The 110,193-nt window shown below is 44.0% G+C and overlaps 7 protein-coding genes and 1 long non-coding RNA gene across 33 annotated transcripts in view; 3 read left to right on the top strand and 5 right to left on the bottom strand.

Annotated features, from left to right (window-relative positions):
- The window catches only part of LOC138204648 (PH and SEC7 domain-containing protein 1-like), a 52,381-nt gene extending 50,778 nt beyond the window's left edge, over nucleotides 1-1,603 (bottom strand). Inside the window, exon 1 of the mRNA XM_069160020.1 lies at nucleotides 1,275-1,603. The gene's annotated coding sequence lies outside the window, so the exon portion shown is untranslated. The remainder of the gene's footprint in view (nucleotides 1-1,274) is intronic.
- A 4,002-nt stretch (nucleotides 1,604-5,605) lies between these two features.
- On the top strand, nucleotides 5,606-13,014 carry LOC138204658 (very long chain fatty acid elongase 6-like). The gene is made up of 4 exons (XM_069160056.1): nucleotides 5,606-5,983; nucleotides 8,332-8,463; nucleotides 9,447-9,598; nucleotides 10,765-13,014. The coding sequence occupies exons 1-4, from the start codon at nucleotides 5,892-5,894 to the stop codon at nucleotides 11,193-11,195; spliced, it is 807 nt and encodes a 268-aa protein (XP_069016157.1). The 5' UTR covers nucleotides 5,606-5,891; the 3' UTR covers nucleotides 11,196-13,014.
- Nucleotides 13,015-16,444: 3,430 nt separating this feature from the next.
- LOC138204656 (transmembrane protein 150A-like) lies at nucleotides 16,445-32,453 on the top strand. Of its 2 annotated transcripts, XM_069160054.1 has the most exons (8): nucleotides 16,445-16,709; nucleotides 17,992-18,074; nucleotides 19,811-19,858; nucleotides 21,772-21,858; nucleotides 23,100-23,167; nucleotides 26,103-26,230; nucleotides 30,157-30,334; nucleotides 31,378-32,453. In XM_069160054.1, exons 2-8 carry the CDS (start codon nucleotides 18,010-18,012, stop codon nucleotides 31,653-31,655), a joined length of 852 nt encoding a protein of 283 aa, XP_069016155.1. In that variant the 5' UTR covers nucleotides 16,445-16,709; nucleotides 17,992-18,009; the 3' UTR covers nucleotides 31,656-32,453. The 2 variants fall into 2 exon arrangements, with proteins under 2 accessions (XP_069016155.1, XP_069016154.1); XM_069160053.1 differs by lacking the exons at nucleotides 16,445-16,709; nucleotides 17,992-18,074 and adding an exon at nucleotides 18,091-18,616.
- A 135-nt stretch (nucleotides 32,454-32,588) lies between these two features.
- On the bottom strand, nucleotides 32,589-37,772 carry LOC138204655 (S-adenosylmethionine synthase). Its single transcript, XM_069160052.1, has 9 exons — nucleotides 37,565-37,772; nucleotides 37,147-37,238; nucleotides 35,715-35,792; nucleotides 35,161-35,283; nucleotides 34,821-35,077; nucleotides 34,457-34,675; nucleotides 33,922-34,104; nucleotides 33,379-33,512; nucleotides 32,589-33,275 (listed from the first exon to the last, which is right to left on the bottom strand). Exons 2-9 carry the CDS (start codon nucleotides 37,226-37,228, stop codon nucleotides 33,173-33,175), a joined length of 1,179 nt encoding a protein of 392 aa, XP_069016153.1. The 5' UTR covers nucleotides 37,229-37,238; nucleotides 37,565-37,772; the 3' UTR covers nucleotides 32,589-33,172.
- A 453-nt stretch (nucleotides 37,773-38,225) lies between these two features.
- On the bottom strand, nucleotides 38,226-43,516 carry LOC138204657 (secretin receptor-like). Its single transcript, XM_069160055.1, has 9 exons — nucleotides 42,593-43,516; nucleotides 40,994-41,073; nucleotides 40,478-40,779; nucleotides 39,991-40,112; nucleotides 39,745-39,842; nucleotides 39,412-39,618; nucleotides 39,229-39,295; nucleotides 38,497-38,586; nucleotides 38,226-38,416 (listed from the first exon to the last, which is right to left on the bottom strand). Exons 3-9 carry the CDS (start codon nucleotides 40,593-40,595, stop codon nucleotides 38,234-38,236), a joined length of 885 nt encoding a protein of 294 aa, XP_069016156.1. The 5' UTR covers nucleotides 40,596-40,779; nucleotides 40,994-41,073; nucleotides 42,593-43,516; the 3' UTR covers nucleotides 38,226-38,233.
- A 540-nt stretch (nucleotides 43,517-44,056) lies between these two features.
- mapta (microtubule-associated protein tau a) lies at nucleotides 44,057-69,609 on the top strand. Of its 20 annotated transcripts, XM_069160034.1 has the most exons (18): nucleotides 44,057-44,198; nucleotides 52,290-52,428; nucleotides 54,615-54,707; nucleotides 55,387-55,446; nucleotides 56,703-56,726; nucleotides 58,972-59,000; nucleotides 59,580-59,738; nucleotides 60,041-60,107; nucleotides 60,206-60,244; nucleotides 60,463-60,716; nucleotides 61,412-61,504; nucleotides 62,018-62,110; nucleotides 62,258-62,350; nucleotides 63,349-63,441; nucleotides 64,511-64,592; nucleotides 66,551-66,657; nucleotides 67,348-67,498; nucleotides 69,201-69,292. In XM_069160034.1, the coding sequence occupies exons 2-18, from the start codon at nucleotides 52,308-52,310 to the stop codon at nucleotides 69,203-69,205; spliced, it is 1,563 nt and encodes a 520-aa protein (XP_069016135.1). In that variant the 5' UTR covers nucleotides 44,057-44,198; nucleotides 52,290-52,307; the 3' UTR covers nucleotides 69,206-69,292. The 20 variants fall into 20 exon arrangements, with proteins under 20 accessions (XP_069016135.1, XP_069016133.1, XP_069016132.1 ...); XM_069160032.1 differs by lacking the exon at nucleotides 67,348-67,498 and having other exon boundaries at nucleotides 44,062-44,198; nucleotides 56,706-56,726; nucleotides 69,201-69,609; XM_069160031.1 differs by lacking the exon at nucleotides 67,348-67,498 and having other exon boundaries at nucleotides 44,062-44,198; nucleotides 69,201-69,609.
- On the bottom strand, nucleotides 45,095-65,948 carry LOC138204659 (uncharacterized). The gene is made up of 3 exons (XR_011178812.1): nucleotides 65,677-65,948; nucleotides 65,389-65,448; nucleotides 45,095-45,730 (listed from the first exon to the last, which is right to left on the bottom strand). It is a non-coding gene; the product is annotated as an uncharacterized lncRNA (long non-coding RNA).
- A 4,495-nt stretch (nucleotides 69,610-74,104) lies between the features above and the next one.
- Nucleotides 74,105-104,086, bottom strand: LOC138204647 (KAT8 regulatory NSL complex subunit 1-like). 6 transcript variants are annotated; one of them, XM_069160016.1, is made up of 16 exons: nucleotides 103,843-104,086; nucleotides 103,201-103,268; nucleotides 94,406-95,885; nucleotides 85,344-85,485; nucleotides 85,026-85,109; nucleotides 83,935-84,044; nucleotides 82,983-83,124; nucleotides 81,655-81,820; nucleotides 81,087-81,242; nucleotides 80,296-80,520; nucleotides 80,047-80,201; nucleotides 78,130-78,254; nucleotides 77,962-78,019; nucleotides 77,397-77,509; nucleotides 77,035-77,287; nucleotides 74,105-75,979 (listed from the first exon to the last, which is right to left on the bottom strand). In XM_069160016.1, the coding sequence occupies exons 3-16, from the start codon at nucleotides 95,815-95,817 to the stop codon at nucleotides 75,767-75,769; spliced, it is 3,354 nt and encodes a 1,117-aa protein (XP_069016117.1). In that variant the 5' UTR covers nucleotides 95,818-95,885; nucleotides 103,201-103,268; nucleotides 103,843-104,086; the 3' UTR covers nucleotides 74,105-75,766. The 6 variants fall into 6 exon arrangements, with proteins under 6 accessions (XP_069016117.1, XP_069016118.1, XP_069016114.1 ...); XM_069160017.1 differs by lacking the exon at nucleotides 103,843-104,086 and having other exon boundaries at nucleotides 103,201-103,791; XM_069160013.1 differs by lacking the exons at nucleotides 103,201-103,268; nucleotides 103,843-104,086 and adding an exon at nucleotides 96,181-99,898.
- Nucleotides 104,087-110,193: the final 6,107 nt, after the last annotated feature.

Raw genomic sequence — 110,193 nt, 5'->3', positions numbered from 1 at the left:
CCTGCAATTGACCCTAACTGTCCAAAGAGTTACAGCGCTATGAAATCGTCCATCTGCAGTGTAACAAACAGCAGCAGTTACAGCCTCCTCCGAGACACATGATGGAGCAGCTGTAGGTTTCTGTGTTCGTGTTGCACTTCAGGTTCAGGGAAAGGTGGAAAAGAATGAAGTCTTTTTCTACCCCCACCGTCCCCTCGCCCAGAGACCCAGAGGCAGAGTCTAGACCGAGGCCCCACATGATGGGGAGGTGGGGGGAGGAGGGAGGGGGGAGGAGGGAGAGGTTCAGAAACTGCAAATAAATGAAGACGAAATGCTTCCAGCTGCCCTCAGCGGCCGTTCGGGGTCTTCAGTCGAACATGCAGCTCTGTCCTCTCTGAGCTGCAGAGAGGACACTTCTTCTGCAGAGTAATTTATCACCAGGAGTGTTTACATACAGCCACAATCTGATAGCACCAAAATCAATCAGGCTATGAGCACTTTAACAATCGTTAATCTATAAATTATGATGCCGACTGATCGTTTGGTTTGGAAAATGTCAAGAAAAAACATTTTCAAATGTTTTATTTTGTCAAAAATGAGCCAGTAGTTGTTGCAGATGAAGTTTTGATTGATCATCTGATTGGTTAATTGATTATTTTTTTTTGCAGCAGAAAAAGTCTAAGAATTGATAGAAAAGTTTTAAATCATGGTTAACGTGTAAATTATGATATATTATGATTATTTTTATGTTTTGCATTCAACATTAAATCTCATCACTTTGATAGTCTGCAGGCAAAAAAAAAAAAAATCAACAAATATGTGGTTAGGAGGAAATAGTCTTATTTAAAATGGTCTAATTCATATGTTTAACCGACGATACAGCCCACGTGCCTTCACCTGTGCGTCTCCAGGTGCAGACAAACTTATCTACAATCCTCTCACGTACACACTCACCTTAGATAAATAACACTACAGCGCCAACTTTTCCTGCCAAGGGCAAAACTTGACTGCTGTGCGGGGCCCGCGAGTGGCACGCACAGATGCGTCACCGGCACCGGGAATCGGTGCGGTGCGTGTCCTTTCTCTGCATCCTACAGGTCCGGAGCTGTCGGTGATGCAGTGGCTGCACTCACCGTACGTGGCTCAAGTTATGCATCTGATGCAGCAACAGCACAACACAGTAATACAAAAAAAACACCCCGCAATTTTTTTTTTTTTTTAAAACACCGAGCCAAAGGTTGAAAACGCACCGTCACCAACCCGAAGAAGAGACCGACAGTCCGGCGTCTACTCACCAGGAAACGCGCCGGTGTCTCCGGAGCAGCGGCGTTTATGTCCCCGGTGCCGCGGATGATGAGATGCTGTTGCATCGCCGTTTGCTGCAGGCAGCGCGCTGGTACAGCCACTGCGGTCCACATTTATCCGCCTCCTCCCGCTCCTGGTGTGTGTGTGTGTGTGTGTGTGTGTGTGTGTGTGTGTGTGTGTGTGTGTGTGTGTGAGAGAGAGAGAGAGAGAGAGAGAGAGAGAGAGAGTCGTGTGAAGAGACTGGAGGGACGGTGTGTTTCGCATCAGGTGGAAACAGCCGTGATGTGAAATGAGCTCCTCGTCGAGGTTTTACTGTCAGACATCTCAACTCCTCCACTCTCCGTCTCCTCCTCGTCTCCCTCCTCCCCTCCCTCCCCTCCCCACCGGGCTGGGCATGCCCAGTTCCTGCCTCCTAATCAACACCGGCAGATGGAAGAAGATTCTTCATCTAAGTGACAGTAACAACGCAAAAATTCTCAAATTACAAGTGACCATCCTTCATTAAAAGTCCCCCAGTGAGTTCCTGTTTGATCTTCTGGTTTTGGTTTCTGAACGATCATACCGGGTCCGAACACCAGGGGGCGCTGCAGGAAGACGTTAACGCGTTTCTTTTTTTAAAGAGCTCGTTCTCACCCAACAAAGAGGAAAATGCTGCGATCCATTTACCTTTTAGATCTTTTAGACTTCACACCGGAGTTTGAGTTGGAAAAGCCGGGTTAGCCATCGTTAGCAGCTGATAGCGTTATGTCAAACAGTACTTTGTGTACGGCTGATTTAATGAGGCACAAACACGATTTAACAAAAATAAAAGTATTACAAAAAAATATTCCTCCTGTAGTCCCCCCTTTTGGATCTTGTTCTACTATAAATGGAGTCTGAGCACCGACAGGAAAAATGAATAATTTCAGACGTGTCAGGAGGCGGTTCGGCGGGATTCAGATTCAAAGCGTTAATTTGTCCGTCTTACCAGGTGCACTGCTGCTACGTATCAAATACAAGTACAAACTGGACCTTATGAAGAAGGCCCGTCAGGTCAGGAGACACCAGCTGGGTTTTCTTCGCGTCACCGTTAAATTCGTCCCCCAGAGTCAGACTGTCAACACCGAGTTCCACTGGGACCTTCTGAGGGGAAAACATTCGCTGTGAACCACCTGACCTGTGGCGCCATGGCAACAGGGTTCTCCAACATGAAAACACGTATTTCTGTTCTCCAAAAAATGTGATCCAAAGTTCTCTGCTCAAGCTTCAGGTCCGTGGTGAAATCACAAATGTTCACGGACCATATTCTTACGTACGTAACATTTTTAACGCAGGACTTGTAGTTTGTAAAGGAGTACTTTTTCTCTGCGGTATCGGTACTTTTAGTTACGGATACTTCCTCAACAGCTGCATGATGTACATCCAATGTGCACATCAGCACTTATTTTGTCCTACAGAAAGAACTTTTGCATTAACTGTCTTTAAAATGTCTTTTTCCTCTCTGTTTGCAGCGGACACACACACACACACACACACACACACACACACACACACACACACCACAAACCTTCCTGCTCTCTGCTGCCACCTGCTGGCAGAGAAGAGGAACTGTGGACCTGGTGGAAGTGGACTGAAGGGCAGCGGCTGCGTCCAGAAGGCTGCTGAAAGGCTGCTGAAGGCTGCTGAAAGGCTGCTGAAAGGCTGCTGATAGGCTGCTGAAAGGCTGCTGAAAGGCTGCTGATAGGCTGCTGAAAGGCTGCTGAAAGGCTGCTGAAGGCTGCTGAAGGCTGCTGAAAGGCTGCTGAAGGCTGCTGAAAGGCTGCTGAAAGGCTGCTGAAAGGCTGCTGAAGGCTGCTGAAAGGCTGCTGATAGGCTGCTGAAAGGCTGCTGAAAGGCTGCTGAAAGGCTGCTGAAGGCTGCTGAAGGCTGCTGAAAGGCTGCTGAAGGCTGCTGAAAGGCTGCTGAAGGCTGCTGAAAGGCTGCTGAAAGGCTGCTGAAAGGCTGCTGAAAGGCTCTCCATGTACTCTACAGATTCACAGTAACTCTTTCATCCCCCAGCGGCTGCTCGGTTCTCAAACTCAAGATCAGTTAAGTCTTCTCGTTAAACTGCGTCGGTCAATCGGCCGCGCCGAGTTACAAGTAAAGTAGTTGTTTGGAAACAGAAAACACACCAGCTCTTTTTTTCACGGTCTCTGAGGTTTTACATGTCTCTGTTATTTATTTTTAATTTTTAGCCTCTTTTATGCTGGTTTGTGGTTGTTTTGACTCTCCTTAAAAACACTAAGATGTTAGTTTTGAGTGATTCTGAGTGTATTTCTAGTTGTTTTGAACCCGACTGAATCTATTTCATGTTTTAAGTCATCCCTCGGCTCCTTGTGGTTGATGTTGGTCATTTTGAGTCCATTTCTAGCTGTTTTGAGTCATTCTGAGTCTAAATTTATCAGTTTTGAGTCATTCTGAGCCTCTGTGATCCATTTGAGTCCTTTTGCATCGCTTTGTTACTGTACAACGTTGCTTTGTGGTTGTTTCATTGACAAACGAGACACTTTAAACACAGGCTCTGGACCAGCGGCCCCACAACTCACTGGATTAAGCTGAATGTAATGTCATGTTTTGTCCAGCAGATGTCCCTCTGTGTTTATCCTTTTGGTTTGTGTAATCATCCTGTCACATTCTCAGTCTGGGCTACCTTTGCCCTGTTTTGTGTCAAAGGTTTCTGCAACAGATGGGAGGATTTGCCAATAAAGATAAGGAAGCATTCACTGAAAAGGCATGTAGAGTGGATTTTATAGCGCTATAACCGGAAGAATAAAGGCTTTTATCAGATATTATATACACAAATTCAAAGAATAGAATGAATATTCTGGCAAATTTAACATGTAAGGTTGAAAGTAATAAATATTTTCATTACAGGTTATTCTGCAGATAATTTTCGGACTGATTAAACTTTAGAAAAAAGTTTAAAAAAAAATGTCCATCACAGTTAGTTCCCTGAAGTCTAAGGTCATGTCTTCACTGTGTCAATATGTCCGATCAAAGGTCCAAAACTCAAAGATAATCAGTTTATCACCATATAAAACTAAATATACAGTAAGTGTACATTTTGTTTCACCAGAATGAAAACTGTAGCCTGAGACGGGATTTTTTTTGGGGGGCATTTTTGCTTAAAAAACAACAACTACTAGTCATCTAATCAATTCACTTGGAAATGTGAAGACAAAGAAAGAAAACTGAATGTAATACTTTTTTTTAAGCATAAACACACCGCAGTCATTAAAATCAGGGATAGTTGGCACATAAACAGTATTTTTAGAGCATTTTCACAGCATGTGCATGCAATGTATAATAACATTATTTATACAATTTGACGCTGCTAAAATGAATTATGAATAAAAAAAATGCCTTTGGAAATTCTTAGAATACATTTGCCTCATAAACTAAAGTATAATTCTGTCTTTTATGTGATATATAATCTGAAAAGTATGGGTTGCTATCAGTGACCCAAACCAGGGTTCTTCGAGTTCCTCTTCATGGTGTCAATACTCCTGGTGCTCATGCTCCCACCAGGCTACGTCAGAGACAAGCCCCGCCCCCTCTGTCACTGCATGCTCCAGGAGAGAGCAAGAACGTGCACTGGGCGACCGGAAATGATCACATTCACCTTCATAATAAAAGTTGGATTTGATTTGCGTTAACCCCTTTGAGATAAAGACAAATACCAGCGATAAGTTGTTGTCGACAGTTTTGAAATGATTTGTGTTCAGTTTGCATCAAAGGTTTGAAACCTTGCGGTGGTTCTGCATCAATTCGGTTCATCAATCTGAATCTATGTGGACATTTATTGACTATTGAGGGCAGTTTGCATCTCATTTTTGTTGGTTTCTGCCTATTTCGAGTTTCTGTTATTGTTTCTGCGTTGTCGCTTGTGTTCATTTTGCGTTCTGCTTCTCTATCTGGTGGGTTCGTGTCTTCTTTTGTCATCATTTTGTGGCTGTTTTGTAGTCGTTCGAACGTCATGAATGAAGGTTGTTTTGCAGCCGTCTGTGATCACTGTGGCTCTTTTGTTTAAGTCGATAGTGTCGCTTCGAGTGTGTTTATGTGCATTTATTTTGCATATAATTATGTTCATTTAACTTTTTTTGTGTTGGTTTATATTTCTTTTTGATCGTTTTGAGTTTCTTTGTGGTCATTCAGTCTCTCTTTGTTGTTGAATTAATAAACCCCCTATAAATAAATGTTAACCCTCACTTTAAAACAGAGGTTCAATAATCCCTTGCTAGCTACGAGTACTTTTATTTTGAAAGTCCAAACCGGAATATCTTCGTTTCCCCGTGGCTCGCTTGTTCTCGCTGAAGAAGTGAGTGAGTACATCTGGTGGTACAGCATCCTCCCGTCCCCCGGACTCACCGGTGACAAACCAGCCGGTACCCGCTGGAGAACCGAGCCGCGGTCACCCTGTAGCCCGGCAGCAGCCATCTTCAGCCCGCTTAACATTTATTTCTTCCCCCTCCGAAACCTCCCAGAAACTTCCAGAGCGGGAGAAAAAAAAAAGAAAGAGAGAGAAAGAAAGAAAGAAAGAAAGAAAGAAAGAAAGAAAGAAAGAAAGAAAGAAAGAAAGAAAGCAAGCCATGAACGCGACGGAGCTCAGCCCGCTGGAGGAGTACGACTTCGAGCGGCGCTTCGACGAAAGACGAGCTATGGAGTGGATGCAGGAAAACTGGTGAGTCGTTACAAGACAAAGTTAATAAGCAGAAAATAAACATAAATTAAAAAAAACCCGCCGGTGTGATCTACTCTTCCTCTTCTCCTCCTCCTCCTCCTCCGGACGGAGCGCGGTGGGCTTTGTATCCCGTCGCGGCTTCCGTCCACGCCGGACCTGGTGTCTCCCACCGCTTCATAAACCGACCTTATTAATATGCTTTATAACTGTACGTGAACGTGCCACAGCTCTAGATTAGCACGTAATCAGATTACTACCCGCTGTAATTTAAAATGTGCTCTGAAGATGCACCAATGAGACGTCAGCTGTTCTCCTTAGAGGCCAAACATGCATGAAAACATGATTATTACAGTAACGACGTTATCTCTCTTTCTGTGACAAAAAAAAAAAAAGCAGAATAACTGCTCAGAAATGACTTCCTCATTGTGCAATGAGCTGTCAGGTGCAGAAAACCTTGCAGGACCACATTTTTTATTAAGTTAGATTCAGTTGTTGTGGCTGAGAAACACAGAGAACTCTGCATGTGTTTGGTGATCAAATAAAGTGCTCGGATGCCAAGTGACACGTTTTTATGTACAGCAGGATGTCAGTCAACCGTTTACACCACCTTTCACTTCCTCTTCTCACCTCCTCACTTCCTTCATGTTCTCAGCATCTGGGCGTCTTTCTTTTAAAGTAGCAGAATGCATATTTTCCTGCATATTTTCATTTTAATTATCAGTTAATCTGTTATGATTTATTGATATTTATCGGCCCGCTGGAGTCCAAACCCATATCTCTTTTATAGATATGGATATGTTCTTTTTTTAAGACTTGAGTATCATGTTTGGGATCAACTTCAAAAGTTACAATAAATAGTTGATTAATCAGCCAACCAAGAGGTTAAATTGTCAGCTGTTCTGATATTCAAATAACCATTTAATTTATTTTTTGCTGGTGTTTTATTGCAGTTTTTGTCAAGTTTATTTCTCTGCGTTGCGCTTTCAGAGGCAACAAATGCTCAGTCAAGTTTGCGGGACATTTTTTGGGGGTATTTATTATTTTATTTTTTTTGACATTTTATCCCCGAAAATAATTATTAAATTACCAAAAGACAAAGTCAATCATTGAGAAGTAATATTCCCACTTGTGCGTCAGTAGAGGTTTTTTTTGGCATCCTGCAGGTTTTGTCCTCGTCCAACAGGGACGAACTGGGAACGGCTATCAGAAACCCCCCCGTGGTCTTAACTGGGTCAAGCAGCAGCAGCATCGACTCATCCTGATATGTATTGTGCCAATCTGGATTAGTCATCTGCTCCCAAACAACAGCAGCCTCACGCACATCCTGCTTTTACAGACTCTTTAGTCAAGTTAAGACAACGCTGATTTAAAATAATAATAATAATAATAATCATTAATCATTAGTTGTTGTTTTTTTTTTTTTAACTTGAAGCAGATTAATAGTATCATCAGTGTGCACATTATCATTTCCTCCATTATTCAGTATTCAGCTCAGCTGTTTCTGCTCCAGAGATGACCTTCTCTGTCTTTTGCAAGTTTTGTCTTTAGGGTGTCCCCCTCCCCCCAAAAATTTTTAGACAATTTTACACCGATATGGTAACAAAAATGATGTAAAATTGCACATTTTTAACTGGAAAACCTAAACCTCACTTAGTGGATGACCCCCATCCCCCCTAAGTCTTGAGAGAAAACACTGAAACCGTATCGGTGATTGTCGACGAGCCAGACGGAGAGAAAATTGCCTCATCACCCAGAACTGGCAGTCTGAGCGGTCAGTGTGTCAGCGACTAATCTCCCAGAATCCTCTGCTGTGATTATAAATGAGAAGGGGCTGGTGTCGGGAGTGATCGGTCGGCGTTATAAAACTGACATGATCTAATTCATGGTTTTGATTTTTTTTAAAAACAAAGGAAAAAAAAGAAGTGCTGACTCGACAAACGGCCCCAGAGGGCAGACAGGTCACATCGTGTCATATTTGTTTTTTAATTGCGTCCGTCTGGTGTAATTGTGTAACCCTGCTTATGTAAGAGCGCCACATCTGTGATGGACTCGTGTTTCAGGGTCTGAAGAGGTGATGTAGGGTTCAGCCGGGCTGTTTGTCAAGTGGGTGGGGGCGGGGTGGGGTGGGGGGGGGGGGGGGGGAGAGAGAGAGTCATCCTCTTCCTCTGGTTTTGTAACCCAGTAGAACATGTCGACCTATAACACCAAACGATACTGAACAACAGGTTTCAGATTCCCCTCAGGTGAATCGTGGTGTTCCTGTTATTTTGTCCACGTCCTGCCTGCTGTGTATATTTTAGGTGTCGACTCACCGTGTTTTTTTTGTTGTTTTTTTTTCTCGTCTGCAGGAACAAGTCGTTCATGTTCTGCGGCCTGTACGCTGCGCTCGTGTTCGCCGGCCGCTACTTCATGAGGGAGCGGCCGAAGCTGAACCTGCGTCGCCCGCTGGTGCTGTGGTCACTCAGCCTGGCCATCTTCAGGTGGGACACACCCACACTGCTGCACCTGGAAGGATGGGGGGGATAATAATTAATTGACAGTAAATGTGATTAATTACTCAGGTCATTCATATCATTGTAAAATGAGTCTTCACGGGGTTTTAAAGTATTAAAAGTGGATAAATTTTGCGAAACTTATGACCTCAAAAGTATTACGAAGTCTTAAATACAACTCTCTGAGGTATTAAATTGTGTAGCTTGTTTTTAATACTGTACATGTTTGTCCAGAGAGGTTGTCTGCTTAAGTTTGCCACTTTTAATTTAATACACATCGATAGTGTTTGAAGGTCTGTCTTATCTGAATTATGTTGCATTGATTAGAAATGGTTTAGTTGAGGTCTTAAAATAGTAAAACTAACTCCTGGACTCCTCCGTCGACCCTGCTTTGGTGTTTTCACCTTTTTATTTGATATTCTATAAATTAAATGATGAATTAAAACAGTTTTTTCCAGCTAATTGTTCCATAAATTATCATCTGTATGTGATATGTTGCGGCGTAAACGCCTCTGATTTACTGCCATGTATTGGATGTTGTAGTAATTTCACTGTTTCTGGGTAAACAGGAAGGTTTGTTGCTTTTAGCTGCAGGAGGCTTCACATGCTGCTGAGACAGTTCAGGGAGGCAACGGGATCCGAGAACATGTTTAAAATGTTGAAGATGAAAACAACGGACACATTCCTCGCAGGATTTAAAGCGATTAAAAGTTCAGACAGATGTTCACAGAATTATAATAATAATAATAATAAACTTTATTTGTGTAGCAAAAATCAGGAGTATAAAAGAAATAAGAATTCATCACTAAAATCAACTAAAATCAGCAGAAGGCTCTCAGATAAAAGTGTGTTTTAAGAAGAGACTTAAAAGATGTCGCTGACTCTGCAGACTTTTATTTCCTCGGGCAGCTTTGACTGAAAATGCTTTGTCAGCTTTCAGTTTTAAGACGCGTTTTTGTGTTTTGCTGCAGTATCATCGGCGCGGTGCGGACCGGACTCTACATGCTGCACGTCCTCACCAACAGCGGCTTCAGACAGTCGGTGTGCGACAACAGTTTCTACAGCGCCCCCGTCACCAAGTTCTGGGCCTACGCCTTCGTCCTCAGCAAAGCCCCCGAGCTCGGTGAGATGTTTCGATAGCTTTTAAATTGAAAGTGAAACAGGTCGTTCACATGTTGAATTAGAGGCGTTTAAATACCGTCGGAAAGTGGAATAATTTCACCTCATCGTTAAATTGTCTTGTTTTACTCTGAAGTTCTTTTGACCTTCAAATTACCAAATTAATCTCCAAAAAATAAAGAAGATAAGATTTCCTAACAAACCACTTATAAACTTTAACTTTAAGCGACCGCATCATTTTCCTCTTCCAGTAGATTTATCAGACGTTTATCTTAAGAGCTGTCTCTCTGGGTGGAGATGAAGATCTCCGTGTCTGCACGGTAATCTGGTCTCGGAGAGCGCCTCAGATTTGCTCGGGGAAAATGGAGGCAGATGCTGAGGTCGGCGGGAAAATCTCCATTAGTGCATGATTGATACGGACGATGTTTCCTCCGCGGCAGGCAAGAAGGATGTTTTCACATTCCTACGGCCGGGCCGTCACTTTACTGCAGGGTGCTAGACGGTACGAGACGGTGTAATCAGAGCAAATAAAATACGTTTTAAAATCAGAAATGCAAGATAATTGTGGTGTAAAACAAGCTCAACCAGGCAACTGTTGTTATTTGGGAACATGGGCGCACATCTGGAGGAGCCAAACCACTGCATTTGTTGCTAAAATTGAAACCGAATGCAACCACTGTAGGTCAAAGGTTTTTCTTTTGTTTTTCTTTTTTTAACAGGTCCTTAAATACCTCATATTTTCCTACAAAGCTTCCAGAGCAGTGAAATGTAATTTGGCACCGCAGAGAGACGAATTTAGTAAAACCACTTAACTGATTCAACACGAACGAGGAAGACGTTTTTCTGATCAGCAGACGCTTTTAAACTAAACATAAGTCACAAACTAAAATAACTGTTGTCAGTTTTCCATTTAATTAGTAACCCAGAGATTGGTACAAGTTCTTTTCAGGAAAACTGCAAAATGAAGCTTTACTATATTTTTATAAACGGGTCTCGGTGAGTTTTTGTACCGGAGAATAAAACACTTTTTCGGTACCTTACTGTGAGAATTTCGACAAAAAAAAAAAAAAGAGAGAGACAGCGATAGAATATGAAACAGTACAATAATGTTATTATTTAAATGTATTGAAAGTGCTGGTGAATGACTGGTGTCCGCCCGTCCCTCCCCAGGAGACACGGTGTTCATCGTCCTGCGGAAGCAGCGCCTCATCTTCCTGCACTGGTACCACCACATCACCGTGCTGCTGTACTCCTGGTACTCCTACAAGGACCAGGTGGCGGGCGGCGGCTGGTTCATGACCATGAACTACGCCGTCCACTCGCTCATGTACACGTACTACGCGGCGCGGGCGGCCGGCCTGCGGGTGCCCCGCCCCTTCGCCATGATCATCACGGCCACCCAGATCCTGCAGATGGTGATGGGCCTCGCCGTGGTGGGCCTGGTGTACCGCTGGCGGCACGACGTGCACTGCCCGTCCAACATGGACAACATCACGTGGGGCTCGCTCATGTACCTCAGCTACCTGCTCCTCTTCGCCTCCTTCTTCTACAACTCCTACCTCAGAGGCTCCTCCCGGGACAAAGCGTCCAAGGCGGAGTAGCGAGGGAGAACGGCGAGCGGCCCGAAGGCTTCGCTCCGTCCTCTCTCTTCTCACGCACGACTTTTTTCTTTGCATCTCAGAATCAGCGATTTATCGGTGGATTCAGAGCGTCAGGAGAGAGAAAGGAGGCCGATGGGTCACTTTTGAATATCCGGAAGAATGATTAAAGGGGATAGAAGCACTTAAAAACAGCACTCACTACATTTAAATTATTGCCTCGGTCACTTCGACTCTCGGCCAGTTTTTAATAGCAGCTATTAGAGGGCCAAAACGTTTGTCAAAAGGTGTTTCACAGATGTCCGGTGGTCGTAATGAACAAGCGAGTCTGTAAAATGCTCTGAATAACAAAAGTACTTATTAGGTTTTACAATTGTTGGAGAAATAGTTCATCATTCTGCTTGTTTGCATGTCCTCATGTCTGCACGTTAAAACACAGTTATGGAGTCTGAGGTCGGCTCAGACTGGAAGCAGGGGAAGTAAAAAAAAAAAAAAAAAAACACCAACTTCAACCTCTAAAACCGCAGATTTTAACACAAATGTAAATATATACATATATTTTTTTTAAACACAGTAACAATACATTGAGTGGCGACCTTTAGAGGCGCTGACAGGTGCAGTTTTCACCTCCGACAGAGCGAAGCTAGCCGTTTCCCTTTGCTTCCAGTCTTTATGCTAAGCTAAGCTAACCTCCTCCACTAGAATGTTTGAACTATTCCTTTTTGAAGTCGTGTCTCCTGCGACCTGCAGGATAGAAACTAAAAAAGGAATGAAGACTAATGCACTAAATGACAAGAGGGATGTTTATCTCTCACACACACACACACACACACATCAGATAATATATCCAACATCTGACGCCATCACTGGAAATACCGGTGTGGTCACAGATCACCGACCTGCCGGCAGCTTCAACACTCAGTAGGATGCATTCAAAGACCAGGAGCCAGTTGTGTAAAAGTCTGTGTTGCACATAAAGGCAGAAACACTGAACGTATTGTGGTGCTTCTGTCAGATTTTGGGTGAGCACTGTGTTGTCTCACGCTTAGCCCAGAAAATAGATGCAAACGAAGCACTTCTACTTCACAGACCTGTGAGTGACATTTATCGAGCTGCAACTATTTTTTTTTATAATTAATTAATCTTTTCTGTGACTTTTCAAGCAAAATTGTCAAACGTTAGCTGTTTTTTTTGTGTGTTTTTTTTATAGCAACTCTCATGTGCCAATTTGCTGCTTTTGTTTTTGTTGGTGATCGTTTCTGAAATGTTTTCTAGTTTTAGAGCGCCACCTTGTGGCTGTGGGAAGTTTTGCCACGTTTTACATTTTAGAGCCTAAACGAACAGTCGATTAAATGAGAAAATTGGAGCATTTATCCATGTATGAAATAATTTAGTTATTTCTAACAACTCGGCAGCATATCTGTTTATTTGTTATGCGTGTCCTGAAAGCATTGTTGTGCGCTGTTTGTAACGTGTTAGCCCAACCGGGAAAAACAGAAGACGGAAGGATTTTTACAGGTCCAGTATTTCACAGGAACAAACATAAATGAAGTTTGAAAATTAGGGACAAAAATAAACAGAATTTGAGCTAACAAAATAATTTTGAGTCCCTGCAGATATCTTTACTCCCAGTTTGGGGAAGTTTATGTAAATTATCGACATTCTCGCAACATATTCCGTTTCTGGATTTTTTTATTTTTTATTTGAATCATCCTTTGTGACTTTAAAGCAACATTTGTCCTTTGCTGCTGTTGGTATTCAACCCTCATATTTTCCCTTTGTGTGTTTTAATACAGCTTATTTGAATAAACCGTCCAACATTCCTGTGGTTCAGATCAAATGTTTTTCTTAAATGGGAGTTAGAAATTCTCCCTTTTATTGTTTTGCTGTCACATATTTGATGATTTGAACGAGCTCAAATTGTCTCGAGAACAGCGGTTAAAGAATTAGGACGTCCACATACTTATGTCTGTGCCATTCTTTTTTTTTCCTGTATTAATTTTAATATGTTAATTGGAGGCCATTTCGCAGTGTTACACTATTGCTGAAGAATCTGTGAAGGATAACGTGATGGAGGACAACGCCGTCTGTGATCGTCACAACCGGTTTGAGCAACAGTGAGAGTTTGTCTCAGTTAAAATCCCTGCAGACTCCTGCAGTCTCATAACGAGCAGCTCACATGCAGCCGGAGACACGGAGCTGCTGGGAGGTCGTGGGTTGACAAAGGACAAAAGCTCTGCCTGCTCAGCACATTCGTCTTCCAGCTGTGGGAGGTGACGGGAGAGGACACCGAGGACGGACGCCGCGAGGAGCTGAGAGTGAAGCTTTGAAATACTGTATCCCAGAAAGCATCAGGGACAAAACCGCAGGACAATGTTATCCAAAAACCAGCAGCAGTTTTACTGTCTGCAACAAAATGTCAGGACATTTATGCCTCCTATTTTATGTCAGAGTAGCAGATATTAAAAGGCTTCTTTGACTTTTGATGCTTAAGTGATATTTTCAATGCAGAACTTTCATTTGTGGCGTGAAACTTTGCAGCTCGTTCTGAAAATGCTTAAAAAGCTCTCTTAAATGGGTTTTGGTACCCAGATAACGTTCTCTAAAAGCATCCTAAAATATTTAGTGTTAAATGTTTTCAGTAGGAAGGTTGTTTTTTGTTATGTTCCCAGAATAGATGTATTTTAGGGTAAGGATAAAGTGCTTTAAAAAAAATATTTAGTGCTCACAGTCTTAATATGTTGAGGGAGAGAAGCAGATGAAGTCTCTAAGATAAAGTCTTTGGCGCCCTCGTGTGGCAGGAGTTGGACATGCTGCTGGGGACTGAACAGTTTAATACAACTCCTGCACAGACTCCATTTATTTCACGCTAATGAAAAGCAGCTGCGTGAACTACTTCACAGACAGGCACGCGCATAGCCACGTGACGGTGCCTTCAGGTGCCACAAAAATAAATCTGGTTATTCCAAACCTTTGTGCTTCTTTAAAAAAAAAAAAAAAAAAGTTTTACAGTCCTCTTTACAGAGACAGATCACAACTGTTATTTGGATGATCTGGATGATCACTTGTCTTTTTGCATGATGCAGTTGCTCAAGTAATACATTTAGGATTTACTACTAGAGGGAGTATTTGTCCATTTTGTGCTAATTGAACTGTTTCAGAGGTATTTTAACATGTTCTCCCACCACCATCATCTGACAGCTGGATTTGCTTTACAAGCATCGCCGTGGGAATACACGATGTTTGTCTACGAAAGAAATAACATGTATGTAAGAAAATATTGGACACACACACACACAAACAGGCACACACAGGCACACACACACACACACACACACACACATAAACACAGATACACACAAACACACACACACACACACACACAAACAGGCACACACACACACACACATAAACACACACACACACACAAACACACACAGACACACACAGACACACACACATAAACACACACACACACACACACAGAGACACACACACACACACATAAACACACACAGACACACACACAGACACACACACACACACACATAAACACACACATAAACACACACACACACACATAAACACACACAGACACACACACAGACACACACACACACACACACATAAACACACACACACACACATAAACACACACAGACACACACACAGACACACACACACAGACACACACACACACACAAACACACACACACACACATTTACATTTCTTGAGGTGATTATAAACAGGCAGTAAAGTTGTGCAGGTGTTTTGAATGAAGTCATGAAGGTGATAAAAGTATTAAAAGTATAAAAACAGAGTTTCTCGGTTGGTTCCTTCTTAAAAACTGAGCAGCTGCAGCCTCTGAAACACGCTGATGTCGGTCTGAGGCCGGAGGTCATTTCATGTGAGATGTAAAGTCCCTGAAGCAGTTGTCTGGATGAAATGTGCTGAACACTAAACTTACTTGTTAGAAGTGTCTTCGTCCTCTGGTTGTTGTCCTCTGCGCTGTTAGCAGCCGACGTCCTCCCGTTAGCCTCCGTTAGTTCCCGTTAGCCTTCGTGAGTTCCCGCTAGCCTCCGTTAGTTCCCGTTAGCCTCCGTTAGTTCCCGTTAGCCTCCGTGAGTTCCCGTTAGCCTTCGTTAGTTCCCGTTAGCCTCCGTTAGTTCCCGTTAGCCTCCGTTAGTTCCCGTTAGCCTCCGTGAGCTCCCGTTAGCCTTCGTTAGTTCCCGTTAGCCTCCGTGAGTTCCCGTTAGCCTCCGTTAGCTCCCGTTAGCCTCCGTTAGCTCTGGGCCCTCTCTGCCCAGCTGTGTCCCGAGGTGCGTGTCTGCCACCGGGTGTGCTGCCGTTACGTTGTCAGTGGTTGACTCTGATGAACCAGGTTTACCTCTTTTTGATAGCCTTGTAGAGAAACATGAAAGTCGCTTCAGTTGCCATTTTGTTCCCGTTGCGCCAATTTGGGGTTACGTCAGGTGACCTTTGACCTGACTGTTTGGCCTCATTTCCTGCCGGACCGAAGGTTTGGAACCAAGAACCATCGATCAGCTAAAACTTAAAATACACTATAAATCACTGCATCAAAATATGAACATATACAAAAAAATTCTTAATTATATTTGTATAATTGTTATTTTACTTTTATCTCTCAAATTCGGACTGAACATATAAAGTAGCATAAAATTACAAAAATACATTTCGGCCAGTTAGTACAGTACTCTGTTATTGGACACGGTAGAAAAGTTCCAGTCACACATTCTTTCACAGTCAGATAATCAGGAGTCCAACAGATGGCGTGAAGGCAGCACATCGGCTTTCCTGGAAAACATTTTGAATTCTTTAAGGAGAAAAAAAAACAAGTTGAAATGCAGTATCAGGGACTACACTGGAGTGAACACATGACTGGTGTGTAATTGATCATAAATGTGGTTGTAAAATCTGTTTTCCAGGAACAAGACGAGGACATGATCAACAGCATCAGTGCCTGAAGAGTCTGATTTGTCTTATATGTACGAAAAAAAAAACACAAGAGTCCAGTTTTAAAATGAGCTTATGTAAAATATTTTTTTTTAAAAAGGTGAGAAATAAAAAAATTCTTGACACCAGTGGAATAAAAAAAACGGGCTTTAAAACCAGTTTTTACTGTGAAGTAAAAAAAACAATGTGTCCTTTCAATGCGGTAAAAAAAAAAAAAAAAAAAAACAAGTCCTGGGAGGAGTTAAAAGTTTGTGCCTCCAGCTGCTCTTCGGACCACAACAAACCCGCAGCAGACGGAGGAAGAGCCGGAGTGTGTGATGAATGAGAGCCGGAGAACATCTCCAACCTCCGTCTCTCCTCTCATCCACACGATGCGGTGAATGCGTCGCTGTTGTTGACGATGAAACCAGGAAGAAGCTCGGATTTACTCAAACTTTCTGCAACTTTCCCTTCGAGTTTGGAGGAGCTGAGATGAAAGAGAGAGACTGAGGTTTTTGTTGCTGGTTGTTGTTTTTTTTTCTTCCACGGAACAAACAAGAGCGGTAAGGACGCGCCGGTTTCTGTTTCTCTGCTCCAAAAATGACATCAAAGAAGGTTTTATAAAAAAAAAAAAAAAAAAAAAAATCATCATAGTTTAGTGTGTATTAAAAACAGGAAAATACTCGTTAGATGCTTAAACGCGATTTTAAAATTACTCAAATGTTTGATTTTGGTTTTTGTGTGCAAAATGCAGCAGTTTTGTTATTTTTATATATTTTAATGTGTGTTTTTTTTTTTTACAATATTTCTAATGCTTGACCAGAATGGCAGCTGTGGTATTTCCTTCATTTTATTGTTTTTTATTATTTTTCCATCTTTTACTGTGGCATTATATATATTATATTTATGGACTGTTATTACAGATAACATTCATGGTGTGGGTCAAGGTGGAGCTCATTTTAACTATTAAATAATAGCAATTACATATTTATTGTATGTAAATAGATACATTTTTCATCTGAAATAAAACAAAATTAAATAGTAACTACAGATATAATATTTATTGTAAAAAGTACATGATTTGCCTTTTTAAAGCAGTATTAGTTACTAGAACTAAAACTACTCAGATTTTAAGAATGAAGAGAACAAGAAACCCCCAAAAAATATTTGTATCAAATATACCGATGACATCTTCTCAAATTATGTCGTATATTCTCAAGTATTTCTTTAATTTTGATCTCACTGAATTCAATATATTCAGAAAAGCATTACACCAATTTTACACTGTTAAGGTCAAGGAGACTGTGTTTGTGTTTGTACGCCGAGATATCGCCGCGATAAGTTTTGAGAGGTCTTCATATCTGCTGCATTAATCTCTACTTCCATGAACACACCTGACTCTCAGTGACTGATCAGTTTCCGGGCTGAGTGTATTGATCTTCTTTCTTCTGTCTTATCCTCCTGTGGTGCTGAACAATACTCCTGTTAAACACAATCACTGTTGCTTAATCTCTGGGCTGGTTAATTCATTAACTACAAAAGTGACATGTAAAAAAAAAAAAACCTCTAAAAAATATTAAATTTCTAATAATACAATCAGTAAATTGCCACTTTTTTTTGTTGTTGTTGTTGTTGCATTTTTTTGTTTCATAAACGACCCAAACGATTCATGAATGATCAGAAATCTGTGATTTCATGATGTTGTGTTCATGACTCTCACCTGACGGCCTGATCAGAGTGTGTGGTCCTTCAGGTGTGTGACGAAGCTGCTGTGTGTGTGTGTGTGTGTGTGTGTGTGTGTGTGTGTGTGTGTGTGTGTGTGTGTGTGTGTGTGTGTGTTTGCAGCGGAGGCCGGCGGTCGTCATGTCCCTGTGGATGATCCTCCCCGTCAGCCTGCCCGTCTTCACCATCACAGGAATCTGGGTCGTGTGAGTAGCTCCTGTCTGTTTTGAGGATTTTAAAAGTTTTTACATTTTTATTTAACAACTCAAAGACTCTCCGAACACTTAAAAAAAAAAAAAAAAAAAAAAAGTGATTTTTATCAAATTAGAAACGACAAATCAAACTGAAGAACCCTTTAACTCCCTCAGATGAGGTCACGTTTTGGCAGCAGGGATCACGATGACCTCTGTCGACTGTACAAAGTCAACGTGTCCTTTTTTGGAAGCTGTTTAATTCAGCGACTGTACAGAAGAGTTGTTGTTGGAATTCCTCCTTTGGTCTGGTCCTCTTGGCTCCGCCCCCATCCTCTTTGTTTGGAGAAAAAAAAATCAGTCACTTGGCTGCACGCAGCATTCACACATCTGCAGCTCCTCAAACGACAGCGGCTCACAATAAGAGCTGCTTTTATAGTGGAAACGAGCGAGCGGAACATCTGTCATACTACGAGCAGCAGCAACAGGTGGTGTTTCCTCCATCAGGCTCTACGGGGACATCTTAGAGGACTTGGACAGGACATCTATAGCAGCCTGTAAGGAAGCGGAACAATAATTATTTAGTTTTTGTCACCGCTGATACGTGAACATTTGTGATGTCACGGCGGACCTGAAACTGGAGCAGAGAAACATCAGATTTTGGGGTCAAACTCTGTGAATGTTCAACCGAGACCCTCGAAACGCTTCAGGAAGTCTCCGGCGATGAAGCCACGAGCCGGGCGAGGTGTTTCTGAGTGACGTTCACGTTTCAAGAGGGGGCGGAGCTTCACTGTCCGAGACCAAAGAAGGTGACGCGTCAGGAGGTCAGGAGACACCAGCTGGGTTTTCTTTGACGTTGGCGGTGGTTGTGTCACCGTTGAATTCGTCCCCCAGAGTCAGACTGTCAACACTGAGTTCCATTTGGACCTTCTGAGGCGTCTGAGGGGGAAAACATTCGCTGCGAACCACCTGAACTGTGGCGCCATGGCAACAGGGTTCTTTAAAAACAGCTACTATTCTGTAGTGGAAATCACTGCACAGGCTCAGGAACACATGGCCTCTACCTTCTACTTCTTTCTGTTCGCCAAAAGTTTGACCCCAAAATCTGATGTTTCTCTGCTCCAGTTTTCAGGTCCACGATGAAATCACAAATGTTTATTTGGATTTTTGACCAAAAGTGATGGATAATTTTGAGTCTTATTTGAGCTGGAGTGATGTCATTTCAGTCCACCGAGTAGTTGGTAAAATCTTCGTGCACAAAACCTCATCAGAGGAAAAACTTAAAGTCAGTAGGATTCATCCTCTGGGGAACACGAATACCTGCACAAAATTTCAGGGAAGTGTCTCCAGCAGTTTTTGAGATATTTGAGTTCGAAGCAGGCTGCTGTGTTGATTCCTCTGAACATTTTAAAATGTGTTTCATTTTAATTGTGTGTGTCTAATGATTTATCTAATGTTTAAAAAAAAACAAAAAAACAACAACAGCAGCTCCTCTGGCGTCACAGCAGGTTAAAATACAGCCAGCAGATGTATGACGGAGACGAGCCGCCTCAGTCTGTGGAAACAGTGATTCATAAGCGTTTTTGTTAGAGAAAAATACGCTGAACGGGCATTTATCTTGCTTTATGTGACGGTGCTTTCAAATACATTTCAATAAAAATTTAACTTTTAACAAAAATATTAAAGTCAGTCTGATCAACCCGATTCATGTCTTCCTGTTAAACTGATTCTCGTCTCCTGTAACTTTACAGATACGCGATGGCCCTCTACAACCAGCACGTCTGCCCGGTGCACAACTGGTACGACATACACACACACACACACACACACACACACACACACACACACACACACACACACACACACACACACACAAAACAACACGTGCTGTCAGTGATGCTGCTGATGTCTGTGAAAAATGAGGCCTATGCAGAAGTGCCTTAAGCTGCAATACCACTGAGTGCCACTAGAGGTCGGCTCCAAAAAAGCCTCCATAGACTCCCATTCAACTTCACCTGAAATTGTTAAGTCAACAATTTTTTTTCGAGTTTTCTCGGTGTTGTTAGCTAAAGTCACTCCTTCGTATTAGTTTTCTGGAGGTCCATCTGAAAATAATCCCTCATTCATTAGAAAAGAAGATTAAAGAAGACCTGTTTTTGGGGATGTGTCTGTTTGATTGACAGGCCTGTGGTGCAGTCAGGTTACAGCTATCGGTGGGCGGGACGTAGTATCGTCAGGTTTCCAATCCAATCAGTCAGATCCACCGCTGGCTCCGCCCCCCAGCTCGTCCAAATATGGTCACTTCCTGCTCCAAACCGCTCTGAACTAGCAAAGATGGCGACATATGTTTAATATTTTTCTGCTGTGAGACGCCTCATCAAGCAGAAAACAGCGACTTGATTGCAGCTTACAGATGTTACCTGTTAACCAGGTGAACAGTCAGAAACAGATCACATCACTACTGGTTTTCTGTTCAGATTCATTCAATTTGGAAACAAACAGAAAATATGAGTTTTGAAAAGTAGCCGGCTTTCTGTGGATGTACTTTAAAAGTTTGTTAATGTTTCTCAAAAACTGTGAATAATTACTCGTCGCAGCACACGTGTCCACTCTGAACGCTTTGAAAAGAGGAAGAAAGACAAAACAAACAGCATTTTCTCACCTTCAGCGTTTGTTTAGCAGCGATTAAGGAAGAGGTCGTTTTCGGCGGGTTTTTTATCGGACTCGGTGAAATGAAGCTCAAAGCGGAGATGAAGAATCCAAACGGACGCTTGAAAATGGGAAAAAGAGGAGGAACTGGTTATCTCGGATATCCAGGGACCTCTGAGGAATGTGAGGCCTCAACGTCGGATCCAAATCACCTGTCTGGCTCTGCAAGTTTCTGCACAGCTGGTTCAGAAAACACACAAATACACCAAAGTACATTAATAACAGTTCCAGTTATCTGAAACATCTCAGCACACATCTGTAAAACATCTGTATTACCCGCCGGTGTAAAGAGTTCCCACAGATACTTTAAGGGGAGTAGTTTTTATTTAATTTCCTCCTGCAGTTTCTGTGTGTCCAATTCTTTGAATAAGCGGTGATGGACTCTTCGTTTTATTCCTATAAAAAGGTTTAAGGAGGATAAAAGAGGATAAAAAAGAGGAAAAATTTGACCTTGAAGTCACATATAAAAAGAGAATATTAGAGGGCCGAGGAAAGAGCCTTGAGGAACTCCAGAAGTGAACTGGAATCACAGTTACTGCACAGAATTTCATATTAGAGATAACAATTCATCTAAAGCTGATACCTGATATTCTTATTTTATGCTTAAGTCGGTAAACTGTATAAATAAATTAAAAAAAACGCAGTAAAAGCAGTAAAATCTGTGTTTTACAAGTCGAATAGAATATCATAAACAAAATTTAAAAAAAATGAACCTGACAACTTGTTTGTAGTTTGAATTCTTTACCACCAGATTATGTAATGAAACGTTTGATACAGCTCACAGTAGTGTAATAAAAAACAACACATGCAGCGGAGACCTTTCACCTAAAAACTTTTTGGGGTTAATCTTCCACTGCAGTCGGCGTACAGTCGTGACGTCACGGCTGTGTAAAAAAAACATCATTAAGAACCTCTGAGGTGAAAATATAACTCGAAATGGGGATTAAATGTTAAATTTTGTGTGTGTGTGTGTGTGTGTGTGTGTGTGTGTGTGTGTTTCCAGGCTGTATAATGAGTCCTGTGCCGAGCAGCTTCCACTACAGAGAGGACCTGTGCTGTGCTGCACTCTGGACAACATCCCCCTCATCAGGTCAGTGAACGCACCTCTTCAAATATCAGTTCAATGACGTCTCCTGTTCCTGTACATGTTTGCGATCTGCCGTGAACCAAAAACAGCTGAATCAGTGACGACAGAGGGAGGAGATTCGTTCCAGAGTATCGTTTGAATACAATAATACCGACATGGTGCTCCGTCACATCGTTTGTGCGTAACAGGAGCAGCCTCTGAACTTTCTGACTGAACCGTTGTAGAGAATAACAAAGGGCCAAGAACGGAGCCTTGAGGCACTCCAAAAATCTCAATTAAAAGCTGTGAGATAAATGTAAAAAAAAAAAAAACTGCAGTAACACGACTTTAAGATGCAGAAAAGTCTAAACAGAAATGTGGTTTTAACATTGTAAACTCCTAACGAATCAATTAAGTCCTACAAGTAGAAGGTCAAACCGTCGCACAAGCTGCAGTTAGTGTTCAATAAAAAAATCAAGTAAAAAAGAAAGTTTGATGCAGTCTGACTGTTTTGTATTCTACGTCTGAAAAGGGCTCAATTTGATTGAGTTCAACTGATCCTTATAAAACTGGTGTCCAGACGGCACTTCGGTCTGTTTTTTTGCTGCGTCGGCTCCAGATAGATCGCAGTGATACTTGGTGAGCAGCTGCAGTGTTCAGTGTTGTGAGATAAGCCCACACTTGCCCGATTCAAGGATCTCAGTCGGGAGTGTGTGGGGGGCACCTCAACAGGAAGAGGAGCTTTTTGTTGAGAGTAGCGGATCCTTCAGTGCTCTTTGAAATGTCGCCACACTGAGTCGTGAAATGTAAACACGTATACCCCCCCCGACGACGATACGCAAGAGCGATGAATGAGGCGTTCAGGCTGCCGTCAAACGCGTCTCTCCGCCTCTTGTGGAAAAAAAAAAAACGTCTGTTATGATGTGGTTGGATAATATTTTTCATGCCGCTTTTGTTCCGCAGATAAAGATCGTTCTGTCCTCGAACCTCCCAGCGAGGGAGTTTCCAAGAAAATGCTGGCATTGGTTTTAATACCGCAGAGAAGTTAAAGGACACAATTAAGGCCTTTTTTAAAGGAATTTGTTCTAAAAGAAAAAAAAAAAAAAAAAAAAACAGGGCTAAGAACCAATGTGACCGAGAACAGGAGGTCATAGTTCAAACTGGCTGAGAAGAGAACACGACTCAACTTGCACTTTTCAGCCCACCTAGCCTGGAGGAAAACTAACTCCCCTCTTTTTTTTTTTTCTTTTTTTTTTCTGTTGCAGTAAATGCGGAACGCTGCCACCTGAAAGCTGCTTCTTCAGCCTCATATGCAGCACCGGATCCTTCATAGGTGAGTTAGTTCAGTCAGAAGTCCTTCGTGTTTATCTATCGTGCCTCCTGGCTGGTTGAACTGGACTCCTCAGGCTTGTTGTTTCAGCTGCAGCGACTCCAGCCGAGCCTCGGCTGCCAGGGTCCCGCCTCGGCCCTCAGTCTCAGGGAAAAGATTTTACTCTGTTTTAATGCCTTAACACGACCCAGGAGTGTTCACCCTCTGTTCTGCTGTAAAGCATCTATTTTGGAGCGGTTTAATCAGAGGTCGTTGCCCGGTGGTTGGTTTTCGTCCTCTGATTACCGTAGTGAGCTTTTGAGATTTTTTTTTTAATGGAGGCTCAAAGCCGGAGATATACTGTAACTCACTGTGAAATTCACGTTCTTCTCTTATTTCCTGCCTGCATCTGTTGAGAGCGGGAATGAAAAATGAGGCCAATGTGGACTTCCCTTTAGCTGCAATACCACCGAGTGCCACTAGGGGTCGGCTCCAAAAAGGCTCCATAGACTCCCATTCAACTTCTCTTATCAAATACGAAGTCAATTAATTTTTCCCACGAGTCACTGTGGTGTTGTTAGCTGAAGTCACTCCTTCTTACTGGTTTTTCTGGCGGTCCTTCTTAAAATAATCCCGTCTTCAATTATATATTAAGCTCAAAAAGCTGCTGTGTGTTTGATTGACAGGCCGGTGGTGCAGTCAAGGTTTCTGCTCTTTCCACTGCACTGTGTTTACAGGAATCCAGTACAATTTTAAAAAGGTGACGTGGAAACCTGCAAAAAAATTGAACAAAAATCCAGAAGTTGTAATTCATAACCTCAGTTCTCTGGTGCGCCCTCTGGTGGAACCCTTCGGTAACACGCTGAGGCCACAGCAAGCACGTCAGCAGCCCAAGTTCAGAACTGCTCAGAGTAAAAGCTGTGTGTTTGAGACTTAGAGTCGGCTGCACAAGACTGTCCCTCCAGGTTTTGCTGCTAAAGTTCATCTGAAGTGAACTTTGACCCCGAGTACGGCGCCCTCCGCGGCGCACGCTCAGCGGGATTCAGTTCGACTGTCGAGAGGAAACTTTTAAGCGTCTGAAGAAAAGTCAGTTTATGTCGAGCACGTCGTTGCACTCGTACACGTCTTGTTATTATAAACTGCCCTGACTGAAGCCGCCTCCCGGCTCTCGTCTCCGTGACCTCCCGCCGGTGAACACCTGGTTTTAACGAGTCCGTTAACCTGTCACCGGCTCAGTGCCGTTTCTCCGCCTGCCACTCTTCACCAGGACCCAGGACAGACTTCAAGTATTTACATTTCACTGTAAAACATCAGGAGAGCTTTTTTAATGCTGCTGTCAGTTGGTGCAGTTTTACACCTCGTTATCCATCGCTGGAGGGAATTCAGCCGACTTTAACTGAAGGGAGGTTTTTCAAGCTCTCAGGATCTGTCTCGAACTCGACGATCAGGTGACGTTCAGCATCTTAAAAGGCGACTAAAGGTTATTTTTCATTAGCAGAAAACGGTTTGAAATGTTTCGTCTTCATATTTCTCGTTTACGTCCGACAGTCGGGTGGAGTTCGGTCGTATTTTATCGAAACTCCAAACTATTATCAAATCATTTTTTAGGTCAATTTTCTAGAGCAAAAATCAGCAGAATGTCCATATATGGTCACTTCTGGCTCCAAAATATCAAAATGCCAAACTTGGAGGCTTCAGATATCCCTCCTGTCTATCAGAGCTGATCCCGATGTGAACAAAGGAAATCGAGATATCGTCCCATCCGAGAGATTATTTTTGCGTATCTACTTATGAAATGAGTGAAACGATCAACTTCCTGCTCTCAGAGCTCACACGCTGGAAGTTTCCTGAACATCAAACGCTGATATAAACAATACTGAGTTTATACTTGTTAGGGGGGGAGGGAGGGGGTTTGTTTAAGTCCGAGGTGTGGTGCGAGTGCACGTTAGAAGAATGGTAATTGTGTGATCAGACGGTCGATCCCTCGCTGAGACGCGGCAGATAAACCACACAACCCCCCGCCCCTAAAAAATAACAACGGCGTCTTATCGCCGCGTCCTCTCGAGCATCAAACGGCGCCGCGCTGCACTCGACCGGCAGGATGGCGAAAACAGTTTGTTAGTGCGACGAGCTCCAGATGGAAAGCGTCGGGTGGGAGGGAAGACGCGAGGAATCTGCTCACGTTGCGGAGATCTGCAGCCTCAGCAGAAAAAAAACCCGATTTCTCCAGCTTCACATCAGCAGAGATGAAGTGCAATCTCGCCATTATTTGCATTAAATTCCAAATCTATAAAACATCTTCGTTTTTAGATCATTTTGTGAAGGAAGACTCCACAAAAACAACTTCAACAGGGACAATTGATAAAGGAGGGAAATCAGAGCTGCCCTGAGCTCCATGCACAGAAACTAGAAGATGCAGAGTCGGACAGTTGGACAGAAAGACGAAAACTGACTCAAAGATCCATTATTGCAGATTTAATGATGAAATGTATTAAAAAAATAAATAAATAAATAAAAACTTGACCTCCTCGTCTGAGATGTTACACACTGCCAACCGAGAGTTTAAATGTAAATATAAACCCACAGAAACGTGCAGAAATCAAGTCGTGGCGTATTTCAGCCTGAGAGGCGACGCGCAGGGCAAAGAAGACACCGGACTGAAGGACGGTTTTTCCTCTCAATTTAGAGAAATTAAAGTGCTTCAGCCAAAACAGTGAAAGTGTGTCGAGACAGCAGAGATCCCGCCTCCGTTTGTTGACGTTTTTTTTGAGTAAAGAAAGATGCTGATTGGAGGGCAGCGGTGTGGTTTTTCTTGGGTTCACAGAAATGATCTCCTTCAGACTGTAAACACAGTTCGTGGTGAAGAGACGAGTTCCCGGCAGAGAAAAAACACAACGTGGTGATCCAACTGCTCCTCTTTGTGCCGACGTGATGTTCTTTTTTTTTTCTTTCACTGCAGTGATGCTGATCGGCCTGCTGCGCTACGCCCACGTGATCGAGAAGCACCAGAACTGTGTCCTGAACACGGCCGGCCTCTCCACCGGCTGGATCTGTGCCGCCGGGCTCATTATGGTGGGAAACTTCCAGGTAATGACAAAAAAAAAAGTCACTCATTCTTCATTATTAGAGTCACTGTTAAGAGTAGATGTCCAGTCATGTGGTGAAAAACAATATAAAACTTTTATTTTAAAAGTCTGTAGAGTTTCTGCTGCTGTGCTTTTATTTTGAAGGATGTACGTTTCTCCCCGTGACCAAAGCTAACGTTGGTCACATCGGCAGTTTTGCAGTCATTTGATAAAACTACTGTCCTGCACCAGCACATTTGCTGGTTGGTTTCTGAGTCTCTTGGTCAAATATAATGAAGATGTTGAGGAGCACTTCAAGTGCCCTGATTTTAATAGTTTTTAAAAAATGTCATACATGTATATTAATTTTAAAGGCGACAGGAAGAGAAAATTGGTTTTATGGCACCGAAACGTTCCAAGCGACACAATCAGTCTTACGCAATCATATTCTAATAAGAAAATAAATAAAACTGCCCCTTCTGCAAAAACGCTGCACTTTCAAAATAAAAGTTACATAATTTCCCAGCGAGATCGCAGTTTAATCGGCCTCCGGTCATTGTGCTGTTGGTATCTTTGAAAGTGAACGCTCCACCCGACAGGAAAAGCTTTTCCTCTTATCCCCATCAGCGGTGCACATGAAGTTCTTAACTTCTTCTATCATCTCCATAAATAAAAAATAAAGTTTATCAGTGAGCAACCTGCAGCGCCATCGGAGCCGCGGCGGCTCCCTTTGATGCAGCCTCTGGAAAACACAAATATAAATCCAGTTTTTACGACTCCATTCTTATTTAAACCCGGTAAAACGACCCGAGTTATGGACGCTGTTATGTCTCCAAACACCGCAAAGGAATCGACCTCCTCTCTCCTGCTGTCTTTCACCACTTTGTAGACCTTCCAAGGAAATGATCTTTGATGTTGTGTTTTTGTTCCTGCGTGGAAGCCGTCCGACAGCAATCTTAAAACGACAGATATTATTTTGGGCTGCGTGTTCCTGCCCAGTTCAAACGAAGGACGCGCTCTCCGTGATGCAAGTCCCCCCTCTTATTTTGAAAATCTCCCTTCTGTTCTGACTCGTAACGACTCGGCTGTCACCTGTTTGAGTTTTGAAGGGCGTACGTTTCTCCCCGCGACGCGGCTCGCGTGCGTGTAGCGGTTTGCTGCCCACGTTGTCGTGATGACCAAAAGCTAGCGTTGGTCACATCGGCAGTTTTGCTGTCATTTGAGTTCGGATTTGATAAACCGAATGGGACCAAAGGGAAATTAATAAATAAAAAATATTACTTTAAATCTCGTGATGAAGTCCCTCTCTTATTTTGAAAATCTCCCTTCTGTTCTGACTCGTAACGACTCGGCTGTCACCCGTTTCATCTGCAGCACGTGTACGAACGCGTGTATTTATTTGTTTTACAGTAGATACAGGAACATACTTCAGGTGCAGAAAAACTTTGACTCTCGTGATTTGGGTTTCTGAATCAGTGGAAAGAAAAATGTCCTCAAATGCACCACTAATTTTCAGGTACTTCTACTTTGTCAGAGGGTAATATTTGTTTTTATCCAGTGCGTCTGTTTAACAGCTGTAATTTACTGCAGATTTTTTACATACAACACACATGATCTCAGTATGTGGTGCACAGTTACACATGAAGGAACAGGACGCCCTCACAAATCCTCACGACCAGCTTCACCTGTCGTTCAAAAATGCCGTACTTTGCCTTCTCTGTGTTTTAACGTGTCGCAGCATGTGTTTTTTTTGTTTTTTTTAAAGATGGCTCGATCCCATCAGACATCAGTTATCAGCTGATCTAAATGAAACAGCTGTTTGTAGTCTTATCGTATGAATACAACATTTTTTTTAATGAACTTTTAAACCTGCCACATTTGATTTTTGACACTTTTGCTGCAGCAGAAATAAGTAATGCTGACATCATTACCAGCTGATCCGAGACTGGACGGGAACTGGATGGATTTGACATCATTGAGCAGCGCTACTGTCTGATCTCCTGTGATTAAAGTGCCAGTGGGCCATTTCACAGCTACTGGTTACGTTATCAGTTTGTTCAGCTAGTTTAGTTTGTTCGATTGTGACTTTATTTTGAAATTAATTCTTGCAACGTGTGCAGGCTGCCGAAGGTCAGAGCTGCAGGGAGTCTCACATTTCTGCCGCTCCGTCCGGACACATCTGGGCCCCTCGAGAGTCTTTCATCCATCTCAGCCAGCAGCAATTAAGAGGCGGCCCACCGCTCCGCGCTCTGATTGGCTGCGTTGATGGGCCCCCTCCTCCCTGTCCTTCCTTACATAACGGACCTCAGTGTTGGACTCGGAGTGTAAACATGGCGTCCCGATCTAGCGTAGAAACGTGATAAACAGCCGCTCTTGTTTACATCCTGGAGACGGAGGCGTGTGATGGTTCTCCAGAATGCAGCCATCGTTCTGCATCAGGTTCATCACGTTCTCCTTCACTAACATCTTGTTTACTGAGGCTTGTTTTTAGGCTCTTATTCAAAACTGCGTCATATAAATCATCCGTCTACAACCTGATTAAAATGATCGTTTATTTTATAAGTGCAAGAAAGAAAAAAAAAGTGAGGATGACTTGTTTTGTCCAAACAGAAGTTGAAAAGCCAAAAAGAGAAAAAAGCAGGAAAGCATCAACTGTAGAGATGTTTTGTTGATAAAAAATGACTTAAATGATGGATTGATAAAAAGAATAGTTGCTGGCTCGTTTCCTCTGGATCCACACATCCATCATCTGACTAATTGTTTCCGCTCTAGATGCGATTTTTCAGTGGAAAAAGTTTGTTTTTCTCAAGTGTAAATATTCTTGTTGATTACCGACGACTCTTGTGATTCAGAAATGTTGGTTTCTTTGCTGTAGTTTGTGGTTTTGGATGGAAAGTGAATGGATGCAGCCTGATTAAAAACAAAAAACAACAACTGAAGAGCGCACAGATTCTATTTGTAGAATAAACCACACAAATAATAACCTGTAATTAAACAGCTGTGCTTTTTTTTCTCCCATAATACACCTCTGTCATGTCCATGCTCAGGATGAGTCACTGTTACACCAGCTGCGGCAGTTTCAGTGTGTGTGTGTGTGTGTGTGTGTGTGTGTGTGTGTGTGTGTGTGTGTGTGTGTGTGTGTGTGTGTGTGTGTGACACTGGCTGACAGCAGCAGGTGATGTTGGGTTCAGGCTGACACCGGCTCGTCTGTTTCAGGCGATGATGGAGCTGATGGAGATGATGGAGATGATGCGGTCAGCGTTTTGTAAATCGGCATCATTACGGATTGTTGCCGCGCTGCTGTTCATCAGAGGATGTTTGAACGTTGATTACTCAGACTGACCGGTCGGCGTGAACTCTCCGTGTTCGTGCTTTGTTTTGTTCCCACGAGAAAATTATGCTCAGGTGTAAAAGAAAGGAATTATTTTGCTTCTGATATTTTGAAAGCTGAACTTCTGTTTTCGAAGGTTTTTGGAGGATACAGACTTTTATCAAGTATTTTAGTGACGTAACTGTTTTGTAAAAGAAAAAGAAGAAAGCCTTTCATCGGTGGCAGAGCGATACTCAGGAGCGACAGCTATCTTGTGTAAACAAGAGAAACAATCAATGGATCTCTGGTTTGTGTAACGAGAACAAGCGAGAGTCTCAGTGAGCTCAATGCTGAAGGCCACATGCTAACATGAAGCTGCCAATACTAATAAAAAAATTAACTTACTTTAAGGTTTAACCTCTGGGGAACATGAACGTCTGTCATGAATGGTCATGGGCTATAAATCCAACAATTATTAAGAGCATCGTGCTTTAAAACTACAAATGTAAACCTCACGCTGGCTTCAGGGGACCATTAAATTCAGTAGGATTCATCCTCTGGGGAACACGAATGTTCTATTCGATCTGCCGCCAACGTCCACTGAGTAGTGTTTTCGTGCGGTTGTGTTTTTTTCCCAGGTGGATTTTGCCAAAGTGCTCCACTACGTCGGGGCCGGAGTGACGTTCCCCTCCAGCATGCTGTTCGTGTGTCTCCAGTCGGCTCTGACCTACCGGCTGGCCATGACCCAGGACGAGTACCGGGTCGGCCACCTGCGAGCGGGGATGGCGCTGCTGGCGCTCGTCGCCCTGGTGCTCAGTATCCTTCACGCTAATCTCGGTTTCTACTCGCACCGTGGCTGGTTGTGCTGGCAGTTTATTTATGAATGAAATACACCCGTCGTCTAGGCAACAACAACAACAAAACAAAACTGCTTTGTTTGCTTTGGGACTTTTAAGATGCGAGACCCTTTAAATTTTAGCTAGAAATAAGTGAGTCATTTCAAAGAGACTCCGCCCCCTCAGCAGCAGCGGTTGTTGTTGAAGAAGAAATCATTGTTTTTTTATAAAAAGATATTTAAGTCCACCGGTGTGTTAATGTTCACTTACTTCTTGGCTGAGTTTGTTGGTCTGACGGAGACCAGCTGTCCGTCCACAGGTTCAGAGGTCATGGATGTAAGATGGCGTTACGGGGCCCCCTGCTGGACAGAAAACAGTCTTGCATCCAAAATGTCTGGTTTTTCTTGCTTTGTCTGTCCAAATGAAATTAAAGACAAGATTTCCTGACCCCATCGAGTCTTTTAAGAGGATTTTGTTACCGGTTTTATTTGTTTGTTAGAGTATCTCCTTTATTTTAAAGAAAACAACTGAATAAACAAATCAGGGATGTCAGATGCAGAAGTTTCCCACCGTTACAGTAACCGACTTACCTGCTCGGTTTTGCGTTACCTGAGAAAAAAAGAAAGAAGATCCGAGTTTCTCCGATGTGAATCTTCGGGTTGTTATTGTCGTATTTGTTGGGATTTATGTTCTCGTGTTCACATACAGAAGAGTTTTGGAAAATCATGTAAAAGTTTAAACTACAAAAGGAAACACTTCATCGGTGGGCCTGAATATTTTAGTTGAGAGGGCCAGCTTTGGTCCACAGGCTGCTATTTTACTACCACTGAGATAAACCAATCGTAAAAAGGACCAGTGTGTAGTCTCATAGTAATGTTTTTGATGAGTGTAAAACTACCTGAAACTAAGAATAGTGGAGAGGATGTAGATGTTTTGGTTCTGTGTGTGTGTGTGTGTGTGTGTGTGCATGTGTTACTGACCTCCTGCTGTGCCTCCAGTTCTTCTCCTTGACCCTCCGACCAGGTGGAGTTTTCTTCTGCCAGGAGAGCTTCGCCCTGCAGCACACCTCCGCCATCTTCGAGTGGATCTACTGCACGCTCATCATGCTCTTCTACGGGACGTTCGCCTTCGAGTTCGGGGACATGTCGGGGGACACCCTCATAGTCCTCTCCAGGGGAGGAGGAGGAAGAGGAGAAGGAGGAGGAGGAGGGGGGGTGAAGGGCTTCTCAGCCTCCGAGCACAAGGGGGAGGTGGGCGGAGGGAGTGGCCACCACCAGCCAGAGAGTCTGTCCATCCTGTAGCCGAACACACAGGACCATGAACTGGGGGGGGGGGGGGCGGCTGGAAGCCGCATCCTGCATTATTACCATGATCACTACTGCACGTAGCCACGGCAACAAAAGCTGCTCTTCTCAGCAGAGACCAAAGACTTGACAAGACTGCTTCTGTAGAAGTACAGAGGCCACGCTGCAAAGCACTGCACAGCATCACACAGAAGTGCCTTTCTGCACACGCACACACTCACACACACACACACACACACACACACACACACACACACACACACACACACACACCATGTTTGTTTTTAGTTGTTGTTATGCAATAGTCCCGCTCTTGAATCCGAGCGTCCTGAAAGTGTCTCAGAAGTCTCTCCGTTGGCGTTCAGACGCTCCGACGTCGAGCCCTCGTAATTGTTTTTACTCAGGAAGTTTTGTTACATCAGCTTTACCTCAGGAGAAAGGTGAAGTTTTCCACGAAGAAAAAAAACACAAAAAAACCTTCGGACAATAGGTGGACGTGACCGTGTACCAAGAGACTTTGTTTTATTTAAGCTGTTTGTTTAAAAAAAAAAAAAAAAAAAAAAACCGTGGAGGAGTTTTAAATGTTTGAATCCTGCAGTTCAACATGTGAAGACCAAAGATTTTTCTGCAACTCTTCGTGTTGCTCAAACAGTCGTCTCATATTTCCCCCGATAAGCTCTGATCTGTTGTATATTTTGTTGACTTCTTACAGCTTTAATGGGACCAAACTGTAACAGAAGGAAGTATTCATGCCGCGTTTGAACATATAGAGAAATATTTTTTTTTTTTTTTTTTTAAAGAAATAATATTCAGTAATGTATAAATTCACAGAGCAAAAGAAATAAAGCAAATAGGACAAAAAAATGATTTCCTGATTTCATGGTTTTCATTCAAACACACTGTTGTGAGGAAATGAAGCATCTGCAGGTCTTGAAAGAAAATTTTACTTTTTTTTTTTTTAAACACATTTTTATCATGAAGGTTGAAGACAACAAAACAAAAAGTAGCTGCAGGTTACAGGATTGATTTAAAGAACAAAAGTGTCATCCGGCATACAGATTGATAAGAATGTGGATTATTCTTAAGACGTCACAGTGGTTCAGAAATGTCTAAACGAACATAAAGCATGGCTGTTCTTCCCTTCAGATTTGGTCACTCGCTTTCGTTCTGCACAGAAAAGCTGCTTTAAGTGTGAAACAAACCGCCTGCAGGTGACTGAACTTCTCACTAGTGTTTCAGGTTTTCAGGTCGCCCATCGGGGGGCGACAAACCCATAAATTACAGATGAAACCCGTCGAACTCAAACCTGCTGCGGACCAGAGATCACGTGCACCTCATACCGGCCCATCCCTCCGCCGGACCGCCCCTCTGAGCACCGGCAGCTGCCCTCCTCTTACTGGATTACAGGAGCACGAGGACAGCTGTCTATAAATCACACACACACACACACTCTCTTCTCTCACACACACACACACACACACACACACACACACACACACACACACACACACACACTAGAAGTTGAGGTTCTTTGGGACCTCCCAGGGGAATTCCTTCCGTCCGAAGTGTCCGTAGCAGGCGGTCTTCTGGTAGATGGGTCTCTTCAGGTCCAGGTCTCTGCAGCACAGTCAAGATGAATCCAAGTACGGGATAATAATAATAATAATAATAATAATAATAATAATAATAATACTGCACATAATATCAGTGAGCTCCTGACCTGACGATGACTCCCGGTCGGAGGTCGAAGTTCTTATTGACGATCTGCAGCAGCTCCTTCTCGCTCCGCCGAGACGAGCCGTAGGTGAACAGGGAGATGGACAGCGGGTGGGCGACTCCGATGGCGTACGCCACCTGTTGACACACACGCATGCGCACACACACACGCACACGCGCACACACACACACACACACACACACACACACACACACACACACACACACACACACACACACACTCACATTTATTTCAACCACGTGGCTGAAATAGTCAGTCAGGTTCAAATTAAATCAACATTTGAGTCCATGTGATTATTTGAAGTCTGTTATTCCATTAGATACATCTCTCGTGTAAACTTATATTTTTCTGATTTGAGCAAATCCACTTTAATGCCATAGAATAGAACATAAAACGTATTTATATCAGGAAGTCTGGATGTCCTTCTGTGTGTCGAAACTCTGGTGCTTTTTTTTTTTTCATTTTTCACCTTTAAACCGGATCGACACCGAACGTCCCAGAAGCCCTTCGTGTGTCCGGTCTCACCTGCACCAGCACCCTGCTGCACAGCCGGGCCTTCACCAGAGACTTGGCCACCCAGCGGGCTGCGTAGGCGGCCGAGCGGTCCACCTTGGTGTAGTCCTTCCCGGAGAAGGCGCCGCCGCCGTGCGCCCCCCAGCCGCCGTACGTGTCCACGATGATCTTCCTTCCCGTCACTCCCGCGTCGCCCTGACGGAGATTTAGAGTCACACTAAATGCTCACGGCGCTCAGGAGCAGCAAGGCCGCCATCAAAAATCTGATTTAAGCTGATGTGACTGAAGAAATGGGCAAGCTGTATAAATAGAAACGCTAGAAGGTGGACTTCTGCTTGGAAAAAAATTACATAAATGTGTTGATTTAAATCTAAAGTTAAAAATCATCGTCCAAAAACGTACAAAATTTAAAGATTTTAAGGTTTCAGTGCCATAAAACGGAGAAAAACAAGCTTTTACATCTCGGAGAAGAGGAAGTTCATCATGAACACACTGAGAACGGAGCATTAAGCCCCTCCCCCCTCCGTGACCTCCTCGCGACCTTTACCTGAGGGCCCCCGATCACGAAACGCCCGCTGGGCTGCAGGTGGTACACGGTGTTCTCGTCCAGGTACCGAGCGGGGACCACGGCCCGGATCACCTTCTCCTTCAGCACCTTCTTCTGCTCCTCCAGACTCACGTCGTCGTCGTGCTGCACCGAGACCACCACGGTGTGGACGCGGTTCGGGATCACGGCGCCGTTCTCCTGGGTGTAATGAACCGTCACCTGCAGGAGGGGAGCAGCAAACAAATATCCTCGAACTTTTCCCCGTTATATTAGATTAGAAAAGAGCAAGTTTGGTTGATTTAGACACGGAGACACTTTGAACCAGAGGAGCTGACGTCAGGGACGACCTGCCCGCCGATCCCACCTGCGTCTTGGAGTCCGGCCGCAGCCAGGGAACCGTCCCGTCCCGCCTCAGCTCGGCCATCTTGGCGTTGAGTTTGTGTGCGAGGACCACGGTGAGGGGCATACACTCCTCGGTCTCGTCGGTGGCGTAGCCGAACATCAGACCCTGGTCTCCGGCTCCGATGTCGCTCTCCGGCCGATCGATGTGGACTCCCTGAGCGATGTCGGGTGACTGCTGCTCCAGGGCCACCAGCACGTTGCACGTCTTGTAGTCGAAGCCTGAAACACAAGAGGCTCAAGGTCAAACTTGTGCGTGTTCACGAGGAGCTCCTCCTGCGCGACAGTTCAACATTTGCGCTCACCTTTGCCCGAGTCGTCGTACCCGATGTGTTGGATGATCTCTCTCACCACCTTCTGGTAGTCCACGCTGGCCCGGGACGTGATCTCCCCGCACAGCAGCACCATGCCGGTCTTACACACCGTCTCTGTTTCACCACACGGCAGGTCTTAAGACTTTCTGAGCACCTTAACATCATTTTTTTTTTTTAATCACAACTTCTTGTATATTTTTTTTTTTTATCTGAGGTATAGTTGTTTGCAAAGTGTTGTTGTGTCAGTATGAAGTCTCAAGTTTTACATTTCTCTACTTTTACATTGGCGGATTCACAAAGGTCAGTTTTTAACGATATGAGCTCTTTTCATTCTACAAACCAGGCGCCTACGTTACCCACAATGCAACTCGAACACCGACAGTTACTGCTGGAGATTCAGGTGTCCAACTGTTCTTGCAAATAAACAAACTTCCTGGTAATCCTGTATGTTTTTAAATGAATTCACAATAGGGTGATCCCCCCCACTGGTCTGTTTATTTTGTGTTGCTGCCCCCTGCTGGACGGACACGCACACTGCTACCCACCACAGGCCACTTTGGCGTCGGGGTCCTGCCTCAGATGAGCGTCGAGCACAGCGTCGCTGATCTGATCGCAGATCTTATCTGGAAGACAGGAAGAGGATTTATATCTGCTGCACATGTCGGATTCCTCGTGTGGGCGGAGCCTGCAAATATCTGGTTTCACTGCTCCACGGGAGCACCGCGCCTCCGTCCCGTCCCGTCCCGAGTTACGGGACTATGAATAGCCACCGGGACGCTGTAACTCCATCGGATCATCAACGCGCCGCCGCACTGAAACCTCGACGCCATGTCACATGAGAATATTCAACTTTTTAACTCCGCATGCTTCCAAAATATGAGGCACAAAAATCTCCTTTTTTAAAGTCTACTGAGAAAAATACTCCAACCTGTTTTCAATTCAAATCAACTTGTTTCAAACTCCAAACACATTTCTTCAAGATGATTTACATTAAAAAAAAAACAAACAAGTCAGTTTGACAACTTCATTTGCTTTTTTTTTTTATCTTTGCTTTTTTTTTTTTTTTTACTTTAAACTGAATTATATTTATTTATTTGTTTGTACATTTTAGTTTCTTTTACTAGTCTGGATACACTTTTAAATGTTTACTTGTTATGTTTATCCTGTGTGATAGATGACGTTTCCTGACTGCCTCTCCACATAAAGCCTGATAGTTTTGTACTTCAGATACTGAATGAATGACTGAATGAATGAACTCCTGCAGTGCAGTAATTGATGTAACATTAGAAACTAGAATCTACGGTTGAGATCATCAAAGAATATTTTGCTCAACAGAGATAAACTTGTTAATTTATTTATCTCAAAGCCTCAACTGAAGAAATTGAAATTCATATCACCAAACTCAAATTTTCTGCCTTGAAATTTAATTTTATACTAACTCTCTTGCACTGTTTTTAAATCATATTTATTGTATCATAAAACTATATATTGCTTCTTTTGCTGTTATCTACGTGAAGTACACAGCATATTTCCTGCTTGTACCTAATTTAATGGTTTTCAAGTCTTTTTTCTTTCTCTCAGCTGCAGCTCCTCAACGAAAAACTGACTTCACACCAAGAAAACGATGTTTCCGTTGGAGTGAATAAACAGTTGTGGATTCAACGTCAACATCTGAAATGTATTGAACTTGTTTTCTGAGTTTCAGCTGACTCATCTGCTTTTCAAAAAGTGCAGCAAATAATTCTCATAAGTCGAACCAACTTAAAACTGATTTACAGCTACAACTTTCTTGACATGTCATGCAGCCAAAAGTGGCCGTTTTCTCTTTGGTACAGCACGAAATCCTGCTGAAAAACAAAGTGACATTAGAGAATCAGCGCCATGTGGCTCCACTCGGGCTCCTGCACATTCCTCAGAGTCATCGCTGAAACATCAGTTATTAAAGCTGCAGCACGCGGGGTCGAGTCCTCCACTCACCAGGGTGTCCCTCGCCCACGGACTCGGAGGTAAACATGAAGGAGCCGTCGTGCTCGTGGCTCGCGTCCACGGTGCCGTTCATTGTTGCGTCCCTGTGGAAGCAGACGGGACCGATGAGTGAGCGGCAGCTCCGGTTCAGGTCGTGTGTTTCTTGGAAAAACTGTGTGACCGAGTCGGGCAGGTTGTGTCTGATCAGGCAGAGCAGCCGGATAACTCTGCACTATAAAAGGCAAAGACAACACACGCATGGGTGTGGGTGTGAGGGTGGGCGTGAGGGGTGGGTGGGTGGGTAACCATGTGAACCGGCGGGTCAGTCCATTCAAGGGGCCTAGAAGGGGAGGGTGGGATTGTGTGTGGGTTTTCATTTTTCTTTTTTTTGTTAACTCCTCCCGTGCTGAATTTTCCCACTTTGACTCACCGGGTTGAAAATCCCTCCAACAGATCAAGACTTCATCAAAGAGTGACGCTGAAGCTCCTCCAGCGACTCATTCATGCCTGCTCTTTGTTTCTTTGTACCTGGGGGCCCCCGAGGTCCCCCGACTGTGGGTCCACCCTCGTGGTGGTGGTGGTGGTGGAGGTGGTGGGGAGGGGGGGTGGCGCTGTGTACACAGGAGCCGCCTGCCAAAGGGACGTTTCCACTTCACGAGGCAGAGCTCAGGCACACGCAGATGATGATGATGTGGGAGAGATGAAGAAGAAAAACCATGAATGAGTTATTTAGAAATAGACGTATAAAAGTCTCCCCAGCCTCACGACACGCTACAAACAACACATGCAGATCTTTTTCTGCTTCATTTCTATCATTTTGAACGTGTTTGTGTTCTTTAGTGTCTCTGTGTTTCTTTTTGTCGTTGTTTTGAGTCATTTTTTAGTCAGATTTAGTATTTTCATTTGTTCATTTTGCATTTTTTTGCCACAGTTCTGTCTCCTGGTTGTTTTGCATCTTGTTATGCTCTTTTAGCATCTCTGGTCTTTTTGAGGTAGTTTTGTATGTCACTGTTCAGACCAAAACACTGACAGTAATTGGTAACTGTTGATGTAAATGAGCAGTAATTGCAGCTCTGTAGTGTTTCAACATACAGTCCCGCTAGCTAACGATGTGTTTATCTTTGTTTGTTGGTGGTATGAAGGACGCGTTACCTGAAAGGAGCCTAAAACTAACTCCAAGTAGAGTCGAGGCCCGACGGCGATGTGCTCCGGGATCAGAACGAACACCGCATAGTGAATCCTGAACAAAGGGGTCAGGAGGAGGGTGGAGCAGAGGAGCGTCCTGCAGGGGGCAGCAGAGAGCCGGAGAGGAAGGTCAGGAGGAAGAGGAGGAGGAGGAGGAGGAAACAGGGAAAGTCTCACCTGAAGACTCGAGTCTCGCGTTGGTTCTCGTGTGGCCTTCGTCTTCTGAACGATGATCCTGCTGATGTTCAGGAAGATCACGAGGTTCAACTGCGTCATCTGCATATATTTGCATGGATTTAAAAATTAAAAGAGTCTTTTTTGTGTGCATGTTTTAAATCATTGAATGCATTTATACGTGCTGTTTTTGACCTGACTGGTTGTCGCAGCCTGCGGATGTCACGCAAAGATGCTGCTTCATCATCCTGTGTATGTCTGACAGATGTTTATTACATATGTATACATTAAATATAGTTTTCTGTCACATCTTTTCAAGGACAAAGTGTGATTTCTACATTTTTCTGTCTGCTCAGCATCAAATTAAAGCCGTGAAGACCAAAACCAACTCTGAATCATTTTCCTCAAAAATAAATGAGACACAATATTTGGAAACTATTCTCAAATATTTATGTGTGAAGGAAGAACAGTGTCAACCTTAGAAATATTCACAAATATTGAAAATTCACAAACCAAATAAGTTGTTTTAGAAGCCGAGAGCTCCCAATGGAAGCAAACTTGGAACTATTTTAATCATTTAATCTTTCTGAAATATGTTTATTATGATGATGTGATGTTTTAAACCAAACGTGTTTGTTTTCATTGGAGTTTGATGTCGTTCCTGTCCCATAAATACAGGATGCAGACGGACATCTGAACATAAACGGAGGGCAAACGGGCAGAAGACATTCTCACAAAGATACAGAGCAGGACAGGGATCTTGATTACCCACCATGAGCGGCTCTCCAGGTCGTCCCAACACCTGCAACACACACACACACGCACACACACACACACACACACACACACACACACACACCGTTATAAAACACGAATACACGGAGGAAAAGACTGCAGATTCTGGAGATGAGGTTTCACCTGTTTACTGAGGCGTTGACATGTTTTGAATCAGGACTCATGCAGGTTAAAGTGTTCGGTGTCTGTGGTCTCACTGTGGACGCCGTGCAGCGGTCCATGCTGTTGTCTGTAAACAACACTGCATCTTTGATGAACACAGCGAGACTTCTGAGCATGAAGCTGGTGAACAGGTGGAGGTGGATGTAGTTGCGTGTGCAGAGCAGCTTCCTGAAAGGAAGCAGGAAAACATCCGACAGGTTCGTTTTTCGCCTTTTATTCTGAAATTTCATCTTAATTTTGAGGATTTTCATCATTTGAAGAGGATTTTTTTTTTCTTCTCGTGTCTGAACCGACCTGAAACAGCAGAAAAGCAGCACGGCGACGAGCAGAGCAGCCAGAGACGCTCCGTATTCAACGCTGTACATCAGCTTCACAGTATCAAAGTAGGTTTTCTGGAGCAAAACGTAAAAATATTCATCAGTCACGACCATAAAGAACGAGAAAAAAAAAAAAAAAAGGAGATTTAGATGAGGAGAAAAACCTTTTGAAGAAGCGGGATGGACCGCAGTAACAGCTGGTGAAGCTTTGAGTCTGACGTACCTCCTTCCACACCTCGTCCTCCTGCTCGTCCTCCTGCTCGTCCTCCTCGTAGCGACAGGCCGTGTAGTACGGCGGGCTCGGTTCACTCCATCCCGCCGCCGTGCACCTCCTGGTGATCAGCGCTGGGGAGGACCGGTTTTTAAAAAGGAGGCTGAAAGTGTCCAAACTGCAGATGTACAACCTCCATGTTTTCCCGTCTTTCAGTCTTATTATTGTTATCCAGTCATTTTTAATTTTTTAATATTGCTACTATTTTTTTCACGATTTAGACCATCTTATAGCGAGATTACGAGCCACGGCTCAGTTTTAAAGTTTGTATAATGAGAGGACGTGTAAATAAAGTAAAAAATTTTTTTTTTAAAACAGCAGCTTTAAAATAGAAAAAAAAAATGTCTTTCTGAAATATCATGTTTTTACAGAAGCTGGACTTCAGAAATGTTTTGTTTTTGCAGATGATGATGATGATGATGATGATAGAAATGTTCACCTGGAGGAGTTTCAGGCTTCAGCAGCAGCGGAGGACAGCGGGCGGAGACGACCCGTCCCTCAGAGGCGGTCGGCCAGCAGCTGACTCCGTCACACAACCTGAAACCCTCGCAGGTCATCGTCTTCTCCTTCGGCTCGTTCACACTCTGTTTATTCTGCTGGAAGGAACGGACAACCTGCAGGTTTATTACCGCCCCGGTGGAGCGATGATGCCGCGGCGGCCGTCTTCATCTTGAGTTTACACTCGTTTTCTTTCTTCAGCAGATGGAAGATGATGGAACAATCTGGATGAGTTGAACCGACCTGACGGAGGAATGAAAAAAGATTCACGCTGGTTTATTGAACCTGGAATTCCCACATCTGAGATTAAACACGCATGATGTTAGTTACAGTCCGTGAAGGATAAATTCCTCCTGAATTATTTAAATATTTGTCTAAACTTGACCCAAAAAAAGAACATAAATGAGTTTAATATTTTTGTTAGGTGACATTAATGTTAATAAAGTTGTAAACTTACCGTGCATGTTGTGATGATGAGGACGTAAACGACGGCAGTCAGAGAGAAGTCCGTGGATTCGGTCATTTTAAAGATGAAACCTTATGAAATGTAAAACCGCTTTCTGTTTCTCGGTGTGATATCATCATCATCATCATCATCATCATCATCATCATCATCTGCCCTCAGCAGCAGTTGTCATGTAATATTCAACACAGAAACAGAAACAACATGCTGTGAGATTCAAAACAAGATCAAACGAATGCAGCAGAGACGTAACTCTGAGAACTTTACAGCTTTATCCTCAAAGTCGTTTCAAATTCTTCTTTTAATTTTTAACTCTTAATAATTACATAGTGGTGTTACAGAAGCCTGGATATTCAAACAGTCCAGGTTATTATATGAAAAAAGAAATGATGCAGCAGTGACTGAATACACATGAATGAGGCAGCAACAGCTCCCTCTAGTGTTTCATCCCTGAACGTCATGAATTTTCAGCTTCAATGATTTTTCAGTGCTACATTTTTTTTTTTTAAAGCGAAACAATAGCTCAAAATCTAAAGTTTACATTTTGAAATCATTTTTTGGTGAAGTCGGTAAAGAGCATCTGCTCAATGTGTTCACACTGTTGAGAGGTGAATATTGTTGAGAACTATACAAGTAATAATCAAATGCTGCTTCCGGGTCTTTTAAAAGGAAGAAGATGTTTGTGTTGGTTTTCAAGTCTTTGGGCAACGATTGTAAAGACGAGCGTAGAAGTACGAGCACGACGTCCCACATTTTGATTGGTTCTAGTTTTGAAAAGTAAACAGCGCAGGACAGATGTTGGAGATTTATCACGAGGCCGTTGGATGTTGATGCTGCTTCCAGAACTTCGGTGGCTCCAAATGTCACCTTTAGTTGTCAGATAAACAGGAAGTAAACATACTCCTGTTGATTTTTCAGGGCTCGGGAATGAGAGTTATTCAACAGTAATCCAGGGGAACCGTCCTGATTCGGATAAACCCTGTTACGCAACACTTTCTCCCTCAGCAGATGGTGCGTGAGTCTTCATCTATTTAACTATTTAGCAGACAGAGAGGCCTGGAGACATCCCGGAGACATCCCAGAGACATCCCGGAGACATCCCGGAGATATCCCGGAGACATCCAGGAGACATCCCAGAGACATCCTGGAGACATCCCGGAGGACTCCTGACTGACATGTGAAGCTCTTTTAGCTCATCGGGGTCATTTTTATTTAATCATTTTTATTGTATTTATTTGTTTTAATATTTCTTTCCTTCCTATTATCTCATAAAATGATTGCCTTTTAATGTTTTTGCTTTCTTGCTTCATAACATTTTGATTCTTTGTGTGCATCCATCTTAAAATGTTTTCCTGTGGTTTTAATACTTTAAGTACAAATTTGAGACGCACACATCACTTAACACTTCGACTCTACAACAGTTCAGAGGGACATATTGTGCTTTATTAATATTTAAGTGACTCTAGAAATTAGCATTTTATGTAGAAAACATGATAATCTGAGCTTTTGCCTATAAAAAAGTATTTCAGCGTGTTAATTTACGTAATTACAGAATGAAAACTTGTACAAACTTGTTCAATTTGAAGTGTTCACCTGTAGGCTGAAGATAATTAGGTTCCATATGTAGGGATCTCATTGTGCCACTGGCTATAGAGATTAATCGATCAGATGACAGATGAATTAAAACTATTTGGGAAAGAAAAAAAAAATTGTTTTGTTATTTCGCCGGTATAAAATGGAGGTCGAAAGAAGAAATGTTGCTTCTTTGGAAGAATTGTATTTTTGGAAGTGAAACGTCGTCCTTCAGCCTCAGACCACACGAGGCTTTTAAAAAGGTGGGCGGGGATCCCACGGCAGCACCTGGCCCACAGTGATCTCCCACCACAGGATGAAACCAAAGCATCTTCTGCCACACAAGCTGGCGGCAGCTGTTGCCCCGGGCACATTTCCAAAAACAGAAGAAGGACAGAGGGCACAAAGAGTCCCGTCTTGCCAACGCGTTCAGAAACACATCTGACCGTCAATAATCCCGCCGCTGTTTTTTCCACCAGAGCCGAACGGCTTCTCGACTTGGTGTAAAAGTTGGCACCCGGCGTGTGATGGCGAGAGGCCACGGGGAGGCCGGTGGGAGGCCGGTGGGAGAGGAGTGACACAAGGGCGCACTGTTTAGTCCTGCGGGCCTCCAGCGCTTTACGTGCCAAAGACTCGACCTTTGTGTGCCGACCGCACCGATCTGTTACTGGAGCTTCTGCTCCGTCCGGCCTTTCCAAACTGTTCAACCCCTTCAAGTCTGCATCTGACCACAATGTGGCGCTACAGTGAAGGGTCTGAATACGTCTGCCATTTTTTATTTTTTAATAAATTTGCAAAAATGTAAAAAAAAAAATTTAGTTATCCACAATAAAGTGCGCAAAAGGGGAGCAGATCTGAATACTTTAGAAAGTGACTGTTGTGTCAAAAATAACTTTACAACAAAATGTTCCTACAAAGAACAAGTAATCTTGTCACGTATTTTCTTGTTTCTGCCTGATTTTATTTTCCTTTGTTTTGCATTGTTTTAATCCTGGAAATATCATGTAAAGCCCTTTGTGATTTGGTTTTAAAAAGAGCTGTATAAATGAAGTTTATTATTATAATTATACATTATTATAAGAATAAAAGACTTGGAGTGGATAAAATCTCCAAAGTCACAGAAAAATGCCCTCATTGGTTTATAGACTCCAAAACATGGTGTCCATATAGTTTTTGACAACTCGGCATACAAAATATATTCCAAATGTGTTTCTTTACAGTTCAAATTGTGACTTTTAAACCTTACATAAAATGTTTAAATCGTAGCGGTGTGATGAATTACCACGTCGGAGCTTCATTGGGTCTGTTTTTTTAAAACAGTTTTTCATGTGACCCGTGTTGCTAAAAGAGAAAGTGCCCTGCGTTTGCAGGTCTTTGTTTACACCCTGCATGAAACCAGATGGACTGGAGGCTGTTGTGAGCACACAGGTTGCATTTCAGGACGGCCAGGCGGCGGCGCTCCTCCTCCGCAGCGCCCCGCTCCGGCCTGCCGCTGCAACTGCGTCCAGAAGCTGCGCGTGTGTTTGCTTGTGTGAGTGTGAGTGTGTGTGTGTGTGTGAGTGTGCGTGCGTGCGTGCCCGGTGAGCGACTTGTCCGCTGAAGAGACGACACCGCTGTCTGCACTCAGGTAAGAAAAGACCGAGATATTTCCTCTTTCTTTCCACCGATCCGGTCCTCCGGTGCAATCACAACCGGAGACGGTCCGAGCGACGTGCGGGAACAACACCGCGTCGTAATTCTCCATCGGCATTCGGGCTTGTCACTTAATATTTTTTGCATGAGGTGGGAGAGGTTGGGCCTCTGAGCGGCTTCACGTATAGAAATATCGTGCACGCGAGCAGAACAAATAATAATAGACGCTTTCCTTGCATCGTTTGTGGGCATTTCGTCTCACGCAGCAGTTTATTTCTCGTGGTTTTTCTTTTTTGTCTTTTTAAAATCGCGCGTTTTCATTGTGCAGCGACTCCTCCATCTTCATCGATGCTCATCCTCAACAAACAGAAAGCAGGTTTCGTTTGCAGCCATCATCGCTGCGAGCCTGGAGGAGCCGTCACCTCCCCACTAAAAACGGCATATATTCCCGTGTCCCCCCTCCTCCATCAGCCCTCCGGAGCAGGTCCTTGTTTTCGTCTCAGCCCTCTTTGGATGTTGTCCTCGCGCGCTGTAATCCGCCACAATATTTATAATCTCATTATTCAAGGACCCGGGAGGACAACGATGCTTATTTCTCTCACATTAACCCTGACGTTTCTTTTTATTGCGTATCTTTCTGATTTTATTGCAGTGTGTTGAGTGTGATTTATTTTTTTTACAAGGACCCAGTCTGCCCCCCCCCCCCGCCCCCCTTCCCATTATTCTGGATCTTTCGTTTCTTTCTTGCATCTGAGGACCTTAAATGGTTTCTAGCATTGCTGTACGTGGACTCCTTTCTTCTGTCATGCTTCATTTCTGCATCTGAATCAATGCAAAAAAAAAAAGAAAAAACAGCCCTCCCCTCACCCACCTCCTTTCCTCCCCCCGCAGAGTATTTCATTGATTCCTGTGCTTGTCTCCCCTGTTTCACCATCCTTACATTATTTAGAGAGCCACAGATACTAAAGGGGGAAAAAATAGGAATGATGCAGTGCCTGCCTGCGTGTGTGTGTGTGTGTGTGTGTGTGTGTGTGTGTGTGTGTGTGTGTGTGTGTGTGTGTGTGTGTGTGTGTGTGTGTGTGTGCAAATGCCAAGCCCATTTTTCATTTCGGAGCACGTCTGCGTCTCCGCTGTCATCGCGCAGCTCCCAGCGCGATGAACCAGGCTGCTTATGTGACACATATGGGCCAGCTCGGTAATCTGGTCCCGGGGTCAGCGGACACGGTCTGATCCACCGACGGTGCCTGAAAGCCTCCACGCCAAAACAAACAATAGGGCTTAGCGCGATGTTTTTTTTTTTTTTTTTTTCTTCACCTGTGGGGTTTGATGAACTGCGTGGATCTCTCCTCCGTGTCCTCGCATTCGGACACACCTCTTTCACCATCCCTCATGGCTTTCACTGGTGGTGGTGATGATGATGATGATGATGATGATGATGATGATGATGAGGGTGGGGGGAGGAAGCGGGCATGTTGTGTAGTCTGTAAACCGCAGCAGGGAGCTTTTCCAAAGCAGCCAGATGATCCGCTGAAAGCAATGAGAGACATCACGGTGACATGTTGTTCACGTACAAGACAACAAGTTTCTGCAGCGAGTTGTTACCGGGGAGACGAGATGGTATGCACCCCCCCCCCCCCCCCCAAAAAAAATAAATAAATAAATAAAAGAACTGATGGGCATCTATTAGACATGAATGACCCACAAAGGCAGTGGAGAAAACTATATAAAATGTCTGTACGTGTGTTTGGGTGTCTGAGCAGGACTAGAACAATGAAGCTGGAAACTGAAATAATCTGATTTAATAGCATGAAAGATGTTTTATTTAATGTTTTCTGTCTTGTTAACGGTCAAGAAAACAGTTTGAAGTTATTCCCTTTAATATTCGTGTGATTGTTCAGCGTCTAAAATGTCTGAAAAATTGTGAAATATTCTCTGATGATCGGCAACAGTCACAAATCCAAAAGTGTGCTCAGTTTGCGCTCATAGAAAACCTGGGGGAAGCCGGTAAATATTCACATTTGAGAAGCTGCAACCAGAAAAACAATTGATCCGTCATCAAAATTAACTGTCTCTCAAAGGGCTCATTGATTTACTGATTTATTGTCGAGGGAAACAATAAAGGAGTCGATCTGACCGTGGTTAATAATAACAATAAAAATAATAACGGTTAATAAACTGCAGGGACCAGAATCGAAATCAGGGGGTGGAACTTTTCTCACTACCAAAAAGTTCAGGGGCGGGGCTTCTACTGCTGGACATCTCTGATTGGTCGAGGACTCGCAGCATTTAATTTACTGGAAACACGGCTAAAGACACGATTTCCATATTGCACTTCTATTAAGATGCAGAACATCCTGACTTCTTAAAGTCTTTAGTAGGAATCTTAACTCACATTCCCAAACATTTGGGCCTATATTTCCCATGATGCAGCTTGATAGCACCTTTTAGCTAGTAAACATGCGTCGTTTTCAAATGACATTGTACAATGAAGTTTGTAACGCAAATCAGTATTAACAACCAAATAATAATAATAATAATAATAATAATAATAATAATAAAATCAGTCTCCCGCGACTGATTTTAGACTATGTAGGTCTTTGAATACTTGTAATGGAGTATTTTTATATTAGTTGTAGTTTTACAAAAGAAAATAATCCAAATACTATGACCATGTTTACAGTTTAATGTCTTTGAATAGACACTGAATATCTCTTTAGATAAAGGTTTGTGTCGTACAAACCACCGGGACCAACAGAGGACGTTCGGCCCGTAACGAATGGATTAGTGTTATCAATAAACCGAACCGCCACATATTCACAGCATCTCATGAAAGCAGCTGATCGTAAATCTAATATCTAGAGAGCAGGCGTGTGTGATGTGACATCCTCAGAGATGCGGGCTGATGGTTGACGTCCACACCCTTGAAATGAAATAATCACTCCTGTCAATTTGTCCGCTAACAGCATCGAGTCATTGACTTCCCCAGCGTGGCCTCGAGCGTCGGGCATTATGAAATGAATCCACGTTAAAGTGCTCCATTTAGCAAAGACTTGACAGACTATTTGGTTCATGCAGGCTGCGGTCCAAGAGAGTGACCGCACCCAGCCGGCCGGCCGGCCTGGCGTTGGACCGACCCGGCCCGACCCGCGGAGATTAGGCTGGCAGAACCGGCACTTAAATCACTCATCTGGAGGAGCTTTTATATAAATTACTCAGATTTACTGGGTTTGACCGGAGAGCTCAAACACTCAGCCGAGCTACTGATTTAGCAAATAATCATGAAAGTCTCTTTTTTTTAAGCCAGAATGGCAAAAGTTGATTTATAGCGTCTTCTTTTTTTTTAAATGACGGTAAACTAAATATCTTCTTTGGGAAATTGTGATGCACATTTTTGTCACTACTTTCTGACATTTTATTTTACAAAATCACTTTTTAAAAAAAACATTTGAGCCAGACCTAATCTGATCCCCTTCGTGGTCTTACTTTTGATTTATAACCTTATAAAGTCAAAAAGTAATTCCCAGACTTATCCTGTAGCAGAAATAATACTTTCCATTTTGCATGTATGCATTCATTAAAAGGTGCACGAGGAGAAAAAGATAAACCCGACAAGAGTTGTAAAAATCTTCCAGTAGAAGCTGCTTATACGTCTTTTTTTTTTTTTTTTGTCTTGTTAAAGAGGAGGAGGAGAAATGCCTCGGCAGCTTTCGAATTCTTGGTACGCAGTTAATTGGCACCATGCTGATGGAGGACTTTGGCTCATTGCACCACTAGAAACCCGTGTGTGTGTGTGTGTGTGTGTGTGTGTGTGTGTGTGTGTGTGTGTGTGTGTGTGTGTGTGTGTGTGTGTGTGTGTGTACACAGTAAACATGCAGCAGCTGGAGTGTTTGATTACTTAATGCTCTGCACCATGAAAACACAACAATAATTTCTCGTTTTGAATTCCAGGATTGTCGCTTTAAAAAAAGAAAAAAACAATGTCAGTGCGTCTTAAACTCTTCTAAAAAAAAAAAAAAATTAAAAACTGGAGCTGAAAGTCCAGCGTTGATTTGACAGTTATTTAGCTTTAGGAAGGTGGAGCGGCGTTGAACTGCGAGGCGGATGTGTTGAGAGGTAGCAGGGCGTGGTTGACATCCTGGAGGTAAAATACACTAAAACCAGGAGGCTGTGTACGGGCCGCCCCTCCCTCCTCCCCGCCCCCCGCAAGATGTTTCCCCTCCAGCGCTCAGTCGGAGGGGCAGAAAATGGAAACGAAGCTCCACCTTCAGCCTCCTCCCGCTGCAGGGCCGGGCCCACATTAGAAAAAAGAAAAAGGTAGATTCAGCGAGTGTCTGCTGGAGGCTGGGCGAGAACACGGAGAGAGCGATGCGGGAAAGTAGGTCAGGGATGCAGAGGCAGCCGAGCATGAGAGCAGCATCCTCGTCTCTCGGCTGAGCTACGAGCGGCGCCGGTGAGCGTGCGGGCCCGAAACACGGCAGCAGAACAACTCCTCGGTTTGGTTGAAGACGTGACAATGAGCCGGAGCTTTTGTTTTTGTTCTTTGGAGTGAAAATGGGACGTCTTCGATTTTTTTTTTTAGCTTTCTGCTGTGTATTCTGTTGTAAAAATAATCTATCGACTCATTCAGGGGTTCAACTAGCCATTATTTTTTTTTACTATCTACATATTTGTGGACTATTTCTTTGATTAATCTGTAAAAGAATAAAAAAAATTGTTAAAAAAAAGACCATATCTGTTAAACATGGTCTGGATTTGTCCAAATAACCCAAAGAGATTCAGTTTCTTATCATGTGAGACACCAAAAAGTGGCAAATCTTCAAATTTGAGAAGCTTTAACTTGGTTAAATAAAAATGACCAATTGTTATTGAGTCATGAACTGTTACTTGTTTACACAGAAAGCTGCTATATAACAAAAGATTAATAACCTTTTCTTTAAGAACATAATTCGCAGATTGCTAAACTGACATATACATTTTAGGAAGGAAAGTTTAGTCCCGTTAACGTCAGTCTATTGAGGAAGAACATCCTCACATTTAAGAAGCAGGAACCACACAATGATCTGGACTGTTGGTTCCTACATTTCCCATGATGCACCTTGGCATCTTAGCAGTTTTGTGTTTGACCGTCCCCCTTATTGTACATGCCCACATCTTGGTGACTCCAAACCTCCAGTTTATAAAAGAGGCTACATGAATTAATCTGTAGACTCAAACCTGAACCGAGATAACATCAGTGAAATCATTTCTCTGATCTTTCAGTGTAAAAATCAAATGTTCTGCTTCACAGAAACCAACATTTCTGAATTTTGCCACGCTGAGTTTGAGCGGACGATCAGTCTCGGGCTGCACGTCTCGTTGCGTCTTGGGAGCTGCGTCAACATCCCTGTTGACCAAGGTCTGTGCCAAGATTACATTTTCACACAACCCCGAGAGGAACAAGCTGCATCAGCAAACCTCTGGGCCTTTTCCCCTTCGCAAGGCTGCGACAAAGACGGCTGTCAGTTTCCCCTTTTCTGCGGCAGGTGAAATTTGTGTGCGTGTTTTGTTCCAATTCAAATCATCCACAGGGTCCCGCCTCCAAACACACAGAGGGAGGGACTGCTGTGAAGTTTACAGAGAGAAAGACTCCGTTTTGGAGATTTCACCAAGTGAATTTTTGGTAGAAAGTCCCCCCATCCCAAAAAAAACCCTCCTTAATTTGACTTCAGACTTTAAAACAACCATGTTTCTCCCGTAATATAGTCATGATCAGACTAGTGCACATTCCTTGCGTGCGTATGATTATCAGCTTAAGGATCCAGTTCTTATCAGCCCCCCCGAGTTTGTTTGCTCTCCAACTGTCTGAGCTCCCGGATGCAGAGTGAACGGCCTCTCGGAGGGATTGTCTGCGTTGGCAAGTGTGCAGATCTGTTCTCCTTGTTTGGATTCTGTCATGTGTGACGCCACAATGAGAGTTTTGTCCGGGAGCCGTGTGTGAGGACCGACAGTACACTATTCATTAGACTTTCTATGAGACGCACACTCTCCCATTTTCAATATATGGGGACTTCCTCTTTTTTTCTTTTTTTTAAATGGTGATTTGCTCTTTTTAAAAGCACAAAACTGCTTTTATTCTATATTTTTCTTACAGTCAACAAATGGCAGAAGAGTAAAAAATATGGTTGATTAAAAGTACAAGTTTTGCATTTCAAATATAAGTAAAAGTATTGAAAGGTTGTTTTATTTATTTATTGGGGACTATTTTTAGCTGCGGACCTGCCGTTTGTGCCGTTCAAACATCCCAGGTCAGCAGGTAGGAAGGTGCAACCCAGAGGGAAGGTCACACAGCTGAGCCGAGAGCCCCTTTAGAATGGGGTTTTATAGGGTGGAGTAACCACGGCAACGGTTTAGGCATTGCTGCTCGTAAAGAGACGGTTGCATCAGGTGCCGTTCACATCGCTTGTTGAAGAAAAGCCTCGAGAGGAGCGGCGGTGGAAGAACTCGGGTCCCTTTTCTGCTGAGAGATGAGGGGGAAAACATTCGCTGCGAACCACCTGAACTGATTTGTCTCCCTGCGTCTTCTGTTCCCCCAAAATTGGACCCAAAATCTGATGTTTCTCTGCTCCAGTTTCAGGTCGACGGTGAAATCACAACAACGTGTGGAACAGCTGCTGATGTTGATCTACAGATGTAAACAGGGAATACTTATGAAAGTTACTGCTTCCCCTGTTTATGTGCAACAGGAACAGGTTGCAGTAGTTCAGGGTGCTTCGGAGAGAAATCTGAAGGGTCATGAGGTGATTTAGTTTTTTTACTTGAGAAACGAAGAAAAACTAAGACAAATCTATTTTCAGTTTTTGCTATTATTTACTTTTTCCTTTTTTAAATGATCTCATGAGAATCTGAAAGGGGAAATGTGTCTTTTGGACCTCTGAGTATTTCCAGCTCCAAGTAGGCACTGCTTTTTTATTTTTGTTTGTTTGTATAAATCAGGGGTCAAAAGCTGAAATTGTATGATTATATAAGCTGATAATAGAATTTGTAAAATGTAAAAATCGTAACCTGTAGCGTAACGAGTAACTATATCGGCCAAATAAACATGAGGGGGAAAAAGTACCACGAGGACGGTTAAACTACTGAGTAAATAAAACTTTCATTTAGTAAATTCACGAGTAAAGACGCTTTTTGTCGCTTTCCACCACCGAGGACCACAAATATTGAGGCAGCAGTTTTTTTTTGCATTTTTCTGATTCATTATCATTACAACTTGGTGCCGTAATGATACGACCTGCGTGTTTTTTGGCCGTGCCGGCTTTAGGCAGCGCTGCACCCCTCGGAGAGATTAAAGCGTCATGTTGACGTGACAAAGTGGGCATGAGGCTGAAAATAAAAGGTCGGGATCTGCCAAATCTGCATCGACCCACAGGACACGGAACGAGCAGTTTGGATGCCGAGACTGATTATACCATAAGCTGTCTTCACCGTGTGTGTGTGTGTGTGTGTGTGTGTGTGTGTGTGAGAGGACAGTGAAAAAAATAAAAACATGATTCAAACTGAAAAGTGCTGACGTAACTTTGGTTTGGCTTTAATCTGATGTGTAATCCTCTTCTTTTTTTTTTCCCCCTCTTTCTTTTTTTAATGTGATTTGACGCAGTTCACATCTCGCTGGTTTGAGGCAGCGCGTCAGGACCTTTTACTTCCCCCGGTCCTGTTGTGCAGTAGCTGCGTCCTAATGACTTGAAAAGTGGCGGTCCACGAGACGCTTGTTGAAACATTTGCTCCGGTGGAGTCACAGTTAGTGGGCGGTTGTTTAGGAAGTGCAGCCGGTCACGGAGAGGACGGCGGCTGCACGTGGCCAGAGAGGCGACTATTTCTGTCTGCGAGGCCGTAACATGAAACGCAGACCCCACGTCAGGATGCATAAATAACCGGGTTTTCACCGACTCAGTGTCTGTTTACATTTGGCGGTGACGGATTCGGTTCTCGCACGGCGGAAGACGAAGTGTCCGCGAAGTCCCGTGCACGGGAAATCCGTAATGTGACACGATCCCCGGAGGACGTTTTTCGACGTTCCCCTGACCGGTCGTAACTTTTGCTCTTTTTGCAGCCTGACCCGTGACTGGCAATGGACTACATGAACAACGCCCCCAACAGCTACAGTTCTGGAGACACCATGAGCGCCTCCTTAGCCAACATGACCATCAACGACCAGCACCACCAGGAGAACGGCGTCGCCAAAATGAAAGGTCAGACATGGGAAACACAAACAGAGCGGCGCAGCCAGCCGGAGAGATGTGTTCTCAGTGAATGTGGGGCATAAATGAACCGGCCGGACAAAGACGAGAGGTCACGTGAAGGGTCACTTAAAACCTAAACAAAAGAAAAAAAGCAATGTAAAGTCTCGGTGATGAGACGCTTTCCCACCACGAGCTTCAGCGCTCCTCACCGAGACCTCTGACCTCGACTGAAAGGATCAAAATCAGTCGGACGATGGAGACGTCGCTCCAAAAAAAAAAAATCCTATTTTCATTCACGTTGTATTGAGACCTGGTTACGACGGTCTCGTCAGATTGATGACTCAGCATCCATTTCTGTGTCTGTATATAAAACCATTACTCAATGATGGCTCGTGTACTGTATGACACAGTTGGTCTTTTTTTGGCTGACACGCGTACAGTTTTCCGAGCCCACTTCATAACATAATATATAAATATGATGCAGTTTATAAGCATTTAATAAATGTTTATAAACCATTATAATGTAGGTTTTCTCCTGTGACGTATTGATAATATAGAAATAGATCATTATCACAGTTGCACAGGTTAAAGGTCGACGAGAATATAGATGTCCAGTTTCCCCGAGAGTCCCTGTAGTCTGTGCAGAGTTTCAACTGCTCTTTGTTTCAGTCTCTCTTTACATAATGGATACAAGACGTGCTCGACTGGCGCTGCATGAGTGCCGAACCGCAGCTGCACTGAGCTGCTCTGTATTTCCAGGCATCTGGGTCAGACCCTGAGAACGAGCCCTGTCTCCATCTTCTGCCTCTGTTCGCTCCCGATTCAGCCCATCAACAATCAGGCCATTAATGCTGCGCAGAGAGATGAAACTTTAAAAAAAAAAAGAAGAGACATTTGAGGACTGAAATGTGAAAACAAAGCAGATAAAGGGGTCAAACGAAGCTCCGTGTTTGTTGTGACTGTAAAAGTAAATCGCTGCAGCGCCGACAGATTGTTCAGCTCGTAGCTGATTATCAGTTTCAGGCCGATCAGCAGTGTGTTTTCTCCCTTTCTTTTTTTTATCCTAATCAACCGTACGGCCAATTAGTACGTAGCCTAGCTTTCCCCAGTTTACAGCCCTCGTTAGTGCAGTCGTTCTCCCCGTTCCTACTTCCCATCATCCCGTGTGCAAACAGGAAGTGGCGTGCGGTCTCGGGTCCGTCTGCAGAGGTAAACGCTGAAACCCAGAGTGAGTACCCGACTGACTCGTTAGGTAGCGGACGTAGTGTCTGGACCGGGTAGCGTCTGTAGTGGGAAGGTTAGCCGTGTGGTTGTAGCGAGTTTGAAGGAAATGTCGATGGTTTAGTTTCTTCTTGGCTGGAGAGTCCAAGTTTCAGGTTTGTTCCCAAAATGTCCAAAAGGAAAATGATTTTTGGAGACTTAATCTTGTGAATATGGTCGACTGTCACATCATTACAAGATCTGGATCTCCTCGTTAGGAGATTCTCATAATTTAATGTCGACTTCCTATCTTATAAATATCAGATGAAGATTCAATAATTTAGTAAGAGAAGGATCCAGAGATTCTCATAGTTTACCATCTAATTACAAAATCAAGATTTTCATAATTTACTACCTCAGTTTTTTTCTTAATTAATCTCAGTTTACACTCATAATTACGAGAAATATCTTTTGATTATGAAATCCAGAGATTATCGTGATCTCATAATCTCAATTTACTCTCATAACCAAGAAAGATTTCCTGATTATGTGACCAAGACATTTTTGTATCTTAAAATCACAATTACAATTTACTATTTCATAATTACAAGATTTGGATCAAGCATCAAAATCACTCCTAAAATACGGTCACATTATTTAAAATCGAGGCATTTGCTCACACGGTGTGATATTTGATTGAGTCCTCATCGTGTTGTGTTTTAGGGTTTTATCATTTCCTCTTATGAATGAATGTCCATCTTATTTCTTGAAAATAAAAACTAAAAAACCTGCAAGCACCTTTCATGAAACTGGACTTGAATAACAGTAGAAATGTTTTTAACCTTTCTGAATTCTACTTCACAGCTTCCTTTTAGAAATGTTATGTAAAGAAAAAAGAAAAGAAAAAAGAACAGAAATGCAGCTTTGCTTCGTCTCCTCGGTGTGTCTGTTGTGATTCCCTCCAGTCTGACCTCCGGTTCACCTTCGATTCACAGAGAGCGAAGCGGCGCTCGGTGAAAACGGGGTGAAATCTGTGTCTGAACTCGGTGACCCGGCGAGCAGCCGTGTGGATGCCGCGGTGCAGCCCGGTACGCCCGCCTGCACTCCTCCCCTCATGAAGACTGAAACGCTGCTTAACCCTCACTTAGCATGTTTTAGTTTGTGTGCAAATTATCACTTCATTTCTCCTTTTTTTTTTTTTTTTTTTTTGGTTAAAGTAATAACTTTCTTTTGTTTCAGATATAATTGGAGAAACATTCATCTTTACTTTGTGGTTTTTCTTTCTGCTTCCTAACTCGAACCCGTCTTCATTTTAAGTTTGAGTTTTCCTGCTTTGAAGCTGCTCGGCGTGCCTGATATTTACAGCCAGCTGGCGCTAGTGAGGACACATGCAGCTGTGTTGTTTTCCAAGAGCAAGGTGCAATGGGAGCCTCTTACCCAGAGAACAAGTGGCATCGCAGACCAGCGGCTGACATGGAAAATGTACAGGCGCTTTGTGCCTGTAAGAATTAGCCACAGTAGCTCCACTCTGGGGCAGACGGGCTTTGATCATAAATATGGAGAGCGACAGCTAGTCCGAAGCGAAGAGGGAAGGAGGGTCAGCAGGTTGAAAAGCCTCCTTGATCTGTTAAACGGCTCCCTGAGTGCAAAAACATAAGAAAACACCACAGCTGACCTGTCGCTGCCGACGCCGGCAGCTTCAGCAGAGTAAACCCGGAGAAAGCATCAGATTAGAGTTTAACGACTGACATCCGTTCATCTCCGCAGCCGAGGCGTCTGCAGAGGAAGGAGGCGTCGAAGCCGCGTGTGAAGACGAGGTGCAGCTCGGTACGCCTCCGGTGGAGGAGCTCCCGCCTCCTTCTCGGCTGCTTGTGCATCCATTTTGTTTTGCTCAGCATCTTTAGAAAGTTTGACCGCAGGAGAAATACACTTATTGGCTTTTTGCTGAGTTAGATGAGGAATGATACCGCTGTCATGTCTGTATGGTAAATCTGAAACCAACCAGCACCTCCACAGCTCACTAATTAACATTAGTTCATTAATGACCTTTTTCAGATCGAAGAGGGCTGCGACGAGCACCAGTTACCCTCAATCAATTAATCATGAATCATTGTCTCAGTGGAGTTTAACAGAAGGTTGATATCAGCTGGTCGGGAACAGAAGAGTTTAAAATGCTCTTATTGTCATGCTGTTTTTATGTGAGCAGCGAACACATTCAGTCCCTGGTTAAATACAGCACTGATGTTATTTAACACTATTATTAACTGATTTCAGTTTTTGTACATATAAATCAAATAAAACATGAGCGCGCCGCGCTAATTGTTGCCCGTGTTTCCAGTGTTAATGCTAAACTGGCCGGTTATAGTTTATATATTTATATTTAATGATATGAAAGTGGTATCAGTCTGCTCGGATGAGAAAAAAAGCTGATGAGTGCATTCTTCAAAGTGTCAGACTAAGTTTTTATGACTGAAGCTGCCTGCTGCTCTTGTTTTTGCTCTGATTGTGAAATGAAGCTTATTCTGTTTCTTTCAGCCTCGTGATTGGAAGAGTTTTTTTGGGGGGTGATCTAATCTTTGGCTTTGCTCTTTTTCTTTTTTTTTTTTTTATCATGCAACATGATCATTGGCAAACTTGAGAGGCAAAGATGTCCTCCTTTCTTTTCTTTTTTAACAAAAAGATGGTTTCGTCCTGGCTCCTCCAGATTAAAAGGAACGTCCAGGCAGATTTAAGACTCCTGTGATCTGTTGAACAGACGCCACAATAATGTTAGAAACAGCTGAAGAACCACGTGGAGCACCAACTTTATGTGGTACAGCTGCACCATGCAGGATTAAAATACAAACCTCTGTGTGCCTTTGCTCCCTTACGCTTTTAAATGATGTTTTAATTGAACGATGCCTAACTTTTATTTGCTGTGGGCTTTGTGCATTAATGGAGGACATGCTGTGTGCGTGTGTGTGTGAGAGCTTCTATCGATTCCTTTGCAGTGGCTGAGTGCAATAATCGCTTAAGAATGACAGAAACTCATTACTGACTCTGCTCTCATGTCTTTTCCTGTCCGTCTCTTCATGTCCAATCAGCAGCAGGAGGAGCAGCTCCAACAGGTAGGCTACTGGATGTTTTATTGATGGCACTCAGAGTGTATTTATTTACTGCAGGAGATAGATATGAATACACCCATGAGTCCAGGTGGACAGAAAAGTGACCCGGAAGGGAAGAAGCTGTTCTCTGTAGTCCGTTTTATTTATGACATTAAACTTGCATTTAAATGACGCTTTAATAAACTTTAAAAATTTCATTAAATGTACAGATTTGTAATTCTATTTCCTTAATGTGTCCCTAAATAAGTTTTAAATGGCATCACAAACTAATTTTACACCCTCATTAAGGGAAACGTTCTCACTGTTTACATTTAAAAGTGTTTTTAATAGAATTGTCAAGTTTAAAGTGCAATTTTATCATTAATTAATGCCAGAATATGTAAATCAAACGATGAATTGTCAAATATATTGATTTAAAGACTTTTTTTTTATTCAAATTAATAAATTATTGATTTAAGCAAATATATTAATAATAATAATAATACACAAATAGTTGTATATAATGTGTTAATTTATTATTGGATGGATAATTATACATTGTATAAATCTATAAGTATTTTGTTTACACACTCAGACCTGTATACATACACTTTTTTTTTTGGAGAAGGGATGTATTATTTTACACTTTTAGGATCTGATCAGGAAGACCTCCTATCACAATGATTATTGACTATATGACTATTATTTAATGACCTATTTTACTATGAAAATGCATCATTCAGTGGTCTGTTCGTTATGTTCACTGGAATGCATCATCTCTCGTCACCACATTGTGATGCATTACTGTCCATCTCCATCTCATTTGGTTTTGAACCAACCTGTGTTTTGTTTCCACCATTAATCACTTCTCAGTTCGTGGTCTTGCATCATCACCTGGTGGAGCTCTCTCATTTTCTGGTGTTTTTTTTCTGGTTTGTGAAAAACTTATATTATCCCTCGTGGACCTCACTTCTTCACTTTTTTAATTATTTTTTTGGTTTCAATGGGGAGATGAAAAAACAAGTGCTGTGAATTGTCATCATTAATCTGCTTTCCAAATAAATTAGTGAAGGCTTCTACTGGAGTCCACAGCGAGTTTGCATTCGCGCAGCCGGCTGTGCACGTGGCCGTCGAGAAGAGCGTTGACTTCATAGGAGCTTCCGGCTCTCCGGACCCAGGAAACAAGGCGGTGGCAGAGTGTGGGAAGAGGTTAAGTGACTCTTTATGGGCCTCTGAAGACCTCGGGTGTACGTCGGAGATCCGACGGGACATGCAGGCCAGCAGGGGGAGCCCCGAGGACGCTCTGAGGGCGATCAGCCTCGATGCCTCCGAGTGCCTGACTGAAATCAGCGATCTGTCCGGGACGCAGTTAGTCCGCAGCACGGCTCTGGAGGACCTGACGTCCATCGGAGACAGAGGCTTTAGGGTTAATCAGGGAGAGGAGCTCGCATCCGAACAACCAAAAGACACGCTGACTGATGATGGAGCGGCTTCAAAGTCCTGCAGCGAAACTACCCCTTTAGAAACAGAGCAGGCCGCTCGCACACAAAGTCTCTCAGAAGACCTCCATCCCACAAACAGCATTCAGAACATTTCTGAGAAGGATCGCCTTTTAACCAAATTGCCATCCGACACGGCAGCTGAAAACAGCAGTGACTCATCGGTACATCGGCCCAGCTGTTCAAAGCCTGACATTTCTAATGACTCAGAGATGAGGAGCTGTGTGGCTCAGACCGCCGGCACCGCCGAGCTCCAGAAAACACCCTCCCAAAGCACCGTGGCCAGAAAGTCTTTGGTGCCGGTCGCTGTGTTCAAAGGTCTGTTTGCTGTCATGTTCACCAGTTCAGAAACCAGTCCTCTTCAGTTAACTCCTTTCCACTTGTTTGATTTACAACGCAGCTTCTACTCTGTTATGCGGCACTCTCCCTCCGACTTTGTTTCTCTGGACGGTAGCTTTGACCCGAGGAGAAGCTTGTTGTCCTCCCTCCCCCCCCCCCACTTTAACTTTTGGTTTCATCTCTCCATCTCTGCTCACTCTGCCGGTCATGCAGCCCACGAAAGCCACTGTTTTGGTTTCCACGTTGCATGCTGCGTACCCAACGTCACGTCAGTTTGTTTGTTTTTGTCCATGAGAATGTGTTTAGGCACACTGGGAAGCAGAAGTCTTAACTTATTGCACTTGGGTGGATAGAAATAAAAGATTTAGATTTTAAATGTCTAAAAGAAAAAGGGTGAAAATCTAAAGTCTGCTTCTTTCTTCTTTCTGTAGCTCAAGCAAAGATGGATAATGGAGACAAGGTATGTGACCAAGAGCTTTATTTAAGTTATGTGTCATTTTTTTTTTTTTTTTATCATAATGCTGTTAAAGGATCGTAATGGTTTAATAAAACTTGGGTATTCATTTTGTAGTCGTTTTTTTTAATATAAAACAATAAACACAATCATTCAGCTTCGGATTGGACAGAATTATTTGGAGAAGAAAATGAAGCCAAATGGTGAAATATTACCCAAAAACATCCACCTGACTCCAGTTGTACACGCACAGTTTTCTTGTGAATATTTGGCCCCTTCATATTATCTGGATAAGCTTGTTTACAGCCTGTCTGATCATTCAAAAGGCCTAAATCCACCTGTGTTTATGTCACCGACTGGGACCTCTAGTGGTCGTGTGGATTTTAAGTACATCATTAAAACAGTAAATGGAAAAAACTACAAAAACAAGACCCCAGTTGTAAAAAACAAAAACAGAGCGATCCTTTGAACATTATTTTCATTCAGTAAAATCATTTCATTTGTTTAAATCACTCTTCTGTTTTACGGCCATTGTCATTAGAACTTTTTGTTTTTCATTCATTTTTTTCCTTCCTCATGAAAAAGACTCAAACTGCCACCGCGCCATCCTCTTCCCCTAAAAGACCGTCCCTAGTCACCAAGGCGGTCAAAACACACACGCCGTCCCGAAACGGCCACAGCTCGATCCCCGTTAAAGCCGCTGGCGGCGGCGGCGGCAGCAGCCCGGGGCCCAGGCAGCCCGGAGTAAGTACCGGTCTGAACCCAGCTCAGAGGTTGGACCTGAGCTCAGTGAAAAGGACCGACTGACTGACGCTCGGCGCAGATTATCGTTCAGTCGGTTTTGAACGCATCCCTCCATGTTTGCTACCTGACATCAACCACGAGCCTCCTCCATTCCTCACTTAACACAGTTTGACGCTCATTTGCAAGATTTGTGTGATTACTGCGCTTAAATGCCAACAAAACGAAAGCAGCTTTCCAAAGTAAAAAGCCAAACATCTCTGCTGAACACTGAACTCCTGTCGGGCCGTGTTGTTGCTTTTCAGACTGTCGGAGGTGCAAAGCCTCAAACTCCAGGAGCCAAAACCTCCGTCAGAACCGGAGCTCAACCAGGTACGAACCCAACACTTCACGTTGAATTTTATTGATTTGAGAAGGCGTGAGATTTAATTACTTCTTACTTATGATGTGTCATATTTTTTGTGATACAGCTAGTCCCAAGAAACCCCCCACTCCAAAAATTGAAAAAGGTAAAAAAACAGCAGCGCTCACTACTAGTCGCGCATGGCCACGATACCACAGTCTGATCCGGTTCCTCCTGGATCAAACTTGGTCAGCTTTTAGCCGGCAGAGCTCCTAGTTAGTTTGGTATTATTGCGATTGCGTCGTTATTATTTTCCTCGCTGAACGTCCAGGACTCGACACGTTTAAAACCCTCCTGACCCGTTTCCTGTCCGATTGTTTTAAGATGCCCAGAGCGGACAGAGCAGCCCTGGAACCCCCAAATCCCCCTCCAGCCAGGCGCTCGCTGCGAAGGCCGCGGCCGAGGCCAACAAAGTGAAGAAGATCGCGGTGGTGCGCTCCACGCCCAAATCCCCGGGCTCGCTGAAGGGCCGCCCGCCGGCTCCTCTGGCCGCCGCGGCGCCGATGCCGGACCTGAAACACGTCAGGTCCAAGATCGGCTCCACGGAGAATATGAAACACCAGCCGGGAGGCGGAAAGGTAACCCGACACCGAGACTCTTAATATCATCTTCCACTTCTCTTAATCCTTTTCCCTTTTCACAAGGGCATCCGTTTGGATCTACTAAAAACAGCAACAACAACAAACAAAAAGTATTTGGCCCCGCCCACTGACATTCAAATCAACCAATCAGAATCTTTCAGCTGAGCCTCTGAGAACTAAAACTCCTATCTACATCCTGATGTGTGCAGTGCAGTACAGTGTCTAGTGTGTGTGTGTGTGTGTGTGTGTGTGTGTGTGTGTGTGGTACTAGGGGGTCTATTTTAGTATTAAAAGCACTGCAATTCTTTGGTCTAATTTTATTCAGGCTGCAGTCACGTGTCAGATATTTAACTGATGAAACTGAGAGGATCATGTGTTGTGATATTTATGGAACAAAATAAAAATAATTTAAGTAAAAATAAAAACCAGTTTAAACTAGAGAAAAAGTCTTGATCCTGATACAGTCAGAGACGATAAGCCGGAAAAACAAAACCGGTACAGATGTTCTGTGGGTTTTTTTCCTTCCTGTTTTGCGTATTCGACTGCTGAAGTAAAAGAGAGGCAATAAAACCAAATGACTTTTAAGACCAATGCACGGTTAAAAGTATTTAAAGTTGCATGGCTTTCACAGCTCGCGTGTCAAACCGTCGTCTGCACTCTGAATCTAAAAGCTGGCGTTTTCATCCTTCCAGGTTGAAATCCTTGATCAGAAGCTGGACTATAGTAAAGTCCAGTCTAAGTGTGGCTCCAAAGACAATGTGAAACATGCACCCGGTGGAGGCAATGTGAGTAACTGAGGGATGAACTCAACACCTTGAGTATCTCTGCAGTTATGATCATCGAAACCAACTTTTGGTAAAATAAATAAATAAAGTGCTCTCCTGTAAGTGATCTTTATATTAAAATACATGATCAGAAAGATGGAGTCGGCTGTACAGTCACAGCCTGCTCAATTATCACTAATAAGATCAACTAATAGCTCCAGGTCCACTCAGCCTGAAGAAAACTGTTTTAAAGCATTAAAGCTGGCATCTGGAACATTTTATTAGTTATTTGTTTTTTTTATCCTGTCTTGAAAGACGGCCTGTGAATTTTTTTGATCGCACCTCATAAAGTCATTAGAAAACAGCCCAGTAGCATCACAAACATACAGAGTTACAGATGGCAGCTTTATCCCAGTGAGTCCAGTCCACATGTGTAGTTCTCATCCCCTTTAACATCTGACTTCCTCATGTCCAACCTCCCCCTCCTGCAGCTCTGCTCATTTTAATTCCTCTATTTCTTCTCGCACTTTGCAGGTGCAAATCCTCGATAAGAAGGTGGAACTGGGTAACGTCCAGTCTCGCTGTGGCTCTAAGGACAACTTAAAGCACACGCCCGGTGGAGGAAAGGTGAGCGACGTGCTGGTGTTTTGACTTTCATTTTTTTAATAATTGCACGAGATATATAGACAGTACAGCTAAGTTATTAGTTAGTGCATCACTCTTCAGCTCTGTGACTCAAAGGATAACCGTCTCTTCCCCTTCACACTTTTCCAGGTTGAAATCCTTGATCAGAAGCTGGACTATAGTAAAGTCCAGTCTAAGTGTGGCTCCAAAGACAATGTGAAACATGCACCCGGTGGCGGCAATGTGAGTAACTTAAGGGATGAAACTCGACACCAAGTCTTGAGTATCTCTGCAGTTATGATCATCGAACCCTCTCGGCAAAAACAGAAAAGTGGTCTTTTGCTCATCCGGGTCGAAATACTTCAGGTTTTCAAAGTCAGAACCGTTTGGGAGACGATCGGGGCGTTAAGTTTTGGAACTGCACTTCTCAGGGTTCTCGGTGCTTTTTGGGTGACGTAAACAGGAAGTACAGTGTTGCCATGGATACGGTGAGCTAACTTTTTTTTTTTTTTTTTTTTAGCTTACATTTATTAACAATTTGTCAAAATTGGCACAATTAACAGCAGCCGAATTAACTATCAGCAGTTCCTGTTTGCGCTGCACCCATTAATGTCCAGACAACTATCACTGGATTACTGAGACAGAAGAAAACTTTAAAATCTGATGATTTTTCAGGCAAGTTTGGCGTTAAAAGTCTTTTTTGATTGATTTCTGAACTCGATTTATAGTCATTAATTCCCAATTGACTTCGACTTTACTCTGAGAAGTACAACTTCAACAAGGGCAGGAAAAAACAGTTTTTTAATCCATTTTTGAAGAATCAAATTTTATTTTGTAATTTTATTAATTGGTATTTTTAGTTTTATGATCCGTTATAGTGTGCTTTAAAGTGAAATGATGGAACACCATCTTATCCTTGCGTTTCTCCCTCACAGTTTGAGAACCTCTGACATAATTGATCTGATTTTAACGGCTCCACAGGGCCATAAGAAACATGTACCAATGTTGATATGAAGGCATCTCCTCCTCACGAGAGTCCCGAGTATCTCTGCGGTCATGATCCTCACACCAATGCTTGTTAAAAACAGATCTTCCCCTGTCCTCTTTAATCAGCCACGTCCCCTGGTCACATCTCACTCCCCTGAGCCTCCACCATCTAATTTCCTCTCCAGCAAACGGTCCTCATTCGCAGCTCCACTGCTGTTGATTCCTCCAGGATAACAGTGTTTTCAACTTTCCAGGTACAAATTCTTGATAAGAAGCTGGACTTAAGCAATGTGCAGTCCCGGTGTGGCTCCAAAGATAATATAAAACATGTACCCGGTGGTGGCAATGTGAGTAGAAAAGGGAGGGTGCCCGTGGCAAGCTGCAGGTATGCAGCTGCTGCCAAAAAACCCTTCGTCGTGCTTCTGCTGAATGCATCCTCACAAAGGGGCACGAAGTGTGTCGTCTGTGTCCAACCCGTTTCCTCCTGACCTCGATACTCCCGACACTCAGACCCGTTAACACCTCCTATTAACAGTTTTATCACTGAACTTATGAACAGTCATGAGCATTTCATACTGGAAACTAGAGTAGCACTAAACTACATTTTTTTCCTATCACTGGGTTTTCTCTGAAGTGTGCAGCCATGGTTTAGTGCTCGCAGTGACTCCACTGTGTTATGTCATGCTCATGGTCTAATCTAAGCCTGATAACTGTGCTTGAATCTGTGCTTGTCGGTTTTGATTGTGATCAAAAAGTCTGTTCTACCCAAACTGGCCCCCTAAAAGAAACCCAACGTGCATGAATCCTCTATGTGGATTTGTTGTTGTTGTTGTTGTTGTTGTTTTTAAGTCACATTTTTACAAACAGAAATCTTTTAATTCTCTCACGGTTAAGTGAACTAATTGTACCATTAAAAAAAAAAAAAAGAAAAGGAGAAGGAGTCTCTGCAGCGGTAACAAAGAGTCTCTGTCCGCGCCACCCAACTGTGCCTGCTGTCATCAACACCGAGGTGACCTCAGCTCAGAGACTGAGCACTTTGTGTTCGGAGACGAGCGACCCCGAGATGAGGTCATCTATTCTGGCATTGTGGAGCACGGCTGAGAAATATGGCTTTTTAATCTGCGATCAACATGAGCAGTGCATGTTACAGAGTGCAGGAGATGCATTATATCTTTAAATAACAGCTGCACCGCCCTCAGGTGGTGCTTCAACACTTTAACATCTTAACCCAGTCTGTCCTCGTGTGTGCCATTAGGATCCGCGTCTTCTTCCTGGTAGCGGTTTAAACAGACTAACAGGACAGTTTATAAGGTCGATTCCTCCGTGTGGCTGCATGCTAAGTTCACGTGGACCGGTCGCGTCACTCTGCATTTACAACCGACCGCATGTCTCTGCTCTCTGTTTTGTCCCCCGCAGATTCAAATTGTGCACAAAAAGATCGATCTGAGCAACGTTCAAGCCAAATGTGGATCGAAATCCAACATTCGTTACAAGCCAGGTAAAATAGTTATTTGTAATATCCTGTGATTAAAAAAAAAAAAAACTACAGACATCAATAAAACAAAAAGACGATAATCTCATTATTTCCTTTGGGAACAGAATATGGAGCAAGACACTTTACTTTAAGTTTTTAGAGCCTTAAATCACATCTTTGAGCTGTCATGATTGCACAATTGTATTTGATTGTCATACAAATAATTTCAGTGCCTGATTTAATTGTCTTTTACTGTGGTTGTGGATTCATAGAGGCTTTTTAAAATAAATTAGCACCTTTAACTACCTCGTTTTTGCTGCAAATCACCTTCTCCTAGTTATTAGATTTCCCCTTTTTCATCTGCAGTAAAACCAAAATGTTCCCAGGAATATTGACGCAGTTGATCAAAAAATCTGAAGTTAAACATCTCCAGATTAACATTCGATGGCGCTAATTGTCCATGATGTGCCATTAAACTACAGCAGGAGGAGGTGCAGCGAAATAACATAATGAGAGGAGTTAAACCTCGAAAAACAAAGTAGAAATCCGACATTTCTGTTTCATGCGGCTGTTTTTACGCAGGTGAACGGAAACGATTCGAAGGATTATGCAAAACGACGAATGATCAGTCAGGTGATGACGTAATAATTGTGACGGGCCTATTGCATCACAGTCTGGATCAGTTTAGTGTGACCTCCTCAGCACCTACAGTACTTTTACCAAAGTAATAAACATCTCACATAAATGTACTATTAACATTTTACATTAAAAACTGAAATTTAACATACAAACACTGTTAAAGATTTTAATGAGTACTTACCAACTCTTGTGGTTCATCATCTCTTGTTAGGAGGTCCACAGATGAGACGAGTCCCCAAACCTCATTTAATTGAAATAAATGCAGACAGAAAGTTAAAACAAATATATTTTTGAACCCTGAACAAACCCACAGATGGAGAACTGCTGGGTTTAACTTCACATCCTTACAAACCCTGAAGTTAATCTCGGGAGTTATTTGCCCTTAAAATGACGACGAAGTCTTCAAGTTCACATTTTAAAAAGTCTTAAAAATGCCACAAACACAATAAATAATGAACATGCAACAAACCTGTCAGTACTGAGCTGCTGTCTGTGTTCAGGTATCTTCAACATTTTACTTATTCAGTGTTTCCAACCGTCACAGCGAGCAGCCGGAAGTCAGCCGGTCAACCGAAACACCGGAGTCGGTAAAGTTCGGTGTTGAGTCCAGTTTACTTCCGTGACTTCAGCTAACTTAAGCTCAGCTCGCTCTCGGTACAAACACACGTTAGTTTCACACCAAAAATAACGATAATTCAGCGGTTTACACGTTTGACTGCGTCGCGGATGTCGCTTCGTCACTCGAATACCGCGCGCTACGCGCACGCACTTGGACATGCGCAAAGGCCCAGGCGTGAGCCTCGACGTAAGAAACGTGATGACGTCGGAGCCCGCGCCTCAAACAGGCAGAAACCGATAAAAGAAAACAAGTCTTTTGAGTTCAAGCTGGATTTTTCTCAACAACGTCGGCTCGTCGCAGTTTTATTTAAAGTGTAAAGTAACATTGTCCCAGATCACTTCACAATTACAGACAGCAAGCCAATAAAATAATAAAAAACCACATTAAACACGTCAATGTTTAAGAAATATAGCACCCTTGGACTGTAGCAGTAGAACTAAGAGATGGATGAGCTGGCCCTCAATATAAGATATAATAGGTTAGTTTTAAACCTAATATAACAGCTAATACTTACATTATGGATAAGATGCTGCATTTACAGTTCAGGTGTTTAACTAAAAATGTGTATAATAAGTATATATAAGTAGTCATGATAATGTCACACAGGTCATTTTTTCTGCAGAATGAAGCTTTTATTTTTGATACTTGATCTTTATTATAATATCGAAAAGAATAATGCCTCCATCCACATTTTAAAACAAACTGTACTGTGCTCTTTTTTCAGGCGGCGGAAATATTGAGATCAAAAACGAGAAGCTGGAGTTCAAAGTTCAGTCCAAAGTCGGCTCTCTTGACAACATTGGCCACGTCCCCGGAGGCGGACAGAAAAGGGTAAAAAAAACATCACGACCACACTGCCGGTTAACAACAGCAGATCAGAGCGCTGACGCCCTCCTTTGTACCATCACAGTCCACCTGCTGCACGGCTCAGCTGTTTTATTTTGAATAAAATGTTTTAATATATTCCTTAAGTGTGAAAAAGGTAAAATTTCAGAAACAGCAACGCTTTTAAACTCTCACCTTCGCAGTTTCCGTTTGACTCAGTCTCTCGTGTGTCCAGCTGTAAAACACCTAATAAATCCTATAGTAATAAATTCATACACTAATTTTTCCCTGGGTGTCGCCTGTCAGGCCCTCTCCTCTTCACGGAGGTTTGTTGGGGCCGTATGCAGCCGAAGGAAGGCTGCAGGCAAGACTGAGAGCTGAAAACAAGAACATTCAGGAAAAAACAAACAAACAGGAATCTGATTTTTCGTGAAATGAACTTAGATTCATCTCCACTGATATTAACCAGAAAAACCAGCTGAGCCTGCGACATCACTTCTCCCTCCTTCGTTCAAGCTTCTCCATCCAGCTGATTTTCACTTCATTTTAAATTATCAGTTTGCAGTCATCATTTTGTTTCATTTTTCACATGTTGTGTTGCATTTATTTATTTATTTTATTTCTGTTGAAGCCATCACGTGTATTTTTTTGTTTGCATGCCTTGTCATTATCTTCTGACTGGGGGCTCCTCTGTAGAGGGAGAAGGGAAAGGAAGGAGAGGGGAGCACCTCAGACAGCCCCTCCATCCCCTCCCCTGCTGTCACTCCCCCTCAGTCACCTCAGACTGTCCCTTCAGACCCCATCAAACCCATCCTGACGAACCCCCTCATAAAGATTGAGGACTCCTGTAAGTATCAACGAGCGCATGCAACAAACAACAGCTTTTATAGTCGGGTTTGTGTCGCTATAATATTCTGTTTTATCTGAGTATAAAAAGTGAAATGCATAAAAAAAATACTGACATTTTAACTCAGTATAATATTGAATCCCTAATTAACAACATTATTAACACAACAGACGCCAACAATAGCTGTGATATGCAGCCAAAGGTATGTAGACACTCGAACACAGTGAACCCATATAAGATTAAACATGTCAGTCTGTCAGTCTCAGGTCTAAAAAAATGCATTATTGTCTCTTTTTAGCTGCAAATTTAGATGTAATGCACATTTTCCTTTTTTAAATCATAATAATTTTGAAAATAAAGATTTAATTAATGTGAAAAAATGCATTAATTCATCCAGAAATTTAGGTTGTTCTTGGTGAAACTTTTACAAAATGCATTTTATATATATTATATATATATATTTGATCTGGCAGTGCCTGCAGAAAAAACCCCAAAACAAAGTGACAGCTAATTTAAGGATACCCGGTTTGTAATCTGGCTGCTTTGTCACACAGTTCCAGTATGTACAGCTGTTTCCCAGCAGAGGGCGCTCTTCAGCCTGAACCAGTGCTGCTTCTTCATGTTTTAATAGACTCTTTTTTAATCCCACATTGGAAGCAGTTTAATCGCTCACACATCAAATCATGACAGAAGATTAGTGAGAACATTAAGGCCTAAATTTATTGATATAAAATAAGATAATTGATAAATTATAACCTCTTTGAAATGACTCATTTTATGATCAGAATTTGATGCATTTGGTCGCAGGACATTTGGAAACTCTCAGAGGAACCGCACAATTTAATTATTGTGTGAACCTGTTTCATTTGACATAATGAACGTTTATATATATGTAAAAGTCCCGCAAGGTAAGGTTACTTAACTCAAGAACTTTTTTTTAAGATATCCTGAAGAACCATTAATAATTTTTTTGCTGCGTTTTATTGCCCAGCGAGCAGAACGTTGGACACGCCAACGTTAAAGGAGGTCAAATTAAAGAAAGTGAGAAAACATGACAAAGTGCATTACCACCAAGGGCCACTAGAGGCTGGCTGCAAAAAACAAAAAGGCTTGGCTCCATAGACTCTCAAAGTCAATCAATTTTTTTTCCATAACTTGTTTTTGGTTTTGTTCAGTCGCTCCATTTTATTATGTTTTTTGGCGGTAAATCTGAAAATAAACCCGTTATTAATTAGAAAATAAGCTTCAAAAAGACGTGTTTTTGGGGGATTGATTGACAGGCCTGTAGTGCAGTCAGGTTTCAGCTATCAGTAGGCGGGACGTCATGTTCCCGTGATTAATTAGATATTAGACCTTAAAGAGAAGCAGTATTTTTGTGGCCGTGGCTTCGTGTCGTTCGGGTTTCCAATCAGAGAGTCAGATCCACAGCTTGCTCCTCCCCCAGTTTGTCCAAATATGGTCACTTCTGGCTCCTAATGCAAGATTGCAAACTTCGAGGCTTCAAAACGTCCGTTCACAAAATAACGGGCGACGTCAAGGTTGGTTGACGCTCGCCTAAAACCCCGCCCGGGGGGTCTCGACCCTCAGGTTGGGAAACTGTAAGCGTGTCCACTTCCTTTTGGCAACATGGTTAGCATTTTAGTAAAATGAAACGTGCATCATCTCCCTTGACCTCCACCCTCTCCGATCTCCCCCGCCGCAGATTGAGAGCCACAAACTGAGCTTCCGCGAGTCCGCCAAGGCGCGCACCGACCACGGCGCCGAGATCGTGTCCTTGGAAGACTCCCCCCACCAGCTCAGCACCGTGTCCTCCTCCGGCAGCATCAACATGGCCGACTCTCCGCAGCTGTCCACGCTGGCCGACCAGGTGTCCGCCTCGCTGGCCAAGCAAGGCTTGTGAACGCAACCCCGACCGCTACGCTCCACCCTCCATCTTCGAAAACAAAAAGGAAAAAAAAAAAAAAAAAACCCACACACGACACACGTAGAGGAGTTGTGACGTCTTCCTCGTTCTTCTCACAGGACTTTTTTTAGCCTCCCGTCACCGTTTGTCCTCCACTAACCTTTGAGAAGCGTTCGTTACGATTAGAGTAAAAAAAACTAAAACAAAACCAAAACCACAGATTAACGAGTCGGCCGACAACGTGTTTCACTTCTCTCTGTGGTCTTTGATCTCGTACTTACTTTCATTTCAACCTTTTGTAAGCGTCCCTTGAAGAGTCGAAGCAGAGCAAAAAAATATGGTGATTTTACCTTCGTACACGTCCCGGTAAAAAAAGTACAAATGTGACGTCGTTGAAGACTTGGTTTCCCGTCACATTGACTGTAAACCCTCTTAGAAACATTAGATCTTCTCAGTGTCCCCGGTCAGGTTGGTGTTTTTCTTTTTGATAAAAAAATTGCAGACTGTTGAAGTCCAGTTAGTCGCTGAAGGAACGAGTTTAACGAAGGAGAGGAACCGTCAGAGAAGAAAGAAAACGGAGCAAGTTTCTCATCGAAGCGGAAGAAAATAAATCTGCTGGTTTTTGTTTTGTTGCTTTGTGTCGTCCCGACATGCGCTGCACCTCCAGCTCCTGTAGGGGGCGACGGCAGGAGATGAAGGCCGCGGAGAGGCCGGAGGAGGCGGCGGGAGGAGGCGGCGGGAGGTCTCCGGTTTTATATCGGCCGGCCGAAGGACCCGACAGGATTTATTTCTTCTGATGACACGAGCTCACGTTTTAATTCAGAGATGAATATTTTGTAGCTCAGCTGGCTGACGAACCTTCAACCTTCTCAGGGAACATTTATTTGTTTATAACCTCAAAACAGCAGTGAAGACATTTAAAACATTTAAACCACGAAGCACAAACACAAACAGTTTGTCTTGAGACATAACTTTTCTAATTTTTCTGATAAAACTTATTACATAAACTATTTTTTAAATGTTCCCCAAGAAGGACTATTAGCATCACTAGCATCCCTTGTGCTAACTACTAGCATCTTTGCTGTAGTCCCGAGTGTCCCGAGGCTGATCCAGAGCAGCTCTGGGACGGATGCTAACGGCTGCTTTACAGATGCAAGTTACTAGCCCAGGAATGCTAGTGATTACAGTGAGGAGGCTAGCGGCTAACCAATGGATGCTTTTTGCTATCCTAGGAATGCTAGTCGTTTGCCTAGATATGCTACTTGTTAGCCTAGATATGCTAATAACTAGCCTATGGATGCTACTTGTTAGTGATTACTAACTAGCCTAGATATGCTAATAACTAGCCTATGGATGCTACTTGTTAGTGACTACTAACTAGCCTAGATATGCTAATAACTAGCCTATGGATGCTACTTGTTAGCCTAGATATGCTACTTGTTAGCCTAGATATGCTAATAACTAGCCTATGGATGCTACTTGTTAGTGACTACTAACTAGCCTAGATATGCTAATAACTAGCCTATGGATGCTACTTGTTAGTGACTACTAACTAGCCTAGATATGCTAATAACTAGCCTATGGATGCTACTTGTTAGCCTAGATATGCTACTTGCTAGCCTAGATATGCTAATAACTAGCCTATGGATGCTACTTGTAAGCCTAGATATGCTAATAACTAGCCAATGGATGCTACTTGTTAGCCTAGATATGCTAATAACTAGCCTATGGATGCTACTTGTTAGCCTAGATATGCTACTTGTTAGCCTAGATATGCTAATAACTAGCCTATGGATGCTACTTGTAAGCCTAGATATGCTAATAACTAGCCTATGGATGCTAAATGTTAGCCTAGGTATGCTAGTTGTTAGCATAGGGTTAATAACCAGGTGAGGTGTGAACGTGAATCGTCTCTGAAGGAACGTCTGGAGTTCATCAGAAATAAATACGATCCATCCTTCGGTCTCTCAGCAGCCGAGTCGTCCTCCGGCAGACGGCCGGACGCTCGGGCCTCTCGGCGGCCTCGTTCCCTCCGAACGTAGTCGACAGGTCGTAACCTGGATTAGAAAAACCAGAACAGCTAGCGTAGAAAACTTTGGTTTGTGTTGGGCTCAGTTTTCTAATCGTATTCTGTGGATAGATGACGTGTATTTGATATGAAGGAACATTTGTATTGTGCCTGCTACTGTCAGTGTTCAACTTTTTGGTTTTACTGCTCCATTGTAAATGCGCTTCACGTATGAGGGGGGGAGGGAGGGGGTGGAGAGGGGGGTGGAGAGGGGGGGTGGAGAGGGGGGGTAGGGGGAGGATTAACCTTAAGTGTAATTTCCACAGCTGAACTATGCGGCGGAGTCTCGAGCCCGTTCAGCTTTGTCACTGATTCCAGTATTTAAACTGCTATATGCACTAAAACAAGTAGGTAGAATAATGTTAATCCCAGTTATTGAATGAATTCAACTTTAAAGCGAAACTGTGAAACTTCTGCTAAACAAGAAGACAGCTGCAGCGACATGGTTCATTACTGAGTAGCTAAAACGCTAAGCTAGAGAGCTGTTAAACTAACAAGATAGATGGACTGAAGCTGCAGCTGCAAAATAAACAAAAACAAACTTATTTTATTGTTAATAATTATTCGTAAGGAGATTATTTTTCTCCTCTCAGAAATTACGCGGTCTCGCTTTAACGGTTGGAAAATGTACCCGAGCTGAAGGGAAACGACCGCGGTGCAGAGCAGATGGACGGATGAGCGGGTGATTGACAGACGGACGAACGGACGGGTTGAGACGAGGGATCTGGCAACTGTGCAGCAATTTAGTTCATGAGCTTCAGCAGTCCATCGTCACGCTGAGACAGGACACATCAAGAAAAAAACAACAAAAAAGCTTAAGCTCCTTACAAACGTTACGCTACACGGCAAAAGTATGTGGACACGCCAACGTTACAGGTCAAATTAAAGGTTACAAGAAAGTGAGAAAACTTGAGTTTTCATAGTAATTCTCGGCCATGACGTGCAATACCACAGAGGGCCACTAGGGGGCAGCTCCAAAAACACAACAAAGAAAAGGCTTTGGCTCCATAGATTCCCATTCATCTTCTCTCATCAAATACAAACTCAATATTTTTTTTTCCACAATTTATTTTGGTATTGTTAGCTACAATTGCTCCTTATTAGTTTTTCTGGTGGTAAATCTGAAAATAATCCCGTCACTAATTAGATTTTAGGCCTTAAAAAAAAATGTCCACTTCACCGCTGGCTCCTCCCCCAGTTCGTCCAAATATGGTCACCTCTGGCTCCAAACAAGCAAAGATGGCTTAAGCGTGTCCACTTACTTTTGGCCGCATTTTTCATTCAGGTTAGCATTTATTTATTTTCAGCTGGAGATATATTAGTAAAAAAACCAACAACACATTCCTTTAAAAAGACAAACCCAGTTCATGTGCTCAGATGCGTCCTAATGTCGATCCCAGTGGTTCATTTACTCGCATTAAATATGAGTGAAACAGCTTCTTGCATGCAACCTCATGTAAGAGACGGTCGTGTGCCTGTTGCCTCCCCTTTTCACAAAGTGGTCTCTTTGTATATCCTGTTTATATATTCTTTGGCTCTTGGACGGATATGCCGATCTTAACTAGAAATGTGCGGGTCAAAAAAAAAAAAAAAAAAGGTCTCAACTTTGCTCCCGGCTGGTTTTGAAATCGCCACGTAGGACTGGAGGGTGTCGCTTACAACCTTATCTGCATGCTAAAAAAAAATTAAATGGAAATAAATCTGGGTTCTTTTGTCCCGGTAGACCACTTTCGTCTCGGTGTGCAGGACAGACAGGAGCTCTGAGGGATGGGACGCCGTCCCAGTTTAACGTCTTGAGAGGTTTCTGCAGTAACAAAAAAAAACCAAAAAAAAAAAAAAAAAAAAAAACCTTCACCCTTTGTTATTTTTTCTTTTCGGTTACTTCTGACGCTGTACAGTTTGTGGAAATGTGATTGTTCTCGTTATTGTGCATTTTATCAATAACTGGTTTATGATGATTCTCGTTGCTGTATATGTGTATTTGAAAATAAATGCTATGAAGTCACCGTCGTTGTGGATGTTGAGATGTTTATATAAAAGTGTCTGAAGCTTCCAGGTGTGAGAAATGAGGCGGATGTTGAAGCTCCTTTAAGCTGCAATACCAGCGAGTGCCACTAGAGGTCGGCTCCAAAAAGCCTCCGGCTCCATAGACTCCCATTCAACTTCTCTCATCAAATCCAAAGTGAATAAAATGTGTCCATCAGTTATCTCGGTGTTGTTAGCTAAAGTCACTCCTTCTTATTAGTTTTCTGGAGGTCCATCTGAAAATAATCCCTCATTCATTAGAAAAGAAGATTCAAGAAGACCTGTTTTTGGGGGCGTGTCTGTTTGATTGACAGGCCTGTGGTGCAGTCAGGTTACAGCTATCGGTGGGCGGGACGTAGTATCATCAGGTTTCCAATCAGATCGGTCAGATCCACTGCTGGCTCCGCTCCCAGCTCGTCCAAATATGGTCACTACCTGCTCCAAACCGCCCTGACGACCAAAATTCAAATCCAAGTTTCGTGACGGCCGTTCACAAACCGACGGGTGACGTCACCACTGGTTTGCCGTTCAGACTCTTGTTAATAAAAACAAAAAGACGAAGCGGTGACTTCGGACACTTTTGAATGAACTTGAGTCCAGAACAAGAGCGCCAAGTTAAACATAAATGTTTTAATGGTACTATTTACAAAAAAGAAAAAACAAGTCTGCTTTTTTGATTAGGTTAACTGCTGCAACAATCGAACAGGTACATTGACATCTTGCTTAACTACAAAAGAAAAAAACAAACAAACATAAGTGACTTGAATGGCTGTGGCATAAAAAGAGGTGTAAAATGAAAAACCATAGATCTTTATTTGCATAGCAATTAGTTACTTAAGGTGGAGAGGGAGGGGGGAGATAGACAGAGAGAGAGAAAGTGTGGTTATATATGGATGCTGCGCGGGAGGAAGGGGGGGGGGGAGAAAAACAAAACAAAAAACAACCCAATCAAGTCGGATCAATCGGAGGGAAAAACTAGCGAACAGCACAAGAACCTGAGCTCGGGGGGGCGTCTAGCTGAGAGCTGCTACATCTGAAGTGTTTGAAAACCGGAGGAGGAAGAACAGAGAGGAAGAGGAAGAGGAAGAGGATGGGGCGGGGCGGGTCGTGTTTATTTAGCCACAAGATTGTATTTTTGTGAAACAGCCACGAGGAGTGAGATCAGCTGCGATTCATTTCCTTTACTTTAAATTAAAATGTGAAGTCTTAACTTTCTGTGCCGTCGTAATAAGACTTGTTGTTTTTTTTCTGGAGCATGCAGCAGCAGCTTTCTGGTTGGGCAAGTGCTCAAGAAACAAAACGAAAATAAACAAACAAAAACAAACAACACCCCACTGGAGAACAGAAGAGAGGGGAGGGAGGGGCAGGAGGGGGGGGGGCCCTCCAAAAAAAGAGACGGTTAAAGAGGAATGATTTTTTGTGTTTTTTTTTGTTTTTTTTTTACTATTCAACAAACACAACTAATGTGTTACTGCTGGAACAGACGGAACGAGATAAACAAACAAAGAAAAAAAAGAAGAAACGAGTCAGGAATGGAGAAACAAACAAAGAAAGCAAAAAAAAACAAAAAAAAGGTGGACTTGGCAGTCGGAGAAGTGCTCTGGTGATTTCAGGCGACCTCTAGAGGAAGTAGGAGGGAACCACATCTCAAATGTACCTGTTTATTTGGATGAGGGGGAAGAAGTTGAGGAAGAGGAGGAGGAAGAAGGAAGGAGGGGGTATTTTTTCTTGTTTTGTTATTTGTCACTCCACTAAAAATGTACATGGGAATTACAAGCAAACTAGTTAATAGAAAACACCCTTTGGCCATATTTTGAGGAGTCCGCTACATAGTGCGCTACGAGTGTACACGCGACGTATGAAACACCACTAAGCCCCCCCATGTACATTGTTTAGCCTACTACAGAAATCTTTTTTGTAACGTGTTGGTTTTATACTTTTTTTTTTTTTTTACATTTATCTCGTTTTTTTTATTTTTTTATAACCTGTGACAAAAACAAGTGTAGGGAAAGGCTTCTATCTCCATAATGTTCACTAAAAACTGTGAAAAGTATTAGACTGATGTTTGAATATCAAACAACAGGAACCCATGTCATCTTATTCTGCGTTGAGGTTCTGCTTGTTAATGCCAGAGAGGAGCTGTGTGCGTGTGTGTGTGCGTGTGTGTGTGTGTGTGTGCGTGCGTGCGTGCGTGTGTGTGTGTGTGTGTGTGTATATGTGTAAGGGGTGGAGGGAAGGGGAGGGGAGGGGCAGTCCTCCGCCTGTCCGTCATTCATCGCTGGGCGGGGGCTTTGTGTTTCGGGCCGCCGCTGTCGTCATCGCAGAGCATGTCTGCGTCGTCCGAGTCCAGGCGCCCGAAGGCCGTTGCTCGGCAACCCGAGATGCTGCGCATCCTGGGCCGGGCGTTGTGGTCGGGCTCGGGCTCGGGCTCCGGAGCCGGGTCCTCTGGCAGGGGGAAGCCGCGGCGCTCCCACGGCGCCACCGTCTGGAGACGACACGCACAGAATCAAAAAGAGGGTTAGACGAAAGGGTTCTTTCAAAAGTTTCATTCAAAACTCGTCCAAATTAAAAACATTTTAGGAGTTTTTATTTTTTAAAAGCCTTAAAAGTGACTCGGATGTAACTCGACACCTTCGGTCAAGAGCAGATCTATGGAAGGAGAAGAAGCTCCGCCCTCCTCAAAGACCTGATTGGTTGCTTCGCTGTGTGACATATGAAACTCTGAATCTGTATTTTAGAGACCGTCAGCATTTCTGAAGTGAAACTGCTCCGTCATGGTGTTCATTAAACACACGGACCAGTTAACAAGGTTAGAAACTAAGATCTTCACTGCAGGGGGTCTTTAACTTTTCCCCCTTTTTCAGGATGAAAATAAGACTTTTTATTTCAGGGCAGACATTTGACGCTGATGAAGGAAATATCATTATTACATTTTCAAAATATAAACCCGTCAAACATCCGCTGCCGTGTTGAAAGGTTGAGGAGTCTGTGTGGCGTCTCACCGAGACTATTTTTAGTCTGAATCAGTGGCCGTAATGTCGAGTTACCGCGACTCGGAAGATGAAGTTACGGTGAGCTACGTTCTCCTGAAACGAGTTTCCACCACAGAAGAAGTAAATAACAGCAAAGACGAGACGCTTTTCTCTCAAGTCGCCTCTTCGGAGTTTGTTTTCTCACTGAACGTCTCATGAATCTTTCAGCGGGTCAAGTTACACACAAAAAATAAAATGCTTCAGACGCAGAAGATCATCAACAACCATTTCCAGGACACTTAATGACTTCATTGTGCGACACGTGAAATTAATTTTAGGACGGGTATCACTGCTCCCTCGTGTCCGTCCCGTTCTCAGGAACACCTCGGAGCCATTTCTTCAAATTTGGCACAAACGTTCACTCGGTCCCAAAGATGAACTGATTGGATTTTGGTGGTTAAAGGTCGCTGTGACCTTGGGGTTGGATATGTTTGAAACTGGTTTCCTGGACTATTTTTAGACGGACTTTGGACGCGTGTTAAACGGGTTTCTTGGCGGCGCTGCGTACCCGCTCTTCGAAGGTAAAGTCCGGCGTGGAGCAGCGCGTGTCCTCGCTGGACAGCAGCCGGTGGGAGTCCCTGGAGCAGGGCGTGTGGGGGTTGGAGGCGGTGTCGGGGCTGGCCGGACTCATGGGCGACGGCACGTGGCTGTAGTCGTGCAGCATGGGGCAGTGGCCGGGGTCCGGGGACGCGGGCTGAGGGGTGGGGGGGTTCGTCCCGCACAGCAGCGGCGTGGTCCGCCCGTCCACCGACTTGTACGACCTGGAGGGGGGACACTGGAGGTGAGTTTCATGTCCACAGAGGAGCGTCAAGCAGCGGGACGTTAACGCTGGGAGGAGGCTGGAGGGAGCGGGGGAGGAGGAGGAGTCACCTGCTGCCCCTCCTCTTGGCCGGCGCCAGGGCCATCCAGGTCCAGCGGGTTCGCTCCTGGTCCTCGTGGGGCTGATGGAGCTGGATGAAGGCCGCGTCCGTCAGATCCTCAACCTACACACACACACACACACACACACAAAACAGGTTTTACTGCCACAGTCTGGACTGATGAGTCATCAGATTTGACCTGTCAAGAGTTTTTTTAAATATCACAAATAACATATTACATATCTATGAAAATTAAATGTAAAAAAATGGAGGATCTACAGACACACTTCCTTGTTAAGTGATCAATTTGCTTGTTTTCTTTGCCTTATTTCTGAACATAATTTTTCAAATTTGTTTAAATTTTAGATTAAAAAAAAAAAAAAAAAAAAAAAAAAAAGGGACATTCTGCATTTTAATCCTTGATGAATATAATCTTTGAAGGTTATTTCATCTGAATCCAGTCTCATAAATTAACCTTGTAGTTACAAATCCGACCACCAGGTGTCACCGTTAATCTGAACTGAGGTGAGAGCAGAGCAGCAGGTGTTCTGTGTTCCTATATAAAGTTTGCTCACCTCCCGTTCGTTCTCCTCTTCAGTGATTGGCTGAGAGAAGATGTCAACGGATCGCCAGCTGGAGCAAACACGACAAAAAAACAAAAAGTGTGAGAACAGGAAGTCAAGCGGCTCTAACGAGCTCCACGGTGACTCCAGACCCCCCTGAAGCGCCCCCTTGTGGTGTACCTGGGCGTCAGGATCTCTTTGTACTGCAGCTTCTCCACCCGGGTGGTGGCGGCCACAGACATGGGGATCACGATGTTGTTGATGTCGAAGGAGCTCTCGCCTCGCCGCCTCTTGATTGGCTGCTGCTGGAGGAGATTATGATGTCGTAAATAATCATCAATGACACAAAATTCAACCACGTTTAAACGATCAGTGTTTGTGATGATTTGATTGGTTCTCTGCTCGTGCAGCTGCAGAAATATCCAGGTTTCCATTTATGCAGCTGCACATTTGTGCTGACAAAGTTGGTTTTTTTCAATCTGAGGAAGTAAATTTCTGAACCTACGAGTGCTTTTATGAATATTTAATGTGTCACAAGATCATTTGAATCCCGACGCCTCGGGTCGCCTCTGTGTACAAAGCAAATGGGCCTCGTATGCAAATGAGCAGAGACAGATGTTTTGCCGAGCCAGCTGCTTCCTGATTCTTTTCTGCTCCGATAACTTTCGAATGTTAAAAAACACAAACAAATGAAGTTTCAGTTTCAGATTCTCGCCCCGCTCGGTTTTTCCCCCCGTTTTTTTTTAATCACAATCTGGCGCGTCAGCCGAGTCTGATAACGGACCGGATGTTCGGCAGCGTGTCCTCTGACATCCGCAGCGGTTTTCTTATGAGAAGGTGAAACGATGACGTCTGTGAATCAGGAGGAGACGTTCTGTTCAGGGGGAGAATCCCTCAGTTTGATTTAAATAATCAGTCAGATTATTTCACTGCACACGTGAAGCCGTGTCGACACGTTTCTATCAGAACATGGCAGCTTCTCACCGAACGCTCCTCTTTCACAGGAAGGATTTAACAGCTCGGAGTCTTTTCTTCGAGTGTTTTTAACTGTGACGTGAAGAAATATATTCAATGAGACTTTTTTTTCTCTGAAAATAAATGACTTCTGGACAAAACAAACCAAACTGTGTCTCTAAAACCGACCGACACTGAAGTGTCAAAACTGTGACTCAGCATTTGACCCATAACGCTGTAATAATGTTTTGGCGCCTTTAACGAGGTCGTGCGTCACGTGAAAACCTCGTGTGATCCATCAGAGCCGGCAGATGAAGGGTTAAACAAAACAAACAGTGTACGCAGGCGGGTCATTAACCTCATTACCAGCCACGAGGCTGAAACGAATAGCGCAGAGGCCGGTAGGCTGGTGTGAGGCGAGGCCCGTGTGAGGCCCGTGTGAGGCGAGGCCCGTGTGAGGCGAGGCCCGTGTGAGGCGAGGCCCGTGTGAGGCGAGGCCCGTGTGAGGCGAGGCCCGTGTGAGGCGAGGCCCGTGTGAGGCGAGGCCCGTGTGAGGCGAGGCCCGTGTGAGGCCGGTGTGAGGCGAGGCCCGTGTGAGGCGAGGCCCGTGTGAGGCCCGTGTGAGGCGAGGCCCGTGTGAGGCCGGTGTGAGGCGAGGCCCGTGTGAGGCCGGTGTGAGGCCCGTGTGAGGCGAGGCCCGTGTGAGGCCCGTGTGAGGCGAGGCCCGTGTGAGGCCGGTGTGAGGCCCGTGTGAGGCGAGGCCCGTGTGAGGCCGGTGTGAGGCGAGGCCCGTGTGAGGCGAGGCCCGTGTGAGGCCGGTGTGAGGCGAGGCCCGTGTGAGGCCCGTGTGAGGCGAGGCCCGTGTGAGGCGAGGCCCGTGTGAGGCGAGGCCCGTGTGAGGCCCGTGTGAGGCGAGGCCCGTGTGAGGCCGGTGTGAGGCGAGGCCCGTGTGAGGCCCGTGTGAGGCGAGGCCCGTGTGAGGCCCGTGTGAGGCCCGTGTGAGGCGAGGCCCGTGTGAGGCCCGTGTGAGGCGAGGCCCGTGTGAGGCGAGGCCCGTGTGAGGCCCGTGTGAGGACCGTGTGAGGCGAGGCCCGTGTGAGGCGAGGCCCGTGTGAGGCCCGTGTGAGGCCCGTGTGTCCTTACGGGTGTGCTGGGGATGCTCTGGCTGCTCGCGCCCAGTGGTGTGGAGTTCTCCGAGGACGTGGACAGCTGGCGCGTCAGCGGGCTGTGGAGGGACGAGTGCATGTTGGCCAGAGTCGGACAGGTGCTGCTCGAGTCCAGGAATAGTTTAGGGGACGCTGGAGGACAAGACAGACAGAGAGACGGTCAGATTCAGAGGAGAACCTTTCCGTGATGAACGCCTGACTGTGATTTTCTGTCTCGGAGACTCACAGTCGGCCCGGTCCAGCGAGTGCTCTCGTAATCTCTTGCGGCTGTAGTTCTTGTCGTACGGGCCCAGCGGGGTGGAGAGGCCCTGCAGCCGCTCCATCTTGCAGACGGTCTGGCCCTCCAGCCGCGGTGTGTTCAGCATGCCGCCGCCGCTGCTGCTGCCGCCCACGCCCACGCCGCCGTCCGCGGCCCTCGGCTTCTCGACCCGGTTCTTATAGTGGCCCAGTCCTGCAACACCGGGAGCCACTCGGGTCAGAGACATTTCACTTCACAGCAAATGTGTAAACACTCAAAAAAAAAAAAAAAAAAAAAAAAAAAAAAAGGACGTCTGTGAGCCGCCAAATACAACAGATGGCGTTAAATCCTCAGTTCAGCAGGTAGAATCAGTTAAAATGCATTTGCTGCTTGAAAAAAATAACAATTCTTATAATAATAGTATCCGATTGCTTTTTCTGCCGATTAGGAAAGTAATTCTGAGTAACAGGAGCTCGTCTCCCCTCTTGTGTTTCCCAGGAAGCAGAGTCTCCTTCTGAGAAGCGCCTCTGCCCTGCAGCGTTACGAAACCAAACCCTCACTGGAGGAAAAGTGCATTGTGAAATAAATAAAAAAACAAATGACCTGCAATACAACGGAGTCACTGTGTTACAGTGACTTCACAGTTTCACCAGCTGTCTTCTTACATTTCCAGGTGTGAAACTCTTCATGATTGGAGATGTTTTTAAAGTCTTCGTATTTTAGATTGGCTCGATCTCGGACGTGTCGGGAGGAGAAACCCAAAGCGCCGCCGTACTTACGGACTGCCATGAGCGAGTTGGCGAACTTGTGCTTCTCTTTGGACGAGGACAGCTTGTGTTTGAGGGAGAGCTTCTTCAGTGGTTTGCTCCTCTCCAGCGACTTGGTCTGCCACTGGCTCTTCATCACCTGCTGCAGGCGGAGGCCTATACAAACGTCTGGGGAAGGAAACGAGGCTTAAAAACACTAAACCGGGACATTTTAACACGTGGAATTTTTCAGGTTTGCCACGATTCAAAGATCATAACCAGCCGTAGGGGAAATCTACTATACGAGCAAATGTGCTGTTGTTGGGTGTTTAAAGTTCATGTTTATACTCCAAAAAAGATGGTTTGATTTCAGTGACTTCAGTGTTTTATCAGAAAGTAAAACTCATATCGGCAAACAGAAAAAAGAAGAAGGAGAAAATAATTTATCTCGAGGGATACGCTCCACATCAGAGACAGAACAGTTTGTCTACATGACGTCTGTAGGACTTCCTGCTGAGAGTCTCTTTGGCCGCTCCCTGTTTGTCTTCCCCTCCACATGGAAAGTAGGAAGCAACGGCGTAAACTGTGAACCGGCGCTCACCGTCGGGGAAGGAGAGGATGGGGTGGACGCCAAGATCCAGTCTCGACAGGCGGTCCAGCGTGGGCAGGTCGTACTGAGGGTCCTCTCTGGGGGTGGGCCAGCCACCACACATCGCACAGCTGGGGTTCACCCTGCAGGTACACTGGATGCAGACGCTCCTCGCGGCCTGCAGGGGGGTGCAAAACCATACAGTTCACCATTCCTTTCTTTTCTTTTTTTTAATCAATTCAATGAATTCACGTTTTTGCTTTCCAATGATGTATAAAATGCCTCGATATGCCGTCACTCAAACACTCCTTAAAGTAGGGCTGCCATGGTTTCCTTGGAAACGACTGCAGATTTGCAGGAAGAGACAAGCAGCTGCCGTCCAACCTTTTATGTGCAGAAAACTCAAAAGTGGAGCCAGCAAGTTATGACACCGAAGAAAAGCCTTTGATTGGCCGGAGCCGTGTGTCACGCAAGATACGAGTCAGCCAATCAGAAGAGAGGGTCTTTAATTACAATGCATCTTAAAAAAAACAGCCTGTTGTTGATGGAGCTGCAGAGAATCACAGCGTTTTTGTTTTGGTGTTTAAAACTCGAACGATATCGTGCGTACGGTCATCAGAGCTGCAAATACAAACACCCGGAAACATGTGAAGTACAGGAGCTTTAAATAAAATGTTACTCAGTGAAGAATAAGTGGCTTCTAGAAACACCGCAGGAGTTCAGTGAGTCACGGCAGAGAACATTTTGCTCTTTGCAGGTTTTGGCGTCATTTTCACAGCTTTCAGAAAAAAGGTTATAATATTAGAATATTAGTTCTGCTCGGTGCCGAACGGCAAGATTATTTCTACTTATATCAATTAACTGTAGGACAAACGTGGCTGAATATACATGTTACACAGAAGTGTCACTGCAATAAGATCCCAGATTAATACACACCACTTTTTTTTAACACTATTTAAAGTCACGCTCGGTATTACGGAAAAAATAAAAACAGGAACAATCAGCTTCTATTCGTCTTCGACTGCGAGTCGTCACGAGGGTGATTTCTCTTCTTTTGTTGTTCGGCTGTGATGGAAGATGTCCTACTTTTTCATAAATAAGTCAGCCATCTCTCGTTTCCTTTCCTCAGTTATTGGGTTACAAACTTGAGAAAACTAAATCAGCGAGGCGAAGACACTCGACACGTTGTGAGAGAATAAAAAGTCCATTCATGGACTGAGATCTCGGCCTCAAACCGCTTTTTCTTTTTTTTTTTGACACAAACGTTTTCCTACCAGACGGTTTTTTGTTTTGTTTTTGTTTTTGTTTGTGACGGTGAATTGGCGGCCGCCGGGACTCACCTTGCCGTTAAGGTTGGGCACAGTGTTGGGCTGAATGAGCCGCCGCCGCCGGCAGCTGACGAGCGGTCGCGTGCGCGCGGCGACGCACGTGCTGTCGTAGGCTGACGGCTGCTGGTGCTTCGGGTCGGAGCTCTCCGTCATCCTGTCGGGGAAAAACAACCACGGAGACGGAGACGGTGAGGTCACAGAGCTCAGGAGATATAAAAGACATTTTAAGATATTAATCAACTTGTTGAAAGTAAATTACGTGTTTTTCCTATTCAGAAATATCATATAAAATATCATTTTTCACTATAGATCAAAGTAGTATTTATTTATTTTGTGTAAAAAGCTTGTATGTCTCCAAGTGTTGTTTTTTTATTCTACTTATTATTTTCTTCCTGTATTCATAAGCTGCTGTGACGACTAAATTTCCCAACTGCGGGATAAATAAAGTATTTTCTTGTCTTATATGTTCAGGAGGTGAACATTCAGTCGAGCAGAGTATTAATATAAAAAACAAATTAAAGAGTAAAATCCTCATAAATTCATCTCGGTTTAAGATGCAGCGGCAACAATAAGACCCGGACTAACAATTAATCTGAGCCAAACTTTTCTCTATTAATAAATGCATCTTTTTGCATATTAAATGTAAAAATAAGTTGTTGTTTTCATAACCCTGTAAGACTGCTGTTGGACGTTCAGTTTACTATCAGATGTGACAAATCTTTATATTTTAGAAAGAGCATTTCTCTTTTCTTCAGTGAACTCTGACTCGTCACAGCAGGAAAACAACGTCACCTCGAAGGCATGCGGTTGTTGTTAACGTTATCAGTCTCTGTGTTCTTTCAAGCTGTGAGGAGTCAAAAATCTATCGTTTAACATCAGAATCTGTTAACTGAGAACTCGGTTTCTCGGAGGGGCGGCTGCCTTTTCTGGGAACTAGAAATGAGGTAATGATTAGCAGCCGTACCTGCTGAGGACGCCGTTCACTGGCTGCCCGTTCTGACCTTTCCACGGGCCCGGCTCTGCGTTGGGGAGGTGGGCGGAGCCTGTGTGCTCCAGCCGCTCTGAGCCGACGTCCTGCGTCGACAGATAAGAGGAAAAAAAAAAGAAAAAAAAAAAAACCCGGGTGAGACTACACCTCGTGGTAACTGACACAGCGAGCTGACCAGCAGCTCGGAGGCCTCGCTGGACGTGAATTATTCAGTCTGGGTTTATGACAAAAGGGCCGGGCTCGGATCTGCAACCGTCATCAAGCTCCTTCACGAGCGTTCACACACAGTTTTAATCCAACTCGAGTTTCGATTTCTTTCCGCACTCCACGTTTTTCTGCCATTTTATTTCAGCAGTCTTTCAAACCAACAACATGACAAGCTGACGATCGACACACAGTTGTTCAAACGCCGTGATCGCAGACCCAGAATTTGTATAAACGATTCAAACAAATGCAGAGAGAGAATCATCCTGTCATAAATGATTTGGATGTAAAAAGGTTAAAAGGAGTTTATTTTATCTCGTTAAATCAGACCTGAGGGGAACGATAGAAAAAGAACTTCCTTCCTTTTGATTTGCAAGAACAAACAAGTCAAACTGATGATCAGGAAGAAGACACTCCAATGTAACACCCTCTATAATCAAACTTGAACATTTAGAAACTGAAATCTGATTTCTATCCAGTCTTTTCTATTATTTCTACACTTTTAAATGGTTGGTTATCAGCTTTTATGAAAGCGTTTGCAGCTCCAAGATGTAATCTGTCTCCGTTTGTTGCCGAGTCTTTGTTGCAAGAAATACGACCGACAGGCCGAAAGCTTTTTAAAGGCTCATTCTTGCTGGAATTTTACTTCTTAAAAACAAACAAACAAAACAAAGAAAAGAAGGGGCATCCTTCCCCTCAAAGGCCTTTCGATTCTTTAATCATTACAGAAACCAGATACAGACACGTCGAGATCCCGCTGAGACTCACCGACCAGGATTTCTGCATAAAATGCCGCGCTAAACTTATTCTGTTGACATTTTTTAAAAAGGCACCGACGGGGAAAAAGACGCTACGCTGCTCACCTGAGTGTTCACAGGCTCCGTCTTCACCTCCGCTCCCCCTGCGAGCGCCACGCCGGGGGAAACGCCTCCCAACTCCACGGAGCCCTGCGGAGCCGAGACGTGAGCGTTACACTTCCATAAAAAATAAAAATAAAAAAGGGAGCCGCGGTTCAAGAGCATCGCAGCTTGTTCGTCATCACACAGCCTCAAACGAAACACTCGGAGAGCAACTTCACTTTTGATTTGATTTTTTTTTTTTGCAGCTAATATCGTATCAAATGAGGAGGGGGGAGGTGGGCGGGGAGGGGGGGGTAGCGGGGGGATGGGGGGGGGACCGACCTTGCTGGCGCGGATCTGTCTGTAGATGTCGGTCTGCTGTCGGATGCGGTACTCCAGGTCCGAGATGTGGGCCTGGAGCCAGTTCCAGTGGCTGATGATGGCCGCCCTCTCCACGGTGTAGCGGCTCTCTGCCCGCTTCCATCTGGAGGTTAAAAAAATTGTGTTTTTTTGTTTTTGTTTTTTAAAAAGGGCGTGAGTGCTCGATTAAAAAAAAAAACCAGACTCCATAGAAAACACACTAATATAACAATTAATGTGTTTTAAGGTGAGTTTGTTTGCCCCAATTAAATTAAGAGTACACGCAAATGAGTGTCCTGTTTCAGCCCATCACGTGACATACATCGACATGTAAATAATAATGATCCTATGGAGCATTTCCCCCGTTAGACTGCAGAGGTCAGTGAATCAGTATTATGCACAGCTCCCAGCGACGGCAGCTGCAGGCAGCCTGGAAAAGCTTTACAGCCGGAAAAAAACAACACGATGAGGTGTGCATTATGGATGCGGGAGACCGAGGAAAAAAAAGGGTGTTTTTCCATTTTACCGTTAAACTCGGCGACTGAGAAGGAGCACCAGCTGAGAGCAGGGTACTCCATTTTACCAGTATGACACACAGAATGGGCATTTCAAAGGCAGACATGAGAGGAAAATGTCTGCTGCCTGCACCGAGCGGCGGCGACCACAGAGGGCGCCGTTTCATCAAAATACTGCAGTGCACTGAACAATGAAAATAATGACTCAGATGGCAGACAAAGATAGACCCTCACACTCCTCTGTGCTTTCTCCTTCCCCACGCTTATATTTTTGATTTTTCAGGACTTCACCAGGACGGACAGAGGAAGTCGCTACTGGGGAGAGAGGAGGAGGAGGAGGAGGAGGAGGAGGAAAGAGGGGAACATTATAAAAAAAAAAAAAAAAAAAAAAAAAAAAACGGGGACAGAGAGAGCCAGGAAGCTCTGGCAGTCTGGAGAGGAACAGAAGGGCTTTAAAGGGAATCTGCAGGCCAGAGGGGGTGGAGGGGGGTGGGGCTGCTGGGTCAGGGAACGCAGCAGACACTGGGATAACCAATAATCCAAGCATGAATCCCGTCTTATTGTGGAGCCGAACAGAAAGGACACTTCTTGCAGCTTTGACGCAGACATCAGCCGATCGGTGCGATCACGGTGTTTTCAGCCCTTTTTTTTTTTTTTTTTTTAAACTCAGCTGCCACATGTACGACACGTTCAAGGACACTGCTGCAGTGGTTCCTGCTCGGAGCATTTTCTTTCCCCTTTACTGCTCGTCTACACGGATAAACAAACACTCATAAAAACGCTGCAACACTCATCAAACACACCCATGACTGGTGCACCAGATCGATGCACCGGCTGGTTCATTTGCATGCCCGAGTCCCCGTGGAGCCTCATCTCGAAAAAACGACAAAATAAAGTGTGTTGTTGCACCAACCACTTCATTAACCGCTCCGAGGACGGCGTGCCGTGATTCACCGGAAGGTGGGCGGACGGCGGATCAGGTGCGACGTCCCCCAAGGGAGAACTGGAAAATGATCTGGAGGAGATTCGTTCTCTCTGTGAGACTACAAATACGGTGAGAAACCACCGAGGCGAGAGCGGACACGTCGAGCTTCGGCCTGACAAAGAAGAGGCAACACAGACGTGACCGGACAAGGTGGAAGGAGAATAAAGCACAGACTGTAAATAAAAGTGGACATAGCTTCCAGGTCTGAAAAATGAGGCAGATGAGGAACTGCCTTAAGCTGCAATACCACCGAGTGCCACTAGAGGCCGGCTCCAAAAAGCCTCCATAGACTCCCATTCAAATGCTAATGAAATTCTCAGTCAATAAAATGTGTCCATCAGTTATCTTGGTGTTGTTAGCTAAAGTCACTCCTTCTTCTTAGTTTTCTGGAGGTCCATCTGAAAATAATCCCTCATTCATTAGAAAAGAAGATTAAAAAAGATGTGGTTTTTTTGGGGGGGTGGGGGCGTCCGTTTGATTGACATTGAGGTGCAGTCAGGTTACAATTAAATCGAGTCAGATCCACTGCTGGCTCCTCCCCCCCAGCTAGTCCAAATATGGTCACTTCCTGCTCCAAACCGCTCCAAACTAGCAAAGAAAATGCCAAACTCGAGGTTTCATAGCGTCCGTTTACAAACCGACGGGTGATGTCGCTGCTCGGTCCCGACTGTAGTCCCCGAGACACCTCAGAAGCACCGACTTAAGACGCGATGAGGCAGGTGACTTAAAATCCAGGGGAAGAAAACTCAGCAGCTCTCTGGGACGTAGAAGAAGAACAAAAACAAAAAAAGAGCTGGAAACCAGTTCAACAGATTCAAGCGATGCAGGAAGAGATAAAAGTGACGTTTACTGAAACACAAACAGACCGAGGCCACGGCGAGTCCAATGACCTCCATCGAAAGAGTGACGACGGAGGAAGAGGAGGAGGGGTCGGCAAGCAGCATTGATACCCCCCCCTCCCCCCCCAGGACATATTTTCCTCCCCCTCCTCCCACACACACAAAAGCACCAGTGGCAATCACTACAGCCACCGTTTCCTGGCTGTCAGCACATTCTCCATTGTGTGCTGCTTCTCTGGATGCGGCACATATGTTTTACACGGAGCTGGGGACCCCCCCTATAACCATACGGGGCCCTTCCAAAACCAACACCACCGCTCCAACAAAATGTGGCCCAGAAACACACACCCCCACCCTCCCCCACAAAAAAAATAAAAAATAAAAATACACCTGACAACCTGCTCTTCAGTCCTCTGGTTAAATCAGCACCAGTCTAATCATCTTCCATCTTCACCGTGTTTGCTTGTTAATGCTAGATGGGGGAGGGGGAGAGAGACTTCCTTTCCATATGGGGACACAGTTTGTTGCTGGATTAACTTCCCGTTTGCTCATGTGCTGAACAACGCGTCATTCTCCAGAAACTGGGATCTCTTCTGTCATTTAAATAAAAATAAAATAGTTTCTTCACTCGACAATGAGCTCATGTTGAACACGGTGTTTACATGAAAATCTCCTGAACGAAAGACGGCTTCTGATTTACACACTATTCTGCAATACTCACGCTCATATTTATTAAAAAAAAAAACGCACCTCGCTGCAGCATCACTTGCTCACCGTTACGTTTCCCATGCTCAAACGTTATCAGGGTATACTGATTTCACCCTCGCAAGAGATGCAAGATATTTCATACATTTTTGAAGGCGAACTGTCCGGCTCGAATTATAAAAACGACTCAGATTAAATCTGCAAAAAAAAACATAATAAAAAAAATGAAGTGTTCTGTAAATGACTGGGACAAAACAGTACAACACAGAAACTATATGAGAAGTGAGCTGCCTCTAAATACGTTATCTCCACTGCAGGCCGGCTGCTTGTGAACGTCACCTGTGATCAGCTGACGGTTTCATTCACATAAACTCAACGCAGACGGCTGTAGTGTTAATGTGTGGCCTGCAAATCATGCCCCCCCCCCTCCCCCCCGCATCTTTCATACGTCAGCTGGAGGGTGTGTTCACATCTGTAATTTTCCGTCAGCTGTGTGGAGGTGAGAGAGGAGTCGGGTATTGTTACTCCTCTTTCATGTGAACCACTAAAGGCGACCCCATCGAAGCCTCCCAGGAGGAGAGACTGTTTAAAAACAATACCGTGCTTAAACGGTATCACTCCCCTGTGATAACGGGGTTCTTTACGCCGTCTTCCTGTGCGGTTGTGTTGGAAAGACTATAAACACTTCTGATATCCGACGGCCGCTTGCTAGTTTTCGGCAAACTTTTTGCAGATGTTTTTGCGCAACTCTGAAGTGCTGCTGTTTGATAAGAAGGTCCATCGTCCCGCTGAGGCTGACGATGAGGAGAGGGCACGGGGTCGTCGAACCTGGAGAGCCAAAGCTCAGAAAATAAAATGAAATAACTTCCTGCCACAAAGATTCAAGGACGCGCCGTCCGAAACTCCTCCGCTAAATGCAAAGAGTTATTGAACTGTCAAACATTTCTAATCTCTGCAGCTGCAAAGACCGACAGGGAGAAACGATCTATTGCATCTGGGCAGCGGCCTCCACCCGGTTGTACCTGGTACATCAAGGAAATCAAAGGGAGAAAAAAAAATAGGTTGGAGACACTCCTGTCAGGACTCACAACACATGTTCAATATCAACTCCAAACACTTCATAATCCCGTATCAATCACATCAAATACAAGTAGTAATTTGATCATTTCTAACTCCATGTTCATAGTTTCAAAACATCGTTGAAAAATCTGCTGGCAAAAATAGTGAAAAAAAACAAACAAAAAAACACAACAAAGACCGGCACGTACTTTTCTGTTCAAAAACCACTTTGTAATTATGCTTAACAAACCAGTCCGACATCATCCGAGCTCCGTCACCTGAACGAGGCAAATCAAAGCGGCAGCTGTCATGTTTTCACGTCTTTTGTTCTCTCCAGTCGAGGATATATTCAAACACATTCAACGAGCTGAGAATCGTCCCGACGTCGGAGAACATTTAAAGGGCCGAAAAACTCGTCTTGTTTTTTTTTTTCCCATGAATTTTTTTCGACGTGGGCCGCACAGCTGTCGGCAGTTTTTCGTAGCACAGCTGTTTAAAAGTCTTTTTCCTTTACAGGAAGAAACTGCTCGGGAGCCGGGATTGTGAATGCGGGCCGACAGGACAGGGTGTGGGGCAGGAAAAACTAGAGAGGGCAAATTGAGCCAGAGAGCTGCAGCAGTCATTACATAAAGGAAGGGGGTTATGTAACGCCTGTGGGTTCGTGTTGAGGAACTTGGGTCGAGCTAAACACATCCAGATGTGTTGAACGGGAGGGGAGAGAGAGAGAGAAACCTATACAGGCGGTCGCATGCATACGTAAACACACACACCAGAGCCAAGCCTCTCAGACTGCAGAGTAATGCTGAGCTATAAGCATGAAAGGCACGCCAGAGCCTCAGCCAACCCGGTTACCCTAATTCACAAGCAGCAGGCGCTCTCGCCATCCTGTTGCATAAAAGATCCTACAGGCAACGTGTACTCTGGATCATCTGGCCTCACTCTTTATCATCTGACAGATAAAAGCTTGTAAAACCTGGTGAACGTTTCACCGGTTCGCTGGTCAGATTACAACATCACAGTCACTTTCATTGTTCTGTCTATGAGGCCATTATGTAAGATCTGAGATTTCCTGATGAGAATTATTGTTGCCTCAGAAACGAGAAAAATCAGAGCCCACACGTTGTTTTTTTTTCCATGTTACATGTAACACGCCTGATCTAGTGTGTGTTCGAATTCACACACACACACACACACACACACACACACACACACACACACACACACACTGGTGGAGGCCGCTACGGCCGTCGAGGCCCTGCAGCACAAGCGCAGCAACAGATGTTGGTCGCCATCCCCAACCAATCCTCCGAGATACGGGAAACCACGGTGGGATTAGTCGACACCGGCACGAGAAATAAATAGGTTATTCTCCACGTTTGACGTTGAATAATTGAGGCGCTGCTGCCTGAAGACGACGTTAACACGGTCTGTGGTGTTGACTGGTGCTCTGAGCCAGTAATTGGTAGGTGAGACAAAGCGTCAGTTGTGAGAATGTGGCATTATGGTTGTGTGTGTACACACACACACACACACACACACACACCTTACTTCCTGGATGAGCAGCAGTGAGGTAAGAGAACCATTTTTTTTTAGCTTGTTGGATGGATGGCTGCGTCCCACGTGGACAGTGTTCAGTTTCCAGAGTCGCTTTGACTCTGCGTGCGAGGAATCGTCGGTGCTTTGCCACCACAAAACAAACATTCACAAAGAGACGGGATGCTGCTGTGACAGAAAAACACATCTTTTTAAAAGCCTCTTCGTGGTGCTCAAATTGCACCATTTTGCCGGTGATACACTAAAAAACACACTCCAGCTGCTCTCAGGATCAGGTTATATTTACGTGGGTTTGATAGACGGGGCTGCGTTTCACTACTGGAAGGGGCCACATCCCATTACTTCCTTCAGCCCCGGCTCCTATGTGGGTCAGTCACTGATTAATCAGTGATTTTTCCACGGAGCAAACCCAACATTTAAGTTGCAGCCACAGGGACACGCGGCCTGCTGTTGTGTCACGGTTAACATGTATGTTACATGTATGTTACATGTAAACCATACGAATTCAAAGGCCGTATTTAATCCAGTAGAAGTAAAAAGGGCAGCGCATCTATGGACGCCTGTTTTAAAGCACCGAGGAGTTACCACTTGTTAGCAGTGACTAATGGTGCAGGAAGCTGTCGCCGCCTCACAATAAAAACCTTTATAATGGCCGGCTGCTGGAAAAGCTTTCATGGTAAAGCAGGAACAAGATGTGTCGTGTTTGCTGTAGCGGCAGATTAACTGTAGATCAGACGGGAAGGCACACGAAGGAAAATCAGGAGCTACGAGGAGGTTTGCCTGGTTGTTTGAGAATATTAGTTTGGTTCAGTTTAGAGGAAATAAAATCCTTGACGAGTGTGTTGAGACTCGTGTGAGTCTTCCAGGTGCTCCCTGAGGATGTGACTGCATGTCAGAGACACTTGTTTTTGATCGCAGCACGAATGAGAGAACGGAAACACAATCACGACAACAAAAGATCCGATCCTGCCCCTCAACTACAGATCAATCCCCCGATTCATAAACACCTTCATGGACTATAATTACCGCAGCCTATAATCTGATTTTTCTCAGTCTGGCTGTTTGTGTTTATGAGAGGCGACCTGTTTGCTGTGTACAACTAACACAAATAAATGTCACCTAAAGTGTTGTCCCTTCCTGTTTCTTTCACCACAACGTGCCCTCTGACCTAATGAACCTCAACCCACTGTTGCGAATAATTAAGCCTGATTAAAAGTAGCCAGCAGTATTTTTGTATTTTTTTTTTTGTGGAAAGCAGCTCCAACTTCCTTATAGAAACACCTCTAGATGTGTAAATATTTCACTTTTGATACAAAACGATAATTAAATAAAAGTAAATAATATAACAAGTGTAGAATATGTTCATATAATTCAGTATTTAAAATTGAGCAGAAACACTCTATAATGAAGATTTTGTATCGGGATTAAAAAGGCAAGATAAATACACCACATATATAATCATTGTTTTGATCTCAACTTAAAAAAGGATGTAGATAATAAATCAATCTGATTAGTTTTGTCCACCCTAAACAGCAAACTTCAAGACTTCCCTTTGAGTGAAGATGCCAGAACGTTTATTACTCAGACTATCTGTTTAACTCAAAATCTTTTATTTCCCAAATGTTTATTTTTACAGTTAAATAACAAACAAAACATGAATATACTGGAGCTAATATGAAAACAGCACTGAAGCCAGCAGCTGTGATCAGCTGTCAGGTCGACATTCCTCTTCCTCTTTTGTGTGACCTTATCACTCTTATCATCTACATAATCAGTTGATTTTCAAATGTTACAGCCTTTGTCTGAATAACCACTAAAAGATTGACGCCTACTTTGCCTACCTGTAGAGGACGTATTATTTAGGATTTAAATTTAAAATAATATTCTGAGAAAACTGTAGAAATTTGGTTTAAAAACATAAAATGACTCCGTTTACATGATCATACATTTGATTTAATATCTCAAACCTCCTCCAACATAATCATCCGCAACACTGTTAATTCTCCCAGAATAACGTGACATAAATCTGAACGTGAACTACACCTGCACGATGTCAGGAAAATCTGCAATAACTTCATTTAATATCGCGATGTCATTGGTTGTGATAAATAAATATTAAAGTGTGCATATTAGCAACACAATGCCAATATGTTTCTGCTTTAACAGGTACTCTGCTTAACGTATGCCTACTGAATAAGGAAATGGAATAAAATTATTTCGAACATGCTCTTTATTGAACAAACGTCACATAAATATAAAACCAATTAAACAGAACATTAAAGTCGTGGCCGGCGTATCCGATCGGTCAAATCAAGTGTAAATACAATCATTTTTCTTATTGATCGCGTCTTCTGCGATGTTTTTTAAAACCGTGCGTGTTCGTATGGAGATAACGGTTGAAAACACGATGTGTCTGCGAGCGCTGCTCTTAACGTGTTGAGAGAACTTTCTTTCGTAATTTTGTTTTGGATCACGCATGCACAAACTTCCTGTTGCGTTATGAAGATATTTAGGTCAAAGGTCTAAAGTCAACACAGAAAAAGGATAATAAAAACCGGTGTTCGGAGCCACGTTGTTAATAATCTACCCAATCCTGCACAAGTCAGTAAGTCCATTAACGCTGCTCAGCCACCTGCTGTCTTTTTCTTCCCTCTCCCAACATTAATGACACAAAAATGTGGACTCTGTTGTGAACTTCCCATGGAATACATCTGCAGGTCCCCGCTGAGCTGAACCTGACATCACAACAGGCAGCACGTAAAAACTGAAAACCCACACCTTCTGCAAAAACCACCACTACCACCAACACCACCACCACCGCCGCCCCCCCAACTCTATGTTCCTTCTTGGTTTCAGTTTAAATCAAAACAGCGCCTGGCTCTGTGGGCGCTCGCTCATCCGCTCGGCAGATAAACAGAACGTTCAGTTTCGGCCTCGGCCCTCTCAGGAGGAAGCGCTGTAGGACGAGAGAAGCTTTTTAAACTTTCCAGTCCGCTCGATGCCTGCGTTCTCCACAGGATACCACCCACACAACTACTAACGCTCTCTGGACCAACTGTACCTCTCTTACCCCTCCCTGGAGTTTGACCCGGGCCACTACTGAACCCGACCAGGCAGTTATAAATGTCATTAGCACCTGCTATGCCTGAGCAGCGATCTGCAGAGCCCGGGAACACGGGGACTTTCACTGGACAGTTGAGCAGCTTCGAGCACCATTAAATGTGAAAGTAATGCGAGAGCAGTGCAACTTTAAAAGCAATACAGTCAACTTTTAATGACTCTCACAGCAGATGTTCAATAAGAAACCTGAAATGGTACTTTCAACATTCAACTCATACATACATTATACAGCCCTTTGTCTCGGTGGACGAGGACACTTGTACTTACATTTTGACATGTCGCTGCTCAATGTCCACTCTGGACAGCTCCTCCTCCTCCAGGTCAGAGTCCCCACCAGAGCTACTTTCTGTCACGTCCGAGTCAAAGGCGCTTTCTGCTGTATGAAGGTTGGCCGAGCCGCTCAAATAAAGCCTCTCCAGCTCCAAGGGCATGGAGCCGCTTTTCAGGAAGCGACTCAGGCCGTCCCTGTTGTTGGAGGAAGAGTGGCGTCCAGTCCTCCATGTAGCCGTCGGGGTTGCCGCCTCCGACTTGCGGTTGCCAGCTAGTAGCCGGCTGAGGGCCGAGTCCAAGAAGCCCCCCAGCTGCTGCTGGATGTGCCGCTCCACCTGCTTGGCCTGTACCACCTGAAGACGTTTGCGCAGGCGCCGTAGTCGGCTTTCGATCTCGGCTTGGCGGCTGCTGTTGAGAAGGGTGCGCTCTCCGACGAGAGCGTCAAGGCTGTCCGAGGAAGAACTACAGGGCAGAGGAGGATGGGGCGCGGGCGTGCAAGCCGGGGAGACCTGATGGCTGCTTCCTGGTCTCTCCCGATCAGAACCAGAACCCTGTGGCTGGCTGGTAGCCGTGTGTGAATCAGCCTCCTCCAAGTTCACCTGTTCAGTGGGGTTCGGGTTGTCGTGGGTAAAGGGGGAAAGTGCAGCGGGCTGAAGCACTGGCGGTTCAAGGTTTTTTCCATCTGTATTTTGAGAAACCCCAGAGGAATGCTTCTGTTTAATGGTTCCTTTCATGGGGATATGCCCTGATAAAGTCGCTGTCAAGGTCTCAGAGTCCAAGGGCAGGTTCTGGGACTGAGAGTCTGTGGCGGCAGAAGGCTTGTCACCGTTCACTGCGACCACGCAGCCAGTTCCTGACATGGTGGCCAGCTTCTTGGCCAGGCCGTTGACAGGTGCCATGGGCTGGCCACTTCCGTTCGTGCTGCCGCTCATGAGGCTTTTGAGCTGGCCGCCAGAAAGTTCAATCGCCTGCCTCTTCCTCAGGAGGAAGTCTCCTCCGCCGTTGAGCAGGGAGCTCGGCAGTATCCTGTGGCTTTTCAACACAGACTGTTTGATGAGGACTCCTTGCAGCTTGATCGACTCCTTAGTTGAAGGGACAGGTGTCACATCAGAGCATCGATAGGAAGCCACCAGCGGCTGGAGTTTTCCCAGGGTCGAGGCCTGGGACACGGAGTCGGTTTGGGGCTGCTGCTGCTGCTGTTCCTGGTCGCCGCCACAGAAGTCGAGGGGGCACTCTTCGGAGGTGGCCTTGCACTTGGCGGGACCGCTGCTGTGGATGAGGATGTTGCTGGCGTTACCGTTGTTCTCTGCACTGGCCGGTGAGAGACTCGAGGATGGGGCAGCCAGTTTGAAGCGGATGTGGTGAGCTTCGGCTGGGGCGTCGGTGAGAGCGGGCGCCATCGCAGCCATGCAGTGCAGAGGGACGGGCACCGCGGCCTGCTCCACACCACCCGCTTACTGCCCCACCTGAGGACAGCCTGGAGGGGACACGGAGACAAAAGCAAGACAAAAAAAAAAAAAAAAAAAAAAAAAAAAAGGAAGTTAATCACGGCTGTAGAATGAAGTCGAGCACAAACTTTTACAACACAATTTGATCCTCGATGGTGCGAGAGGAAGTTGGGTGGAGATGTGTTTCTTCCATCATCAATGGACGAACGTCACAAAAAAATATTGTAAACAAACATACGGACACGACCTAGAACATGTTTAAGTATGGATGCAATACTGAAACCAGAAGCTCCAGGGAAGCTCAATCTGTATTGGTGCACTCACAATTATTCAGACAGCCATCCTGTTAGGAGTGACAGTAACATCTGCTTTAAGAGGACCTAAATATAAAATACAACAGTTTAGTCTCAAAGCCACTGACCGTGATTTGAGACCAAGTGGACACAAAAACAATAGATAAATGCAAAAATATATATTTTCATGTATTTCTCCATATTGAATGTTTTTATTATAATGAGGAAACAACATGTAGGCAGGCTGTGCCTATATACAACAGGTCATAAAACGGAAATACCTGTACTACAGGTTCTGTAGTACAGGCTTCACTGTGAGTGGAAAAATACCAACCACCACCCAAAAGAAAATAGCACTTCTTAAATGTTAGGAACCAAATATAGTGCTTAATTAATAGCCAAGCTCCAACATACCAACTCGAATACAAAAGCTTAAGTGAAAGTCTATGACAAATCAAGAGGCCTGATCAAATGAACTGGTGACTCATTGACATTTTGTTGACCTGCTAGCTGCAAGTGCTGCTAAAAATGATCCCACGAATGAAACCGGAAGAAACACTTAAAAAGAAAACGAGAGGAATATCTGAGATGGTCAGACGTACTCAAATTCACTCAGCTCTCAAAAAAAATAACAAATATCCTTTAATCCCGTTGTAATCGCCGATTAATTACTTTCTGCAGAGGCCCACTTCCAATAACTACAGAGAAATAATGACATGCACTGACCTTGGGGAGTGGGATGCTCATGATACAGATGGAATAACAACAGACATCAGGCCAATAAATAATTCCCACTCCACCCATGCCTGCGAGAACAAGCCCTCGTTGTCGTAGAATTACAAGGCTCCTCTTTAAAATAACCTTTGCAGCTTATTTCTGATGAGGGACGAAACAGAAAGAGCCAGTGCAAATGGCCCAAACCCCACTGCCCTACATGTGCCCTGGTAAGCCAGTATGCAGCAGGGTTCCTCACAGGCAGTGTAAGTAGGTGGATTTAGGCCCCAGCATTAGCCCAGAGCACATGATGTCATCCTGACCAGGTTCCTGTGTCATTTTCACCTGAACCTATTAAACCTTCCTAATTTCCCCATTAAAAGAGCCACAAAATAATTATCAGATTAAACATGCAAAGCGCAACGCCAGAGGCGTTATTACGGTTAAGTGTCGCTTTAATGGTTCACAACATGCCCACTGACTGACTGACTGTGTATCCAAACGAAACTTCCACCAAAAAAAAATAAATAAAAGAAGCCTCCCTGCAAACGATCGAGGAGATAAAAGCGAGCTGCATCTCGGCGGATCGTCTGCAGGCTCAGATGAATGGGGGCTCAGTATTTCACCGCAGTTTCTGGTCTGCGCGCACTACGCCATGTTGGTATTTCCGAAGCAGATTATGCAATGCAATTCATCTACCTAAAACAGCCCAATCCGCTCCAAACACACCCAGCGAGCTCATGCTTTCACGGGCCTGGGAGGAAATTAAATAACCGACGTTAGCAAATGCTAGAAACATAACGCACGTACACGAGGATCTCCGTAAACTGTCTGGCATACAACATGCGACAAAAAAAAAAAAAAAAAAGAAGAAGAAAAAAAAAAAAAGAGAAACGCGTCCACATCCAACGTTAGCCAACCATAACGTAATCACCAAAATGTCTTCCTGGTGTTTACAAGAGCGTTTGTAGATTTAAAAGGCAGCCTGGCGCCTCCGTGCTGGCTGCGACCGACTCAACAAACATATATTTCATTATCTTCAACAGCTTCAGCGGAAGAAGAAGAAAAACGACAGAAACCACCACCGTGCAGGATCAGTGGAGGCTGGTGTAATTGATTTGAGACGTGCCTGTGAAAAAAAAAAGAGAAAAGAAATCGGCAACGATCACCGCACCGAGAAAAAAAAAGCCTCCCAACAAACGACAGATAAATGTCATCGGAGCACTGCGTGCAAATTAATGCGCTTCTGTGGCGGCTAACGTTAGCTCAGGGAAGCTGCTGATGCAAGAAACACAACCTGCTCTCAAGCTAGCGTGCGGGACTCATAAGCCCGCAGTGACACGCTGCCTGCCCGCACAGCAGGCGTGGAGGCGAACGCTTTCTGTTTTGGAGCCATTTGGTTTCAGCATACATATATAAATATATATATATATATATATAATTTTTTTTTTTTTTAAAGCCCCCCCCTTTGAGCTTTACGTAAACCTCGTTAGGGCAAGTAAACCTTTATTCGGTGGCTCCGGAGCCTCCGTGCACCCGGTGGTGGATTTAAACCAAGAACGCCCAAAGTACTATGTTCCACGTTAAAGCCCCGCGGGAACACACGCATCCACCGCACACTTCAATCCGGGTTCTGTTCCACCGCAGACGGGTTCGCAGGAGGAGGAAGACGGCAGCTCGTTCTGGACCACAACTTCTTTTAAACGACGCTGTTTCAGACACGGTGTGCATTGTAATGAGACTACGGAAATAAATACAGCCGAGCCCCCCCGGTCCCTCTCCTTCTTCTTTCTTTTTTTTTTTTTTTTTTTTTAAATCTCCGTCCTTTCTGACTTACTTTGAGGGCACCACGAGCCGCCGGGCGACCAAACAGCGACGCGAGGTTAATGGCGAGCTAGTGTGAGAGGGAGAAGTTGGGAGTAGACCCTGCCAGGCGAGCTAGCGAGCTAACAAAGAAAAAGGAGGAACCTACCACGTGACGAGGTCGCACTATCCGAGGGAATTTCGGCAACAATCCCCCGCAGTTTAGGTGGAGGAAAAAACACAAGGGTGCCAACGAAAACACAAAAAGAAGCGAGCTTCGACTCGATCACGCTGCCATTAATTAATCCCCCCCCGAAAAATGCAGCCCGAGCAGCGGAGAGGGCCCGGTTCACGGAGCCGCTCGGTTCGTTCCGGATTCAGCAATGGGCGAATCAACGATCTACACCTTGCTGCTCAGCAGCTAGCTCGCCTCGCCGCTACGGCGAATATAAGACCGGGCCGCGAAACGGTCCTTTCTAGTCCGAATTACTTCAACCGTGATTTCACGGATCTCCTCCGACTGAAAATCCGTTCGTCAGGAAGCGCGAGGTAATCCAGATGGCAGTTTGTCGCGAGCGTTTTTCTCTCGTTTTAGGGAGAGACGCTTAGAAAATGGCGGCTAGCTCCTCTCCCTCGGATTTGAGTCTGACAAACATAGAAGCGCTCTGTGTGTGTGTGTGTGTGTGTGTGTGTGTGAGAGCGTGCGTGAGAGTGCGTGTGCGCGCGCGTGTGTTGTGTGTGTGTGTGTTGGTTTCTGGTAGGCGGGAGACATTTCTCATACTCACCACTAGAGTAAAGGGCAGATAAGAAACGGCATGAAAGCTGAAAAGAAGATACCACAGGAGGGCATTGTCTTCCCCCAAATAAATATTAAAATAAATAAATAGCGCAGTTGTCACTTGTTGTTGTTTGTGGTGTTGTTTACTGGTTAAACTGTAAATATTACTGATGGCAGCACGGGCCTCTGTGCAGAAAATACACCACTCATGCTTAAAAACAAAAAAACACCTGTTTCTATCCACACAAAGCAACCTGGACACAAACATCCACATCTAAAATGAGCCGTAATTAACATAAATAAATATAATCAAAGGGTTTGATTAGCTCCTTAAAGACCAAATACATAAATGAGTGCTTACAATGGCCCATTATGCTCTCTATTTATATTAAGACACTACAGAAGAGGGGGATCACTTCCTTCCAGAAAAACTGACCGAGTCAATAACATTTTGAACAGGATCTGGATCGCCCACCTCCTCCACCTCCTCCACCACCACCTCCACCACCTCCACAGCGGCCTCCTGAAGCTTTGCAGCCTGCGGCCGCTTGAAGGAGCTCTTCTTCACTAGGCCTGTTAAACGCAGCCAGGGCCCAGATGTAATAAAACACCACATGCACCAAAGCAGGACCAAACAAGTATGACTGAAAGCAACCTCATCAAAGCAAAGTCACCCCACCACCCCCACCCCGACTGTTTCAATTATTCAAAGCGTCGGCCCTCAGAAAGATTTTTGTTTGGTCTGTGTCGGAGGTTGGTAATAAGCCACCTAAAACAAATGTATGAATTTAAATTAATGCTATATTTATAATATTTCACCGCTTTACTTTGCCATTAAAAAAATAAGTATTTTTCTAATGGAGGACTGAAGCTGGACTGAAACAACCGTTTGTGAAGTGTACAGTGAAGTTGATGGCATCTGGAAAAAGTAGAGACTGTATTTCACGTTATTTATGTTCAAATAGCGTATATATTATGTACATCTTCCACCTAAGAAAAAGGCCCACCTAAAATAGCCATGATCAGTTTATTTGTTGACTATATTTAGAATATTTTCACCGCTTTACCTTGCTGTGAAGCTGTTGTATACATTTGCGCTCCTCTTCAAAGCCACCAGACTCCCTTGACAAAAACAGTAATTTTACCTCACAGAACACAGGAGTTGCCGATCTAACAGCTCATTGTTTTTATTACTTCGGTGTCAGTTTGGATCTGAACTAACATATTAAAACACCACCAAAGTCACACAACGACACATGCAGACTGACAGATCGAGGCAGCGAGTCCACCAACAGGTTTTGTTTTCTGTGAGGTTAAAATGACTACTTTTGTCAAAGGAGTCTGGTAGTGGCTTTGAAGAGGAGCATGAATGTATACAACAGCTTCAGTTCCCCCGTCAGAAAAGGCTGTTTGATGTTAAGGTAAAGTGGTGAAAATATTCTAAATATATTCTACAAATAAACTGATATAGGCTATTTTAGATGGGCCTTTTTTTTTTTTTTCCAGGTGGAAGATATACACAATATATACGCCATTTGAACATAAATAACATGAAATACTTTCTCTACTTTTGTATGAGTGCTGTGTTTTTGCCATCAATTTTACTGTCCACTTGACAAACTTTTAAAGGAAACTGTACGTATAACTACAATATTGTTAATGCAGTACAACATTACAAACTGCAGCCTCGAAGTTATATAAAAAATACTTCTGATAGACTAAAGAAAAGAAGTCCCGGGCTGAGTATTGTTCCTGCAAAACTCTTTTGTACTTAAACAAAATAAGCCAAAGATAAATATTAAATGTCCTGACACAAGTAGCTGCACAAGAGTTTTGCAATAAAAATGGGTAATATTTAGATTTAAATTGGGAACTACCTTATTAAATAATGTCTAAACAAGATTAAAAAATCTGACAGCTTCATGTTTTCATTGCTTTAAAAAAAAATCTTTTCTGATGTGTTTTGCTATTTTAGGAGCTGCTGTAACATCTGGCTGAGTTGAGAAATAGTCTTTAGGCTAAAAGTTGTCGGTTGAGTCTTAAAAAATAAGAGGGTTGAAGGTTATATTATTGATTTGCTTCTGTCCCTTAACAAGACTTAAGTGAAGCTTAATTGAATGTATGCTGCCTCGTATTAGCTTTTAGTTATTGTGTCTTGTATGTTCTGGCTGATAAGGTAATGAAACTTAAACTTTAAGGTCATTTAGACTAAAACTAATTATTCAGTACATTTCTTTACATGATGGGGGTTTGTTTTTAGATATTATTAAACTTCCTCAGTTCTTTTTGCTTTCATGATTTTAAGTTGCTCAATATTAGTTGGTCCTAATTATAAATAAAACACCTGATGTCACAGTGTTTTGTTGTTAATTAGATGTAAATAAGTCCTTATGTTACTGAAAATATTGGTTGTAACTAACCTGTGAGATTTAAATTAAAAAATATAATTTTAGATACGTTATTGTTACAAAACTGCCAGCTTCCTGAGGATGTTTATGCTGTTACTCACTCACTTGTATTTTTCCAGTTTATCCCGTTCATGTGCCACAACATCTAAATAAACATCTGTTTATCACTTCCTGCGCACATGTGGAGATTTTCCCCAAGAAATACTCATTGTGCAATAGATGTTTACCACGTCAAGTTACGTCCTCTCTTGCGTCTCGTTGCTATTTAAGCCTGTTAATCACGAGAAAGATCTGATCAGCTGACGCTTCCACCGACGTTAAAAAAAAAAATCTTACTGGTGAAGTCATGAAAATGAATGCGTGTCACTCTTAATTTCCCAGCAGGTCTGTGCATTATCAAACTATGAGGGAAGAGATGCATTATAAATAGGTCATTATCAATGTGTGTGTGTGAATCAGAAAGAGAGAGAGAGAGACAGAGAGAGACAGAGACAGAGAGAGAGAGAGACAGAGAGAGAGAGAGACAGAGACAGAGACAGAGACGGAGAGACAGAGAGAGAGAGACAGAGACAGAGAGAGACAGAGAGAGAGAGAGACAGAGAGAGAGACGGAGAGAGAGACGGAGAGACAGAGAGAGAGACAGAGACAGAGACAGAGACGGAGAGACAGAGAGAGAGACAGAGAGAGAGAGACAGAGAGACAGAGAGAGACAGAGACAGAGAGAGAGACAGAGAGAGAGACGGAGAGACAGAGAGAGAGAGACAGAGAGACAGAGAGAGAGAGAGACAGAGACAGAGAGAGAGAGAGCAAACTGTTGATCCCCTATTCTGGAGATGTCCCCAGATTTATAGCTACATGGAAGTCTTTAGATGGTTATCCAGTGAGCTGCACTCATCCGTGGCAGTTATAATTGGTAACTTGTAAAAAAACAAAAATAAATAAATAAAAAAAACATCCATCCATTTTCTCATCCTGCTCCAAAGTTTCCTTAACTTCCAGGTCCCAGGACACATGAGGCCGCCCCTCCAGCGGGGTTGGCCACCCTTCCTGGGACGTAATCCACCCCATGTTCAGGGTTCTCCTCCCAGCTGGCTATAAATACCTCCATGGGGATGGTTGTCCTGATCAGATGCCCCCCTCATGTGGCTCCTTCTATTTCGGCTGTGATATCATCCTTTTTCTTTTTTTTTTTTTTTTTGGGGGGGGGGGGGGGTGTGAAGAGGTGGAGGAAGGGGGTGAGGGGGGGGGGGGGGGTGTCCAGGACTCAGAGACCATAGCTGAGCATCATGCTCATTGAGAAACACACAGAAATAAAAGCAGCTTTATAGTTCAGGAATATCTTTGATACCTTTGCCTCCATTGTTGAAACCCTCCGGTTAGTAATCCGAGGGGCCGCACGTGGGGAAGACATGACGCCTGGAAAAAAACAAAAAAACAAAAAACCAAAGTGTCCCATTAGTTTGTTGTGACGTCACGAGGACGGTCAGTCGTTCACTCTTTCTTCGGTCCAGCTGGTCGCGCTAACGCTAGCGGGCTAGCGCTACCTGCGCTGACGTTATCACTGCAAATGTGTCATGAAAAAGTTTGAAATGTCCAAATAATGTCGACACCGAGGTTTGGAAAAACGAAAAGCAAAGTCGTACAAAAGCGTGTTGTTGACCGGGCGTCGCGTCAGAGAGCGCGCTGCCGGCTGCTTTGTGTTCCGGAGAGTTCCTGAGTGAAGTTGGAGGAGCTAACGTTAGCACCGAGCTAACTGCCCGGTCGCTAGCAGGCTCGAAGCTAAACGCTCGCTAGCTTGTTCGCTTCCCGATCCTCACCGACTTCTCAATGACTGACGTTTTATTCGCGTTCGGCACAAAACTCTCACTTCAAACAACCCGACCGGCTCACACCGAGCAGCCGGAGGTTGAACCGGGGGACCGTGTTTCCTCCGCGAGCGCAGCGTCCGTTAATTTGGAGAAAAGAATAACAAGACCGAAATGTTCCTTACCTGCTCGTCCTGTTAGGAGCCGCTCACACGGCCAGCCCCCCCCGCGCTCTGATTGGTCGACGCTGGGAATCCGGGCTTCTCATTGGCTCCCGCCGGCCGTCGCTCTCCGCTAAATGCCCCGTACAGCGGAAATGTGGACGAAAGTTCATAAGCACGAAACTTCATTATCCCCCAAAAACATGATTTTCATTTGAGGATGTTTTTCTTTTCTCCTAAAACTTCCTCTTCGTTTATAAAAGGATGTTTCTGCTCCCGCCGCGCGCACAGCTAGCTGCTCCCGGTCCCAGCCTGGACGTGTCTCCCCCCGTGTCTGTCCCCGGTGTCTGTCCCCCGTCCCCAACACGTCAGGCTTTGTTTTGGGGACTCGGCTGAGAAACGAGCCGCCGGGTTTCAGCAGCTCGTCGCGTCACAAACACGAAGCCGACGGAGACGCACGAGTTGGTGCGACGTGTTTCTTCTGGTCTTCTGTCTTTCTTCCTTCATGCTGAACAGATTGAAACTGCTGGTTGTTGAGATTGTGCATCTGACCCCCCCCACCCGGAAAACCAACACCACGGGCCCGGAGACACAACAGCTCCACACAAAGGGCCGTTTAAAGTGAAGCTGAGGGTGCAAACGTGCAGCCACGAGCAGCAGAGGATGGATGGACGTGGACATCCAGACCTGCAGGCTTTGACCTGTGAGAGGAGGGACGTCCAGGGGACTGGTCACCGAGCCGTCCTGGACCGGATCAGCTGTTCACTCACATCCTCAGGTGGATGAACATCTTCACTGGCAACAGCTCAGCGGTTTAAAGGCCGGACTGACTGATTTGGAGGAAAGAGCAGGCAACAAACGCAGGAAGGAAATGAGCTGCGATCCAAAGATGTTTGATCATGATCCAGTTCATCCAAAGATGTTTGATCATGATCCAGTTCATCCACAACTCCCAAACTGTTCAACTCTCCTCTCTACCTCTGTGGATGGAAGAGGCCAAAGTTGGAATAAAAAACAACAACCAGCGTGAGCTTCAGCCACATGTGAAGGTCACGGATGTGTCGTCCTCACACTGAAACAACAGAAACACAGGAAGTAGACAGAAATGGTAAGAAACGTGGTCCAAATGAAGACGCATGGGAGGAACAGGTGGAGCGAATTCAGAAAGAAAATGATGAATAAAGTGGATTAAATGGGTAAAAAAATGAAGGTGGGCAAGAATCTGAACATGGGTGGTCCTTATGTACATGCATATTCAATATAACCGGTTTAATCATCTACATTCATGTGTTTGTTTCCTTCTGATAATTATAATAATGATAATAAAACTATGTATTGTAATTAAATAAAGGCTACGCTTATATTCACACTTATAACTCCAAACATGGTGTATTTACACGTCTCTGTTATGGAAACAACTACATAACCTGAACAAAGGCTGTAAACTGTATTTCAGTGTTAACATTATGAAATGCTACGTCAATGCTAAATTTGAATGAAAAATCATTACAATGAAAAAAATACTCAAGTACAAAAGAAAATGAAGTAAAACCTTCATTAAAGTTCAGATATCAGCACTTAAAATACTTACAAATAGATATTGTGCATGTAAAATGACCTCCAGCGCTGATATATTAATACTGATTATATCATTATTATCATCAACGCATCAACGTAAAAAGATGAATCTTTAATCTTAAAACTGCAACTGGACACAAAGCAACATCAATCAAATTAGATAAATTACCAAACAAATATTAAAGATGCTAATGTTCCCCCCTGAAATATGGAGGTACAGCTGATATTGTTCACAAAGTACCTCAAAGTACCTTAAAGTTCCACTTAAATCCAAATATTCCAGTAAATGTACGTCCAGAAAACTCCACACAAATGTCTTATTAACTTTTTAATGTGACGGTGATGATAATAACAGGCATCAATAATGTGCATGTACTGTTGCTTTTGTTGCTAAATTTAATTTTGTCTGAGTAAGTTGTGATTTTTTAGGATGCAGACTGGTGATGCGTCCTCACTCTGTTATATATCATACATTATTAATGCTCACTCAGAGAAACTCACATATTCAAGTCAAGCTCAGTCCTCTCCTCCTCTTCATCCTGTCTGCAAACCTCTCACCTCTTCACCTTCATTTAAATCTCTCTGGAGCTTCTGCTGAGTTAATTTGGCTTCGTGAGATATTTTTAGAGGAAACATCTGAATGTAGTTGCAGCAAACCTCCACTAGATGGCGCTGACTCATCACAAACATCCTCCCGCTGTGGCTGAGCCTCAGAAAGAGAAGCAGTTATCTCTGATTATTTCAGTTTTTAATGTTCCCAGGAACATTTTGATTTAAATTCCTCCTGTTTAGCTTTTATAAACATTTACCTGTAAGTTGGAAGCATCTATAAAGATGTCTAATTATAGTTTTATATCATTAAAACTGTATTTACACACATTTTAAAGCAGCTTTCATATATGTATGCATACAGGATTGCCAAATGCATTAAAAAAATACTTACAGCTGCTTCCAACTACAGTAGAGTGTTATAAACCATTTATTACACATTTAAATGTATTTATTCTGCAATATTTCCTTTAAAGGTCTCATTTGTCTAATCAGTATCTGCACTGCTTTATTCCTTGGAAGGAAATTCTTTTCCAAGTAGTTTTAGTGAAAGAAGAGTTGATTTACTTTCAACAAAAGCAGTTTTTGTCTTTCTGATAAATGACATTTTTCCGCCCACCGATCCTCCTCACTGACAAAAGACGTTTTGTTTCTTCACGTGTCCTCACATACGAGACGACGGCAGCGTTTCCTGCTGATTCAAAGTGCAGCTTCGTGCATCTGAACAGGTGTTTTTTGCATCGAAGGAAACAGTCGGAGTCTCATTACTTCCTGTGTCATATGTGAGATGTTGATAAGCAGCACAAAGCCGCACTGGAACATGAGCTGAGTTTATGTTGTTTACATGCAGGCCGGTTCCTTTAGTAACCACGTTATGAGCTGACCTGCCGTGTATATAAATGCAAACAGCAGAGAGACGGTTGTCATGACAGCGGCTGCCTCATAAGACGAGCCTCTCAGCATCATCGAGGTAACGTACACTTTTGTCCCCCCCCCCTTAGATTTAAGATTATTATTTCATTTTTATTGCAGCGTTACATCGAAGCCACGTGACGTGATTTCACAGTTTCTTTGTCTTGAATTCATAATAAAGTTCTGATCGTGTTTGTCTGCACATGATGAGTTCATATCGGATCAGAGAAGAGTGAAATCAAGACGGCAGACAGATTTATTGATTTTCATCCGTTGTTGAATTGAACTGTTGTTTGTTGTTTTGCGCTTCAAACTCAACCAGAACCGTCTGGGCTCAGTTCTGGGGAGATGATGAGACGGTCCACGTCCCGGTGACGTCCCGGTGACGGTCCCGTGGAGCTCAGACCGGACGGGACGGCGCGTCTCTCCAACCCGGTGTTTACAGCAAAAAGCATGAAATAGACACGTCCGGCCAAGACAGCGAAACGTGAGATAGACACGCTTTGGGCCGCCTAGGCGTGAAAGTTACACGTTTACCTCCTGCATGCTTTGATTTACATATTTAGAGTCCAGTTGTTTCTCTCTTAGGGCGGCACAGCGGTGCAGTGGTTAGCATTGTCACCTCACAGCAAAAAGGTCCAGGGTTCAAATCCTGCCTTTCTGCGTGGAGTTTGTTCTCCGTGTGCCTGCGTGGGTTCTCTCCAGGTTCTCCAGCTTCCTCCCACCATCCAAAAACATGCACCTCAGGTTAATTGGTGGTTCTACAAATCACCCTTTGGTGTGAATGAGAGCGTGAACGGTCTTTGTTTCCGTCTGTCTCTACGTGTTGTCCCTGTGATGGACTGGTGACCTGTCCAAGGTGAACTCTGTCTTCGCCCAATGTGAGCTGGGATAGCCCCCCCCCCCCCCCCCGACCCCGCCCAGGATAAAGCAGGTATAGATAATGGATGTTTCTCTCTTTATTGAGCTGAGACTTCACATGGTGTGGTTGAACAGAGCTGTTTGCAACACAATCTACACACTGGTGTCATTAGGAAGCAAGAAAAACACCAGTTGAAGGTCCATTGTTCAGGATTCAGGAGGATTGCAGGATGTGTTTTGTATCCAACTTATCGCACCTCATTAGTTTGTTTTTCAACACATTACAAATGTTCCCACAACAAACTGTAAATGAGTGAAACCAACAGTAGAGAAGCTCTTTACTACTGGAGCTGCTCCGCACACAAACACAAACAGTCATTACGCAACGATCAGAGCGACTAATGAGAACACAGAAAAACAGAAAAGTGAATCATCATCCGGACTGAAGTCTAATCAGTAACTGTGAAGCTGAGGAGTCTCCCAGAGCCAGAAACACAGATCCTAAAAGAGAAAAAGTGAATCCGTAAGAGACAGTGAGAGAGCCGAGCCTCGGGCGGCGCCGCGGGGCGCCAAGAACCTTCCTGTTCTCTCTAAGTGTTCGCGTGGAAGTTCACATCCAATTAAGCATTACGTTTTTTTATTTATTTATTTATTTATTTAAGCCGGGAGCCCCGAGAATCACAACGCATATCGTGATCCTCGAAAAACCGTCATGAATACTGTCACAGTGGATTTCTTGCAGCTTTGTGCCCCCCCACCTCCTCCTCTCTTCCCCCCCCCCCCCCCCCCCCCCCCCCCACCCGTGTTTCTCAACACAGAGGAAAGAGCAGCGAAGACTCTCCTGGTGTTCACGGGAGGAAAAAACGATGAATGTTCACTTGGGCAGAAGACTCTTATTTTAAAAAGCTCCCCCTCCGAGACGCGAAGCTGGAGAAGATCACTCAATACTCAAAGTGTATTTCTTGTTCGCTGGCGTCTCAGGGGAGAGTGTGTGTGTTTGTGTGTGTGTGTGTGTGTGTGTGTGTGTGTGTGTGTTTGTGTGTGTGTGTGTGTGTGTGTGTGTGTGTGTGTGTTTGTCGACAAATGGTGGCGCGATCCGGAGCTCAGCCTCTCTGCAGCGGGGTAATGTCAGCTTTTTATTTTTTTTATTTTTAAAGAACTGTTTGTGTCTCATGTATAAAAAAAAACCAAAAAAAAAACCAACAACCTCTAAATAAACGCAACATCTCAGCCACTCGTTCAATTTTTCATTCAGTCGAATGCAACACACAATATTTTATTACATCTTTTCAAGTATGAAAATAACAATATTGAAAATAAATAACAATAAATAATATTGTGAATTACATTGTGATGTTTGATTGACCACCGTTATGTACCACACAACTATGAAGAAGTCGATAATTAATCCTCTTTTGTTGGACCAAATGCTTCTTTTTTTATGCTGCTGATATTAAAAACTTTTGGTTTAAATAATAAAATAATATCAACTTTTCCTGTTTGGGTTTCATCCTTTACTTTACAAAACGTGCTTTATATAAACTACACTTTCTTTCATTTAATTTTGGATTTATTTTTTCATTTTTTATGCCCTCCCCCCCCTCCCCACCACCACCACCACCACCACCACCATATATAAGCTCCAGTCGAGCTGGAAGCTGCTACAATAGATGATAAATTCAGTTATCTTTTTCTTATCACAACCAGAGCTCACACAACACCTGCAGGGGAATTAAACCAAAAAAAACTAAATCAAATTTAAAAAAAAAAAAAATCATAAATTTGCATCATGACAAAAAAAAAAAGAGGAGGTTCATAAACATCTGGACATAAACAGCAGTTCATAAAAATGCACCGGTGCTAGGCATACTGGTATCGTAGGAATGTGGACTGTGAATCGCTGATCACATGGATGATGTGCCCATATGATTTACAGTGAGTGGTGTGTGTGTGGTTTTTTTGGTTTGTATCCGTGGCGACCCCCCCCCCCCCCTGTTTATTTATATATTTACAGTTCAGTCAGTAAACACAGTTACTTGACTCGCTCGTTCAAGTCAACCGAACGCCACAGAAAGTCGCCCGGTACGAGCTCCGTCCTGATTGGTTGAATCCTTCTCGTCTGGCTTCGCTGGTCGAGAGGCAACAAGATTAAGTCTCTTTGTTTCCGGCTGAAGAGTTTTGTTCCCGAAAACACCGTAAATCGAACGGTAAATACTGAAAGAATCACGGCCCTCTCACGAGTTCTCTCTGTGCACGAACTTTTAAGTTGAACAAAAGGTCAAAGAGGTCATGAGCTTGTTGGCGTCTTTCAGCTCGTTGTTTTGGTTTTTTTTCCCGCCCAATGCTCTCGGCGACAAAACGCTCAACAAGAGACATATTTCTCTCTGGAGGTCAAAGGTGTCGAGACGAAAGCAAACGCTCGTCTTACATTCAACAATTATTTTCTATATTAGTCCACAAAACGTTTGGTCAATT

The sequence above is a fragment of the Embiotoca jacksoni genome, unplaced genomic scaffold (assembly GCF_022577435.1).
Source record: "Embiotoca jacksoni isolate LCO1_2020_lvr unplaced genomic scaffold, fEmbJac1.0.p SCAF_26, whole genome shotgun sequence".
NCBI lineage: Eukaryota > Metazoa > Chordata > Actinopteri > Embiotocidae > Embiotoca > Embiotoca jacksoni.
The sequence above is the reverse complement of the archived record's forward strand: the minus strand, read 5'-3'. Positions and strand labels throughout refer to the sequence as shown.

Coding starts and splice junctions, on each gene's coding strand:
- LOC138204647 (XM_069160016.1), bottom strand. CDS start 95,817: ATGGCTGCGATGGCGCCCGCTCTCACCGACGCCCCAGCCGAAGCTCAC. Junction 85,110..85,343: donor GACAGATCCGCGCCAGCAAG/GTCGGTCCCCCC, acceptor TCGGCTCCGCAG/GGCTCCGTGGAGTTGGGAGG. Junction 81,821..82,982: donor TGCCCAACCTTAACGGCAAG/GTGAGTCCCGGC, acceptor ACCCCCCTGCAG/GCCGCGAGGAGCGTCTGCAT.
- LOC138204656 (XM_069160053.1), top strand. CDS start 18,237: ATGAGGTCACGTTTTGGCAGCAGGGATCACGATGACCTCTGTCGACTG. Junction 26,231..30,156: donor TTATGGTGGGAAACTTCCAG/GTAATGACAAAA, acceptor TTTTTTTCCCAG/GTGGATTTTGCCAAAGTGCT. Junction 30,335..31,377: donor GCTCGTCGCCCTGGTGCTCA/GTATCCTTCACG, acceptor CCCTCCGACCAG/GTGGAGTTTTCTTCTGCCAG.
- mapta (XM_069160031.1), top strand. CDS start 52,308: ATGGACTACATGAACAACGCCCCCAACAGCTACAGTTCTGGAGACACC. Junction 59,001..59,579: donor AGATGGATAATGGAGACAAG/GTATGTGACCAA, acceptor CTCATGAAAAAG/ACTCAAACTGCCACCGCGCC. Junction 59,739..60,040: donor CGGGGCCCAGGCAGCCCGGA/GTAAGTACCGGT, acceptor GTTGCTTTTCAG/ACTGTCGGAGGTGCAAAGCC.
- LOC138204657 (XM_069160055.1), bottom strand. CDS start 40,595: ATGACCTGCGAGGGTTTCAGGTTGTGTGACGGAGTCAGCTGCTGGCCG. Junction 39,619..39,744: donor CTGCTTTTCTGCTGTTTCAG/GTCGGTTCAGAC, acceptor GCTTCCTTTCAG/GAAGCTGCTCTGCACACGCA. Junction 38,587..39,228: donor CTGTCCTGCTCTGTATCTTT/GTGAGAATGTCT, acceptor CAGATGACGCAG/TTGAACCTCGTGATCTTCCT.
- LOC138204655 (XM_069160052.1), bottom strand. CDS start 37,228: ATGAACGGCACCGTGGACGCGAGCCACGAGCACGACGGCTCCTTCATG. Junction 35,793..37,146: donor CGTGGGCGAGGGACACCCTG/GTGAGTGGAGGA, acceptor CCTGTCTTCCAG/ATAAGATCTGCGATCAGATC. Junction 35,284..35,714: donor CGACGCCAAAGTGGCCTGTG/GTGGGTAGCAGT, acceptor GTGGTGAAACAG/AGACGGTGTGTAAGACCGGC.
- LOC138204658 (XM_069160056.1), top strand. CDS start 5,892: ATGAACGCGACGGAGCTCAGCCCGCTGGAGGAGTACGACTTCGAGCGG. Junction 5,984..8,331: donor GAGTGGATGCAGGAAAACTG/GTGAGTCGTTAC, acceptor TCTCGTCTGCAG/GAACAAGTCGTTCATGTTCT. Junction 9,599..10,764: donor CAGCAAAGCCCCCGAGCTCG/GTGAGATGTTTC, acceptor GTCCCTCCCCAG/GAGACACGGTGTTCATCGTC.